This window comes from Melanaphis sacchari, unplaced genomic scaffold, assembly GCF_002803265.2.
Source record: "Melanaphis sacchari strain LSU unplaced genomic scaffold, SCAv2.0 Contig8_pilon_pilon, whole genome shotgun sequence".
NCBI lineage: Eukaryota > Metazoa > Arthropoda > Insecta > Hemiptera > Aphididae > Melanaphis > Melanaphis sacchari.
Window position 1 is genome coordinate 6,270,401 of NW_020271635.1, and position 144,179 is coordinate 6,414,579.

The window sequence follows — 144,179 nt, forward strand, 5'->3', positions numbered from 1 at the left end:
AGCTCCAATCACTCATTACACTTCTAATAACCCTCCTCTCCTCTCTCATCAATAAATTAGTTGTTACCAATGACTCTGAATACTAATCTAAACTCTCCCCTGTCCATAATCTCCTGGAACGCCAATGGTCTTTCCAAACATAAGCACGAATTCCAACTCTTTCTCGAAACTAAAAATATCGACATCGCCCTTATCTCCGAAACGCACTTTACCCCCACATCGCACTCAAAAATATTTGGATATCAAGTTTATTATACTTGTCATCCGGACGGTACTGCCCACGCTGGTACCGCTATCTACATTAAAAACAATTTATCCCATCATCAATTAGCCCCACACTCTGAACCTTACTTACAAGCCACTACAATCCAAGTCAACATTGTCAACTCTACCCCCATTGCCGTTTCTGCAATCTACTGTCCCCCTGGACCCAAAATTTCGTCTGTCGAATTTCAAACCTTTTTTTCCACCTTAGGTCAAAAATTCATAGTTGGAGGTGATTTCAACTCAAAACACCCCTACTGGGGAAACCGCTCCGCAAATACCAGAGGCCGTGCACTTAAATCTGTCTTAGACCCTATGAACTACTCAGTGATCTCTCCCCCTTCTCCTACTTACTGGCCTTCTCACTGTAACAGACTCCCTGATATCCTTGATATATTCGTTTCCAAAATTCCAAATACATACACTCAACCATATCAAACTTAAACGATCTCTCCTCTGAACACATCCCAATTTATCTTGAGGTGGGCGCATGGGCTACTAAACAAATTAAACCTTCCCTTACTTCTGGCAGAGTAAACTGGCCTAAATTCAAAAAATTAGTAACCGATAACATTAACCTTAAACCCTCCCTAAAAACCACCTCTGAAATTCGACAACGCTATCCTTTCCTTAACCTCCACTATTCAAAATTCTGCCGCCGCGGCCTCGAGTAACCATCCTCCCCCCCCGGAATAATACGAATATTTCTGCCCATATCATGCTCTTACTCGCCGATAAACGCAGAGCCAGAACCCAATGGCATAGATCGAAATACCCTTCGGACAAAGCAAAGTTTAATTATCTGAAAAATAAACTAAACAAAGCTATTCTTAAACTCAAAAACGATAGTTATCAAAACTACATCCTAAACCTCTCAACTAAAGACTCATCTTTGTGAAGGCCACTAAAAAATTAATCCATCATAAGCCATCATCCCCCCACTCCGTATGCCTAACAACTCATGGGCCTCCACCGACTCCGATAAAGCCAGCATTTTCGCCGATCACTTAGCTAACGCTTTCAAACCACATAATATCACCCCAAATAAAATTCATACTCAAAATATTACTAGATTTCTTGATTCCCCTCTCCCTATGGCCCTCCCTGCCAAACATACTAGCCCGGGTGAAATTCAATACATCATCCGCAAACTCCCAACCAAAAAAGCCCCTGGGCACGACCTAATAAGCAACTTAGTTGTCAAACACCTCCCTGAAAAATCTATCATTCTTTTAGCACTAATTTTCAACTCTATGTTTCGTTTATCCTACTTCCCTACAGCCTGGAAACACTCAAACATAATCTTAATCCCAAAACCGGACAAACCGCCTGATGTCCCGTCTTCCTATAGACCAATATCTCTCCTCCCCACATTCGCAAAAATTTTTGAAAAAATACTCCTCAAAAGGCTACTTCCACTATCAGACAAATTCAACATCATCCCAAACCACCAATTTGGATTCAGGTCCAAGCACTCCACCATCCACCAGCTCCACCGCACTGTCGACTTAATCTTTACCAGCATGGAATCTAAACTTTACTGTGCGGCTGTACTCCTTGACGTGGTGCAGGCCTTCGACAAGGTGTGGCACGAAGGACTTCTCTTCAAACTCAAAAAATTCCTCCCTGCCCCATACTACCTACTTTTAAAATCATACCTCGAAAATCGCACCTTCAGTGTTCGCGTTAATAACGGGATCAGTACATTTTCCCGACATTCAATTGCCCGACACCTTAATTTCCCGACACCATTTTCCCGACAATACATTTAACCGACACTACATTTGCCCGACACTATATTTGCCCGACACTATGTTTGCCCGATACTACGTTTGCCCGACAATATTAAATTAAATTATGAATAAATTTGTGTCAAAAATTATTTAAAATTTCAATAAAATATTATATTTTATTATGTTATTTACAAATTAATCTTATATATAAAATTATACAACTAATTATAAAATATTTCTCTGACATATCAAGTTAAGTATTATAAATAAATATGTGTCAAAAATTAATTATAATAAAAACATTATACTACTTACAATTTAATGTTATGAGCGATTCCCCTTAGAAATGATAACTGTGATCGATTTCCCCTATCATTTATAATTGCACTAATACGTTTTTCTCTTTCAGCGTATTCTCTACGAGTTGGAGTATGTGCCCTTCCACGAATTATATCTTCGGCTCTTCGTTCCGTTTGAATTTGTTCTTTTTTAATTTCCTCTAAAATTGTGTAAACACCAACATGACATTTTCCAACGAGAGTTTCAAAACGTCTGTGCCAACCCTCTACGCGGTTTTGAGTTCTAGGAACTCCTAATTCCATTCGCTCAAATACGGACCAAAATTTTGGTGGAAATAAAGCAGCTGCACGACTTACATTACCTCCTCTCATTATCCTTCTAATTCTACCATGCACATAATTGTTCTCAAACCACTGCATTATCTCAGAAGCTTCTTCAGGAATAGTAGATTTCAATTCATCGAATGCACCTGGTATTTCGGTAGGTGGAAGAAAAGCAAGTGCAATAATCTGACGTAGTTTCAAACTAAATTCTTCGTCTTCTCCATATCTTTTACTTAGAGAATTTGTTTGAATTTGACGCCATACACTTTGCCCTAGATGAAAAAGACAACCTATGCAATTAGTGTCTGGATATTCACGTTTTGAAGCATTTATAGCCGCTTGCTCAAAATCAGTTAAAATAAATTGAGGATTTAAATCTAACTCATTTTCAGCTGCAAAATCATTTAAACTTTCAAAAAGGCGAGTATAACATTCTTCTGTTTTACTCGTCATTAAAGCATACACTAGAGGCAATATTTTTGCATTTTCTCCTGTTCCTACCATAGCATGAATTGTATATAATTGTCGAAAAAGTGTCGGAACAGTTTTAAAAGTACCGTCCATGATCCAATATGAACTTTTTTTTAAATGTTCAACGTTAGATTTAGTTGTAAACAAAAGTATTCTTTCATTGTCAAAGGATGCATCTTTTGCTAGGAAAATTTGTCCATTAATAGTTCTAAGGGGTAATGGTACATCTATATCGTCAATGGAAGTTGGTTGCATAGGTATATCTTTTCTGCGTACTCTTTTTATAATTTGACGTAGAGCATGATTATTTGGCAACGATGGTTGACTTAGGCTAGAAACAGCATTGGTTTCAACTTGTATTATTTGTGCAGGCGTGTCATTAGTCTCACGAGCCTTTCGTTTCAAATTATGAACAGCCGTGATGATATCTTTTCTAGTAGCATCGGGGCTATGGTTATGCTCTTTTGTATTTCGTAAGTTATGCTGTCCACTAATTAGAATGGTACAAGCATAACCACCACAATTGAGAGTTTTTCTCTTTTCGCAGCACCAATAATACAAATCATCTCTATTTTTGTCTTTTGTCATAATATAACCATCAATAACAAGTTTTATACCACCTCTATTTGATGAAACGGTTTCACAAATTTGTGCCATCTTCCAATGTATATTAAAAAAAATAATTAAAATAAAACCTAACGGAAAAAAATCAAAATTATAATATTTTTAAAAGAAAGAAGTAGAATTTGTACTAAATGTATACCTATAATACGGCTATAACTGTACTGTACTGAACTGTAAAACGTCGCGCGTCGCGTCAAAAACCTATTGTCGTTTTATCTGTCTATCGCCTATCGGTTTATTTATAAATGAAATTATTATCTTACTTTTATATTACATATATATTATATATAACGATATTATCCATGATAAAATATTCGTCTGATTTTGGTTTTTTTGAATTATTCTATATTAATAAATAATAAATAATAATAAAATATTGTATATTAGTATTACGTACAATAAAAATATGTAAAATATATTATCGGATTAATGTAGTGTCGGGCCAATGTAATATCGGGTAAAAGTATTGTCGGACAAATGTAGTGTCGGGCCAATGTAATGTCGGGTAAAAGTATTGTCGGGCAAATGGTATCGGGCAATTGAAGTGTCGGGCATTCGAGTGTCGGGCAATCATATCAGACCCGTTAATAACAGCTACTCGTCAAACTTCCAAATACTAGCTGGAGTCCCTCAAGGAAGTGACATTGCTCCCTTCTTATACTCTATATTCGCCCACGACACTCCGACCTCTCCTCATACATCACTGGGTACATATGCTGACGACACGATAATCCTGGCTTCAAACCATGACCCCCAGGTAGTATCTCTCCGGCTTCAAAATCACCTCAACTCGATTCAACGATGGTCAAACCGCTGGAAGATCAAAATTAACGACGCTAAATCATCCTTTATCACCTTCTCTCTTAGACCAGGCGACTGCCCCTCCGTATCGTTTAATAATAACCAAATCCCAGTCACCCCGACAATAAGATACCTAGGTTTGATCTTTGACAGGCGCCTCACATGGGCCCAACACCTTAAAATAAAAAGAAAAACAATCAACTCCAGACGTCATTTACTCCGCCCACTTCTTAGATCCAAAACATCTTTAAAAAATAAACTATTAATATACAAATCCATCATCAGACCTGTTTGGTCCTATGGCATCCAGATTTGGGGCTCTGCCAAACCCTCCAACACGAGAACAATCCAGGCATTCCAGTCTATCTGTCTAAGGCAAATTGTCTCTGCTCCATGGTTCATCTCAAATAATAATCTCCACAAAGACCTAAATATCCCTTCGCTCTCTCAATTAACAAAATCTCACTACGTCTCCTTTCATTCCAAGTTAAACCAACATTACAATCCATTAATAAAACGCATATCCTCTCTAACAATCCCTGATAACCCCCTGAGACGTTTAAAACGCTCCTGGCCTAGAGACCTTCTAATTTAATCTGTCGGGTGGCACTACTAAGTGCCCTCCCCCATCTGTTATTCACGCTATTATGTAAATACTTTATCAATATTACTTATTGTACAAAATTGCTGTATAGATTGTAATTATATTTATAAAAAAAAAAAAAAAAAATGTTTATTTCATTCATTATTCCATCATTTATTTTATTATTATTTTATATATTGGCTATTTTTTATTTTTATTATTATTAATTATTATAACTGCAACTGTCAGTCTATTTACTATAATTTTTATAATTATTTTTAAAATTTTTGCTCTGGAATTTTTCACATCGTCTAAATTGCTTTATTTATTGACTATATTTATTATTTGTATTACTATTAATTATTATATTATTACACCTGACAGGCTATTTACTAAAATATTTATTTTATATATTTTTTCCTCAGTTTATTTAATATGTATAAGGTTATACCTAAGTTGATTAATTATACCTATCGTAGACGATTCCAGTACAAGAGGGTCACTACTTTTTCGACTATTATAAAAAAAATTCACAGGAGGCAATTCGTGAGCGCCCATAAAAAGTGAGTTAATGAATCACTGGTAATCTGGAATAGGTAGTAGGTAAACTTATTGGTGGAGATTATAGGCTCTCCAAAATTATTAAACATTTTTCAAAGTTTTAAATATGTTGGTACCTATTTTGCAACAATGCAAGGAAAGATTTAAATCCCCCCTAAAATTCAACAAAATATCCACCAATGAGTAAACTACTACTTAGAAATTTGTACACCCAGGGGCGGAGTGGCTCTACAATTCTTACCAAGAAAACAGGTATTTTCAGGTCATATCAATTTATTACAGACCATTTTTTCAAATTTAATTTCTTACCATTTTTTATTTTATTGGTAGACGTTTACTAATTATTTTTTGATTGGGCGAAGTATAAAACAATTTATTTGGTCTACGTGAATGGGCACATTTAAACTCCATCAGAAATAAAAAAAAACAGGTAAATCAGGTTCATGTAAACTTCGCCATTGAAAAAAATCAGGTAAAATTGAATACATGTAAACTCCGCCAGTGAAGAAAATCAAGTAGTAGTATAAAATTAATATAGTATGTTCTTAAAAAAAAAATATAGTATAATATTATCATATCATATTGTTCACATTAAATATTTAAATCATAGTAAAAAAATCATAATAAATAATAATCGTTATACCTAACAAAAATATAAAGTTATGTAATGTATGTAAACTAAAATGATGTGATACAATTTGTAAATATTCTAAGCCTTGTATTACTTCATTAGTATATATCATCGAAATATATGTCAACGTATTTAATGTGAGAAGGCACGAGGCAATGTGAGCATTGAGCAACTAAACAAAAAAAAAAAAAAAAAAACAATAACTAAATGTTTTTAAAATAGAATTACACTTTTTAGATTTTTGTCCGACACGGCCCAAGAAATTTTTTGAATATAACTTTTAACTTTAAAAAGGTTGCCAATCATTGCTTTAAACAATACTCATTTTCTTTTTTAATTTAAATTCTGAATATTTACTAATAGGCATATTGATGTTTGTCATATTTACCTTTTTGTCTTTAGATTTTAGCTGTTAAATAAGGATGAGCATAACCATAAATCTATAGAAACATAAATTATAAAATGGCCTTCCAAAACTAGTTTGAATCCAAATAGGAAAAAGATTTTTTTCAAATAATTGTGTACTCTTGTTATTTGAGGTCTTCCACGTATCTATATTCATTATAATTGAATTTTGTTTATAGCTGTGTATTATTAAATAGACTATACAACTCTACTTTTTTATTTATATTCAATTTTATTGATATAAACGCGATAGACAACTTATGATATAGGTAATGCATAAGACATTATAAACATATGACGTAGAAATCAGAATAATATAAAAAAACCAGAATTCCAATAGATTTATTAATATTGCTTTACAATAACGTGTTTTTTATGGAAATTACATGGTACTATATAATATGACATATAAAAGTATAAATAAGATCGGACCAAGTATAAAATAGAATATTCTATGAGAAAATATTTAGTTTATTAAAATGCATTGCCCAGATAAATACATCAAAAATAATGGCATGCAACGGAAGAATGCCGAGGATATCTCAAGTACATATATACAACAAATGGTTTGGAAATCTAATGAAGTAGTTTTAGACATAGGATGTGGACCAGGCGATGTAACCTCAGTTATTCTTTATCCTTTATTAAAGGATAAAATTGATCAGTTGGTAAGTATAAGCGGTTTTAAACATTTTTTATAAATAATTTTTACTTAAAAATGTTGCTTTTTAGGTTGGTGTTGATAAATCAATCGAAATGATTGAATATGCAAAAAAAACATATGGATGCTCTAAGAAAGATTTTAAAGTTCTGGATATTGATAATGTCAATGATTGCTCTCTTTATTCGCACAAATTTAACAAAATATTTTCATTTTTCTGTTTTCACTGGATTCATAATAAAGCCGATTCATTGCGTAGTCTACATTCAATGTTAAAAAATGGTGGAGAAATTTTGTTAGACTTCTTGTTAATCAATCCATGGATTGCAACGTATAAATCTTTGGATGCAGAATGGCAAAAATATGTTAAAGTGAATACTTATGTTACTATTTTTTTTCTGGTTTATATTTCAAAAAAATAACACCTTTGTGTTATTTTGATCAAAAAAAACTTAGTCCCTTAATTGTTGTTCCGTTTAAATAAATGTATAGGTATAAAATGAACAGAAACAAATTTTTATTGATTTGCTTTTACTTTTTAAGTATCAGAATCGACTAGAACTTGTGAGTTACCGAGTATAACTTTGTAGACTGGCTTATATTTTGATAGATTAAGTAATAAACACAATTGATTTAATAAATCTTAATGGTTTTTGTACTAATAAAATTTTAATTACCTAGTAGATGATCGGTGCTTACAATATATAATGCTATATAATGATCAAATGATACACAATCAAATTAAATTTTAGCTTTTTATTACTTATATTTGTTATAATCAAATTAGAAAAAATTATTAACAGGATATAAATATGTCGAATGATTTGTATTCTCAAGATGAAGTGAGAGAAATGTTTATCAATGCTGGATTTCGAATAATTAATTTAGAATCAAAAGTCAAGAAATACACATTTTCAGATTTATCATCACTTTTAGGTAATTATAATTGTCGAAATTTTTTTATTAAAAGCTTTTTAAACAATAATTTTTAACTATTTACAATTTACTTATTCTTCATATCTAATTATTGAGGCTTAACATAAAATCTAAAATCTAATTGCATGCACTAAACATAATTTGAATATATATATGCAACTATTCTATAAATAAAATCGTATATGTATAAACTAAAAAATCATGTAAATTATTTTTTAGTTAATCAAGAGGACCTATTATTCTCACTTTATTGTATTTTATTTCAATTTTTTATGAATACATATATTTTTTTTGTTGGTGCATCTAATTATATTTAGCTGATGAATAATATGAAAATATGTTTACGATTTTATTTTAATGTTGCATCTTTATATGTTTAAACAATAGTTTATAAAAACCATTTAAAAAATCTGTTTAAACATTTTTAAAAAAATTACCCTTATTTTAATAAAATATAAAAAATGCCCTTAAAATTGAATAAATGACTTCAAATTAAAAAAAAGTACAAAGAAATACAAAATAAAAACTATATATTTTAATTTCTAGATGATTAAATCACATTTTGTACTCGAAAAGCTATATCCTGTAAATCCTAAAAATAAAATGCAAATTCCTATACTATCTTACACATAATGATTAATGATTTCTTATCAAATAATCTAAAATTTGCTTAAACAAAATGACCATTTCATTATATTTATACATTATTTATACATTATTATTATGATTATTATTTAACAGAATTTTCTCTAATTCTTATCACAGAATCTAAAATAATGATTCATTGAAATTTAATAAATCAGTTGTTTTTTTTAAATTTTATAATAATTAATAACTTATATTTTGTTTTCTACCTGTTCATAACTTAATGCATAAGAAAATGATACCCAATGTTTTATTTTAGGGGTCTCCAACCAAACTGTTTAAAATACACTATTTTTAATTTATCAATTTTTTTCAATAAAAAATTCATAGAGAATTAACTTAAGTGACAACATTTACAAGCAACAAAAATCTTCCTTAAATTACAATGTAATAATCGTTCTGCCTTTATCTAATCATTTTTGGCGTTTGGCCTATGATACCAAAGCATATTTCAGATTCGGAATTTCGGTCTTCCATAAAAAAAAAAAGATTGTGACTTCTGTTCTGTCCCATTCTCTATTCAAAACTTAAAATTGTATAAATATAAAAAGGGAGACTTTTCTATTATAGTATTAAGCTATTGAATAACCTAGGTATCTATCAATAATGTTTTCCATTATTTTCGTTTCAACGTAAAATTAATTTTTTTTTCTTGATTATTAATCTTATTTATTATTTGTGTTTTATAGATACCTTTAAAGTAGTAGATGGAATCTATGATTATTTGCCACAACACTTACATGACAGATACACCGTATATGTTCAAGAAAAAATATGTAAGACACAAAAGTTTGAAATTTGTCCAAATACAGGAAAAACAACTTTTTCATATACTACTATTACTGTGCATGCTATAAAAGATTAAAATTTAAAAATTTTAAGAATACATAGGCACAATTTTTTTTTATTAGCATTTGAAGTTCAAATATTGACTATTTTGTAGGTATAATTTATAAAAATTAATAATTAATTGATTAACCATGACTTTAGCAAATACGTCCTAATTGAAAAATAAAATATTTGTTTCAAAATAGAATGTATGACAATATTTAAATATAATATATCCTAAACTGACAAATCATCTCCGTTCAGAATCGTTTTTCGTATACAATGATACCTATCATTGCATTCAAATTTAACCTACCCCAGTCCGAGGTTCACCCCACCTCTTAATGTACAGCAGAGCGGTACCCACTTGTCCGCTTTTTTTTGGATTTATTCCGTATTATCATAGATTATACAAACATAATAATATGTGATATTTGTTATTACTGATTAAAAATGCAAGCTTATGACGTCATTCACAATTATGGCTATATATTTTATTATTTTGTTTAGGTATTATGTTAATAACTGGCTCATCGTTATAATATTATCAGACGACGTAACTACGTAAGAAATCAAGTTATTACCTACCTATAAATTATTTGTTGTTTATAACTTAAATATTTTAATTCGTAGTTCACACCATAAATTTGTTTTCGTTATTTTTACGATCAACTAAAAATCACAAAATATTATTTATTTATTAATTAATCAGGACCAGGCCATTTCTTATAAAAGTAAGCCATACCACTGGGCATTAGCCCACGCCATTCCTTAAAACTCAATAAGGTCTAAAAGAAATGAACATGAAATTATTACCGTATGGCGTATGTCATCATATCTTTACATAAGTTAACATAATATGAAATAAAATAATACTTTATGGTTTATTTTTTTTATCCTTCTGGCTTTTACCTCAGTGAAGTCGTTTATAACCGAATCGAAATCAATGGAGTTTGATATTTCTTTTTCAATATACAATAATGCAAGATTAGTTGTTTTGATTTATTGTGAAGCGTAAATAAGTTTTTATTAGTTAAATTAATATTATATTGACTGCTGTAATATATATAAAAATTATGAAATATTGAATAATTAACAACATTTATGAATTGAGGTAATATTTAGTTATATTTTGTATTACAATAAGAGGCATATAGGACCAAAATACAGCTTAAACCACAAATGATTTTCCGTTTTATTTAACAAAAGTTATTCAAAATTGGATGGAAAAACACTGTTCTCCATTAGTCATTACAATTGTGTTTCAGTTGAGTATAGATGGAGTGAATATAACAAACAAAAAACTAATATGATCAACAGGGCCGGACTAGGTCAAAAATTTCTACCGGGAAAATAAAAAAAAATCGGCCCACTTAGATATACATATAAAACAACCCTAAAAAACATATATTTTCATATAAAATGATTGTATATTATTTTAATAATTTGAAAACTTAATAATTATTATTGTTATTAGATATTAAAAAAATTAAAAATTGGTTACAAAAAAGAAATATTATAATTTTTATTTAAAATACATATGTTAGACAGTTAGACTTCAGAATACACATTAATACATATTAAGTAATTTATTAAGGTTTGAACTCTTTTGCGAATTTGTGTCAATTATGGTTTCATTATCTAACGTCATCAAAATATCAGATTCAGCTGACATAAGCATAAATGACTCCAAATGATCTTGATTCAATGAATTTCTTATTCTATTGAGAATATATTTCAGTTTCGAAAACATTCTTTCGCAAGCTACTTGTGTTGACGACAGTGATAGAATGAATTTGTATGCAAAAAATAGTGTCTTGTAAGCTTCGCTGTACAGATTATATTTCAGTAGTACTGTATAGCAACACAAAATACAATTTCGACATGCTTTAATTTTATTGCATAATATTGTTGATTTTTTTTCAATTTCTAAATTAGAATTGTTAATGCTTTCTTTTAGTTCTAACTGCTGTTCTTCGTTAATAAAATTATCAAATTCGTACTCTTCGTCAACTGTTAATTTTAAACGGTCCCATTTTGAAGAAAAGTCTTGTAGTTCGGATATCAAGTTAGCTCTTGTTATACTCTCGTCACGATTTACTAAATGTTCAACTAATTTTGTAAATGCTTCTTCAGGAATTTTTTCATTGAATCTGCTGGGTTGTAAAAAAGCACAATCGGCAGGAAATTTACTATTACTAAAATATTTTATTTCCATACTATTTATTAGTGTATCAAATGTAACATTATATACATCGACAGCAAACTTTTGATGAGCACTAGGTGGTATGTATTCTTCACCAGAATCTCCATCCATTATTTTATTTTTACGTATTTTAATTTCCGGAAAATTATCTTGAACAGTTATTTCAATATTTTTATGCTCGAAATAATTATTAGCTCAATTTGAAAATTGTTTTGCTGCTTCAACAACTAAAAGAGAACTTCTTGAAAATTGCTTTAAACTTTCTAATGTAGTTTCTACCAAACGATGCGCTTGAAGAACATCCATGTTCTGAGTTTGTAAGTATTTAGAAAGTGCAGAGGTATGAACAAAAATTTTAAGATACATATTTGCTGTGACGATTGTTTCAAATTTTATAAAATTATCAAAAAGCATCCTTGCGTTGTATTTTATTTTAGAATTGATTGTATCTGATTGAGACATTTTATACAATGCAATTAAAATAGTCAAAAATACTGAATTTTTTTCATTGGGGTCGTTAAAAGTACCAAAGATTTTTTTTAAAGCATTATCTTTAGACCACTATCTAGTTTGAGCTATTACTGATATGGTTTTTATACGAGATTCTGAGAGTAAATCTTTTAAAATATTCATACGTATGTATGATTCTCGAAAAAAAAACTGCACACGAATTTAAAAGCCCAAATAAAGAAATTGAATAATGATTTTTTTCTGTTATGTCTATCATGACCAAATTTAATACATGAGGGTAGCACCAAGTATGTAGCTGAGTTCCAGCTTCCTCTTGTAACCAAGTATTAAAACTATTGTACTGACCTTGCATATTCGCCGCACCGTCGGTAGCATTTCCAATACAATTTTTCATATTAATATTTGCCAATTTTAAATTTACACATACTTGATCACAAATTGATTTCCCAGTTGACGAAGAAACGCTAAATAATTTAATTAATCGTTCATGAACTTTGTCAGTCACGTATCTGTAAAACGTAACGTTTTTAATTTCTAATTTAGTTATTAAAACCTAAAATATGTAAATAATATTTTACTAAAATACGCACCTTATAATTACAGAACATTGGTCAGTAACGTTGTTGTCTTGTGTTGTATCGATCTGAATAGTAAATATTTTAGCTTCATTGACCTCATCAGCAATTTGTGAAATAATTAATTCACGTATTGAATCAATTATGTAATTTAATGTGGTATTTGAAAAAAAAGATATTAAGTCTCCTCGTCCACGGCTACTTCCAACTTTATCGTGTCTTTTTTTACTTAATTTAATAGTTTGATTTAAGTGAGTTTTTAAGGTCAAATCGTATTTAGACAATAACATTAATATTTCCAAAAAGTTGCCATGGTCTAAATTTTCATTTTCAAGAGTATAAGCAGATTCAATTGATCCTCTAAAACTAAGACCTCTTTTCCCGATTAATTTTAAAATATCTATAATTCTATGTAGTACTGCACGTCTCTCTATAATTTGTTTTTTATGGAGATTAACACTTTTAGTACACAAAAGTGTTTTAATATCAGCATTTTTACTTTGAATAACAAATGATTCAACGGCAGCAGAATGAGTTTTACTTTTTTTCATGTTCTTCCAGTTTTTGATACATATGTTTAAAATCAATTACTCCTTTACAAAAATTATTTTCAAGTTGACGATTAAATGCAAGGCATATTGAACAAAAAAATAAATGTTGTGATTTCGAATGAGTAACCCATTTTCTGCATGTTTTATTTTTTCTTTTGTACAGTTTTTCCGAATTAAAATTTGTGATATTTATTTGATTAGGAATATTAGGATGATACTTAAAAAAAATTGTGATTTCTTCTATTTTTGGTGGCTTAAACCAATAGTCTTCACTTAAATCATTTTGTAATTTCATTATATCATCATTTATATTACTTGTAATAGTAGCATAATTTTTCAAGTTAGTATCGACTTCAAATAAATTGCAACTTATTAGTGGTTCTTTTGTTAAATTTTTTTCTACACAAACAATTTGTTCAAAATCTAGTCGGTTTTTCGTTATTTCTTCTTGACATTGAGAAGACGATGTATTACATGTGGCTGGACTACTTTCATCAATTTTTTTCTTAAAAATGTCTTTTAATGATTTGCAACTTGATGCTTGAGCTTCTAGAAGTTTTAATTTTTTTGCTCTGTTTTTTTCTGCGCCTCCTCGGTATCCATTTTAATGAAAAAACTTGAAAAAAAATTTTGTTCAACAGAAACGATTCGTTATTTAATAAACACAACATTTCGATAAACTGAAATAATAATTGAAATCGTTTGATATAGTTTTATTAAGCCTTAGTTCAACCACTACGATGTAATTGAAATAGGTGGGAATTTGTATGATAATAATTGTCACACATTTTAGGTGGTGTAGACGTGTATTACAATAAGATAGGAATTACCGATTAACGAAGACAATAATATGGAAGAAGCATCTATTCTTGACAATTTGTACATTTTTCTATATCTATTTTCTTAATATTTATTATTTTGTCGTACACTCATGCCCGACAGTCACGAACCGCCAATGGACAGTTTTCTAATACAATCACATTAAAAAATGTGTCTGTCTTTTCGATAGTATGAGCATTAAACGATAAACTTATATATAAAAAAAAAACGACCCTACGAGTACAAGTGGCCCATTTCAAGCAAGCAGCTCACCGGGAAACTCTCGGTATCCCGCCTGCCCAGTCCGGCCCTGATGATCAACAATAACCTTGAATCTATTCATAATCTTACCGTTAAATAGATGTCTAGATCTCTAGATCGATGACCAAAATGACGAATCCGGATTATTAATATAATATTACAATATTAAAAAATATACGCAAAAACAACAACACACTAAAATTACATACAAAATATAAATGAAAAATCTGCAGAATAATGCATTTATGACTGGAAATTAATTTTGTGTTATTTTTGTCAGTGTCGTCGTCGTTCTTAACTATCTACGTGAAGTATGTATAATATGGAAGTTAGAAAATAACCAAAATAAAGAAATCGGTGGTCCCGGTCTTATTTTTGAAATAGATGAAAGTTTATTTGTGCGCCGAAAAAATAATGCTGTACGTATTCTACCTCAGCAATGGATTTTCGGTGAAATATGTCGGAAAACCAATGCATGTTTTATAATAAGTGTACTTGATCAATCGGAAAAAAACATTGTTACCTATAATCAAAAAATATTAAGACCAGGCTCAGTAATCAATTTCGTACCATACTTCAATTTTATCATGTTATCAGGTACTATTTTATTGTTGATAATAAATAGTAAATACTAAAACACGTGAGGTCTTATACTTATTATTTAAAATTTTTTATACTACAATATATTTATGCTTAATGCTTATAATTTATTTAGTCATTTGAATACTTATTTCTAATATCAATTGCATAATACATTTATATTCAATATCAATTTTGTTAACTAATTTGGACAAAAGTTTTGTTTAATTTATAAAATGGCTGTTATTCAAAGAGTTGTGTATGTATTTTACTAAATTATTAAATTTCTATTTTTAATTGAAATCATATTTTTATAGGAAACCGAGGACAAAACGAGGTAAAAGAATTTTACTAAAAAAAGAACCCAAGATTGTGGAGAACACAAAACATTGTGTATTTATTCCTGGCCGTAAATCATCTTTACTAACTAGTAGCTGCATGAAAGATTTGGTAAGTTTAAATCAATAAATAATTTACAGTTTAATTTATTAATAATTTTCAACAGCTGAAATTAAAAAAACCAGATGCTGTTATGTTAACTCAAAAAAACGATATTTTACCATTTGAAGACACAGTACAGATAGAAAAATTATTGCAGAAACATGATTCATCTTTATTCTTTTTTTCGTCACACAATAAGAAAAGACCAAACAATTTGGTACTTGGTGAGTAATAATTAATAAGTGACATATTAAATGGTTTTTTAAAAATATAAAATAATATATCAAACCTTATCTTTATAAAATATTATCAACAACTCTATGCTTAACATGTTGATTTACAGTCAACTTTCAATAATTCAAACCTTCAATAATTTGAAACCTTTGGTAATTTGAAATAAATACTTGGTTCCTTGAATATTATACAATAATTCGAACATAAACAATGCATTTAAGTACATTCAGTAATTCAAAATTAAATTTTGGAAAAACTGGCCACTAACACTTGACAATTGTATCATTCATAGTATATTCACCAAACACATTTTATCTGTATTCTTATAATCTTTTTATTAATAATTTAATATATAATTGTGTAGAAATTTAGCTTATTATTTTTGATAACTATAAAATATTATTATAAGAACCTTATCGTTTTATTTCTTACAGATTTTTTCAAAAAATAATAATCTTTTATGATAATAATTTAATTTACATAGTATAATTATTATATAGTTTAATTTAAAATTTAAAAACAATAAATAACTCTAACATGTATCACCTAATTTAATGAAATAATTAATATGTACAATAATAAAAAACAGATTTTTATTTAACTTTCTGTAATTCGAATTTTTTTTTTGCCTTCTTGTTATTTCAAATTACTCAAAAATTCAAACTCAGTTGTTCAACAGTCCCGTCAACTTTGAATTATCGAGAGTCGACTGTACATTGTTTTGCGACTTTTTGGAGCTTACACATAATAACAAATAACATCTATTATTATATAAACTACTCTTAAATAATCATTTATGCGAACATCCTATAAATTATACACATGTTATCCTACTATCAAATGACTTTCAGCTATATTTACAAAATAATAAACAATTTACTCAGAGACCCGAGTGTATATTTAGTACCAAGTAGTATCAAAATGTAGTTAACAAATAATTAAAATTATCTTAATTAGATACAATGTTATTTCAATATCTTAGATTATTTCTATTTATTAAAAAACAAGTCTATTACATTTAATTTTAAATTATTTATATATTCTAGTTCAGTATTAATATTTACTTTTTTTTTTTTTTTTGTAACAATATAATATTGGAAGTAATTAACATGTATATCATTTACTAAATATAATAACATAATTATTTGTTCTACAGGTCGTACTTATGACCAACATATATTGGACATGTTTGAATTGGGTATCGAATCATACAAAGGATGTAGTGAATTTAAAGGTTTATCTGAAATCTCAGCTGGTGTAAAACCAGTTTTAGTTTTCTTGGGTGAACAATTTGACAGTGATCAGCAACTAAAACGCTTACGCAATTTATTCATTGATATGTTTCAAAGGCAACCACTCAAACAGATAAGACCAAATGGTATTGAACATGTCATGTCTTTCACAGCAGTCGATAGTAAAATTTTATTACGTTCTTATAGGTAATTTTAATATAATACTCTATTAATATAATTAAATACTCAATGTTTTTTTTTTCTTTCTATAGGACAGTTTTGTCGAAAACCAGTTTAAAAACTCCACGTGTTGAACTCCACGAAGTTGGTCCATCTGTTGATTTTGTTGTTAGAAGAGATCATATGGCTAGTGCTGACTTATTTAAAACAGCATGCAAAAGACCCAACCTTAAGGTATTCATTTTTTTTTACAAGTTATTCAAGTGTATAGTTTACATTCAATAATATATTTATATTTATTATTTAGGGTAAAAAAATTAAGAGTGTACGCCGTGATAATTTCGGATCTAAATTGGGACGTTTACATATGACTAAACAAGATATCAACACACTGCAAACAAGAAAGATGAAAGGTTTGAAGAAAACATACGCAGAGAAAAAAATAAAAAGGAAGAGTGATGAAGATAAAAATGGACCAGCAGTTAAAAAACCTAAAGTTGCAACTCAAAGTAAAAAATTGAAGAAATTTAGTAAAAAAGGAAGGAAATTAAGAGGTGGACAAGTTTAACAATTTTTTTGTGATTTAAATATAATAAAAAATAAAATTTAAAAAAAATATATAATATATAACTACATTTCTATGCATATTAATATAGCACATTTGTAGTTTAATGAGCATAAAGATAATATATATGGCTAAATTAACTGTTTAACATATAACTTTGAGAGGAACAGTCATGTTACGTATAGTTCTCAATGCAATTAATTTTGCACATTCTGTGGATACAGCCATCCAACTATACTTGCCGATAGGGAATACGTCTTCCAATGTCTTTTGGAAAGTAACCAATAATGATAAACATAAACCGTCATTAGAGCCTTCCGGTTGGCCGCAATGTTCGATGCTTAATACTCCATGTGGTTTATGCAAAGCTACATCAGCCCCAAATATTTCCTAAAAATATTATAATAAATAACTGTTTAAATAACAAAATATGTCCAATTACAGTCATAAACTTGCGTAATGTCGAATGTAAATTCCTATTATGGTTTATTTCACATAGTGGAAAGTGAGCTTGGGTTTTTTCTGACATAAGCACATATAATTTAGCACTGAAATAAATAAATAACCATTAAAAAAATGGATATTACAATTATTAAATTTTTTTCCACCTAGTTTTTTGTCTAGCACAGATAAGAAGACGTAATAAAAGTTTCTTATGAGGTTTAATGACAGGCAAAAGGTTATGGTGCCAATCATTTTGAGTCTTGTTTTTTTTAGCTACATTATGAAAAGCTCGACCACATTCAATTAATGGTATAATATCATTGGAACGAAGAGTAACCTAAAATTGAACAAAAATAATAATTATTATACATATTTTGTATTTGACTCTAAATAGTCATACTTCAGAAATATTTTTTATCCATTTAGCTTGTAAAGATTCACTATCAGCTTGAGCTGGTGTTTTCAAACAACCCCCAGTAACATTTCCAGTGAAAATAAATCGAAACCATGCTTTAGATGCAGCTTCCACAGACAACAATGTAACAAGTTCCATTTCTAATCCTGTTTCTTCTAAGCATTCTCTTTTAACAGCATCCTATTAAGTAAAACATTTTTAATTTAGTTAATGTTCAATTGTTTATCACATTCTTTTATGTATACAGACGTGTAAATTTTCCCCAGGTTCAACGCGACCAGCTGGTAAGTACCACTGACCAGCACAAGTACTTTTTGCTTCTTGCATCATGAGCACTTCATCATCGCTGTTCACCAAAACTACTAGTACAATATATGTAACTGTACTTTTTGTAACAGGCACATAGTCAGAAGGCCCAATGGGTGTTACACCCTTAGCCACTAAAAACATTAAAAGTGAAGACTATAATGAAAAGTACATTTTATTAAAATGTACAGTTTAAGTTTTCCATTAGTTAATTATGTTCATAATTATATCACTGTAAAACTTCAACCCTTCGATGCTTTATGTACAATTATGATATTGCATCAACAATAATAATTTTAAATTATAAGATTCTATAAAACTATGTTATTACCACAAGCTTCATTTTGATCAGCCAATGTAAAATCACACAACTCATAATTTTCGTCCAAAGCTTCTCCGTGCAACAACTTCATAACAGTTGTTTCTAACAATTCCATCGTGTACACGTTGATTGTTTACCAGTGTAAAGCGTTTTTAAGATGAAAAATAGTGATTTATTTTGATTTACTTGTCCGCTTGTCTGGTGACCGAGGAACACAGAAATGCCAGAATCGGAGTTTTATTATAAGAGAAATCGCAGGACTACTTGAAGCACACTCTGGGGATGATTAACAATTTCTAGACGGCCTTGAACCGAATATCGATGGAGTACGGTTGGTAGGGACTAGGGGTGCACGAAGACCTCTTCGCGGTCGCCTTAATCTGGAATTCGATCTATTGTCATCGTTGTTTACGATTTGCTCACTGCCGCGTAATACGTGTACAATGTACATAGTACACACTACACACGATAAATCATATTCAGGCTATTCAGCTTTATAGTGATCGACGTGATCTTCTACGAAGACGGTGGGAGTAGGAGGAAAACAAATGAGAATTAAGAAGGGGTTAAGTGACCGGAGAGTACAACTCGCTGCAATATTAAGTATGGTAATAGTATTAGATGTATCAATGTATCACTGTTGACCATTAAGATAATATGAGATAGGTTGATAGGCGCCACGACGGTTTAAGAATTTAAGATACATTGGTACTCACTACCACGGATCAAGATATTCTTAAACCTTGCTCGCTACTCAGATTCAGACCACAGAATACAGATGCATAAAAATTATATAATATATTTATTATATTTATATTTAACGTTTAATATTGTTTATTGTAGATCCAACAGTAATTGAGTTTTCGGAAGATCAAAAGTGACAACGTAGGAATTAATATCTATAATATATATGATATATATTTTGTATACAAATATAAATGTATAATAATATAATAATATAAACTGTTTACTGTGTTATAGTATCATTAGCATATTATTATATATCAGTAGCGGTTAGATATTCAAAACACAAAATTAATAAAACAAATAAACAAAATAAATAATAATATAAGCTTTGTCTGAGGGTGAAATCATAGATTGTGTATAATGTGTATTGTATTTAATCTATGGTGTAATCCTTCTTTTTTCGTAATTACTTCATCATACAAACATGACAGGTTTATTTTCCACTGTGGCTACACTGTAGCGCTAATTTATGTTATTCAAACAGTCCGTTATAAATTCTGAGATAGTATAGTAAAACGCAATTATATTTTATTCTAATACGTCGATATTCGGTATTGAACTCTTAAATTTTAATTGTGTCATTGCCGACATTGCCGTCATTAGACATAGTACATTTTCAAAAAAATTTATTAGTAATTGTAGAATATTTTTTTGAATAATTTGAATTTTAAAATTTTGAATATTTGCCTGTTGATGCTTGTCTGTCGTTGGAACTAATCAATTAAATGATGTAGAAAGAGATTGCGCTTCATTCACAGACCACGGTTGAGATTTTGAGAACGTTTAGAACCTAAATTACTAATAACTAATTACTCAATAATCAATACTAAGATTGTACTGTTCAGTGTTTAAAAAATATTATTGAAAGTTTGTAAACTTTTTCATATATTCAGTGACGCATATCATCTCGATTTGTTTGCCCTTTTCATTTAAGCATGTCGAACACAGTGGAAATTCCAGATCCGCGATCGCCTACTGTAGCTTTTGTCAGAACTCCGTTAAGAGTAAGTCGACTATATTATTTTCTGTACAGTGTTTTTTAATATTAATTAATCAGTTATCTAACCTAACTTTGCACCATGGCTGGAACAACTGCACTTATAATTAATGTTTTTTTTTTTAACATATTATATTTTCACAGTTTTACACTTAGATATTTAACTTTGCCTTCTAATCAGTTCATTATAGTTAATAAAATATGATAAAAAAATTATTTCTAGTATACACAAGAAAAAATAAAATAAGTTTGACACCCATAATATGAGGACATATTTTGTTTCTTAAATAAATAGCAAATTTGTTGATATAATTCTAATTTTTTTTTTAAATGTATTACTTTGTTTGACATTTTTGTTTTGGGTTTTAAACTCTTAAAATATTATTTATATATATAAAAAAAAGTTTACAACTATGTATAAAATAAAATAAATTGTTTTTAAATGTATATTGCTCTATTATATGCAAAATAATCAAGATATATTCCATGTATCTAGTATTATATACTCTAAAGCAATTCAGACGGATTATTCATGCATACCTTTTATAATTAATATTTTTATTCATATAACAGGTGGTCAAAATGATAATTGACGAAGAAAATATATCTACAGAGACACGAATAAATAATGAATTATTTGATAATGCTTCATCTGGTAGTCTATTAATGTCAACACCAAGTAACACTTGTGATACAGATGATTCATTCCATTCAGCAGTTGGTGAAAATGATTTTGAACCTTTAATAAGCAATACGGATACTAAAGTAATGAAAGATAGTAGTAAGAAAAATAGGAAAGCATTAGGATGCATTAAAAATTGTCTGATTGAAACACCTAAAACGGATATGCGTCGTAAGCTTTGGCGGAACATGGAGGATGAAAGAGTTAAAAAAGGAGTTAATAACGGAGTTGAAAATACACCACCCTTACCTTTTATGGATCTGACTGCATCAGCTCCACCAAAATTATATAGACACCGCAAGTATACATAAGACATTTTTTATTTTTAATGTTTAATTTAATTTTTATTTATATCACCATATAATTTCTGATTTGTCATTTGCTATATCTATACTTTTTTTCACTTAGTAGCATATTAAGATGAGCCCAATATAACTCATTTTCACTTTATATACAAATTTAATTTTTTTGCACCAATGTTTGTAATATATATTTTTATGCCAAAAAGATCACTAAGTATTTTAATTATATTATGTTTATTCTATTATCATTTAATGAAAATCAATAACATTGTTTTAGTGTGTAATATATTTGAATATTTTTAAATATTACTTCAAATAAAATATGGTGGCATATATAAATTACTATTGGCTATATTCATTCAACACTGCAATTACATTTGTATGTAAATATTTTTATTATTATTATTGAAAAATAAAAATAAAATTTTTAGTATCTTTAATAATGCTTGATATGTATTCAGTACAAAGGTTCTCGCCTATATTGTTAAAATATCTAATGTAAACATAATATTACATAGCTACACATATTTTATTAAATTACAATATAAGTTGAATATGGATTACTTTTAAAATATTTTATTTCTGTTGATAATAAATTACACAAAAACCTATTAAACCTTTTAAATGATTAAATATATTAATTAATAATTTACATAGAATAGTATAATAGTTTAAATTTAGGAAAACCAATCAATTGATTTCTAGAATAGTAAAAAAAAATATTTTATAAAATTGATAATTCAATTTAATCATTAATTATCTGTGTGCATATTATACAGAATATAATAATTATTAAGATGAAGATGGAAGTACTTGTATGTGGAATTTACATGATGGCATTCTAATTATTTCAACTGTTACAATGCTTGAAATTCCAAAATTTTCTAGAGCTCCTCGAATCAGACCACATGTAAAAGTAGCATACTACAAAATAATTGATTAAAAGGCAATTAGAATAAATATCTTTAGCAATGCAGTAAAGGTACGTATATTTTATACTATTTACTTTGGGTGCAGATTTAAGGTACTGTGTACTATTTGACAATTTGCTGAAAAATCGAAACTCGTTATCATGCAACACATAGACACCTTGATGATTGGTTCGTAAATTATCCACTTGCTTTTTATAAACGCAAGACCAAAAATCTGTACATATAAATTTTAAAACTTCTAGCTCTTCTTTGTACCTCGGCAATTCTTTTGTTATTCTAAACAGAAATATAATAGTTAAATAATAATGCCCAATAGCTTTAGATAATATATGAAATTTACCTTTCAATCAGGCGCCAACCACAAGAATAACCCAAGTGTTCTAATATTGATATATCTTCATCCTAAATTAACAATTTTGTAATTTTAGTAATTTAGACAAAATTAAATTTTATTCAGTTAAAATGTTAAAAGCATTAAATTATGTAACTATTAGTCATTAAATAATTACCTCCGCGGATTTGGACACTAAATATGACACAATTTCTGAGTGTAACATATCGAATAGCACATCTTCCGCAGACATTTCTCTATTAATATATTAACAAAAACTAAATTTGAATTAATTCAATTTGGTTATTCGTTATGTATACTCTGCACTGTCTGCGCTCAATATGATTGCATACACCAATAGTTTACACTGGCAAGTAACAACTGTTAATTTTAAATTAACATGAAACCAATGATTAAATACATGAAGTACTAAGTAATGTTTTTTGGTACAAAACAAATGTACAATATAAATTATAAATAAATAATTGAATAGTAATTATAGTACGGTCAGTGAAATTACAAAATAATATAATAAATAATGATTATAATAATATTAATAACACATACAATCTTTGAAGATCTTTTAAGACCGTAATGACTAATGAGCAATTGAGCCAATTGTGGTCTTGAGGAGTAATGAAGATTGAAGGGCGCTGGTACAGTTTTCCCGATTTTGATAATAGCGAGATATCACCAAATCAAATTTCGGGAGATCAGTTATATCAACTTTGGAACAACAATTTTCTCGTATCAAGATAATAAAAAAAGTTTTTTTTGCAAAGCCGACGTTGCCAACATTATATCACAAAAATCCTTCATTAAAATAGCTAAAAACCTAACTACCGCTGCTTATCAATACTAACTTAAATGTAAATTTAAAACATACTTTTTATGCATAAATGAATACAATTATTGCCTAAGTTGCATGCTAAAAAGTAATAGTATTAGCAGTAACATTATTGTGGGGTCAAAGGTATCATAACGCAAATTGTTTTTAGACTTGCGTAAAACAAACTATAAAGTAATAACTATACAACGAATACATTTAAATATATTGCAGTATTATTGCGATTACTAATAAAACTATTCAAATTATTGTCAATGCAGTTAAAGAACTTTAATGAACATAACATTTCCTATCAATAGACATAACACTTATTACTTTAGGACTTAGGTTAGGCTGCTATAACTTATAGCTAAGTTATAGCTAGACAATTAAAATTAATTTCATGCAAATCTATTTACTGGATTAATTCTACAAATTTCACAAAAATTATATGTAGTTTTACATTTCTGAATAATAGAGCAGCTGAATATAATATTTGAAAAACTCTTGAGCTACCAGTCTAAATAAAATATATATAGGTACCAATAAAAAAATATGCTTTAATCGTCGAGGTTTTCATTAAAATACATGCAATTTTCAATTTCTTTTGTTTATTTTATTGTTATAAATAGTTATAATACAATAGTAATTTGTAATAACTATTTAAATTTAAATTTCCGTAACTAATGGCAACGCTATATAAACAAAGTATACCTAATATTTGTTTTTATGAGGCAATAAATCTCTTTCTAAATTCTTCTTTAAAAATACAAAATTCATGATGCACATCACTAGATATAAGATTATCCTTGTACATATTTCAAAACCATGATGTGGATCTGATGTTTATTTCCGTATAAAAAAAAAAATATGATGTAATTATTAAGCTTTTATATTATTTTTTATTTATCACTTTTTACTAGACCAAAGTATTTCTAAACGTTTGGAAAAAAGTCTTTTATTTCTTCATTTATCAAATCTGTAGAGAATACTGCCAGGGGCGGACTAGCGCACCGGGACGCCGGGAAATTTCCCGGTTGACGAACATGAATTAAGTAAAAATCATTCCGATTGTGCAGAAAATTTTATGTTGTTTAAAAACCAATTAAATATTAAACATTTAATTTACGGACAAATAACATCACAAAGACAAATGGAAGTGAGAAATAGGCAAGAAATTATGTTACGTATTATTGAAACTATAAAATTAATTGGGAAGAGGTCTTTCTTACCGTGGAACGGGTAACTCTGAAGCTGTTAATAATTTGTTTAACGAGACTATTGATCACGGTAACTTTTTAGAACTTTTAATTTTTTTAAATAAATTTGATCCATTATTAAAAAATCATCTAAAAGAATCGTGTGAAAAAAGTGAAGAACACAGAAAATTTCGGATTGAAAACGCAGGTGTTGGTATAATTAGTAAAGGAAGAGGTAATTTGGAGACATTTTTATCTAAAACAATGGTCAATAATATTATACAAATTATCTCAAAACTGATTAAAAATAAAATAAGTCACGGAATATCGGAAACAGAATTTTTTTCTTTGCAAATCGACACTACTCAAGATATAAATGTACATGACCAATATTCTGTCATTATTCGTTGTCATAGAAAATAAAATTAATGAACGTCTGATTTCGTTAATTGACTGTAAATCGACACAAGGAAAATGTTTATCTAATTATATTTGTGAAGATTTGAAAAATTTAAAAATTAATATTTCAAAATATATTGATACTTCAACTGATGGAGCGGCAAATATGCAAAGCCAATACAATGGATTTGGTTCGTGGTTAAATAAAGAAGTCGGTGGTGATTTGTTGAATGTTTGGTGTTACGCACACATTTTAAACCTTGTAATGGCTGATGTGACTGAAAATAAAACTTTTTCAATTAATTTATTTGGAGTGTTAAACACATGTGCGATATTTTTTTTAAAAATCGTTCATTAGAATGCAAACTTTAAGAAAATATAAAAAAAAATATATCACGTCAATAGGAAAAACTCGTTAGTGGTCAAAAGATAGAGCGTTAACTAATATATTTGGTTGGTACAATTGTGATTCAAATTCCTGTATATATATTGATTTTATAATGGCTCTAGAAGAAATGTCTTCTTCTTTAGAATTTAATTCACCAACACGATTTACTGCAGGAGAAATTAATTAAATTTGAAACAGTTCTTACTGGAAAAATGTACTTGAGATTGTTATGAGCATATGATAAGTTGTACTTAGCTTATAAGTTTATTTTAAGTTTATCTTCTTTACACTTGTAACAGGTTACTTAACCTGTGAAAGAAATTTTTCTACTCTTAAGTATATATTAAATCGATTAAGAAATTCATTAAGCCAACCTAACTTAGAAGCATTTATACTAATGTCATGTGAAAAATATATATTAACTAAACTTAATAATGATGAAATTATTAATAACTTAGCTATGACTAGTGAACATTTAATAAAAAAAACTTTTGTTTTAATTTTAAAACGCTTTTATAATAAATTAGCTAATAAGTAATAAGGAATAATTGGACAAATAATATATGTGTTTGATGTTATATTTTTTAAAAATCTGAAGTGTAAAAAATGAGTTCTATTTAATATTTTAATAAACTTTTTTATATTCAATCAATATGTATATGTATGTGGCCACTCTAATTCTAAATCCTGGTGACATTTTTAATCCCAGTCCGCCCCTGAATACTGCTATAAAATAGTATGAAGAATTATTAGCCAATTTCTAAATTTTCAATTATACCAAGATTATTAACCTTTTATTATTTCAAACTTATTAATTAATAATATACATATTATACATCCCTCCAGGTCATAACACTTTTTTAGCGAAATATCTAATTTTTACTAATTAATTATATCTAATTTAGTTATCTAATTTGATAAATGCTTTAAATTTTAAAACTTATAGTAGGTACTGTAATCAATTTTATGATATCTATAGATACCTACATACTTTTAGAAGCATTTTGATAAAGTAGACTTATTGTTATTTATTTCTCTCGGCCTCATCCATCTTAAATCTGTACGGTTTTTATGAATTTATAAAACATACCGTTTTGATTAACTTTTACAGAGGGCTGTATATCGTTTGGGCGAGAATAGTATTCTGTTTGATCAAAAAACTCGACAAAACTTTATTACATATAAGATTTTGACAATAGATAGGTAAGAAGATTGATATTGTTTATATCCCAAAAATAACAGTTGATACGAACGGAAGTTTAGATATTCCTATTATTTATTTTGAAAAGATTACAATTCCCATGTGTGGCCCTAGTATTAAGTTGACGTTATTACGCGAATAATAAATTTAATTAAGTTGAATAAACACATTTATTAATTCCATATAAATTATAATACATTATCCACTACGATGTTGTACTTACGTTATTATATTATTTTAATTTTATAACAGTTTTAAGTTTGTAAATTGCTCCAGTGCCACCTGAAAATGGAATTATTTAAAATTAAATTAGGTCGCTAATTTTTAACACGAGTTTATTCTAAAATCGTGCTGAATATGCTCGCTATAACTAGCCTAGTCTGTAAATAGATGGTTTTGTAATAATTTAAAAGGACGTTATAATATTTATATATCGGGTTCGAATGGTTCGACTAAGCCTTTAAATTAATCACAAATTAGTAAATTACCTTTCTTCTTTCTGATAGCGACTTCTCTAATGATGTCTTGAGTACGTTGTAAGGTAACCAGTGTGCGTTAAAAAATTACGATACTTTTTTTTATTTAAGTAAACTTATTAACTTTATTACAATTTTTTCAATACATGAGTTATTTAATATATATTTAATTTTAATTATTAACAACTTCAACACTTACGTCTTCTTGTATATCCGATCTACGTAGTATTTTACTCTTGCTTGTCATCGTCTATACAAGAAGACGGTAAGGACACTCTGTAACCGGTCTTTTTTATAATATCCTGTATGTGTGTTATCTATCGTTCTTATAATCTTATCTTATTTAATAAACTATTTATAACTACAGATCATCATAATTATTTTAAATTATCTTATTATACTGTATTTAATTTTAATCATATATGATTGCTTGGATGCACATCATTATAGTTTGTTACTTTCTCGTGTATGTGTATAAGTTTTAAAAAATGTAAATTCAATGATAAATTAATAAAAGCTTCCCAAACATTTAAAAAATACCTAAAACAAACTTTTTGTAAAATGTTAGTTTAATTGTTTCATAAGTTTTATTAGCCAAAAAAGTTAAAGCTGATTTAATATATTTTTCTTTGACTAAACATTTTAAAACGTTTTTACTTCTTTTAATTAAACAATTCTTAGTAAATTAATTTATAATATAATAGGTATTCAAAGCATGGACATTTTAGAATATTCAATTTAACTTCGAAACTAAAACCAAACATTGAATTTTGATTGCATGATTGCTCTTAGCATTTAAATCTCATGAACTAGTTAATAGTTTCTAATAATAAATAAATAATAAAAAACATATTTGAATATATATTTTTATTTCATTCATCACACTTTTTTTTAAACCAAAATTTTGTACAATTACAATATGATTTTTATAAGTATAAATTATAACAATATTCATACAATAAAATATGTAATACTAGATGATCCATTTAACACAAATTATGTTAACTGGATTACCCTATTTAAATATTACACAACACAGAGTGTCCCAACGCCTCAGGTTAATTTTTAGTAGCAGGAGTATTATAACAAATACTATAATTTAGTAGTTTTAGTTGACATTACATAAACAGTCCCGAGACAAAGAGACCAGTGGCGTGTTGACCGTGATTTTGAAGGGCAGATGCCCGATCATTTTTAAGGGGTGGGTGCTGGGTTGGTGGGTACTGGATTTAGTAAGAAATATTATTATACAAGACTACCTGACTACATCATCTGAATTAATTTGTTATTTAATAAGAATAATAACTTCAATAGTTATAATTATGCTAAGAAAAGCTATCTAATAGTATACCTACATATTATTAATTACACATTATACTACAGTGTACATTCTACGAATAAGCAATAAATTAAAATAAGAAATTATAGTATTATGCTAGTGACTATGAGGGCATCGGCATAGGCATTCCGGCATAAGCATCTTGAGAATATTATATTATTGCGATATAATCTATTTTTAGAATCATAAACTCGGAAATATCCAGGTTTCAGCCGTTTGTAAAATAAAGTAATTTATATTGATTTAATAAAAGTACTTTTTTGTTGTATATAGTATGGCACATGGGTCATGGGTAGCGGGTACTGTGTAAGAATTAAGGGGTGGTAGGTTATTCAAAAAATGAATTGCCCGATAAAATATTTCACTTCGCCACGCCACTGAAAGAGACACTATATAAATTTATATATTATACACAATTACATACAAATTTTATAATTATTAATAATGGACTAGTTAATTTTTTAAATATCACTTTAGTAATACATTATCATATTAATAATTAATACATCATAGTATTTGAACAACAATAAACAACATGTAATATATTTATTAGTTAAAACATTTGAATATCAGTACCTTTGAAACAAAACAAAATTTATGTTATTACTCAAAGAAAACAAGGAGCTAGTTTACAAGTAATATTTGTTTCATCAAACATTTCAATAAATTTTCTTTTGTTAAAAATCTTAAAATTAAGAAAAGTTAATAAAATAAATTGATATTACTACAGTGATTGTTAAATTCGATAGGTGCCAAAAATCAAATCTGACAGAGGTAAATATAAAAACAACACCAAAGTGTCAGAGTTAAAAAGAAAACACAGATATAAACTTATTCTAAGATCACAAGATTATTAATTTTTAAGGAAATATATTTTGTATTTTATTTTACACTGGAGTCTCATGGTCGACTTCTTCAATTCTACTCAATTTCCAGCCATTTGGGTCACCTGAAACAAAATTGAATTTATTAAACAAACTAAATACTAATAAAAGATTGTCCAATATTATTTTAACATGTTGAATTTAATTATCATATAGCTTGGTTTATAGAAAAATAAAATATTGATTAACTTAAGCTATAATATTGATACTTATTTGTATATTTTATCATACAGGGGTAAATTGATTAAATTCAGGAGTTAGGTAATAGTGATCCTATTAAAGTATTTACACTATTTATAAGCCATTGGATGTGATGCTAAAACAGCGACAAATCTGTATTTTAATAATTAATAATAAATTAATTATGTTTTGTTCATGACTAAGTAAAACGTATATACTATATATACAAGTGATATTTTAAATTTAAATCTTAAGTTACTATAATGAAATATTAATTACTCTTTACTCTCACCACAAGCATTGCTTATAAAGAATAGGCATAGGCATTAACATTAATATATTATTTATACAAACACATTTGTAATATTTTAATATTTTATATAAAACATTTTGATGTTCAATAATATCTATCCAGTCCACAAGATTACAAAGTATATATACATATAAACTTACACTCAATTATAAAACATTGTATTGCATATTTTAGAATAGCCATCAAACAATTATACTACACATTTTGTAAAATTCATACTACACTTACTTAAATGTTGTTACCTGTGAAGAGTTCTCAACACGTTACGTAGAGTCTGTTGCGAGTACCACGAAGATTGGTCATTAATCAATGGACAGTGTTCCATGCATGCGTTTTCATTCTCTAATAATAACACAAGTAAATCATGCAAAAACTAATTTCATAACAAATTACTATTAAAGTTTCATGCTTAAAAGAAAAACACAAAAATTCTAATGATTTATTTTACAGAGCAAAGCAATTATTATATAATAATATACTTTTAATAATTTACTAGCATATGAAAATCATCACACATTGACTAAACTAATTTAAGATAAGAAAAATCTATGACTAAATTTAAATTATAGTGAACATAATTTTCTAATAGATGAAAAATTAATAATTACCAAATTCATTTAGTAAGAAATAACATTAAATTTAAATTGAATAGTGTTATAAATATGGACACCTAAATGTTAAAGTATTATTCTTAATGTTTATGCATTTCTGTTTTACTTACATAAATAAAAAACTAAACGATTAAACTGGATTTTTGATATAACTATTATTAGTTTATTATAGTCAAAATATTAAAAACTTTGACATATTTTTTTTTATTATTATTAATATTGTATTTATAATTCTTTATTCTTTGTAATCATTTTTTCTCTTATAATTTTAAAGATTATTTAACTCAGAAGTAAATATAAATAAATTAAGTTCAGCTTTAATGTTATTGGTAATTTGTAGTAGTTTTAATCGTGTATTTATGATAAAAAATAAGAAATCATATAAAAGCGTATAACACAAAAACTGCTTACCTTTTAATGGTTGCATTTAAGACTTATAATTGCAGGGAAAAAAATAATATTAATTTAGTTACATACAATTTATTTTTTCATTGATTCACAAATATTAATAATTATTTAATGCATATTCAATAACTTGATTAAAATAAATTGTCATTTCCATTATTATTTCTAATTAATTATTTATAGTGAAAGTATTAAATATTTTGTACAATCATAAGCTGTTAACAAAATAATTTAATAATTTATTACTATAACAGGTGAATAAATTTAATGCTGGACTTTTTCTAATGAATCTTTTCAAAAAAAAAAAAAGTAATATTTAGAAAGTTTTAAAGTTTTACATTTTAAATATATGAAAATGTGTTGATAAAAAATGCACAATATTTAAATATAAATTTAATTTTAATAAACCTACTTTTAACTAACACAATATATTATTAATTTATATTGATATAGATTGTTTTCTGTATGAGTTTGAATTCTGATTATTTTATTTTAATATATTACAAAGATAAATCACAGCTTATATTACATGGTAACTAACTTCTAGTAAAAATAATTAATATATACATATTATATAAATTATAATTATAATTTAATTTTTAACTAGTTTATATTGTTTAGTTACATACCTTGTAGCTCTCGTTTCAATATAGTTTCAATGCCTGCTTGTCCATCACCATTACGCTTTAAATAAAGAACTGTTTGTTTCTCATCATTTACATTATTTGCCATTTCAGTTTCTTCTCCATCATACCACTGATTAGGTAAATGTCCATTAGACATAGTTTCACTTACCTAAGAGTTCAATTACAAAACATGTATTAAGTTAGTTTTATGCACTTAAAGAAAATAGGAAACATTAAGATGGTTTAGTACCTGCATAAGTTTTTTTACAACATCTCGACCAAGAATGTGATCAAAAATAGTGTATAAAAATTTATCTGTAATTATTGATAATCTTAATTTGTCTCTATGCCATAATAATACCCTGGAATCTTCTACAGCTGTAACTGATACCTAAAATTATTTATAATTTTGATTAATTTAAAATTGCAACATCTACAATAATATAACTTATTACTTGGAAGAATTCATCAGTAGATACACCAAACCATTCTGGAGAATCTAGAAACTGATATGGGAAGACAATATGCAGAGCATTACCATTCTGTGATATTACTAATCTATAACATAAAAGAAAATAATAAATGTAACATAAAAAAATTAATAATTAGAGTATAAATACCCTAAGAAATGTAAGATCACACAAATAATATAAATTATTACATATTTAGTATTTATTTGTCTTATATGAAATACATTATGTAATTAAAAAAACATATTAATTTTAATTAAATAATAATATTCTACATATTTTAAAGACTTAGATTCTATTTTGATATTGAAGGTTAAAAAGTAATATTAATTCATGTATTTAATCAGTTAGTACAGATAATTATTAATTACCAAATTGTTTTTAATAACAAGTTTAATAATAATTATAAATTAATTTATTATTTATACTGATATATAAATTTTTTACATAAATTAATTTAATAAACTAATTAATGTGTTAATAAAATTATTTTTATTAATTTCACTTACCCACCACAAATTTAGGATTTTGAAAACATATTTTCATATTTTTTACATTGTTAAAATGTAAATAATGAAATAATTATTTAAAAAAAATATATAAGTATAGACTGAGCATAAGTCTTGGAACTTAATGTTAAGTTTTAACCAATTAATACTTATTTATAAGACTTAATTTTCACTTACTTTCCTGAAAGTACCAACGATAAGCTATCAACTCTTGTTACTTTTTCTTCAGCAAATATTTCAAGAGTTTTTAGAGGCCGAATCATTTTCATACAAGAAATTATTTTTCTAAATTGTTTACGGCTAACTTTTAAAGGGTAGAAAAGCGTTTCATACACCTAAAAACATTAATAATAAAATATCAAACAATTTTAGAAGATGTAAGCTAGCGCACTATTTTTTTTCTATTCCTGATCCAACACACAACATAGAAAATTTGTGTTAAGCAGACCAACCTTGTATTGTTAGCTTTAGTATCAAAATGAATTTATCTAAACATAAAGTTTAGAACATTCATGTTCGTATATTAACTTTTTTACAATATTTTAATTTTTGAATTGATGAGTATTTTTAATAGATAATTTTCTTAAAGTCAAGTTTAAAAATAGGTTGGTTGACTCTAATAATAAACTTAACAATACACAGTTGGTTTAGTCGAACATTATTTATTATGTTGTGAGTGAGAGGTGATAAAATAAAAAGTGCACTGATACACTTTAAAGAAGAAAAGAAATTCAAAATATTTACTAGTTCTAATTCATCATTAAACTTGATTGGCCTGAGTTGATAAAATAATACTAAAACATGTATGATATTGACAACAGCTGAAGCAGCATTCCACAAAAGGCTGTCAACCCAACACTGGACGTTTCGAGCCCACAAAGCCATAATGGTAGTGGCTCCCGCCAAACCAATGCGTATTAGGAGAATCAACTGACAAGGAGATCCAAATGGCAGCATGAAGCAAATAAACATGATGGCGTGTGAAAAATGAAAATAGGGATGATTGAACACCGAGGGTAAACACAATTGGTTGAGCATAGCCATGGTGATAGAGTCCAGAACAGCATTATATGGTGCCATAGCTGTGTTGTTTGCACAGCCTCCGCCGTCGTAACAACTGTAGTTACCTGAAACACATTCATCACTGTCATCTATCGATCTGTCAAAAGTAAAACACAAATTAGGGTAAGGTCCTACCTTTGGTTTGAGCAGTCACGTTGACGTCGTACAAATCCATTGTCGTTGTTTCTTTTTTTTTTTTTTGGTACTATTGAACGTAGGAGTAGGTATCGTCGTCGTTACTACTGTTTTTATCTCCGATGTTGGGACCCTAGAAGAAGCCGTACACAGCCGAATTCGATCATCCTGTAACGCGATAAATGTCGACTACGATCGTGTGAGATCACGAACGACTAGCCGAGAATCGATAAGACGCGTCGTAATTACTAATTACGACCACCGGTGACGAGCCGTACTCCTTATGGATTAAAAGGCTCGAAACTCGAAAGCGTCGTTTATCGTTATCGCAATCGAATACATATCACCGTCCTCTCCGCACCACTGTACACAGTCGTGGTGCACGCGGGCAACTGCCGAATGCCGATGCCCGATAGGCGATTGCCGATTAGTCACAGGTATTTTTTCTTGGCCGGTTGCGGCGGTTTTCCCGACAGATGACGGACTATGCCTGGCAACAATAGCAACGCGGATCAACGTCGGTCTACGATGTTCTTAACATTTAATATTTAATTGTTAATTAACAATAATAATAAATTAATAACGATTGTAGAGATATTATTTCGCGTTCGCTCAGCTGCTGCTGTTGCTGAGGCCTCGAATGGAATGGGAATTGGGTATTAGCACTATTAGGAAAACAGAGAGAATACGAGAGCACGAACTACCAAACCGACAATCACGCCGGACACCGCTGCGACTAATGCGCGTACTATAATAGTACAATTATTATGATTCTATAGTGGTAGCCGTTAAAGTTGCTTTTAGCCATAGGGGATAGTTTCGGGCTTCGAGCCACGGCTGCTGTGACCAAGTGATGGTTTGATGTATATATAAAAAAAAAATAAAAAAAAATTATGACATTAATGACAATAGACGTCAGGTCAGGGTCCGCCGAGGGTTTTATATTTTAGGTACGAGTTTGAACGTAGGGTGGTATTATGATTCCACAGCGAGGGTTGGGAGGAGGAAGTGATAATACGACGCGCGCATCGATAATGTTAGTGAATGGTGATGCTATAACCTTAAGGCCATAGGCCATAGGGCATTAAACACGATATCGTTAATTGTTATGATTTTATAAATTGGTAATTATGATTTATGATGATGCAATGTGCTCGGAGATAGGATTGGGTACTGTGAGCCCAAACAATAGCCATAATTATAAATTCATATTAAGAGGCCAGATGGTTAATTTTTTTCACCAATAATGGTTATAAGTAAACTTTATTATAATTTACAATAGGTACTTAAAGTAACATATTTCTTTTTGTTCATTGTTTTTTTCTTAAACTAAATTTGCTTACAATTTATTCATAAGTATTTTTTAGGAATCGGTTATTGTCTATCGATTCTATCGGATAATTATTTGAACTATCAAAATTATTGATGGCTAATTATCAAAAAACTTATTTAAAATAAATTTAATAATTTAAAGCAGTGATTACCAACCTTTTTTAACTCAACGCCCCTTTTAGATTTTCAAAAACTTTCCTCCCCTCAGATATAAATTAAAAAAATTTAATTTAATTTTTAAAATCAGTCATTTAATTCTTAAATCTATTAAAGATATAAATTATATAAATAAATATAAGATAAAATTGACTATTAAAGAATTATAGACAAATTACTTTTGACTAGTGACTCCCTAGTACCTTGAGGTTGATGATTTCCTGCTAATAAAATGATATCAGGCTCGATGAATTTCAGCATCAGTCTTAAATCTCCCTTTTAAAATATTTCCAACCAATTTTTTGATTTGTCAGAATTTGTTGAACTGAATGAACGCCACAGTAGAATCGCTCCTCTTAACACCCCCTTAAGTGAAATGTCCCCTCTCTCAAAACTAAAAATGCCCATAAGGTGGGAGGGGGGCAATACCGCCCATGTTGGAAATATAACTAATTTAAAATAAAGGAGGAAATTATATTTATTCTATAAATTAACTATTTATATTTTATAACATTTTAATTTTAGATACTGAGCAGAGTAATGAATGTATTGATTTTCAATGATGTGTTTTTTTAGTGCGTACATAATTAATACCCGATGACATACTATCCATTTTCAATTTTATCCTTTAGAGATGGTTTTAAATAAAACATTGGATTTATTTTGTACTTTAGAGAAGTCAAAATTAAAAACTCCCAGTACAATTTCTTATAATTGGGGAAAAAAATGAAAGAAATACGCAAATTTTTACGCAAATTTAATTTTTTAACAGAATTATTTTGTTTTTTTTTTGGTGTAATTCGAAAAAAAATAACTGTAGGTAGTAAATACTTGAAATGCTCACCAATTCTTTTTATTAAACTTTTATATTTATGATAACATTTTCAAAATATTTTGATTCTTGTGAAGTGTTTTATTTTTTTTTATATATATAAATCTAGATTAAAAATTATTCATTGGGTAGAGATAATTGAACATTTTGTACAAAGCTCCTTATAAATTCCATTAAAAATATCGAAATTTATAATCATGATATTTTTTTTATAAATGTTTAATCTCAAAAATGTACTAATTATTTTGTAGTTAGAAATTCTGTGCGGAATAAACTTCAGAGAACTCTCCAGTGGCTGTTACACTTTTTGGAACTCTTTAAAAAATACGTATCTTTAGCTCCCACAAAAAAAATATCATTCTTTCTTTATTCAATGGCAAGAAAATGCTAGTTAGTGCAAATTGACAAAGAAAAACCTGTTTCTGCACATCTTTCAGAGGTATAAAGTATGAAGAGAATGTCAGCGAGATATATTGGCTGTATCATACATTCATTCAGACATTGTAAAATATTTTAAAACTTTTAACTACCCATACCTAGACTCTATTTGGTTTAAGATCTTATAATCAATTGACATTGTAAACCGTATATAACAATATACAAGTGAAATAATAGATTTTTTCAAAAAATATAATTTTATTGGTTGAAGACTTGAAAAAACTCTGGAATGAAGGTTGGGATAAAATACTTATAAACTCTAATAATGGTTAAAAAATTAGGTTGGTTTCAATTTCTCAAAGAAGAACGAAAAATACTTAAGGATAATTATAACAAAAACAAAAAACCAGATAATGATCAAAAAACTATTTTCAAGTGTAAAGTTTTCAATATTATCTTAAATATAGTGTTATAGGAAACATGACAATTAGGTACGAATTAAATATCAGTACATTTTCTGTACGAAAATATTTCTGTTGAATAAAGAAATGACAATAGACCAAATTTAAGAAAAACCTACTGCATTGGTAAAACGATACCCAAAGGACTTAGGACATCAGCTTACAAATGAACTCCAAAGTTTAAAATTGATATACTCAGTCAATTTTGCAAAGATACTCGCTTTGGGATCTTCCATATTATAGGTACATCAAAACTTTATACCTGGAAAATGTATTTTCTGAAATTCTTACTTAACTGTTGTTCTTTGGATGGTACCATAATTTCTATTACAGTAAGTAAGTGCGTAGTTCGCTATTTCTCAGTAGTTCAGTACCGTTAAGAGTTAAAAATGTTTTACTTGCGTTTACACAGACTAACAAGCTTAGGAGTATTAGTGAACAGCGGTGAAACAAGAACTATTCAAAACTATTAACTCGAACGAAGTTATTAATAACTTTGATGTGAAAAAAATAGAAAGGGTACAGTATAACTAAACTTAATCTTTGTTTAATGTTTAATGGTTGTTACGTAATATTGGTACTTAATTTAAATTTTATTTTCTTCGAAAATAAAATAATAAATATTTTAATTAAATCAAATACATAATATTTTTGTTATCTCTATATATAGATATCATCAAACTTAATATTTAAATATTGAGTAAGTTTCTGTTGAAAACACTGCATTTATTATACTATTATTAATGTTTAATAAAAATAAAAATAGTAAAGGTAATTAATACTTACTATATTATTGTGTCAATACTACTTTAGTACTTTACCATAAAACAGCAGTGGAATAGGTTCATCATTCATAATATAGATAACATATTAAGATTATATCTGAAAATGAATTTATATTTTTTTAAATATCATTGCTTGTAATTAAATTCATAATATAGGTAAAAGTTTTAAGTCACAGTGGCTAATGTTTTTAAATTATAAAAAATAAATAAACTTATTGTTGTTTATGGTTTAAATATAAAATGTTCTCCAGGTTTAAACTTCAATTATCTATAAAAAAAATAATTATGTTTATATTTATTTTAGATTTTTAGTTCCACTATGAACTACTTAAGAGAAATATTGTATTAAATTGATAATTTTAGCTATAAAGATTGAAGATTTTTTAGCCATCTGTGGTTTTGACAAATATTGTAAAAATTTGAATACACGCATTATAAAATCAATAGGTAGGTACAATGTAAATCTACCGCTCCTGTCACAATTTCATACCAACGTATTACGTAATAAAATAAAAATATATTGAAATTTTATACTTGGACTTTATTATTGGTATATTTTGTTGAATTATTAGCTAGAATACAATTTTTAGCAAACTTATTTAAAAATGTATTGTAACAATATATTATAATGTATAATATTTAAATAAAGATAAGGCTTCAAGAAAATTTGGTTTAATTTTGTAAACCTATTTTCTTATTATTAGATTGTATTAATACTTATGAATTTACGTGTTATTGTGGTGCACATGTACTTAAGTATTTATGGAATTTATTTGCTGCTCAGATTTTGATTTAACCTTATTTGGAAGTTATTGTTTAAATTAGGTATACCTACTTAATTATTATAGACAGTACTTCAACATAATTTATTAAATAAATAAATTTGATATCTGTAGGTACTGATTCAAAATTCAAATAGATATTGATGAATGACGATTAAATGACTAATGAAGAAATGTAAGAACATGTATTATTAATTAATGTAACAAATAATCATATTATGTTTTATTATTAATCAACGAAAAATGATAAAAAAAAGGATTATTTTTAATTAATAATATTTTATTATCATTACATGTGATCTTGAAAGTTATTTTTAAATAACATGTAACGTATGGTATATTTTAAGAACAAAATAGGTAGGTAATGTATCAGGTATCAACTATAGTGATTTTACGTATAAGCACAGAATAGATTAAATTTAATGTATTCTGTGGTGTAAAGGTGTAAGTATTATAACATAATGCAAGATGTAGGAACATTGACGGTCGTTCAACAATAGAACCATCAGAGTGATGCGTCTAAATATTATTCTATTAAAAAGTTATTATTAGTTAAAGTCTATTTAGCATAATGTTATACTGTTATATTTTAAAGCCTAAAGAAAATGATCCTGGGTTCTATGACAAGGATGATAGGTGCCCAAGTTGGGATTTTTGGCTTCTGCTCACCTGTCAACCATAGGTATTGCATATTGCAGCCTTCCTGGTATTATTCAGGGGGGAAAAACGATACTTTTGCTCCATTAAAAATCAAAAAACAGCGTTTGAGGTGGCTAATGATAAATGGTTTGCTTATGGTTGTGAATGTAACCTATAAGTTATAAGTTATAACCTATATTCAAATGAGATTTTATTTTATCATTTTGTATTCCTACTTTTAAAATATTCAATTAATGTATTCTTCAGTGGGTTTATTGAAAGCCGTTCATTTGATATATATCTAATAGGCTAATGTAACTGAATTTAATACTTAATGTTCTGTAGGTAATCTATATTCTACCCTGTCAGTGATATTCTGATTTCTGCAGCTGCTAGTTCCGACGCCTGGACCATGGGAGTAGTCGTAGTGGGAGTCTAAATAGCAAATACTGGACACTGGAGTAGTGGAGTATTGGAGTAATAGACCGCTAATATAATACCAATTACTAATGATTCGATTATAAATACCGATTATGAAAAAATAAATAGAATTCAATATTCATAATTAATGATAACACATTTATATTTTAATGATAATCTGATAATGTTCATGGAACTAAATATATTTTTTACAATAATATTACCGTGATATTTTTTTGAGAATTTGCTTTTTTTCCATGACGTTGATATGGATAACGACGAATGTTCCAGAAATCGCTAATCAGAATAATATTGTGCTTGTGCCCTTTGCGTAGTTAAAAACTGTGTTATGTTTAAAGTTTAAAGTTATTCTATGCTCTAAGCTTTATTTTCCATAGTGAAGTACGTTTAATAATCAAGTAGTACAATTTATTACAGAATAGAGTATACTGTGTATAGTAAAACAATTTGATTCGTAAAAAATAATTAATATTTTTTTAAATATTCTACCTCGTGAGGTAATAGTTGTGTTATAATTGTTGTTACAATTGTCGTCGAACACATTTTTATTCAGTTTTGAATCGTTTACACCTCATATAAAAAATCCATCTACAATGGTTGATTATAGCAAGTGGAAGAATATTGAAGTAAGTTTATCCCATATTTTGTACGTTTGGATATTTCTTATGTTTAATGGTTTTACATTATAGGTGTCTGATGACGAAGATGAAACCCATCCTAACATTGATACACCATCATTATTTCGTTGGAGACATCAGGCTCGTATTGAACGTATGGAAGAAATAAAACGTGAACAACAAGAATTGGAAATTAAGAAAAAAACGTAAAATATTTCATTGTTTTTAACAGTGTAAAGTAGTAAATTGTAAATATTATTGTTTTAGTTTTCAAGAAAAGTATGAAGAAACTAAAAATAAACTTCTGACAGTTGGCCAAGAAGGAAAAAATAAAAAAGAACTTGAAGAAGCATTAAGCGCTTTAAGTGTTGAAGAAGAAGAATTAAAAAAACGAGAAGAAGAGTTCAAAGTTAAAGAAAAGGTATCAATGAATTACTATTACCTATTAGTTTTTGCATATATATATATATATTTATATTTTTGGTTTAAACACCGGGCTTTTAACTCAAATCTATAATTTATTCTATTTCTTAAAACTTAGATAATATATTTTTTATTTTATTTTGTATAAAATCCTTTTATTGTTATTCTTGATAATGTTATGTTATCAGTTATTATTGTGACATCAATTATTATTTATTGTACATTATTGATCAACAATCGACCATACAATAATGAAACAAGGTGATGTTTATGTTTGAAGCTTAATGCCTATGTTTGATTTTAGTGTGTTTTAGGCTTCATTAAATTTATTAAATTCAACCTAGAATAACAACTTGTGTCATATAGGTATTTAATGCTTTTAGAAATTTCAGCTGCTCTGTGATTTATATTGTTGGAAGAAATATCTTTTTTATTTATAGGCATCACATTTGTTACCAACCACTTAGTAAATTTGATAAACTTTTTAAAATATAATATTACAAGTTCATAACACTTAAATAAATGCGTAAAGATTATGTCAATATAATATATTTAAATATTTTAATGATAGTGGACTCGTCTGATTTTAATCTTCAATTAACACATGGATTTGTTTAAATTTTAATTTCCACTGCCTAATGTGAGTGTCTGTATAGTAATGTAAATAATAAATGTATAACACTATCATTCCTTTATATATATTTTTTTTATACTAAGTAAAACTTTTAATTTCTTGTAATTTAAAAAATGTGTTTCATGACTAGGGAAAGGTTCTGATTTTGTCTTTATTTATAATATATATATATATAATTCATATAAATCTGAGCCCAAATTATAAGTATTTTATGAGCATTGGCATAAGACCACAATAATTTTTAATAAGTATTTGAAATTAAGTGTTTAATCTTGTCATATTGTTAATACTTCTTTGATAATATTAAAATTAAATGAAGATTATATAAACAAGTCTTATCTAAGATCTGAATAGGTATCAAAATCAAAATTTCAGAAAGTTATTTCAAGTTTTCAACACTAATGTTACTTACAAACCAATAGCTCGTCAAATGACCTAAGGGCTGAAATAAACTAAATGATATAGTACATTTTTTACTAATGTAATATGTATGACTTTAATTAGGTAATGCCATGGAATGTTGATACCATAAGTAAACCTGGTTTTACTAAGACAATTGTGAACACTCCTAAACCTCCTCCAACTGAAGAAAATTTGACAGAAGAAGAGAAAGCTAAGCGATTAGAAACATTTATTAATGAAAATAAAAGTAAATTGAAAGTATTTGGTATGCTCAGAAAATATAAAGACAGTCAAGAATATTTACAAAAAAATCCTCAACTTGTTTGTGAAGATACTGCAAATTATTTGGTTATTTGGTGTATTGATTTACAAATGGAAGGTGTAAGTTTTGTTTGAAAATTATTATTAATATAATAAATTTATAGCAACACTTTTTTTATTTTTAGAAATCAGATCTAATGGAACACGTAGCACATCAAACAATTTGTATGCAATATATTTTGGAATTATCTAGACAACTAAATATTGATCCAAGAGCATGTGTTCCATCATTTTTTTTCAAGGTATTTATTGTTATTTATTATTTATTATACTTTTAAATTTATTTCTAACATTTTTGAATCTTTTGAATTGTATCATTAAATGTATTATGGTAGGATATTTTATATTAATTTTATAATTTCATAAATTTTATGTTTGAATTCATTACTTGCTGTGATATCACACATTAATATGTAATAAATAATTTGTTAATTTTTAAAATTTATATTGAATTTTGAAATTGATTCATGATTTAGTCAAACTAAATTTTTCAAGAATACAATTAGCTGAAAAACAGTACAAAGATTCATTTGATGAAGAACTTAACATGTTCAAAGATCGAATTCGAAAAAGGGCTGAGGAAAAGCTACGTATAGCTCAAGCTGAAATAGAAGAAGAAGAACGAAAAGCTAGATTAGGACCAGGTGGTCTTGACCCAGTTGAAGTTTTTGAAAGTCTTCCAGATGTAAGTAGTCTATTAGTAATTATAGTCTGTTAATAGTTAATGTATGTATAATGTTTGTCTTAGGAGTTAAAAAAATGTTTTGAATCACAAGATATTCAGTTATTGCAAGATACAATTAAAAACATGAATCAAGAGGATGCAACTTATTACATGAAGCGCTGTGTAGATTCTGGATTATGGGTACCTGACGCTAATAAAGATAAGAGCAGTGCTGAAGATGATGATAAACCACAAGAAGAAAATATTTATTCTGAGATAGACAGCTTATAAAATAATCTTATATTATCCTATTCATTGATTAACTTATAATTATTAGATTATAACATTTTTTCTGGTTCTAAATTTATCTTTTTACATACAACAAGACATGAAATATTTTTGGTTGCATTATAATAGTAAAACTAATTTTTTTTTATATAATCAAATTTTGTTTGTTAAGTATTTATAATTATAATTATAATAATATTTATAATATTATTTAAAATAATTTGTTTATCATGATTTATGATTGTACATAATTATCATTTTTTTTCATTTTTTTCCTTATTACTGTTTTTATCACATTCTTTTTGTAAAAATGGTAAAGGTATAGGAATAGGAATAGGTATTGGTATTGGTAACATAATAGGATATGGTACTAATATCATAGGTGGTGGTAGTAATGATGACGGCAAGTTCAATGGGTAAAGTGGCGAAGGTGTTGGATCAGCATTTGTTGGTAAGCTGTTACTTGTTGACTGGGACTGTGTGAATGCTGGCGACCTACATATCGGTGGTGTACAGTAAGCTGGCGCATGTGGTGGAAATTTGGGGTATACAGGTGGTATAGTATCTTCTACTGTGGTTCTCTTGCGTTTTCGGGTTTGACGATCAAACAGTTTATTAGATATGCGTAGCTGAGGAACTGCCGGTCCAGGCAGTGGAGGGGAATGAGGTCTTTGACGAGATGGTGATCGGTCTGTAAGTGGCGGTGAATGACAGTCGCGTAGCCATAGATCGGGTGTAATGAGCGGCAAGTTCGGCTCCAGGGTTTTACATAGGTTTTCTGGCAGCGACGTGTTTTGTAGGTGAGGATGCAACTCTAGTTGGGCTTGAGTTTCTTTGCAGAAGATGTTCATCTTATACTGGTTCAGACACTTATCACTGTGAAGGCGAATACAGAGATTATAACTATTTTACTATTGTGCGGTTTATCTGAAATAAAATCAAATTAAAAACTCTTTACGTTTGTCACCTGCAGAATTGTAGCTGATGATCGCCGTCTTGAAAATCTACACAGTTAACTGTGTGTCTCAGATGTCTACACCAGTCGCATGTTTTATTTCGTTTGAAATTTGCTCTTCGGTAGTGCGAGAAACATTGTTCGGAACAAAACACTTTTTCGTTATCCGATTCTGCCGTGCGGAATGTAAACGCTTTGGCTATTAACGTTTTGTCACACCATCCACATATCATTTGCTGTACTGGTGAGTCTGTTACAAACGATCGAATATTAATAAATATTATAGGTATGCTACAATAAAATTTAGAATTTGCTATTTTTTAAGCTGTTAAAATTATAATAAGTTATAGCGAATAACAATAAACTGCTGCAGTATCAGATCATAATTCACGACATAATGTTTTATAACGGATGGTCCAAGTTATGACTATTATGAATTTTGGACCAGATTTATCTATAGACATAGATAGGTTCCTAATATTTAGTTATTATAAGTTTTTCCAGCTTAAATTAGGTACCTCTATCAATTATTTAAACGGGCTTATGTATAATACATATTATGATAAATGAGTGTATTTAATAATATGACAATTATGACATTCCTATTATAGTTATAAGGAATCAGCTGTTGGTACTTAATACTTATACCAAAAGAGTGCGAAAAACATCTGAGGTATTTAATTCTAGAGGGGAGATTAGGGATATAAATGTCAAACGTATGTCCCGTAGCGTTGATCTTAGTTTTGGATCTACATCTAATTCGTAAATTCCATTATTAAATGTGTGTCGAGCAGCAAATGGTGGAGTTGACTATTATTAACCATGGTATTCACAAAACACTGCATATATTAATTATGATATGTATTATATATACACCTATATTATTTAATCGGCGATTTTTAACCAATCCAATAACACATTTAGGTATGCATAGGAAGAGTTGGGCAGTATCTTCGATACAAGTATCTTAGATACAATTGTATCTTGATACTCCAAATCCAAGTTTTTAGTATCTAGTATCGCAATACTGATTTTTAAGTATCTTGCCCATCCCTGTCTGTGACACACCACACATACACGTTGTACCTACGCGATTTAACTTTACTTATTGCTTATGTAATAATATTAAATTATTAAATTTTGTGGTATATATTAACTAATTAATATATATGTATACCTATACAACCTACGTAATTGTGTATAAATAAAATTAAAAAAAAATCCTATTACTAATTTTTTTTAAATGTATAGATTATCTAAATTCTAAATACTTAAAATGTAAGTATCGAGTATCTAGTATCTCGATATTTCAAATCCAAGTATTTAGTATCTAGTACAGTGACACTGATTTTTGAGTATCTTGCCCATCCCTGCGCATAAGTTTATACAGTGGCGGCTATCTTCAAAAAAAAAAAAAAAATGTGTTGCTGAAAATATCTCCGATGACCCAGTCCACTACCCACTAACTTACTATAGGTCAGAGGAGGTGATATAAGTGCCCGGAATAACAAAAACAAACAATTTTGATTTACAGATGTATCATTTACAAACCAAATAATATGAATTAGTCTACACGTCATGTAGGTAGCTGGTAAGTATTATAATATATTTTTATTATAGTTTGCTGATTGAATTGAATTTATAATAAATAAAAATAACGTTACACCGTTACAAGGAAAAGGTTTTTGATCTGAAAATGATTTGTTTCAGAACTTTTATTTCTATTGTATTGTTTTTAATTACATCACATTGATAAGCCATAGATATAAATAGTATATAATAAATTAACGACCCAGCATCATCTACCCAATCACCCATTCACCCACCCACCCAAATTTTGTATGTGTTGCTCGAGCAACACGCGGACCCGTATAGGATAGCCGTCACCGGGGGTTCATTTAGGCAATAGGCACGATACAACTAAACGTAACGATTACCTTTTAGCCCGTCGCGGGTGGCAGGATGTTTTAACAGCGGGATCGGTGTGATACTGTGATATACCTAATACAACGCGCCCGGTACGCGCGGAACGGAATGATGGGCTGTAGCTTGCAGTAGGTACACATTCGACTCGTACTGAGATGACCCTTATTTTCATTATGTGAGACATCCGAGAGCGCTTTTTATGCCCGAACGATATTGTATTACGACTAGACGACTACGCGGATGGGTCTTTGTGTTAGACGTCGCCGTCGATTGGACGTGTATATATAAATCGTACCAAAGGATATTATGTGTATACACACACACACACACACACACACACACACGTGGTGTTTAATATAATACGAACACAACAAGGCTACGCGTATTATTATACAGTATATGTTGTAATGTACGCGCTAGTTCACTCGGTCGGAGTCGTCTGGCGCGCACGCCACATTTTACTATTATGTTATATGCGCTGACTTGGGACATTCTTTGTCGAGACCGAAAATAACTGTACGCAATATAACTACGTATAACCACGGTTTTTTTACTACAACACTCATGGCGCATGTTTAAGTTGTATTTGTATACACTTAAACAGTTGTACAGATGTTGTACACCACATATATATATTATATATATGTACATACAATATCCATAATATTATGACACGCGTGTGAGTATAGTATAGGTATAGTATTATTTCCGCGCGAGTTAGCCCTGATTCCGCGTGCGTAGGTACTTGACGCGCCGGATGTTCACGATAAATTGATGATAATAATAATATACAATATCGACTGAAATCTAGTTCATCTGACTCCTCCAGACATAGTTTGTCGTATGATTAATATGTATTGTGTGCGGTTATAAATTATAAGAACCATCATGACAGATTTAAATAAAATTCGAGTTTCAGTTTTATCAATGAATTCGTGTCTTTAAATTAGTTTTGAGCTAAGAACAACGCAATGTTCACTGTGAAAAATCAAAAACCTCTAGTTCAAATTTTTTACCATCAAGGCTCATTCCGCACGAATTTTGAGTAAACATATCGAATTATACCACTATACAAAGCCCTATTTAGTTAAAATAAATTCCTTAAAATTTATTTCTGTGTTACAAATCTTCAATTTTTTAACTAATATTTTTTTTACTTAATTCAGGATATAGCTATCTATACTGAATGCTGTCCTATGGGCCATGGCAGAATGATACAGGTGAGTGTTAAAATATTTCCATTATTAATCGACTAGTTTGTTTATTTTCTTTTGTCTACATACATGGCACAATAATATACCTTCACTTTCGGTCAACGAATCAGTGACATGTCAACTTACACAGAAAGTATTGTTAACATTGCAGTTTTGAGTTACAGATTTAGAATTGATTACTAGATGCGTAATTTTTAGTTCTATTTTCTACTTAAGAGACATATAAATAAAACACGCAGTTATAATGCAGTGTGCGTATGATTACTTTTTATTTTTGTTAATTTTGTTTTAAGTCACTATTAAAATGTAATTTTCATAGTTATTACTCATTAATCATTAGTCATTACTCATTAGTAATTGGTAAGCCTTGTATATACGAGTAGGTATGTAAATTTAAAATTATTAAGCATAATAAAATAAATTAAATTACTCGACGTTGTTGGCGATTGTGGACTATTGTATTCGTCCGACGAAGTTTCTGGTTCCGTGCTTTTTGAACGGCCTCGATATTTTTCTCTAAGCTTAACTAAATTCATACTTTGCAATGAACAGTCTTTGGAATTAATTTTTTCATATCCGTACCATCCGAGCATCTCGTTCATTGTGGTTTTCACGTATTCCTATAAAAACGACGTATTAAATGTAGATAATTATAATTAGTATGATTAACATAAATTTTTAAGTACGCTATTATAGGTAAGTACCTGTTAATACTTTTATAGTTTATTAAAACAATTATACAATATAATAGGTATTATATATATATAATTATTATTTTTTGAATTTCAGGTTTCAACAGCAATGGTTAATACCCTGCATGTAGTCGGTTTTTTAATTTGTAGGAGGGTATACTATTTTTTGGAACATTTGTATATATGGTGAGGATTTATCATTAAAAATTCTCGGATGGTCACCCATACGGGAACTAGTGACACCGGTCGATGCTTATGGGTCTCTGAACACGTTATAGCGACTGAGGCTAACCATCGTGTCACATCAAGCCACATATTATATATAATTATATATTCAATATTGGCAGTAATAAAGTTTTTAACCGCCCGCGAGTAAGCTGCGTATTTGGTACAAGACATAGTGGTATATAAATCTAGAATTTATTGTTTTAAAATAATATGTTTATTTCAATTTTAGATTAACTTAGAATAAATATTTTGTTAGATTGGTTGGGAAATTATTGTGAATTAAGCACAACAGAGTTTTTTCAACTAGACATCTGCAATCGTGGATTCGAGATTTCCCTTATAGACAGAGTACGTGTTATTATGATTTAAAATTGTTATAGTCTGAACATAATTCGTGTTGTATGCGTTGGGTACTTGTAACCTATGCGGCTGTGATATTTTTGGAGTGCGAGCATTGTTATTTTGAGTTTAAAAATGACATATAGGTATGATTACAGGTGTGGTAGTGTGGAGGGTGAATCCCAAATAAACATCAGAACAGGTAACATCGTACCAATGTCACTAAATCAAACAAATTAAGTCTATAGATTATAAAATAATTTAAAAGATACGTTTTACAATACATGAATGTAAAATCAAATTAATAATTATGAACGAATACCTACCTATTCTAAAACATTGCAGAAATGTAAAACCTTTCTATGATAAATTAAACAATTTATTGTGTTCCAGTCATCATAGCTTTCAACCCGTGTAGATAGTTGGCGAATAGTAAGTAGTCGTTATCGTTTTTTAATTCGAATTTGATATAATATCCATAATAGATTTTTAAAAGAGAGATAAAAATAAATTGATTTTACAATATCTTTTTTTCGTCTACGTAAACATCATACACCATCAATAGTAAAAAAAAATAACGATTTTCAATTTTGAGTGTATTTTTTATATTACTTACTAGTGGGAAATTGGATCTAGTTTATACTTTGGAGTGGTGAAAAATAAAAATTATATAATAACTTTATAAAAAGGTAAAATTTTCAAAATATTTTGAAATTTTGAGACATTTTAAATTAAAATTATTTTTTTAGATTTATTTCTGTAAAAATGTTATTATCAATTTTTTATTTGGTCAAAAAACTTGAACTTTTAATGAATATCCCACATTAGTGGTAAGTTGTTTTTAAAACTATATGAAAATATTTAAAATACTTAATAAATGCACAATTTAATTTTTTAAGAATGTATAAAGGTTAAATTTTAATGAAATTCATTAAAATCATGGGCATTTGCAAACTTTTCTGAAGATGATAATTTATAAATGAAATTTTTAGTTGATAACTTGTAATTGGTTGGAAAATAACAAATATAATATTAAGTGCCTTAGAAGTAGTTCATACTAAAATAAAAACAATTCTAAAAATATATACGATTCTTTTTCATAGACATTTTAAGTTCAAATTTGAACGAAATTATATAATTGAACTATGATAATAACGATATTTATTATTTTTATCAATAATTCAAAAACATTATTCGTGTGGAAATTGAATTTTCACGTATATTACTATATTTTATAGACACAACGATATTTTTACATTAAATGATAAAAATCAATTCAACTTTCTACGTATTATTAATTGTAAAATAAATTACCTTGTTAATAGCGATGTCATTACAGTACTCGAAAACTAGCTTTTGATATTAATTAGCGTTTCCATACTATATTTTCCTAAAATAACACACAGGTACGCAATCGAGCAATATAAAATATAAATGATAACGAAATATTTTTTTTGTTTATTGTACCATACGTTTTTTAATTGAATTTCCTACCTTTAATGGTTTTTTTCTATTTAATATAACTAGGAAAAAAATTAAAAGTTTGAAGTAATTAAAAATGTAAATATATTAACACTTAGTTAAAAATAATATATATTATAATTTATTTAATTTTAAATATGTTGGTAGTAATTAAGGGTGTATGGGGGGGGCAAATTCCCTCACGGGCTAGTGTTAAGCAAATGTTCAGTTGGAACGCTGTTAATTTAATTTTTATTTGTGTTCTCATTCTATTAACTAACCAATTCAAGCATTGGATGTCAAAAACATACCGTGAAATTTACTTAGTGAATTGACAGATAATATACAATTAAAGTATTAGTAGGTACATACAAGACTGTCTCCACTTAGAATCGTTTTTCGTATACAATGATGATATATCATTGAATTCAAATTTAATACACCCACTGCAGTGACTCAATCGACACCTATTATACAGCAGAATGGTAACATTTTGCCTGACTTTTTTTTTTTTTAAACGAATGTGATAAGTGCTAATTTATCGGTCGATCGATTTGTCGAGTATGTGAAAGCACCGTGTATATCAAAGCAGCGCCCACAGTATAATATGAAGCTGCAAAAGTAAAGGGAAAATGTCAATTAAAATATCTCAAATACAATAAATTTAAATTGTTTATAATATGATTGGTAATTAAATAAACTAACAGCTAAATCTAAAAAAATGGCCTTGTATGCGGTCACTGTGGGGTGTTACGTGTATGCATGCTATATTAAAGAATATGCCACCCAAGGGCAACCACCCAATCATGAGAAAAATATTACAGTTAAAAAAAATCGTCTTTTTTATTGTGACTAGGAAAATTCTTATATTATATGATATAATATTAATATTATTATCATAATTAGTAGTCAAGAGTATAATATATCATTTTCGATGTACGAGTAATATGTTTATGCGGCATAAATATCGGTTGAATTTCAATGATAATTAATAACTATAATACATTATAAATTATGGTAAGAAATTACAAAATATAAAAATATAATAATGATTGTAGGAAATGTAGTAGTAGCTATGAGAGAATCAAAACAATGAATATAGTGTAAAGATTATATATTGAGTAGATAACCGTGGTTTAAAACCTGTGGTTGACTCACTATATTTATCTCAAAAAACGTGGATTTATAATAATGTATTTTAAATTTTAATTCCAGCAATAAAATAACTAATAAAAGAGGTAAATAATTGAAAGAGTATATTATTTATTGATTTAGTTAGGCATTCAAAACATTTTTATGTGTAGTAAACAGTTTACGTATACGAGTACTAACAAGTTTTATTTTAACTTTAATCTTTTTAAAACACGATCTATAAAATAATTATTTGTAATAATTGTAAAGGTTGTACAATGGGTGTTAGGATAATTATGGGTGGGTTAAAAGGGTTTCTATTAAAGGCACTTAAGCATGTTATAGACAAGTTAAAAAATTATAATTGGCAAAAATAATAGTGGAGAATGGCGTCAACAGATTACACTTTTTTCTTAAATTAAATAGTCGTATTTCATTCGAATAAAAAGCGTTATGTAATAGGCTGTAGATTTAATTTATCGCGATTATGGTGTCGTAAAATACAAAATCTGGAACTTGCAACTGATTTCAGGTCTAAAATAGAAACTAGAAATTTGGTTTGTAATATATTTAGTTTAAGTTTTCTAGATGTAGGTAGTTCTCGAATCTTACAATAAATGATTTTATGTCAATTATGTCTAAAAACCATACTATTCAAGAACATAGTAACTAATTAGTAGATAATTATATTTCTAAAAATATTTTATTCTTCATAAATGGTCGGGCTTCGGGAACGATTTATAATCAAAGGACTACAAATGAATATGAATCTTTCCACACAAAGTTTCATAAATAATTTTCGTTACCATATCAAAATGTATATTTACTGATTGAGGTTGTAATTCAATTATTATACAAATAGTTACTATTATATTTTAATGCAGCGCACTGGTACAAGACCTTCAACTACAGGTTAATCGAAAAATATTTTAACTTATTTGCTCAAAAATCAATTACATATTAGATTTAAGTTTGAGTTTTTGAATTAAGTTATTACAGTAAATACAAAAAATAATTGAATAGTTAAAAAAATACTTAAAAAAAAAAATAATAAAACTATACCATATTTATAACAAAAAATTAAAATCATTATTAATCAAGTCAGTGATTAAAATCATTTCAGTCTTAAGTCTGTAAGTGAAAATTTAATGCCTGTAATTTTAAGTTAAACCTCTTCAGATACATGACATTTTTATCGAAACACCATTTTGAACTTGAGAGCATGCAGTTCAACCATATTACCTTTTTTTTTTTTTTTTTAAAGCCAAAGTGCAATTCGATTAAAATAAGTGCAATATGATCATACTTCAACAGGTCTGATATAGGTAGGTATATACAATATACTTATACCAATTACCAACTAGGTATGTAATAGTATACACTATGACTACACTATATGATTAGTACGACAACGTAAAGTTCACTTAACCTACTTGCACGCGTCGTTAAATGTTCTTTGTGTCTGATTATGTGCGTATGCAATATTTCTAGTTAATTTCGAATTATCCAAAAGTTATCTTCGTTGCACTCGTAAAGCCGCACGGCTACACTAATAAATTAATAATGAATAATAATTCACTCGCAGTTCGCACGTGGATTGTGGAATCGTCTCCTAAATCATTACGTCTGGGACTTTTGAAATAACGTTTGAGTGGTATACCTACTTATACTTCGTACCTGTATGTATATAATGTATAAATAAATAATATACATGTATAATAAAACGCATCACGCGTGTGTGCAGTTATGGAGAGACAAAAATGGATTGATTAAAAGCCGTTCTCGTTTTTCCAGACATTTATACCGTACTCCTCCGACGTCGCCGCCCGGGTGGTATTGGGTGACGCACAAAGAACGGATAATGATAGCTATAGTGTAGATATCGGGTGAAATAATGAAATATAATGTGTAACTGTAAACCCTAAACTGAGGACACAATAATGTGATGTACATCTATATATATATATATATATATATATATGTACCTATTACATTATAATGTATACATAATATACGAACAGTATATTATAATATCAAGGTATACGTTTATCAGTCACACAGACACACACTAGCTGTTGTCTGTTTGGCTGGAAAATTTAATAGTTCAATATACATAGAATGGATACAGTATTATACATAATATATGTATGCATAATTAAAACTCGTTTTTTTTAATATAACGGGTGCCAAAATTGAGTACTTTATTACCTACTCGATTAATGGTATTAATATTTATGATTATGATATAACGTTCCATGTACACCATATTTATTATATTATATTACCGTGTATTAGGTATTTACACAACTTTGTGCATTTTTTAATTTTATAATAGGTAATTAAGATCGTGTAGTTCACTATTCCTCATCATAAATGTGTATATCTACATTCAGAGGGAAGCAGTTTCTGCAGTCAATACATAGATGGTACACGAACCTTACCTATATTATATTTTCTGGTGCATTGTAATTATATTTGAACATACATTGTTAAGATATAATAGTATGCAAATACAACTATATACCTATTTATAAACATGTAAATGATATAAACTTAAATTCGTATTTAAATATTTTAAATGTGCTATTTGTTTTAGTGATGCAAACGCGATTAATTATAACGATACTGTTTGAAATTTATTAAGCAGGTAAGCACCTCTTTCTAACTTGCTATAATAATATAATGTTTGTAATTGTAAAACTTACTTACATTTATGTACATAATACATATCATAACTCATAAGCAATAAATTATGTTTTGAAATTAATCCAAAGTTCTAATGAAAAATTATCATTCAAAATAATTTTTTATACTATTTATTAATTTATTAAAACTCGAAAGGTTTCAAATATTTAATATATGATTTTATGTGTATTTTGTATGATATTTTGACATGAAAATATGTTTTGAATTTTTCTAGACCTGTACATGTCAGGTAGTATGCTACAACTACTAATACAAGAGAATAACATAATAGGATACACTTTTTATACAATATAAAATAATTTTTTTAAATACTTTGAAGTTGAACAATTATTACATATATGTGACTCAACTGATTATTTATAAAAAACTTATTTTAACTGATTTAATAGTTATAATATTTTCTTCCAAATTAACTTTAAAGTTTAAATCTATAAGAGTTAAATGTATTTAAATCTATTTATAGTAAATGTATTATATATAGGTGTATAAGATATTGTGAGTAATAAATCTAATCATCGATCTAATTTTAACTTGTTTAGACTGATCCAAATAATGATTTAAAAACAAAGTATTGAATATTCCTATTATTGCCGTAGAAGTAATAATATACTAATTATTATAAAAAACGAAAAGTAAATTGAGTTTTATTAAATAATTATTATAGTTTGTAATTTTGAAATAATTGTATCTATATACGTTATATTATAACAATAAACTTTCACTAAAGATAGATGTAGGCCTTTGATATTGAATGGGTCGAGTTCCACTTATAGTTATTTTTTCAAACACTTTTTTCATGACATATTTCAAACATATTATATATATATTAGTATAATATACATTATACTTTAATATACCTAGCTCGAAAATTTTTATACACAATTTATTTTTTTTTCTCACAGGTTTTACTCCACAGAAAAGTTATGCCACAACGGTGTCCTGCAAACACATCTACAATTTGGATTTCGAACTCATCGGTTACTAATGTTTGTGCGTTACGGCCGGCCCAGCGTGTTTCGGCGGGATATAATATATTATGGTCACGTTGTCGTGATATCGTTTTATGACGTCTGCGCGTGTACATTATTACTAGAGACCGGATTTTCATGCAGTAAAAATCAAAAAAATGTGCAGTTAATAACTTAAAAATTGTAAAAACATGCAGTTAAGTGCCTAAATTGTGCAAAAATGTATTTTTGGCTTAAAATCGCTTAATACTTACCAACATTTTGTAAACATTCAAAGTACATTGATTTAAACCCTTAAATTATACTTTATTTATCCAGTTTTTTACTCTATTACAGGATTAGCAATTAATAATTAAAAAATAAAAACTTTAAAAAATAATTAAAATATTGATAAGAATATATACATTGTGTAAAAAAAACATAACAACAGAGTTAAGCTATTTAATTTTAATTCTAACTATTATACATACATAAAAAAATTAATTTTTTTATTGAGTTAAAATTTACAATGTTATACATTCCAAATTATTATCTACCTAACTAGTATTTGCTATCATTTATTTTTATCACGAAACACTAATAAATTGATGTTATTCTAAGAATATATTATTAGTTTGAGTTCACTTTTTCCTTTTGTATAGTTGAAAACTGAAATATTATCTAGTTTAATTTTAAAAATGCAGAATATGCAATTTCATGCAATGAAAATCAAAATCGTGCAATTTAGAATAAAAAGTGCAAAACTTGCAATTTCGTGCAAAATAAAACTATACGTTTAAATTAATCTACTTCTCATGATTCGGAATTATAATTTATTTTTATATATTTTATAATTCTTACTATGCTCCCCTCTCACCTTGCAATACACTATAAACACATATAACCTATAGCTCCTATAGGTACACGGGGGCAAATTAACCATTGGCACTAATTCCGCGCCGTCGCCGCCATTTCCGTAAATCTTGCGCCACCCCCCGATCACCCGAGCAATTTAATGCCCGGCCATCATCATCATCATCATCATCATCATCATCATCATCATCATATTATTATTATTATCTGCGCAACGATAGGTAGTGAGGTACTCACACCTCGACTCGTCATTGTCGCCGGCGTCGTCAAGACAGGGATAGCGGCGGGATAGCCCGCGACCGTGCAGCAGCTACGCGTGTACAGCAGACGAAAAGTGTGGCGAACGGACGGACGGTCGTGTCGGTAACTCGATAGCAGTGTCAGTTTGCACGCCTCTGAGCCATCTCGCCTCCACCGCGTTCCGTACCGCCATCGCGCCGTGTATCGAGCGCGCCAAAGAGAGAAATCCGATATGCATATTATATCTCTCTCACACACACACACACACACGCATATATGTACATAGGTAAACACACACGAGAGTTTATATATATATTTATATACATACATATAAATTTATGCTGTATATGCACACGATCTATTGCTCGGGACGCTGTCACACCGTAGTCCCTCGATCAATTTTATATCACGCCGTATCCGCGAGGCGGTGATGCGACGAGCGGGGAAAACGCGGGAAAATCCGAACAGTAGTGCGGCGTAGTCGGAGGCAATTATATTGATATTAATATGTCGAACTGTCTACGGATACTCGTATGCGCGTATTATAGTGTAGGTATATCTCGACAGTTGACTATTATACTGCAGCAGGATCTTCCTGAAAATTTTATGTGTAAAGTAAATTTTGTCACGAAACGTTTCAATCGGGGAAAACCGCAGACTTATATTATGTACGCGAGACCGATTTGTGGAATATTGTGTAATAATCTAGATTATTTATTTTGATAACAATTGAGCGAGTAATCGATTTCATTGGATATGCATAGGGAATCCTAGGGGTGACTTCTGAGATCGAAAATTTTTTTTATTCATATTTTATACATAGAACGCCGAACGAATTTCAGTTAAAATAATTATTAAATGTTTTCACACTATGCGCAACAAAATTTGATCAATGAATGAAAACACGTATTCTTAGAAATTCGGATGTCGAACAATAAAATTATTGTTTTACCGAGTATACGTTCAACGTAGTGTCATGGACGCAAATAGAGTATAGTGCTCGGGAGAGTAAAGCAATCCCTGGATCATCTCAATCCTCCAATATAATGATATATTTTTACTTATTTGAATATTTATGTTTTATCATCTATAATAGCATTAATAGCAATAGATAAAATCATAAATCTATTTTATTAAATTACAAGTTGTTGGTTATTAGTATTTTTTGTTAAGTTATAATTCAAAATTACGTCGACGTTTTGATACCGGTATTGTTAGACCTATAAATAGATTATTTTTTTTTTATTTATCCCAGACCGCATAGAATTCTATACTCTATAGTGACAGCTGACGAATGACAGTCGTATCATATTTTGTACTAGATTCAGTTTAAAATATTTTTAGTGAATTATTCACTGTTGTCTGTTAATAATTAATAATTATTATGTTTAGCATTTAAATTTTTTTATAAACTTGCTTTGCTGTATCCTTTATAATAGACCTAGAATGTGTAACTGCGTCATTGCGTAAGTCACTGTCATGGATTACATTTATATTTAATGAAAGATCATTGTGTATGAATAAATAATGACAAATCATTGTAATACGGTTAGGTTACAAGCAAAGAGTTTTCAGAACCTATATTTCTAAGGATATTTTATCATGTATTAATATTGCTATTAAAGTTAATTTATATTAACAATTCGTTTCATATTTTTAGAGTAGTTAGGTTTTATTTAATACGATTGTTTAGGCCATAGAATAGTGAATAGAATATAACTCAAAATTTGATAATGAAATTCTAAAAAATTATTTTGTGTTGAAATATAAAATTAAACATGTATGTTGTTTTCAAAAAAAAAATAAAACTTATAAAAATGATAAAAGCATACATTTTTTTAAGTATAAGGATTTCCTAAAATGTTGTATTGAGTAATCCTAAGTGCAAATTACCTATGTAAAAAAAAAAATATTTACAGAAATGTAAGTATTTTTCAAGAACTGCATTTATCTAAATCTAAAAGAACTAATTTTTATATTTTGCAGTACATATTATATTTCTTAATATTTAGTTAATGTCATATTACAATATTATAATAGGCCAAACAATTAGTTTTCATCATAATTGTAAGCTATAACTCATAGGCCATTACTAAAAAGTCCTGTGAAAAGTTGATTTAAATTTTATACATAGCGTTTACCAAAATGTGTTAAATTAGACATTTTAGTCGTCAACCCTCTGTTTAAAAGTTTTGTAAAAATGTTTCGTTATTGTTTAAAATAAGAATAATTGGTGTAATTAAAAATATGGAAATAAATCTAACGTTACCGGCCTTACACTATATATAGTATACAAATGAACAAAATAAAGAGTAGGTTATTACCTAAACTAATCAATCTAAATATTAAATTAATATTAGCATATTTTTCAATAGATATTATACTAATACGCAGTACTAAAAATTATGCGAAGTTTTAAACGATTTTGTACTATAAAATTTTATATATTTTGTACCTACGCCGCGAAGTGTATAAATTGGCATTAGTATATTGAACACAGATTTGTCTATTTTTAGGATTTACTTCTCATTGGATTTACAGTAATTTTAAGACGTTCGGTTAGGCAATGTAATACTATTATAGTGTGCAACTTCAAAGCTCTATTTATAATTTGTTTGTAGTTAGTGTTTCACACTAGACTATACTGTCCACGTGTTGCATTAAAAACATATGCTGCTGTATGGGGTCATATGTTAGGAAAAAAGCTGTATCGATGAATTAAGGTCAAGGCGAGTATATAGTAGTATAGATACAAAAAGTTTAAATAATCATATCACTATGTATATATTAAATAGTAAATAGAAGGTTTATGATTTCAATATAATGATAATAATTTAATATTGTATGTATCGCAGATTGAAGAATTACAGTAGACACAATATATTAATGCAATTCAAATCAAACAAACAATGTTGTGCGCTTATTTTTATTATATTTTAATTAATAGTTTATGTCGCAGTAAATATTATGTACAATTCGCGCGTAATGACACGAAAGTCGTAAATGTCTAAAGTTGACATACACTCGTTATATATGTACCTAGGTACTTATAGGAAAGAAAACGATACGCGACATCGGTATAACTACTAAATCATACCGTTGCACACTATATATTATATTGTGTACACGAGTTACTTAACTATAGTACCAAACTATACCATTATAGATGATGGCAGTCTGTGTTGTACTCTCTGGTCATGTTATTAAATGTTTTTTATGCCTACACAATATTAACACAAGGGTATATGAACATCTCGTAAAAATATTTTGGTGCAATTTGTTTATTGCGCCATGCAATAGTGCAACATCGAAATGCATGATTTCATACAGTGCAGTTGCCAGTTTTTATACATGTATAATACGACAGTGTCAAACTGCAGTGAAGCGCGCAATAACTATATTTATTTATATATTCGCAAAATGGCATACAATACATATTATTCAATAATACCCATCTGTACCCACTCGTACCTGCAAATTTATCAAAGATAAACGCGCGCGTGTAAAAACAATAATTGAAAAGTTATTTTGTCGCGTTCATACAATATACGTTATACAATATAATATAATATGTAGGTACGTACTTTGATCTCTTCGTCCGGCGTTTCGTTTTTCACCAACCCTTTGGAGTCCGAATCCTTTCGAACGTTTCTGTTCATCTCTCACGACGGGGACAACGACCAAATTCGTTCTTAAATCGATCGATCTGCCAAACGACGACGACGACAGACAAGCGCGAATCGAGGCGCCGTAATTTAAATATATGTATTCGTAAACACACTCATAAAACAAATATAAAAATTAATTATTGTATTTTTTTTTTTTTTAATTAATTAATTAAAGTGCATTTTCAACAGCTCCGATTATTAAAACATCGTCTCGTATCGATGTCGTTTTTCGGAAGTGCGATTTCGGACGGTCGCTGGGCCGCGGTGTTTATGACGTGTATTATAATATATCGAAAAACGGCGCGCGACGGGTGCCGAGGGACGAGCGACGAGTGTTTTACCCGCTCGACAGCGTGAAAACGTCACGTCCGTGCGATACCGCAGCTTATGTGTGACGGCTATGTACACTACGCGGTAATGCGACCGTCGCCGCGCGTCCGACTGCAGTATAATAACGTCGCGCTGAGAAACCGGCGCGCGTCGCGTGGCGTTCGGCCGCGCAATAGTAGCGTGGTGTACGTACGCGCGGACTTTCGAGGCTTAACCGACTTATAAATAGGCGTTCACCGGGCCAAGCCGGGGTGGGTCGGCCTCGGGTTTCGAAACGGATGACGGTCGCGGCGAGTGGGATAAACACGTCGAGATGATGTAGTCGTCGAGCGTGTATACACACACGGTGACCTATACGCAGCATATATACGCATAATAATATCATAACGTGGGTACAATGTAATAATAATCGTTGTACATAGCGCGCGATGGCGGTCCGCAGCGAGGACGACAACCGAAAAATGTCAGCGCGCAGAACCGCCGGCCAGATATTATACACCTAGCCGGTATCATGACACGGACGGGTACCTACCTAAAGTTTACTGCGAGCGGAGGACGGTCGGCGTACCCATATTAGTCTTTTACCCGGGCCGAATGCCGCGTACCTATACCCGCACAACTCGTGGATATAGCCCGGCAAATCGTGGATTCATCTGCAGTCGGCGTTGTCGCGCGGGTACCTCCACGACGGACCGCCGACAATAAACGGCCTCCGCCATACGGTGATGTAGGGCTGCAGCTGGTGATCGGACTTCGGAGATCGTGGCCTATACGACACGACTGTGTAACTGCAGGCCGATGCAGGTCCTGCAGTACTGCGCGCAGAGTCGCCCGCGGACCCACCGCTTCTCCGCGAACCCCGTTAAATATATATACCTATACAAGCACAGACCGCGCGGATTTTTTAACGCCGAGGTTATCTCGCGGTTGTTCTCACTGAACACTACGAAACGCGGGTCAAAAATTATACCCGTCCGATCGCGCAATGAATGTTTTATTTTCGGGACCGTCGGGCGATAGCGATTAAACAAAAAAAAAAAAAAAAAGAAGTCATGGTTCTCCGCGAATCGACAACTCGTGTAGCTGCACTCGTTGTTTGCAGGTCGAATTATATAGGAAAAATAGCGAATAATAAACGAAGTTTGATTTTATGCGAAAATCGGTCAACAACAGTGGGTTTGCACGAGGGTTATCCGATCAATGCCTTTGATTTTTCTCTACGTTGATGTAATATTATATTTATTAATTATAGCTGATCCTGCACGGCCTGTGCAGACAAATTAAACAATATCGAAGGATTTACCCCGTGGATTTCATAAAATTATATCAAATACTTAGCTGTAACAGGTAATTATTTTACTTTCTTTAATTTAGTCGATGGTAACTGCATGTACGTATGTCGTATACGTGCAAACAAAATAATATTCTGTTTCAGTTTGATGAAATAAAAAATTCCTGAGTGAGTCCTCATCTTTAAAACACTATTTTCTCAAAATACCTTCTTAATGCTTATATTCATAAAAATAGCGTTAGAAGAATCGTTATTCAAAATTGAGTCTCTTGGTTTAGCGTTTTAGGCTGGGCGTTGATGAATGTTTGGATGTCATATAACTTAGTGATAGTCATATAGATTATATAATTTATATCATAGTAATGAGATTTTATGTACTTTTTTTCAACGCACGACGGTGCTTGTTTTGCTACAAGTCCGTAAGTCTGTTGTATGTATATTGCCGTCCGAGAATCTATGTGCAATATTTCGTTTTATATTTTCAAAGGTTTTGAGTTTGAATATAGCAATATTACAGGAACAATTTAGAGTAATTTTTAAACTATAATTAGATTTTTGTCACCGCAAGGGATTACTTTACTGGAATTTAAGCTATTCAAGCGAAGTGTAAAAAGAAGTATACATTTTCGAACATACATCTCAAATCTTTTTTTCAGTGGTTTTTCTGTATTAAGTTTTATAATTAATATTGTTACCTGTTTTTGTAAAAAATATTATTCTTTTTGATCGATTAACATACATTTTTATTTCGAATTCCAAAGCGATATATGTACAATTTACATCGATTTTATTAACGTATAGTGTAGTACATAGACGGGCGCAGACTTCTGAGTCAGGTATGGCTAAATTCAATCTGACCACCCACCCTCCCCACCATCAAGGTCGTACAAGAAAAAAATTATATCTATGAGCAACCAGTATATTATCTCTAATCGTGCAAATATTTATGATTTTGATTTATTTTGTTATCAATTTTCCACGGCTTTAATGTCTCATTACTTTTTTAGGTACCAAGTACCCACCCTCTTATAAAAAAAGGCTCAGATGGGGCTAAAGCTCAATCAGCCCTACCCGTGCGCACGCCTATGGTGTAGTGTATATTATAGTATATACTATATACCGTATGGTTATTTATGGATACCTTCTCATTCTTTGCAAGTTCTATATTGTGAAAATATAATATAATGTATGTATATATAACTTGTTGTTCCTTTAGACCGGGGTATTTTAATCAAATTATTGAATCTGTGATATGTATAATTATTAGATGATATCTATTCTTTGACAAAATTAGCTTATTGTGATATTGACGTTTAACGTGATATTTGAAAAAAAATATATTATTATATAATATGCACGTAGTAACATTAATTATTGTGAAATGCTGTTGATTTGTAAATAGATATTAAGAGATTTTGTGTGTTGAATGATAATATAAACGGTGTATAATATGTATAACATGTTGATATCAAGGCATAAAATTTTTTTTTTTTTAATTTAAAAAAAAAAATATATTCAATCTGTATCCGGAGGGCACAATAAGAACATGTGCTAATTTACAGTGATGTTAAAATATTTGCTAAAAAAAAGCCACCCAGTAGTGATACTTCCTATAAAAAGGCATATGGATGAAATCAAAAAAGCTGTTTCGCCGCAAAAATACAAATCATTTACCTAGAAAGCATTTTTCATCACACATCAATAATACCCAAAATTACATCATATCGAAATAAACGAGCAGATAATTAAATTAACATTTTTTTCTTAAACATGCAATGTGTGTGTATATTATATTGGTTTTTTGCAGTGTTTTTGTTGTTGTATTGTACCTTTGAATCAGTATTGTTTCTTTATCACAAGTTCAGTTTAAATACATTTAATACTTTTATAAGCGAGTGAGCGACAGAGACAAGGCATTGGTGAGTTGATTGTAAGTTTCATAAAAAAAAACGCGTGAATATTTTTTATTCACTTTACTTTGAACTAAATTTACATTATTTGAAAATAAGTAATGGCATGATAGAGTTGTTGTATGAGATACCTATGACTAGATAATAAATTATTGTTTTAAAGCTGAGGTGTGATGGTTGGTAGATATATATCTAATAAGTATTGAACAAGTATTCTTTATTTATGTATTTTTTTGATATGTATATTATTAAAATTACAGTTTAGATTTGAACTTAGATAAAAATTAATATTAATTTAAATTAAGTTGAATAGGAGTCCTCATTTCTAAAAACGACAAGAAAAGGGTCACACAGAATGTTAGAAACAACTTTTTATCACGTTAATTGACATTGCAAAAGTTGTCGATCATCAAATAATTTCAAAGTTAGTTATGAGCGTATTTTACATATAGCTATAACTCAGTTAAAAAAATAAAAATATCAATAAAAACTTATGAGGTGATTTAGATAGTATTCTTACCTTTAAGATTGATAATTGGTAATTTTACTCGAATGTTAAAGTTAACAACATAAAATGAATTCTGCTGAACGAAAATTTGCTATGTTGTATGTACGACAGAGATAACACGTGCAAGAATCGCGTCCTCTTAAAGAATATTGCGCTGTGGTCTAAAACGACTAAAACATTTTAAAAAACAAACAAAAATTAACTGAATGATAAGGAAGTTTAAACGGGAACGTTTAGACTGAAATTCATGCAAACTTAGAATGTAAATTGGGCTTTATTGAAAAATATTCATAAAACAAATCAACTTAAGTATAGTTTTTAAAAAAATGGGAAGGAAAACAGGGGCACTCGCTGGTAAATACATTTAAGAAGTGAAAAATAAAATAATAATAATAAAATTTACTATCAATGAATTGATTTATATGATACTAAAAATAGAAATAAAAGAAGTCTGGGAAAACCACAGGTTTATCAGAAGCCAAAAAAAATAAAAAAAAATAAAAAAATGTCAAACCTTCAAAGGATATTCTATCGGTATTAAATAATATTATATGAAAACTGGTATTTCGATATTTACAATTCTTATTTGATGATTTTATATTTTCGGTAGTTTAGATATTAACATGGGCATTAAATAGAAAATAATTTATTTTTATTGTTTCAGTTTTCATAATATTTTTGATCATTTAACTTACGATATTTTTAGTATACATCGATATAATTATGTAATTTTTCAGTGTATATTGTTTTTGTTAAACCGAAATTACCACCAGACCTAGTCACTAAATTTTAAATAAACTACTGCCTTCGTTAACTTATAAAAAAACAATTGAATATTTCTTGGATTGTGTCAAAAAAAAAAATAAAAAAATATATATTATTTTGTTATTCTCTTTGATAAATCATAAATTTCAAATTTCAGATAATAAATTCGAGTATTTATTTGTAATACATTGCATTTTTGAAAGGGTTGTAAATTGTAATAAAAGACTAACTTACACAATATAGCCACAATGCCACATCAGTTTTGTGTTAATATTGTGTTAACAAACAATTGCAGTGCTGCGAAGTTGAAGTTGTAATAATAATTTACACAATACTCTTCACTAGTTGTTGTCGGTTTGTTGATTTTAGATGATGTGTATGTAAGTTTATTGAAATAGAAATAATAAACAATAGGTCTTCAATAAATCTTTTTCGTCTAAGCTTTAAGATTTGATCAACTACTCTTCTCTTCGTTCTGAAATTAACTTTAGAGTCCTCCGTGTTCCACTAGACATTATATCACTTAATTTCATGAGCCCTCTTCTTTGGAAAATCACTTGTTGATGAGGATTGCTATAGATTAATGTAGATAAGTTTTTATAATAAAAGTTATAAAGTTTTTAGAGATTGACTACATTAACTCTAAATATTTGTCGTATTGATTTAGAGTAATCATATTTGAAAAAAAATAATTTAAAAACAGGACTAAAATAATTTATGATTTCATCACTATTTCTTAAAGAAGGAAATTTAACATTTTAAATTTGGCAGTAAATACGCATCTACTTTATTTAGGAATTTTAATTTTGTGTTTTATTAGTAGTATAGGTATATTAAAATGTATTAGAAATTAGAATCCTATAGGGCATTCAATAAATTTGTAAATTCGATTGGTTCTGAAAAACAATAATTCGGCATAGTTAATGAGATTATTAAAATATATATACAGTAATTAAGTTTTTAAACTTAATAAACGTCTAATATATTACGACTTCCGAAACCAAAAATACTTATGAAATGAAAAAAAAACTATTTCAAAATATGAGTAATTTTCAATTGTATCACGATCTCTACTCGACTTTAAACTATAAATCAACTGATTATATACAAGTATTTTTATCAATATGTAAATATGTGGTTATTAATACAATAACATAATATTTGTAAACATGTTTTATTTAAAAATGAAATAAAATATGTATATAGGTACGTAGGCACCTCCCTGAAATGTATTAAATATATCATACATGAGAATTTTTACAAAATAAAAAAAATTTAAAAATAAATCAAGAAAAAAACGTCCCGAAGGAGATTAGTCTGGTCAACAGTTAACAACATATATAAAGCTGAAATAAAGGGGAATCCGAAATCCCGATAGAAAAAATTGTCAAAAAGGTCAGACATCGATAATGCCAAACGAGCGTAACAAATTATTTTTATTTGAATTACATTAAAAATACAATATAAATTTTGTTAAAAACTGGTTTTATGTTAAAATTTCTGTTTTTTCTTATTTTTTTCTCAATTATTTTAAAAAGTACTTAATAGGAATTTTTTTACTTTTGATCTCCTAAAATATCAATTTGATCCATTTGCTATCAGAAACCATCCTTAAAGTTATAGTTATTTTTATGGCCCCAAAAAGTAATAATAGACAAATAAAAAGCACATCGTTATAAAATTAATATATTTATCACTCCGTTCAGAATCTTAAATAAACCAAAAATGGGAATTTTTACATAAAACCGGCTTTTGTCAAAATAGATTTTGTTTTTTTAGGGTAACTTAATAATGAATAACTGTAGGGCATAAATACTTGATATTTTTACAAAATGTTTATGATAAAATTTTAACGTTTTTCGAGTTATTTAAAAATTTGAATTTTTTTTCTCTTAATGTTGATAAAATGTTATTCTGGGTCAAAAAACTTGAAAATGTATTACAATGTTCCTCAAAAGTTGTAAATTTACTAACTAAAGACACAAAAAAAAAATAAATATTTTTATAAGTATTTAAAATTTAGAATTTTAACAAATGTTGTCAATATTTCGAACATTTAAATGTTAGTTAGAAGTTAGAAATTCGTACATTTTTTAAAATTTATCATTGAATATAAATTTAACACATACTTTACAGTGACAGCTGAATAACTCCTCATTTGCCACCTACTTTATAGCAGAGAGGTTATCTTCCTTCTTTATAATATTGAAAATGAGAACTGAAACTGCAGAAGGTCAGTGATTTATTAATTGCTGGCTGTTGGTCAAATAAATTTTTTAAAATCTTCATAAATAAAACATGTAATTCACTGTTAATTAGTTATGGATGTGTATTCTAAATATATGAGAATAAATACAAACAATAAGAACCATAAATCTTATATATTAAATAACATTGCACGCAGCTATAATATTATAATGTATTATAGTTTTACATTATTAATGTTTTATAAGTAATTACACAGTAGTGACTAAAATACACCAACAGAAAAGAAACTACACACAAAATGATTTGATATTAACAACTTATTTCGATATAATTATAACATTATTAAATAGTAATATTAAATTCACATCCGACCGTCATTTCTAATTACTATAATTATTATTAATATAATATATTTTATTAAATGTTTTAGTAGAGCTGTCATATTAATCAGATGCAAAGTTTACAACTTGAGATAACAATACAAGTGTAGAGAAGAGACAAAACATTATCTGTGTAATGTTTAAAAGTACACAATTGTTTCATTTTAATAATAATTAAGAAAAACAATTTACAATTAAGCTTGAAATTTTTCATTCATTAGTTTACTACAGACATATAAAAATGAAAATAAAAAATATCACATATTTTTCATTTTTACATAACAATAATCTCTTCCATTTACTCATATAATAATAATAACTTAAAGCTAATGAAAAAAATATTTACACTTGAGTATTTTTGTTTTTGTATTTTTTATTAAAAAAATAGAGAATTTTGTTTGATCAACACTTGACTAGAAAATATGACTTTAAAGGAGTTTAATATTGATTTTAAATGAATCAATCAAGATAAGAAGTTACAATTTATACATTAAATAAAATTTCAGAAACAATAATTTAAAAAATAAAATATATATTAAAGGCAATAATATTAGCAGCCTAGATTTTGTACTGAACATTGTCAATATCCTCGGCACAGCCTTTTTGATGATTGGTAAGATACAAGATCTTGACATATTAAATAAAATTAAGTTTGTACAAATACAACAGTACAATTAAAAAGTAAGAATAAAATGGAATTGATTAATATTTATAAAATATAATGGACAATATTATAAAAGAAGAATGAAAATAATAAAATCAATAAAAAATAGGAATGTGCTAGATTGGTAACAATACACAAAAAATGTACTTACAAAGAACCTAAGATAAAGACAATGTGACATTAATAGTGAGAAATATTATAGTTTCAAAAGACAACAATACTACAAAAACAACAATAATGATAACAGCTTATAATTACACAATAACAAATTTTTTAATAAATGCACACAGACATAATTTACGCCGCTGTCATCAGGAACCATCTGAGGAATGGTGTTGAAAACACGACCAAGTACAACATCAAAGATTATCATATCTGTTTCGACTCGTAGATCTGGTCATTGAACAAATTGGAAATGATGTTGTCCTTTTTGCAGATCTAATAATTTTTTTTTAAGAAAGATATTGATTAAAATATATTTATTGTGAAAATTACAAAACATAAAAGATACAGTAAGTGGTCGTTTCATAATGACAGTAGTATACATAGTAAATGATCATATACATAAAAATAATTGTATATTATTCATTATTGTAGTGTACGGATGAAGTGCAGGGATAATCAAGCATATGTATACTAATAGGTAATGAAAGGATAAAAAACAAGACAACTGAAAAAATATGATTTAGTGTTTCAATTATTGAATCCAGTGTAATTTACTACAGTCATTTTAGGTAGACACAAAAGCATGGGTAGGGGTAAAAAAGAAATCAATTTTACTAGAAAGTGCAGTTTTTTTTTACATGTACTATAAACGAGAGGTTTTTTTGTTCCACACAAAGCACATTTTTATATTGTTTACCTGACATTTACTTGCACCATAATATGCGGTCAAGTATGGATCAATTATTGGAACCATGTGTGTCGCCAGATCTCTTCTCTGGACACCTAATCAAGACAAGTTTAGGTCACGAATTACATAACCCTCTGATGGTTATTTTTTATGAATTAAATTGTTAATGAAAACCATAAAAATAAATGAATTTAATAGATTTAAAAAAAGTAAAAATAAATAGTCTTAAAAAAATTGTGACTTATGAGATATTCAATATTATGGGTCACTTTATCTAATATTTAAATGTTAATGAAATCTATTTAAAGAAGAGCCTAATAGAAAAACAGAAAAATTAATGATTTTACTTTTGAAAATGAATTATTTCAAATATATTCTAAACACCTTTTAAACTGAACACATTTAAAGTACATCTGTGATCAATGTAATTAAAATCAATGATAAAACAAAAACTTTAATATTGTCCAAGACTGGTTTGACCATTAGAGAAAAATATATTCAAAGATGACCTTTTAATTGTGTTCTATTCTCTACCGGTCTGTAATATCAGTTATACTATTTTTGCAATAAAGATTAGTTATTTAAATTTTGAAAAATTAAAACTTTTTTACTAATAGCATATATCATTGATTATTAATATTTTATGTATTATAACACCCAGTGTTTTAAAAACAAAAATATATTTTAAATACAAACCTTCTACGTCTCATTGAAGCATTATGTCCAAAGCGTCCTCTTGAGGTCAAAAGCATACGAGCATTTCCTTGAGCTGGTCTAGATCCTCCATGACACTGTAAGGCTGATAAGTGTGCAGCATAACCATCACTTAGTACTGTTGCCATAGAGTGATGTTTACGACCAACTTTGCCTATGATAAATATTTGTTTTGGTTTCAGATCCAATGCACTATAGACAGAAATATCTTTACTGCTTCCATAGGCTGCATGTATTATCATTTTATGATCCTGAAATTAAAATTTACATTTGAAAAATATATTCCAACACTGTTGGCATAATACGTGTTTAATGTGGTAATATTTACCTGCACAAGACTCTTAAGATATGTGATTTTGTGAGCAAGAAAGTCTGTAGAAAGACCATCAGCAAACGAAACTAGTCCATGTGGAAAGTTATGTTGACTCAGCCATGACAAAACACGTTGTTGTTGCATATCAGGTCTTCCGGTAATGTAGACTATTAAATATCCCAATTCTTGCCAGTGTCTTCAAAATGTCATTTAATTATTTAATTTATTACATGATAAATTATAACACTAAATTTATAGTATATAATACTTAAGTAGATGCAATTGAACATATTATGCAATAATCCAAATTAAAAAGCACTGTTTTTTTAAATCTTCCATAAAATAACATTTTTTAAATAATATTGATTATACGCGTTTTTTTTGCATATTAATGATACAATTAATTTTACTATAGTTTATTCTAGTTAAGATGAAAATAATTGATTATTAGATAAGTTTAGAAGAGTTATATCAAATGTTATAGTATACTCAGTACATTAGTTTAGTAAGAAAAATTAAAAGTTATTAAATTGTTCATAGGTTTTCTCAAAGTTATTTTCTATTTTATTGTTAGATAATTTGTTTATGTTAAATTTGTATAATACAATTTTTTAGTTTTTTTTTTTAAATATTCTATTTTGTTATTACATAAAAATGTATTGCATACATTAATTTAACCTATTAATTTTCTATATAAATTACTAATTATATTATTTAAACTTAAAGAGTAAGTTTGCCAAATTTTGACACACAAGTGGCTAAGTATATCAAATATATGTTGGTACACATTACCTCACTATATCAACAGCGCCTGGTCGAACTTTTGGGTCACGGCCAGTAACAGATACACTAGCAGAAAATGAACCATCTATGCTAAACACAACAATTTCAGTTTGAGGCGGAACAATAGCTAACAGAAAATCAACACTAGTATGGTCTCCTCTAAAAAATAAATAATTATTAATAAAATAGTCTATATTAGAATTAGGAGTTATATAATGATATATTTACCTAACAACCATTTTAACGGGATATATTCCAAATCCAAGAGATTTATTTTCAGGTATTGTATAAGTGACTCTTCCATTTTTATCTGAATCTTCTGTAGTTAAATGTATCCATTCTCCATTACCAGGTTCTCTAATTATATGAATATCAACTTTTTCCCCTAAGAAAATATAATATTTTAACAAATGTAGAATACAATATTAGTACTTAATAGTTATCTAAAATAGTTTTTAAAATATAAAAAATAAATATATACCAGCTAATGAAAACATATCAAACGGTCCATAAATAAAACGAGCACTAATTATTTGCGGTAAACCTTCACGAATTATTACATCATTTGCTCGATGGCTTGCAGTAGAATTCTGTATGTGATTTAAAAGATTAATATTTTTATTATAAAATATTATATCTCTTAAAATATGTTATTATTTTTACTTTTATCTTAATGAAAGTTGTTTTACGCTGCCATTTTTCTCTAGGTTGACTAGGGCTAAAAGTTGCCATTTCTTTTTCCTCATTTCCAGTTGAATTGTTATAGTCAAATATAGCAAACTAAAATTAAATTTAAAATCAATTAATAATTATAAGACTGTTATAACATATTTTAAAATTTATATTTACTTGTCTTAAAATAAATGCAATAACATCTGAAGATTCCCAATAGCTAGCATGAAATATATGAGGCAAAGCATTTGTGGGAAAATTCGACAAACCATCAGGACAATACAAAGCATAGTCCAATCTCTTAGAACCCCACCATTTTTTGGTTACTATAATAATAGACTCATTATAATATGAAGTGACAGTAGTTAAAAAATAGTTTACATTTATTTATTGCTTGGATTGGAAGTGTATCACCTATTCCAGAAACTGTACTCAGAATACTAGCTTCAGACGTACGCCTGGCATGATTGTGCTCCGTAAACAATTGAGGATTTGTTTGTACTGCTTCTACTATACAGTAAGAATAATTAATAACAAAATATTTTACAGGTTGCTTAGTCACTAACACAAATAGTATGGTTGTCCTGTTCCAAGAGGATATTTTTGATATCGTGGGATGTTAACAGGTGGTAGAATTGAAAATTTTGCAGAAATTAATGGTTCTAATCTAGATGCAATAGGATCAGATGGATGAAATAAATTGTAAACTTGTTGCAATGCTGGACGTTGAATTGCAGCTGAAATAAAATAAGCATTAGTGAGGAAAAATTTAGAGTACATGAAGATTGAATTTATTAATAAATACAGTAAGAATTTACTAGATTTATCATATTTATGTGCTGAAATTTTTCTAAATGCTAATACAAGTGACAATGGAGATGCAAACATAAACATTTCATTAACTTCAAATTCCAAACAAACATTGCTGTCACTGAAATAATAACGATCATCAATTAATATTCACATAATTATAGAAATACAATTTTAATTTAAAAAGAACCTTGTGGATGATGATCTTCTTCTAACTGGTGGAGTAACTAAAACTTTAAAAGAAGAGTCCATACTACCTACTGAAGTGCAATCATCTAAAATAATTGATCAGACTATTATTATAAACCTTGAATGTTTCAGAATATTTGTTTATACCATTGTCATTTTTTTTTTGTAAATGTTCTGGAGTGCTATGTCTACTTGCGTCGTGTGATGAATGAGAATCAGGACTTCTACATAAAGCATCATATCCTATTACAGATCCCATAGAATCACCTATAGTAAAATTTAAATAAATAAGTAAAAATAACATATATTATTCATATACTTATTAATTAACTTTACAAACCTATAAAATATATTCGGCCATTAAATCCAAATCCTTCGCCTGACTTAACAAATTCTCGATATACTTGATTTGCTGTACGGATAACATTAGACACTATGTCTTTATAATCATGCGAGCAACCTGCTAATATAGGAATAGCACCTATTGGGACGGAATCATGTGTAATATTTGTGCATTCCATACCAGATGGAGATACATCAAAACTGTAAGGACTCAACCTAAAAAGCATTACTTTAATTGTTAAATAAAATATTAAAATATAGTTTAATTGCATAATATTACTTTGATAATACGCTAAGCCCTTCAGCACATATAGAAGGACAAGGAATAAGTCTCATGGCAACATGACCTATCATATTTGGATAATGTTGACGCATAACTGATTCAAATGCTCCCCTAAACGTAGTGAAATCTGATTTCTTCGCCATTATATCTGAATTAGCATCTAAAATATTATTTATTTAAGTGATGACAAATATTATTATATATTTATAAAATAATTTACCTAGTACACTACCAGAATGTATAATCATCAAAAGTGTACTTATTTGACAATTGTTTTCTTTACTAATTATTGGTGAACCTGGACATGTGTCAACACTGTGTCCACGTTGAATAAAAGGAGAAGACTTTTTATATATAGGAGAAAATATACTATCTTCTGTGAAAAATAAAATTATAAATTCATTTTTATATAATAACTATTAATTAAAAATATTTGCTAATGACATAAGTCCAACATTTTAAATAGTAACCTTCTTTGTCAGGAATACTGGACGAATCAAATTCTTGTTCATTTAGTATTGTTAAAGAACTCCATTTAGAGAGAGAGACAATTTCAGAAGTCGGCAAAGTTTCTAAAAATAAAACACAATATAAATAAAGATTAGTTGTTTTTTCCAAGTTTTATTTTGTCCAATCATCAAATCATAATCATGATAAATTTGGGTTATGGTACTAAAAAGATCGAGAAGTACTAATTGTCTATTATTTCTATATTTTATATTTCTATTGTATAATTCAAATAAGAAAAACATAACATACTTTATAAATTATAAAAAGAAAAATGTTATAGGTCACAAGGTTTTTTTTTCTTTGGTGACCGCACACTAATAAAGCAAAATTAATTGAAGGAATTTAAGTCATGTTTAGTTATTTTACTTTTAGACTGCTTGATTATGAATAATCAAAATAGCACACATTCTATTTCAATAAAGCAATATTAGTCATGACCGAGTCAAAAATGCTACGATTTATCGGTGTACGTGTTTTCTACAAAATATAGATGTCTTATTTTTTATTAGTCATAAATTATAATAAAAAGACATTAGTTATTTTAAAGCTGTTTTGCTTTACTAATGAGCAGTCACCTTTAGAGGGAGGGGGAAACTTAGTGATCTATAACATTTTTTTAAAATAATTTGTTTATTAACAAGGAAGCTAAAAGTATTTACTATTTAATATTAAAAATTAAAAGATTTTTAAATGATAAAACAAAGTGTTATGTACATGATTTAATTATAGTATTTACCTTGACAATCGAAAAATTCATCATCATTACTCAGATCTGAATCTGAATCTCGAATTAAACTTTCCATTCTCCAATTAGGTGCAGTATCAAAACTTAGAGTAGATCCTGGTGAAGGTACTTGTGATTTGGGATTGTTCCAATTTTTTTTTACTGGTATTCGCCTAAAAACAACAATAATAAAAATTGTATAATTATAGTTTCATTTTAAAAGAAAAGGTAATAAATATATTTTAGAACTAACATATTTGATGAATGTTGAACACTGCTTGATATGGTATCAGAACTACTTGAAACACATGGTGCTGGAGAATATAGGGTTGAATCTTGCATTCGTTTTGACGTAACAGGTGTGGCTACTTCTAGATCACTTTTTTCTATACTACCCATAGTGGCAGCTAAATTAGTGGTAGTTTTTGTATCATCAACAGCATCATTTCCTTCACAAATCTCAGAGTCACTGCTACTACTCCCCATTTTTTGTTTCAAAGCTTCTTGAGTTTGGCGTTCAATCTGACGTATATCATCCATTGTTAGATTTACCCATTCATCTTGCCATGCCCATGCTTGACGATGTGCTCGAACCATAGTTTTCCTCAGAGCTATTTATGATATTAATATGTATTTTAATAGCAATACTTAAATTATATTACTGATTTAAAGTTTTTTTTTTAAATATAAATAATAAACTCACCAACTTCATGTATAAATTTTTCTATTTTTGTTTGCATACCCCAATAACGGAATTCTACTTTGCACAATTTATATGCACACATAATTGATTTTCCTGATGACGTAGGCATACTTTTATTCTATAAGTGACAGTCAAAAATTATAGATAACATAATCATATTCTATGATGTTTTGTTTAAATTACTTGACATTCTTTCCAGTATTCTGATATCCAATTTTCTGACAGTGGACCTCGACCAGTCTTATCACTTACAAACGATTTTGGGTCTTCTTCTTTAATGTAATCTGCCCCATATAATTGGTCTTTCACTATGTCTATTATATCTAAAGATGTATAGTATTATTAATGTCAACAATACACTAACTTATTTTTGAATAATTTATATTATAAAATCATACTTTGTAATTTAGTTAAAAAAAAATAAGTTATAACAAATAATATTAAAGCAATAAACAAAAAAAAAAAATAAATATATTTAATACATACCAACAGAAACATTTCGAACTTCACTTTGAGACATTTTAAACACATTATCATGAGATCCATTATCAGGATAATAATAAGTTTCAATTTCTAATGAAAATTTTTCTACAAATGGACAAGTATATCGGGTTTTTGTGTATGGATAAGCATTCCAAGCTTCTTCTTCAACAGATAATGCTGATTTGGGTAATAGTCCTTTAAACCAACCTATAGACAATAAATTAATTACACAATTATTGACAAAGATTAACTTTCATCTATTTTTAAATTATCAACAACTTTCTTCTCTGTAGAATATTACCTGGCAAGTGGCTTCCAACATGATAAATTTTTCTTGTATACTGTCCACCACTAGTATTTCCATCACCACCAGGGCCACCTTCATAAGGTTCGTTAACTAATATTTCAACTCCACTATCAGCTCCTTTGCTCTCTTCTCTACTTTTTTTCTAATTGAAAATATTAATTAATTAAAAGAATAGTTACTTATTTATAACAATTTATTTAACATTACTTACTGCTATCATATAAAGCTGAGCAATTCTGTACTCTTCCACACTGAGCGGGAGTGGTATACGATATTCTTTGATCAGCATATTGAATTATTTTCAACAAATGTTTCAAACTAAATAGGATTCAGTAAAATTGTAAATAATACAAATACATTTAAAAAATTACATACATGATATCTGAGAACAAATAGAGAAATAGTAAATAATTGGAGTTAAGCCATATCTCAAAAGATCTGAGTTTAATTTACAAAAACATTGATTACATATGCCTACACGTAGATATTTAATTGTTCATTGAATTTTTTTTTAAAGTTAGTGCAATGTAGAGCATGAAATAGTATCTCAAGGCCATTAAGTATTAAAGCGTATTTGCAATGATATGGCATAAGGTTTCATTGTATGATTAGTTTTTAGTTTGGCTTCCTCAATCAACAGACTGCTTTAAATTCAAGACACAAACTAACAAGGATATTAGCATTAAGAAATCATAGCCTTGATATTAACATAAAATGTAAAAACTTTCTGTAAATAATAGTAAAAATAGAATTTTATTTTTTTGGCTTGGCAAATAAATCAAACATTTAAGATAAATATCAAAATCTAATAAGCATTAAACTAATAATGCACTATGATAAATATGGCTATTAAATCATCAAAAAAACAAATTTATAATATATCATTTAAAAAATAATATAAAAGATGAGAGAAAATATAAATATCTAAGTTATTAAAAACAACATTGGCAACAAAATGTTTAAAAAAATATATCAATTATATTGTAGCTTAAAATCAATTGAATTTAAACTATAACTAATTTCTCATATTATCTTTTTTTAAACATGTAAGTGTTATAAAAGCAATGTTTATTTGTATAAACGTTATTATTTAAATATTTAATGGTTAAGCAAGATAAAAATAATTACATTTATAGAAGTGATGGGCAGAATTCATAATAAACACTTATTATAAGTTACATCATTTACACCTAATAAATAATGATTATATTAAGTAGTTTTGATATCATATTCTCATTCCACTATACAAAATTTCATATTTAGGTATCTATATAATATTAGAATCTTAAATTGTTTTAAAAATAATGAATTTTATTAAAAAAATATATTTGTTATAGAAATACCTCCATATGTTTTAGATAATGTAAATTAAAGCCAATTTAACATTTTATTTTTATTATTAAGTTAAATAAAAATAAGTTATGAAAACTATTTACTTGTATGTCTTTAAATGAAAAAAAAAAAGAAGTAGTAAAGTATTAATTATTCATTTAAGTTCTTGGAAAATTATTATCTATACAAATATAATTTATACTTAAGAGTAGGTTAGTGTTCTTATTTTTTTTTTTTATCAAACCTACATGTAACATAGTAAATTGGTGTTCAAAATCAACTATATATTAATAGCTTTAATGTTTAAGTAAATTGATTTATTATGAAAGTTATAAATTAATATCATTATCTGTGTTTTTTTTATTGACTATTACAATATTTTAATTATTTTGCAATGAGTATTTTTAATTTGTAATATTTTAAATATTTATAATTTGCATAAAAATAGAAATATCAAAAAAAAAAGTCGATTGTTTATACATATTATAAATTATATTATATTAGATACTGGTTTATACTTTTAAATTTCATAATATGTCAATTAGTTTTAATATTAAAGTTAAAAACACAAGAATGGTTTTGCTGAATGTAAATTTGCTGTTCAGTATGGGCCAAAGAGAAAATAAATAGTGTGCTGTCATTCTCTTGAAAAAATATTAAAAAAAGATGGGTATATAAAATAAAATCAAAGCAAATACTATTTAAGAATGAAAATTTTAATACAAAAGTTAACTAATTGATTTAGGGATTATATTTTTTAAGTTGAAACCTATTTTACTAATATACACAAATTTAAACAAAAAAATTTAAAATTGGGTAACTATTTCCCAATTATAAATCTTTAAGTAATATTAATGCATTTGTAAATGAAAAATTATATGGACACACTCGTTTTATTTTAAAAAAGTTATAAATTAAAAGACAAATTAAATAAGAACTACAGCTGTATAAATATTAATATAAGTATTTCATACTGCTTATTCATATGAAGGTTAAAACATACAAGGCATTACATTTCATGCAGATGTTTCATTATTAAACAATTGAAATATTTTTAATTTGATGTACCTTAGTTTGAAATAAAAAAATTTGTTTGCATGCGATCATATACTTTTTTATATATCAAAGAAAATAATGCATTTTACAACATTTAAACTGATAACAATTAGCATACCCAATGACAATTTGGGTTTCAATCAGTGGTGGATCTATGAAAGGGTTGAGAAGGTCAACTATCTATAATTATAGTGGTATTTGATAGGTACCTAGTTCTACTAAATGCTAGTGACCCCTCTAAGCTTCACAACATAATTTTCTTGATGGATCAAATTAAAAACAATTGACGTTGGATGACCCGTAGTTTTCTAAATCTGATTAGATCCACCACTGGTTTGAGCTCCAACAACACAACTGCATAAATCCTGTGTTAACATGTAGAAAATAAGAATTAATGTATTTCAAGTATGTTACCTGGGTGAGGAACAAATGAAGATGTTTAAAGGGAGGGTGCATGAGACAAATAATTACTTGATAATGATTGAGACAGGTACTGTGCATAAAATAAAATTAGTTGAAATTTCGAGAAGAAAAAAATCGATAGGTGGTAGGTAGGTTTTCGGGATATTTACCATTTTTCTCCGAGTCAGATCGTGTTCGAAAATCGATGGGAATTCTCGTGAAGACGGCGAATCACGCGATTGAACCCATTTCGACCGATTAAAGACGACAATCGCAAATCGGAAAATTAGTAAGTAGAAAGTACCTACCCATCAGGTCGAGAATAAAATTAAAACGAAGAGTACCCTACAGAATGAATTGGCTTAATAAAATAACGATAACATTATTATATTGCATAATTGCGCGCTCGTTTATGTACGTAACGGGAAATGCAACGATTTACGATAATAATCGGCAATTGATGTAGTGCAGACACGAGAGCGTTAAAATAATGTTATTACCTATATTTTATGGAAACGCGATCACAACACACGTCGAGGCGACGCGCACGGCAAGAGCAGTTTACAAGAACTTCGACCGCGCACCTCGACAGCAGCAGCAGTCGTCCAGCCAATTTTTTCACGTTAACAACTACTATTACTACAACACCTTATCAGATGAGCCACGGGCCGCCGACAACGCTGCCTGTCGGACTGGCGCGCAAACGACTCCAAAAACGCAATTATGACAAATTCGACGGTGTATATGGATGTTATGCATAAAAACTAAAAGCGATTAGGTTTGTAGGTACGGTTATTTTTTAAAGTCCGCCCGAAAAAAGATATTATTTGTTATAATATGATAAACATACCGAAACTCGACAAAGATTTATTTTTATTTAGTGGCATCTATATGAGGGGGAAGGGATACGATGGACAGATTAAATTTTGTTTGGTAGGTACATTAAAATTAAGACTGTGCTGTCTTCTTTTAGGTATGAAAGCAATTATATATAACTAATATTGCGCAACTAGCACAATATCCCAGAGGGGGAGGGGGCTAAAGCCCCACCTTAATATTATACCGAAAGTCACCCGAGGAAGGGGGGGGGGGCTCATATAAAACATATTTTTTTTGAGGGGGCTAATAGTATATTTGGGGCTTGGGTAGGCCCCCCCAGTCGCGTTTATGCTATAAACTAGATTCGATAGTTTGTATACAAACATATAGAAAATGATATGAATTTCGAGTTTTAAGATGTTATTATAGAGTAGTCAGAACTCAAATTTTAAGAAATCCGGGACACCAAAATTATTAATTATTATACATAATTTTTTCCTTTGTCTTTACAGTATGATATACCTGTGTCCTGTACTATAAAGAAGTATAAAGTAAAAGTTTGTTTAATAGACATTACTAGGATTCGGAAATTATTGCACTAAAAATCATTGAAATTGATTGCATTATTGCTTAAAAAATACTCAAAATTGCAATAGATTATTTTATTTACCAATATCTCTATTAAATACTAAAAAAAATAATTTTATAAGTCATTTTTATTAATATAAATGTGACTTCTTTAACAAAATATTTAAAAATAAAAATTCATATTAAAACTGGAATACTGGTTATGGTCTGATTTTTCAGGAGCCTACAAACAAAATTATAATCATTTAAAAAGGTTTTCTACATACAATTTTTTTTTTCTTAATATTTCTAACGTGAAAAAATAAAACCATGTGAATAATAATTTAAAAGTATCTAACATTTTATTAAAAATAAAGAAGATCAACAAAATTGAAATCATTACGAAAAATGCCGAAAATTGCAAAAAAGTTATACTACAATTTTTTAGATTTTAATTAGTACTTGCATAGGACTAATTTAAATTTTAAAACCTACTTGGCAGTAAATCCGAAAAATAGAAAAAATGTTGCAAACACAATAACTTTCGAGCTCTAGAAGTCTAGACATTATACTTTACTGGGTAATTAGGACATTAGGTATATAAAAAAAACATTAAAATTAGTAAATTAAATAAGATATTTTAATTTATTAAAAAATAATCTAATCTATTAAGATTTTACATACGTGAATATTTTGTCATTTAAACATTGATGAATCAATGCCGATGTACAAGGCATAGAACCATGGGCGCCCATTGTTTCAATTTTAGAGGGGTGCAAAAAAAGTCTCAAAATATAAACTAAATAAACGTTTAATTTACGATTAATCTTGAGTATACCTACCACATCATCAAAATGACTATGTATAACTTTATATATATTTTATTTCAAATCCCTTTGTAGTGATAAAGAAAAAAATAATTTGTATGTTCTTTAGGTAATTAAATAATATCTATAAGTAATATTTATTATAAGGTCATATTATTTTTCCAGGGGGGGGGTAAGTGCCCTATCTTGCCCTTCCACCAATGGGTGCCCATGCATAGAACAATAACTTTAATCGTGAATAATTGCAATGATATACAGAAATAGTTTTGTGGTCAGCTAACAAAAAATCATTTTCAGTAGAAACCAACCAAAAAAAAAATTGTTGGAAATCTTACCATATTGAACTGATGATATCGTAGCCAATTTATATTTTTGCGTTTTGAGGTGATCATTTAAGTCTGATCGTTCACCACGACTTAGGTACTGAAAATTTCTATGGAAAATTATATACTGTACTTTTGAATAGTAGATTTAAGTTTTTTAATAAATGGAAAATCATTTTGCCATTTTTCATTAAAATTACATAGTCATTTAAGAGGTATAGTCACTATGTAAAAAAAAATGAACTAAATCATCACAACACTATAAAATATAAGTATGTACAAAAATTTGGTAGATTTCACGATCGTATACAACCAGTACCGTCGGCATATAAATGCATACTGATTAGTGATTACTGATTACTAAGGTCTGACTACTTGGATAGGTATAATGTAATAAACCAGGGTCGGCAACCCACGGCCGCGGGCCATGCGGCCACAAAGCAATTTGATCCACAAAGGTGGTTAATTTTGTGTTTTAATTTGTTCAATACATTTTCATATAATTTTCAATATTATATAATTCTTTTCCTTTATAAATAAAATCTAATCTAACCGTTTCATAATAGCAATACAATTATAAGCATTATATCATAATATGTAATTTTTTTTTTTTAATGTTGATGAACAATTGAAAAAAAAAATGGCCCGTGTGGTTAAAAAGGTTGCCGACCCCTGTAATAAACAATACATTATATCTTTCGTAATCACAATTCTCGAAATTCAAAAATCATAACATGGTTTTTCCCGACTGTAAATTAATGTAATCAGAAGTTAGTAGATTGGCTAAATTTAGAAAACATTTAAAGTTCCAAGTTCATTGTCAAAATATCGTTTTAATAACTGATATTTACGACTAGGTTTTGTTCAATAATAAAAACTGATAACCGAGTAAGTAAAAGAATAAAGTTATATTATAGTAGAAGTAGAGCAGTCTATTCTGATTTTAAAACCCTGCAATAAATAAATAACTATTAAATTAATTAATGAATGATTTTGCTCAGACGTCACTTGGGGATAGATGGCAAAAGCATAAAAATAAATTACCTAGAGTATAATAAAGAAAAAAAATTGCAAGAGAAACACTAGAGCCTGAAGGAAAATACGTTTTAAAAAACATAAAGAATTAAAATAATTATAAAAGTATGCTACAGTAAAAGAGCATAAAAATTAAAGAATTTTGTAATACTATATGAAAAAAAAACGAGTAGGAATTTAGGTGCACCCAAATGTAGTAAATGCATTTTAAAAATGAAAAAAATTAATTAAAATAATAGATAATGAAAAAAACGAGAATAATACGTATGTAAATTGTAAATTGTATGAAGAATAATTAATACAAGGAATAGATAGATGCATACAAAATAAAAAAATACTAATTATGTTGAAAGAAAAAACGAGAATGGTTTTGAGGGCATCCATAGTTAAATGAATTTTATAAAATAAAAACAAATTAAATTAAGTATAAAAGTACTTAAATGCTCGTATGTTCTAATAGGGTCAGAAACTACAATCTATATGTATTTTTAGTAATGAAAAATAATTAAATTGAATTTAAAATTTAGAAGTGATATATTGTAAGGATTTACTGGAAAAAGTATATAATATATAATATAATATGTATATATTAAAATAATAAACTTTTAATAACATATACATTTTATTCGATATTTTACATCATTTTTTTTTTTTTTTTTGTATTAATATTCGTCATAAAAAAATATTGGGTTATTGGATAGTTTTGGAAATTAGTCTTCCGCTTTTATCCATATTTTTACTTAATATTTATGTTTTTGAATAGCTCTTTTCGGAATTTTATATGCGAATAAAATGCGTCTAAAATTAAATAAAAATGTTTTTTAATACTTATAATGGCTAATGTTCCATATTTTGACTGTGACAATAATTTGGTTGACAATTTTGAACTCAGGGATGTAATGGTTCAAAAAAATACTCTAAAATCTTTGTTCAATATGACCTTAATAGTTATGTGAAACCTTAGTGAATTTTAATTCACAAAAATAATTTTATGTAAATATTATATTATATTATATATTCATGAAATATACCTATTTATCTATAACCTGTTTAATTTGTATCTTGAAACCTTGCTGATAAAGATAAATTTATAATTAAATATAACTAAATTAGAATAAGTGGTACAATAATAATTGTCACAATTATGGAATTCATTGGCATAACTATATATGGAGAAGATTAAGGTAAACTTAATTTTAGCTACCTTTAAAGTTTAAAGACCTGATGGAATTTTTTGTTTTATAAAATATAAGTACTGTGCATTGTTATATTACTGGCATTTATTTTTTTTTTGAGATTAATAGCCACTCACTTTAAAAAATTTGAGTTTCATCTATGGCTTCTTTTTGTAGATTGGCACAGGATATCCCGCAAAATGGCATTCAATTACTTTGCTCATCCATATTTTAAATACTTAAAATTTATTAATACTCGTTTGATACTCGATGTAAAAGTATGCTGGTTCTTAGAAAAATATTTTACTTTGGAATATGAAATAAAAAATGAATGTTATCTGGTAAAAAAATGAAATACTTATAAAATGATAACGGTAAGAAATATTAAAAATATTGTTTTATAATTACTTTGAATTATTTTAAAGAATATTTTATTAAAAATGTAAATACTTTTTAGAATAATGAGTGTTGACATATAAAATCGTTAAATTTTTATTCCATATAGATAATATACATATAATTGTTGGCTCGTGACCTAAACAGCACACTTTGAATTGGGTCTGGATATAATAATTATAACTGAAAGGGTAAGTACTAGGTTTTGCGCACCTACCAGCAGTTTATAGATATACACCAGTAATAATATTACATCAATATGAGTAATTATCATAATGGACTAGGTACATATTATAATGTACCTATATCGGGTGTATAATATTTTATAATGGTTATAAATATATAATCATAAAATATATATATAAATATGATGTATATCATATATATATAATTAGGTATAATAAATTCATTGTTCAAATGTCCAAGAAACGCATACGAAATTATTTTATTTTTTTAAGTTATTTAATACTATAGAAGTTGGAGTGTGTATGTATGTATGAATTTATATAGGTCCGTTCTGTCATCGTCAAGCCATATATATTCATTCAGTTAAGACTCGCCCAAAGCATATACACGTTGCAAATGACCTGTAAATCATAATATAGCCTACAGGTACGGTATATATATATATATATATATATCACTATTATATATTTGTACGAGTAATTTATTTGGTTCATATATATTATAAAAGAATATAGTTAAGTAATATAACGGAAAATGCCAAAATCAGTGTAGATCGTGAAGGTTTCTTAAAATAATAATTCTAAATCTATCTAAATCATGCATGATACATGCGATGTATGTATATATATATTATATATATTATAAATGTAGCTACAACTATTTGTATATATACGAATTCAAACACCGAACAGTATATTTAATAGGTAATCTTATTCACAATCAAAGAAAATTAATCATATATTGTATAATAATTAAAATAATATAAGTAGGTATGTTAATACATTATTAGGGGTTTCATTAAGAACATCAAATTTATCTTGTGATATTACTTAATTAGAAAAAAATTGTATAGAACATAAAAATAACATGAACCTGTAATACCTATATATTATTCAATTTACGTATGGAATATAACATTTGACTTAAGTATTTTGTAAACATCGGCTACACTGCCTAGCAAGTTTTATTTCTGGTCACAAAATGCTCATCACTCGCTGAGACATCTATGTGTCATCTAGTTCATCAATGACGCAATAAATTTAAAATTTTTTCTTTTAAGTTCTTCAATGGTATTTGTGGTTTATTTTCGTAAACATAAGCTTTGGTGTAAACCTCCCCTACAAAAAAAAAACACTTCGTAGATGATGTCAGCCCTCAAATTGTTCACGCAATTACTTGAATGATCAGCTGAATTGAAGCTTGCCAGCGTAATCGAAGTGGACATTATTGTCAGATTTTATACTCCATACATACGAGTATATCAGAGACTGTATACTACACGTATACATAATTTTTTTATTCTATTCAATTCATCATTTTTTTTTTAAATAAAGTAATAAAGATATTAAATCTGGCGTTCTTAATGAAAGAATTTGCACATTACGTCATCATTATGATGAAAAACTTCAAAAGGTCTAGCCCAATTGTATCGTGTTTTATTTCCGATACGTGTTTCTTGGCATTATCGTACATATTTTCACTTCCCTTAACGCATATTTTTTTATTGAAGGTTAGTATCATGAAATTCATTGTAGAAAAATAAAAAAAGTATATTATACATAGGTAGTCAGAATTTTATCATAAAGAGAGGACACTAAATAATAAGTTTACTAAGTTTATTGTTAATATTTATATTACAATAATTTTGTATTATTAGTATATACACATTGGTATTATATGTTATGTATATAACATATTGTATACATAATTAATAATGTAAGAAAAAAAATCGAGATTTTAAAAAGTGAGGGAAGAGCACTTGTCTGGATATAGCACCACAATGAATAATATAGTATTACACACATATAAGTACTTGAGTGTAAAAAAATGATGTACGAAAAATATATAAAGAGAATGGTAGGCGGTAGCTAACGTTTTACAGTGATATTTTCTTTTCATATAAATATGTGCATATATCAATCATAATTCGTATGCAAATACAAAAGATTGTGATTTTTATATAATTATTATATTATAGTTGTTCAATAATTAATTATTTCTCCACCACAAATAATGGAGTAATAATAATTATTTTTGTTTTTACAAAAGATTTATAATGTAAATAATCATAAAATTTAGAAGTTTTTGTACATTTTATTTTAAGTATATTATGTGAATTAACGTGAGTTATCATATATGTTAAACATTTCCACAGAAAAAAAAATTATAAAAAATATGGTAGAATACGTAATCATGGATTTTTTCGTTTGCCTTAGGGAGATAATTTTTTTTTTAATATTTTTGTTTGGCGATGTTTTTTTACAAAAATAAATTATTTTATAGGTACGCTGAATTAATATATAAGTTAATGTTAAATAATATATTACCTAATTTAACGATCAATTTAACTCACTATACTCACTTTTTAGTTTATTTTTTTGATTTTTAAAGACAACTTTTACATTTTGTAATTTCATTGATTTAACCAGAATAATTTCATTAACTATACGATATAAAAAAATATCAAATATTGGAGCATTATTTAATTTTTAATTTTTAAGTATTATAAGTTTAGTATCTCAATAAATTAAGTCGAATTATAATGGTTCTACTTTTTGCGATTATTTCTTTTGTACTAGTTCAATACCTATCAAAAAGAACATACAAATTGCTATGTTCCTTGTGATATTAATTACATTGTACACCTATATTTACTATTAAAATGATAAAATTTATATAATTTGAAAAATACGTGTATAGGTATGTGTATAATGTATATACTTATTCGGTATAAAATGTAAATTAAATCAAGGTTTACAAAGAATAAAAATTGTGCATATAAGTACACTATTAAATTGTATAATTAATTTTCTATACATAATTATTATTATTTTAAACAATTATTTATAATTAAAAAGAACTTGTAAATATTTGATAAGGAAATGGAAAGTAAATCTTGTTATAAAAAATATAGTGTCAATAATATTTTCTATAAATTTGTATAAAAAGTACCTACGAGGACAGCCAAGTTTTACCCTTTTTCTTGACAATACGTAACAGAAAATAATTATCGCTAGTAGATATTATGTTAATAAGTATACTAGGTATTAAGATATCTGAAATTTAATGATCTTATGTTAAAGCGTGCAATTAGTATACGTATGTATTTACTGCTAGTTGTAATTTTTAATGATGAATTATTGTTAAATAATTAAGTAATTTTGATGAGTAATGATGGTCAAATTCATTATACCTATAAGAATAAAAATAAATGTAGTACATAATTTAGTTTTAGGCGATCAAATAATAATTTTAGGGACGTTGAATTGTTCATGAATTACATTCATCAACTTATTTTAACATTATTAAAATTAAAACAAAGCGATTTTATTTTTAAATATTTATAAACCACAAAATATATATGTACTATTATAACATATATATATTGGATACACCAGTTAAAAAATTAGTATGTCAGAAAAATATTAAAATAATTAACAATGAACAACGATTGTAATCAACGATAAAAGTATGAAAATAAATTATTTTTTCATTTTTAAAAATCAATTAACAAATATTAATACAATTATTTTTTTATAAAGTATCAGTGAAGTATTTTTAATGGTTTTTCCGAGAGGTGTCGTTTTTATATCGAAAAAATGTTTTTATCATTTAATAATAATTATATTATTCTAAGATAATAATAATTAAATAATTATTGATTAATTAAACTTCATGAAATTTTGCAAGTTTAATAAATGGCACACTTTGTAAGATTGTTTTTTGAAAGTAAATTTACATAATATTATGTTCTATAATATATATTAAATTTTTACTATTTTGATTATTTCTACACGTAGGTTTAAAGACACAAGCTGCCTCAAATTAAAACATATTTTAATCATTTTATAATTGTTTAACATTTTAATAATCTAATTCTTAGTTGATGTGTTTAAATTAATCATTCTAATCGATGAACCATGCATGAGTCATTTTGAACTAAAAAATAGAATATCATTGATTACTTAAGTCTAAAATAATAATATAGTATCGACTAATAATCAATATAAATGATATTGTATAAGTTTACTATGGTGACTTATTTAGGATGATGTGTGTTTGACATCAATGATAAAAAAGTATTTAAGTCTAAAATCTAGTATAAAAATATTAAAAAATGATAAAAATGCGTAAATATTGATTGAAAATAAGAGCTGTAGTTAAAAAGTTAAAACTAGCGATGTTTTAATAAAATATTTCAAATTGCTAAAGGTATTTATTTATTTGTGAAATATTATATTACCTAACGCAGTAACGTAATATCAAATAATTATTTTGAACAATGAGTGATTAAAAAATTATTCATTTATATGAAAAGTAGTAATATTAAATTTTGAATTTTTGAGTTAGTTTTGAAATTTAAATAAAAATAAAACTATAAATTTTAGATTTTTAATATATAAATAATTATTTTTTTTTGTTTTTTTTTTTGTTTTCGTTTTGGGTCATCTAAAAATATATTACTGAATGAGATAATATTTTGGTATTTATAAAGATAATAGAGTTTCATTTTTGAATGGAATTGTATTAATTTGATTTAATTTTAAATATTAAATACTATTATACGTCAAGTCTATAACGAACAGTTTGAGAATAATTTAAATGTAGTTAGATTATAATACCTACTAATTATGGTACTAAAATTATTGACTATATTATCTTATCGAAATAAAAAAATACTTGATTACATAATTCATTGTTAAGATTATAGGAATTAATTATTTTATTATTTATTACTAAAAAATCTAAAAGTGCAGAATGTGCTCAGTTTACATTTTTTGTGAGTTAAGTAGATATGTATTTTTAATGATTTGGTAGTTGGTGAATATTGATAGTCATTTTGGATCCATTTCAAATAAATTAAGTTATATTGATTGATGTACAGTAAAGTTATGCAAATTTTGATATCGTTATTTGATGTATAACACATATTAATTACATGGTTCACATTGCTTGGATTTAATCATGCCATTATGAAATAATTATTACAATATTCAAAGGCTTATATTTTATGTTATCCTTCTGTACGTTTCAAAGTTGTATATAGTTTTATAAAAAGCGTACTGTGTAGGTGAAATTTGCTTAAAGTCATTTAAGTAAAGATTGAGCGGTGAGTACGAAATTAAGTATAAGTTATGTATAAGTACAGTTATATAGTTGCTGGGTTAATAGTTCAGTTGAATAATAATGGTAATTTATAAATCCTTATATTATTATGAATTCTATAAAATATTTCACTCTTGTAAATTTTTAACATTACTATAGACATATTTAAAATGTCTATTTCAATATTCAATTTGCATTCAAATCATTATTAGAATATTACTAAAATAAAAAAGTATTGTAGTTATAGTATGTTATACTAATATTAAAACAAATATATTTTTGGAAATATTTTTACTAATTAGAAAAAACTAATTTGTTGAAATTATAAGTGTAATAAATGACATTTACCTACTATTCCATACAACATTCTACTATAATAGTATAATACTACTAATAATAAAAAAAACCCGCTCTAGTTAACTGTTAGTCGTTACTCGTTAGTAATTAATGGATTATTACCTAGTACATTTACTACTAATTATTGTAAAGTCAAAAATGTTTTTACTTAACCACCAGTTGTCATAGTTTTTAATTGTGGATAGTAGTTAGAAATACCTATTTGAACTTTTAATAATACCTGTACATATTACAGTGAAACACACAACCGACGTAGGTCTTCTATATTAAATACCTAATATACATATCATTATATCAATAATAATAGAAAAATCCTATAATCGGGAAAATATGAAAGTGTTTATCGATATCATATTTATTGTCATTATGTATTGAAATTTAAAACAATTTCAGTAGAAATGAAAGTTATTTCGTCGTGCTTGTTATCGTAAAACTTGCGCATTAGTATTTATAAAGTCAAACGCGTTCCAATTGTCAGTAAGTATAGGTATAAAATAATGCACAATCGACAGTGAAAAAAACATTTCTATACTAGATCACATTTTTGACACGACTAACGACTATACATTATACTGTATGTATAGTTGCCAGCTAGAAATCGAAAACCATGTCAACCTTCACTTTTGTTTTGGATTCTTTGCGGATCATTGAGAAACTGTCGGTTTCACAAATATGTGGTTTTTTTTTTTCTAGTGATACGATAAAAGGCTAAAAATTTCTTTATATAGTTAGCGAAGACTATAAAAACTTTACTGTAAGTCGATACGAGATGGTCAGTCATTTGCCTATAACAAAAGTTTACAAAAAATCGGTTTTTATATTTATTTAATATTATATACACATACGTGCACGTATCTTAGTTACATAAATACAGTGTATAAATTTTAGATTTTGTATTTAAAAATCAAGGAATAATGTCATATTATACAAAAAAAAAATTGTTTTGAGATACCCTAAAAAATCATTATTCGCAGGTACGTTTACGAGTGTTTTATGAACACTGAAATTTGTGATAAATTAATAACAGCATACACCACATACTCAAACAAAAAAACGAGAAGACTTGTTTAACAAATCTTGCGATTCATTATTATAGTATATGATAATATAATATTATATACTTTCGACTTTCGAGTGGTTCGTCAACAGCACGGTGCGGTTTCAGTCCGAGCGTGATGAGGGATGCTCACGGTATCCTAAGTCCGTACAATGGCCCGTATAAATTATATAATATGATTTAAACGGGTACTCTGTAGAATCAGTATGCCCAGGTGGTGGTTTTAGAAATTAATAAAATATTAATTAGACCCAAAATATAGTCATCTTTTAATGTGAGTTGAATTTGAATAATACTGATTCAAAGAGGTGATAATTGAAACGTGAACGGACATTTGAAATATTGTACAGATAAGTCAGATCAACCAGCAATATTATTATAACGAGCACGTGACGTAGTTATCGACGTTTTATAAATCAACTGTGATAAACGTAAAGCGCAGACTTTTAAAAACAATACGATCTGCTGCTGGAATATCATCACACACCTTTGCGTGTATCCGCCCTTGTCATACGGTAAATTTATTATTTCGTATGGTATTTATTGTACGAATAACCAGTAGCGTAATGATTTTCGCGATGTCGTTATCATGATATTAATATTATCTCATATAATTCAACCGGAAGTAATTCCGGGCCAAATCCCGCGCAGCAACCACTCGGGAATAGACATATCATATTAAATGTGTATGTGTATATATATATATATAATATATATATATAAATAATAGCTTTCGTAAAACGTGCCCCGAACGTTGACCATTCATTATTAGCTGGTTGGAAAACGTTTTGTGGCGAGGAAATAAATAAATAAATATTACGCGTTTAACTGTAATATATATGTATACACAATATATATACCAGTTGCTGTAGTGATGCTTCGACGCCAACTGCAGTTGTATAATTTATAAAACATAATACACACAAAGTACACCATACACCACGCACACATAGACACAGACACGTTATAACGTTAATGTGTACAGTTACTGCGGTATAGATATTATACGAGTACATACCGTAAATAATACATATATATCATATTCTTATCGTTGACCGACTTTCGTGGGTAAACATTTACAAGCGGGGAGGACACGCGGTGTTTACATCGACGATTGTGTACTTGTCAAGTATTAAATAATAAATACCTTGATAAAAAAAAAAAAAAAAAAATCAAATTTATACGCCTAAGACTTGCCCGGTTTTTTTTTTTTTTTGAAGCGCTCTCGTCACGTATAGACAATGACTTGAAATATTTTTAAAATTTCTGTAGTTGGATAGGTTCTCGTATTATAAATACGCTTCAAAAGATTTTTTTTTTTTTTTTCTTTAACAAGCACGGTTAACCGTACGCACCCGTGTTGTACACTTAAAGATGAACTTTCGTTTAAAGTACGCGTGTATTGTAAATGAAATTCGTCCATCGTCACCGTAACATTATTTAAACACGCTTATCGCGTGGCATGTCTGTACATGATATACGTAAGCATACACACGTGCACCGACATTGTATAAATATAAACTGATATGGCGACGACGACGATATACTGCAGGCCCAGGATAAATAACGTCGTGTGAGCCGTGAGTGCAGACTGTCAGCGCGTAGGCGTTGTGTTCGCGAAAGGCCAACTACTGTTTGGTTTAAGCATGTTGTACGACATGAAAACTATTTCCGATTTGAGTATTGTGAGTTTATGAAACCGAAGCTTATAAGACGGGGTCTGTCCGATTGCGATTCACCAGAATACACTATATACCTATGTGTGTATTTTCGTTTAATGTGTACAATATAATAATAATAATAATAATAATAATAATATCGCTGTCAAACGGCGTGGCTAGGGGAGGGGATTGGGTGTTATACCCCCTCCATTGATTATTTTAATATTTTTAATTATTCAGTAAATTAGCGATCGAGGTAAAGATAAAGTAAAATTCTAATTAAAATGCATATTTTGAATGACCTTTTTTTTTATGCTTTCTATGTTCTGGCCCGCTACAACCCTGTTATATATATCTGAACCTTAAACCCCCCTACACCCCGATCAAAAATTCTGATTACGCCACTGCTCGCAGCATTGCGATGCATCACGAATATACTTTTTGTGGTCTCAGTTCTCTTATATCATATTATGAGCTACGTTGTTGGCGGTCGTTAGAGAACTTCATCGTTTTTGGTTCAACCGTAGTTGTTATTATTGATATAATATGTTATTAATATACGTATACGTAATTATTGAATGGGTGGAGTAGGTGAATGAAGCTACTATTTGTGTAGTAATTTATTTTATCGATTATCATAATGTACTGATTGAAGAACTAGGGGAACGGCATCTGCAGTTTTTTCATTGAAATCGCGCTATAGCAGGGTCGGCAGGTGTAGTCACGCTGATGCAAAACCGAAATCAAAAATAAATAATCATCACGCAAAACCATCGATCAGTGAAAATATGGATTTTTTCCGATAGTCGGGAATAAATAGAGAAAAAAAAATAATTAAAATTATTATAGAGAGGTATTCTGTATTCGGTTTGAACTACTTTTATTGTATATTAAATTTTAACACCCTTTTTTTTTTTTTGATTTGATTTGGCGATCGGTTTATCGTGTTAGTTTTTTCTGGCAACGAATCGGTTATCAACTTTTTTTTATCTTTTCGGACTCGACACTGCCGCGATTTGGGACAACATCACAAAATCACAATTTGCGTTAAGTGCATTCTATTATTCGCGTACTATTTTTATATTATATAAATATGCATCAATAATAGTATCATTCATCATAATTTCTAAACAATATACACATAATTATATATAATATTATTATTGCGTGTATATTCATATATACTGTAATCCGAGCGCTACAACCCGGGGGTTGCTTAGCGCTGATCGTTGTAGCATTGGAGGAGGAAGTTTTCCATCGTAGTTGCGAATAGGTGTGCGGGGAGGTACGGAATTATATATATATATATACATATTAAAATGTAGGGCACGCGGATGTGTCGTGCTACACAGCAGTCATTATACGCGGGTCGAAACTCGGGTCGATGAGGTGGCAGTGGAAGTGTGCGTAAGTATGCGTCGTCAGTGGGTCGAGGAGGTGAGTGGTTTCGAAGGGGTTGGCCGTACCCCGTGCGCAGCGCGTGTGCCCCGGACAGCAACATCCGCGTAAACACGTCACGTCCATGACGTCAGCGGTGCCTGTACTGACGTCACTGCTGACCTCGATCCGAAAAACCCACCCTCCCGGCCTATAAGTTCTTGCCCAGCTTTTCATCTGGCACACAATACATATATAGGCCGGTCGAACGATCGTGGTGTGTATATGTATACGAACAGTGCTTTTCCGTCCTGTCAGGTACGCATGTACACGTTTATATATATATATATATTATATAAAACGTTATCGACGAACGGTTATGGAAACGTTTTCTCCGTTTCCTCTTTTTACTCTTTTTGTCTTCTCCTATCTACGTTTCCGCAAGCACACCATTTCACAACCAGTACAATAACCAATTCGATACCATGTTCTGATGTTCATTATGTGTATTATACACTTTTATATTTCATAAGATATAATATAATACACATGCCACAGACGCAGTACGTACGACCTTAAATCGTCTGGCAAACTCATATTTTTTCAATAAGTTTTTTGAACATTTATAGATTGATTTTTAAAAATTTTGAACAATACCATTATTGCTGTCATTTAGCCAACACATAACCACAAATCAGATGTCAGTAATTTTAAACAAACAAAAAAAAAAAAAAAAAATGACCGCACAAAATGGCTATTTTTAAATTGCACGTAAATAATAAAATTATGAATAATAGAAAAAAATTATGTAAAAAAGGGGTCTCGCTCGTTAAATAAATAAAAATAAAAATAAATAATAAAAACATTTTTTTATGGTTTTTGAGGGGGCGGGTAATTTTATTTTTACTGTTCCTTTAAACGTAATGGATCTCGTTTTATAATATAAGTATGATACATCGATTTAGAAAATATTCTTTTTTTCAATCCATAACTTAAGCGTGACTTTCCGATTAGTAATATAACCCACTCACGCGCAAACACGTCCGTACAATATAGGTATGTACATATTATATACGTTATAAGAACGACAAACAGTAGTATTGTAATCGACATTTTTTCAGGTATTCTCCACCCCGTACCCTGCACTCCTCAAACAATATTTGTGTACGCCGCACTCGTAATGGATATACACAATTTAATTTCTTTACTATAATATTTTAACCAGCAATATGATACAATATTGTGATAGTTAAGCTACACATTAAATTATAAGAGGACGAGACTATTTATCATGACGTTATATATTATGATGTTTTATCAAGTCGTCTTAGTTCATTCATCTGTTTGATAGTTACAATATGACTTTGAATTTAACGATCGTGATGTGGTTTTTTATCGATTTGCGTTACACCGTTCGGCAGCTTTTACTGAGTAGACAAGTGGCTAGTGTTCAATAAATGAAATTTGTTTAAGCACATTGCAAGACGACATCCTGTGAAAAGTTTAAACGTGAAATTAATAATAATGTCTGATCCGTAATACAGTATAATATTGCATTAACGCGTATTGTACATAACACGGAAAATCTAAGTATGCGTTGTCAAATTATCATGCGGTGACGTATAGTGTTGATGTTATTATGTTCCGTTTATGTAATAACATAAAGTAACGTCATCGTTATGTGTAAGATAGTCAACAAGTGTTTTTTCTTCTTGTTAACTACGGGACCTGTAACATAGTTCAATGTAAATTATCAATTTTTTTACCCCCGTTTATAACATCATCAACAACATACGTCGTATGCGTAGATTTCATATATTTCATACTTATCCATAGTTATAATTTTGTAAAATAAAATGTGATAAACCGTGTATACTAGCTGCACGGTTCATACTAGCCTAATACTATGCTCTATCTTTTGACGATACGACCCTATATTGCAAAAATATTTCAGGACGTCAATTGCAAATATCGAAACGTCCGAATTGGTTTCCGGGCTGTTAAAAATGTGGTTTTTGTCATAAATGTAATTTTTATTTTTAATTAAAAAATATAAAATAAATAATAATAAACATAATATCTTTTATTAATTTTTTATTTGTCCATTTATCTTTTTATTCTTAAGTATATTATTGAGGTAAAAATATTTTTTATAAACTCTAATCTATTAATTTCATTATTTTTATATTTTCCTATTTTTATTTTATAAATATTATCTTATTTTTAGACTTTAGGTTATGTAGTTTATCTGTACTTTGCAGTTTTACATGTATTTCAATTTGAATATCTTTTAATACATCGACGAATTGAAAGATGTTCAGATTTGTGGAATAAAAGCGACTGTTGTTGAAATCGATACTACTGATACATTCATCCAACATTGTTGGTGGAAATGAGCTATCTTTTATTCAATTTAATTTTTTTGTATATTATAATCTAAGAATTCTTCAATCATTTCATTAATCGGTTTTAAAATAACATAAAATCATTAGTATAGCAATCATTACATTTTTCTGGCAATAATAGAATAAGCCAAAAAACAATTTTAATGTTTCACCTATTTTGAAATCGCTATTTCTAAATACCTTTGAAAGTCCTAATTATTGTATTTTCCTCCATCAGATTTGGCTCAAGTAAAACGATAACCTTTCAATCGACCTAAAAGTCATACTTCAGAGATCGCTACATGAATGGTTCTTTCAAAGTTCACATATATTTTATCCGGATTTAAATAATTTTGAATTTAACGAAAAGTTTTTGTATACGTATCGCTAGTTTTATTTGGAAGTAAAAAGAAAAATAGAGGGACATAATAGTTATTTTTACACCACAAATTGAAAAAGTTGGTAAAAAAGCTTAGGAAAACTTTTGAAAGTACAGTCAATAAACGCATTTTTCATTTGACGTAATACTTCTAAATTTTTATTACATGAAAATCAAATAATATGGGCTTCTGCATTATTAATAAATAAATAATGTTCTCCCCGAATAATCATTAAATTATAATTATTTAATGTAGGAGTCTCGCTCAATGTTTTGGGCAACATTGGTACTATACTACACCAAACAGTTTGTATATTTTTTTCCGAACCAATTTCGATACAGTCGCAAATTTTTACCATCGTTGCATACTTCACATTTTGCTCTAAGCATTCTCATGAACTATATTTATTTTATTAGTTTACATAATACAATTCAATAAAAAAATATAGAAAAAGAATGATAAATATTTAGGTTGGATATGCATCATCCATTGGAATAACAAAATGTTTAAATATTTATTGATGATTCCAATTTTAATTTATAAAAAATTGGCACACAAGTTTTCATATTTCAAGATCTTTGGTCTTATGATAATATATTTGTATAATTGAGATTTTATTATTAAATAGCAAACAATGATTTGTTATAGTAAAATTTATTTTATTTATATTAAAATAATATCATGATTGGCAATAATATGATAATGATAAAAAATTAAAACAAGAATATTCACAAACAAAAATAAATTATTTATCAGTTATTCTTTACACGTTTAAACATAATGATTGACGTAAAAAAAAAAACCATTAAAAATAATATTTTTGCCATTTGATTGTTGTACATTTTGACTTTTGCCTTTTATTAAAAACATTTTTCGACCTAAATTCAAACAGACCGAATCACACACACACATAATATATATATTATAAAATAATGTATTTTTCTTGAATACTAATATTTAAATTCTACAAAATATTAAATCATATTTAACTATTTAAGTCATTACATAAATATATCTTGGTTTTGAATGGTTAACAACCATTGGTTATGAATATTAATTGATTATAAACCCTTCCATAATACTCTAAACTCGTTTTTATGTTTCATACAATGCAAGCATTTTAATAATTATTGGTTTCCATTTTTTTTTGTTATATATATTGAAACGACCAAGACCAAAATAAATTCCTGATACATTTATAATATCAATATAATATGTAACATATACTCATAAATTATCTAATTAAATAATAACTATAATATAATAGGTATTATCATTGCAACACTCATCAATTAAGTATTTTTCCATTAAAATTTGTAATACATTGTTCTTTAGAACACAATGTTGGATAAATAGCATGTATTATTTATCACCATTATTTTGGCGTATTAATACTTATGTCGACTGGTTAAAATACCTAAAATACCTATATGGATTAATACCTGCAGTGGCGTACCCGAATTGCCTATCCACAACGCCGTGTGATCATAATTGGATTTCCTTACTTTATCAAGGATTAGTGCCAGCGATCGGTGAGTTTAAGTCGCCTCCCTCGTATTTGTTGTTTCTGTCTTACAAATAACACATAGTATAGCAAGTTTACATTCATAATAATCCAATATAATCTAATCATACACAATTTTAAGGTAAGAACATCTTACAAATGATGATAGTTATCGATAATTAATTGTTTCTATTGAATCGTACATACTAAATTGAATAACAATTACAATTATAAATAATATTTATTAATGTTCTTGAATTTGTTAATTATTTGTACTCCAAACTTAATACAAAGAAGATCATAAAAGTATTTTTTGGCGTAGTAATCGATTATCAATTAAAATGATAATATTTTATTGTTAAAAGATATTATATAGGTATGATGATTAATATTATATTTTCATTCATAAATTGAATGATGATTTATGTATATATATTATATAAACAATTTTAATAATATTTTTTTTTTGAAAATAAATTGTACTTTTTAATGCCAAACATATCATATATATGTAGTTTATTTTTTCTCCATCGAACAAATATATTCTCGGTCGTAATCCATACTACTTGAAAAAGTTCAGGCTCCCCATACTATTATAATATATTATTTATATATACAAGTAATAAATAAGTGTATTATACTTTCATCACTATTGGTTGACAACTCTGTGAATTTTTGGTTTTTATTTTTAAATTGGAAAGTTTCCAACGAATTCGAAAAGTACTTATATATGTCAAGATCACTCCTATTCTGGTTAATCATAAAGAATGGGCTAATTTTATAGTTTTAAATATTGCACTGGAAGAGATATTTTTTCTACGTTATACGCGTAATAAAATATTCATGTCAATTGGTTTACTCTCTCTGGTTCTCTCTCTCTTTTTTACACACACACACACACACACACACACACTCACACACATATATTGACAGTAATATATTTAAAATTATTATTTTATCTACAGTTATCGGGTAACGAGCGAATTTCAGCCGATGGTAATTACAGTTATGTCGATAAGGGCTGATTAAAAAAATAATAACATGAGAAATTTGTTTCATTTTTTTAGTTATTTATGTTATATTAGCAAGGAATTATACTCAAAAACTACAAAACAGTACTATCTGTTTTATATCTATAATTAATATATTAATATTTTTCACGACGTTTGTTCACTATATTTACATACGTACTGTATTTTGCTTGTGAATTGAATGTTGTATTAGGAAACTCCGACTAACACGATCGCCAGAACTAGAAATAGGTCGAGGCTTTGTTAGGTATTCAGTCAAATATATATTATATACTTGATTATAAATCAAAGCTTAAAGTAACTTATACAGTACCATATAACATAATTATACCATACTTACTATATAGCCTTAAACCGTATTCTCAGAGAGTGGTTCTTAGTGTTCTTACATCACTCATCGTTTCTTATAAATACATCTATATACATAAATATATATATATATTTATATGAATTCTAATTAATGCTTTAAAGTTTACTTTGATAACATTAATAGTTTCTTTGAAATGACAACATGAATTTCATATCTTTGGACGTCGACGAAGATGATGACCAAACGGAACGCAACATCAGCAATGTATTCTGTATTTTACTTACTACTGACGTGGTGTAGCGTATAACTCTACGTTGAGACGGAAGTGTACATAAATATCGGAACATATAGAGGAATAAATAATGAGAGGGAGTAATAAAAAATAAACACAGATGATTATTATAAGTTAACAATTAGCATATCTTTATTGGAAACATTAAAGAAGCTGAATTGTACAACGGGGTTAAAATTAATTTTAAATTAAAAGAATTTTTGTTGAATAACATAGTTATCATTATGATAATTTGTTTTCATATAAATAAAACATTGTTTTACACACTAATAAATACAGACAGGCCGCATGTGTGTCGCAAATGATGATGTAGATAATATAGTTGATGCTGCTGTTTTGTGTGTACATGTTGTTTTATGATACATTTCGAAAAAAAAATAAAAATATTGTAGTACATTTTTTTTAAAGTTTTATTAAAAATAAGTTAAATTTTGTTTAGAAGTCGCCGTCTGGGTGGAGGTCGAATCTGGGTGGGAAGGCGAATCCGTCGAATTGTGGTTTAACGGGCGGCCTGTGTCCCTATAAAAGAAACAAATCAAACAAAAACACGTTTAAAAATGTTTCATAATTGTCAGAACGTATATCATAAATGTGAACAAAATATATTATTAATAAAAGTCTAGGTCTTGTGTGATGACTTTTAATGGATTGATCGTGCTACATGCATATAACAAATAAAATAAAACCATTTAAATCATTACTGATAGTAGATTTCATTTTTCAAATAATTTCAAACCAAAATTAGGTCTATGATAATATAACTAAATGGGAGTTTTGTTAGGAATTAAAAAAATATATTTTGCAAAGATAGGATTATTATTAAAAATTTGAATTATTTTTAGTCGGAGTATTTAACACTTAATTGATTAGAATTATAAAATAATCAAATGCAAGTTAAAGTATAGCCGTATCAAGTCATGTTGATTGTGCGGCTAAAATTGGTGGAAAAACATTCTAAACAAGTACAGGACTCGTCAACTATAAATCTACTCTATCCGACTTACAAATAAATAAATAGATAGAATCAAGATTTTACTCCAATGGTAGCACCTTTCGTGGCTTTTGAGGCTGGAATAATAATGATTTGATTAGCTCGCTTTATGGATAACAATGTATCATACAATTAAAACACTTTGGATGTATGACATAACATTTTTTTACATTATGTTAACAAATTAAGTAAAGAACTGCTCGAAAAGTGTTAGATGTTCATCATCTCGATTTTGCGATACATCAAACATTTAAAGCGCATCTATTAAATTTAATAAAACGCGTGTACAAATCGCCCCATTTATAAAAACACCATATTTAAATGTATAATAAGTTATTATATACAATAAACTTTAATTTATTAAAAATGAAAAACACTTACAATTGGGCTTCCGCCTCGTGCTGTAGAACCTGATCTACCCTTTGTTCTGAACTTTGCAATTGCCTGTTCAGCTAAGTCAGCTCTTTCTTCAGCCTCTTCTAGTTCTTGTTGAGCCTTACGGAACTTAGCCAAGTTGAGTGCGGCAATTTCTTCGGCTTCTTCGATCTGTCTCTTGTATGTTTTGATCTTTTGTTGAAGTTTGTCAACCAAGTCTTGCATGCGCTCATGGTTCTTTCTGTCTTCGTCTCCTTGGAAGCTCAGCTCCTTAATTCTACGTTCAGATTTTCTTAGGTTCTTTTGTGCATCTGCGTGTCTGCGTTGTTCACCATCCAACTCATTTTCCAATTCTCGTACCCTTTGTTCGAGTTTCTGAATGGCTTTCTTACCACCCTTCAATGCATTATTTTCAGCTTCATCTAATCTCACCTAAAAATATTGAATAAATATTAAAAATAATGACATTACTTTTTAAAAATTAAAACAATTCCTAGAAATAACAAATAATTTATCTATACGTACTTGTAATTCCTTAATTTGCGTTTCAAGAGCTTTCCTAAGTTTTTCTTGGGTTTGTGCGTGGTCTTGTTCGGCTCTGAGTTCATCAGCAAGTCTGGCAGCGTCTACCATTGCCTTCTTGGCCTTCTCTTCGGAGTTCTTGGCTTCATTCAATAACTCGTCTAAGTCAGACTGCATAAAAACAAATACATTATTGATATACTTAATAAATGGAAATAATCAATTAATGTTATAATATTACATGTAAGGTTTGTAGTTCTCCTTCCAGTTTCCTCTTGGCAGCAGAAATGGAGGTAGCTTGTGCGGAAAGTTCATTGAGCTGTTCATGAGCATCAGCCAACTCTTGTTCAACTTGTCTCCTGCCACGGTCAGATTGTTCCAATAAAGTTCTGGATTCTTCCAGTTCGTTTTGTAATGCATTTGCTCGTCTTTCAGAAATGCCCAACTGTTCTCTGGCATCTTCTCTAGCTCTAGATTCTTCTTCAAGAGCAGTTTGTACATCTTTCAACTGTTGTTGATACCGTTTAATGTTCTTTTGGGCTTCAGCATTAGCTTTGTTAGCGTGGTCTAAAGCGATTTCAAGTTCATTGATGTCAGCTTCCAACTTCTTCTTCATTCTTAGAGCTTCAGCTTTTCCTTTAGCTTCAGCTTCCAAGCTGGCTTGCATAGAGTCTAAAGCACGTTGATGGTTTTTCCTGAAATAACATAAATTACATGTGTCATGATAAATTTCAAAAATTGTATTATTAGGACTTAAAATAAAAAATAATCTTTAATTTATCAGTAAGTGATAGTTACGTTATTATTTAATTCTATTAATGAATACAATTGCAGTATTATGAACTATTAATTTGAATTTACTGAGATGTACATCATTTTTAAATTAATCTTTTAGTGTATTTTAATAATTTTATTTTACCTGGTGTTTTCGAATTCTTCTTCTTTCTCTTGGATACGTCTGTCAATTTCTTGTCTAACTTGAGACAGTTCCAATTGTGCTCTCAATACTTTGTTCTCTTCTTGTTCTAATGCTGCTTCAGCTTCTTCTAATGCAGCTTGGAGTTCATCTTTTTCAACTTCCAATCGTTTGCGTTGTTTTTCAATTTCGTGAATGTTTCTACCACCTTCACCAATTTGGTCAAGAAGATCCTTGACTTCGTCTATTTAAATCAAAATAATATTAATATTATATATTAAAACATATTACACATTTGTATTAAATATTAAACTTACCGGCTAGATTTTTATTTTCACGTCTGACTCCTTCCAACTGTTCTTGAGCTTCTTCATAGGCTCCTTTAAGACGGAAGAGTTCAGTGGAATAGTTTCTGCATTCTTTCTGACTTGCATCTAATTCAGCTGCTAAGTCATCAACCTTGAGTTTCCATTCTCCAATGATCTTGTCAATGGCCTTGGCCTTCTTTTCAGCAGCATTAGCAATTGCTGTCGCTCTATCGACTTCCAATTGTAAGTCTTCGACTTCAGTTGCCAAACGTTGTTTGGTTTTCTCTAAAGCAATAACCTTTTGGTTGAGTGACTCAATGGTCTCCTCAGCTTCAGCAAGACGAGCTTGCAATTTACGTCTAAGAAAAAAAAGAAGCGATTAAAACATATTAGATGTGAAAATATTAATCGGATATTTTTGCATAAGTTTTAAACGCATTAAATATACATATTTTTTATGATAATAATAGAATACTTACTTGGCTTCTTCAAGTTCTTCAACCCTTGCAATACCTTCAGATTCATATTTGGTACGCCACAGTTGAACTTCAGCATTAGCCTTACTCAATTGTCTTTGAATATCAGCCTTTGCTTCAGCTTCTTCTTCCAATTGTTCACGAATGTTATCGATATCATGTTCCAAGTTTCTGAATTTACCCAAAAGAGTAGCTCGTTCCTAAATGAAATGAAATTATATTTATTGATTCATATCATAAATAAAACAGTAATAAGTTTTGTATAAAAATATTTACCCTTCCTTCTTCATCAGCCAGTCTCTTAGTATCTTCGAGTTGGGTGGTGAGTGAAATTTTGATCTTGGCCAACTGAGAAACCTGTGATTCAGCCTCTTCTAATTGACGAAGTAAGTCTGAGTTTTCAATGCTCAGCTTCTTCTTTGCAGCATCAAAGTCGTTTAATGTGCGATTGGTTTCATCAAGTTTACCTTGAACTTCGTTCAATTGGTGTTGTACTTGTTTATAAATCTTTTCGGTCTGGGCCTATTATTTTAAGTCCAAAATAAATTAGAATCTAATCATATATTATTTAAAATAAAAAATGAACACAAACACGAAACAATCATTTGAACACGTCTTACAAATATTAGTACATATTAGAAATTAAGTCACCGTCATACATTTACAACGCACACTTAAAATCTAAGTTATTTCATCGTCATATAAAACATGTTACTCAGCACATTTCAACTGACACATAGGTAAATATTTTAAACAGTTCTAACTAAATTTTTGTTTATAAAATATATTAGTAACTCAAGATAAAAACATTGTATTATTTTGACTATTTATAATATAATATTATAATATTTGCCTGCTAATAATGACGACTTTTAAGACTTAAAAACGAAGCTTCTATTATGTACATCAAGTTAAGTGCGAAAAATAAATATATAGAATTATTAATATGAAGCAATTTTTAATTTTTTTTTTTCAATTATTATTCAGATGTTTTTTTTTTTTTGCCAAAGCAATACATCATTTATTTTTTCAACCAACCTTTTCGTTAGAAATGTGGTCTAAACTGGCACGAGTATCATTCAATTCACACAAGAACTGGCATTTATCCTTTTCAGCTCTAACAATCAATACAATATTATTTTTATTTAAATTCTAAACTATCGTTTTATTTAAAAATAAATATTATATTTTGATTTTAATTTATTTCAGATACATAACTTTAAATTGATCAAGTAATGTATTCGATAATTTTATCTGTAGTATTGAGTATACATCTTATCATATGAAGACCTTAATATAATAATCAAATAATTTATTTTCAGTGGGAATAAGTTAACATGCTTTCGAAGTTTGTTTTCATTGATTCACAAATGAGGGTATAAGTAAAACATGATCATGCAACATATATGAACACTGAAGTTCAGTGTTTTTTCTACCTTCTCTCTAGATATTAAATCAACAGCAGCTCTAGTGTTGTTTAAGTCGTTGGAAAGATAATGTGAATGGTGCTCAGCCCTAATTTGATAAAATATACATTATTTTCAATCTTTATACAATAATAATTTACATAAAATGTGTGATATCTATCAATTAATAAATAAGTTATATAAAATAAACAACAAACTTACTTTTCTCAATTACTTCGTGCATAATTTAATTTATTTAATCCTAATAAGTGTAGTACTTGGAAGTTTAATTATTTCAAATAAATATGCCGTAACGATTATTATATAGATAGTTAAAATAATATATAAAGTGCCCACATATTTAATTAAATCATATCAGTAGGAATATATAATATAAAATTTGTTTTATTAGTTGATATTTAAATTATTTTTTAATTTTTTTTATCAATTATATTAAAAGTAATAATTGTACGAAACTTACTTGGTCTTAAGTTTGTTCAATTGGTCGATTTGGTCACCCATTTCTGCAACAGCATCATTGTGCTTCTTGCGTAAGTTGGCTAAGGTAGCTTCGTGTTGAATGTTAGCTTCCTCCAAATCACGACGGAGTTTGCTCATCTCAGCTTCACGTTTCTTGTTCAACTCAATTTGAGCGGAAGTAGCACCACCAGCTTCTTCAAGGCGTTCACCAAGCTCTTCCAATTCACGAGCAAGATCAGCGCGTTGTTTCTCAGCCTATAAATATGATAAATACATGTAAGTAGGCAAAAATGCGTAATTTATATTAAATCGTAAGACAAAATGGTAAAATGTTAGATTTGTATATACATTTTTAAATTGTTATTAGTTATTACCTTAGCACGGGCTTGTCTTTCAGCTTCAACTTCTTCTTCGAGTTCTTCAATTCTTGACTGAAACGGGAAATATGATTATTAAGTAAAGTAAATTAAAAAGTAAACTTTAAAAATAATGTTTTATGCATAATATGTATTACTTTTTAAAATATAAAATAATATATTAAATTACTTACTTGAAGTTCTTTGATTTGTTTTTGTTGTTTGCCAACTAAAGCTTGTTCATCTTCTAGTTTAGCAGTAAGGGAAGCCAATTCTTTGTCTTTCCTTTGAATGGTTTGTTCAAGTTCTTTTTTGTTACGTTCCAAATCAGAAACTGCTTCTTGGGTAAGTTTCAAGTCTCCTTCAGTCTTCCTCTTACCCTTTTCAATATCACCTCTTAATTTCTTTTCGCGTTCTAACGAATCTTCCAACTCGTCCAAAGTTTGTTCCAACTTGTTCTTAACTTTGTTGAGATGGTTGATTTTGTCTTCAGCCGCCTGTAATCAAATAAATAATGATAAATTACTTGAAAAAATATGTAAATATTTATTGTGAATGAGATATGATTCTAAAAAATTTAAGCTGACCTGTAATTCTTCGGCAGTTTTCTGGGCGGTTTCACCAGATAATTTCTTTTCTTTGTTTAATTTGTTAATAAGTTCGTCTTGATGAGCAATTTCATCATTCAAGTTACGAATTTGGTGGTCCTTGGATGCCTTATCTTGATCAGATTTTTGAATAGATAGTTCCAAATCTTCGACATCTTTTTTGAGACCAGCATTTTCTTGTTCCAATTTCTTTTTCTGTTGGAACAGTTGGTTGCGTGCATCTTCTTCTTGAGTTAACCTCTCTTGAGTTTCCTATAATAAATCACAAACATTTAAGCCTAAGTGTTCATTATTAATACTTGTGTGAATTATACGAACTAAAAGTCATAGAATAAGTTCTAAATTTATGTTACTTTTATGCTTATTGTATATGTTGTATATATACTTCTATCTAAATAAATTAAAGTTTTAACAGAGTGTAAAAAATATAAAAACAATTTATTTGAAAGATTTTATAAAATAAAATATGCTGCATAGACTAATAGTATAATATTTTTCTTGAATTTTTAAAGATAAATAAAATTGTGGTATTCGTTTGGGTGTCTGCCAATTCTAATTAAAATAAAAAAATACCTCGAGTAATACTAGTAGTTTAAATATTCATCGGTGCATGTCAAAATTACGTGGGTATAAATTATATTCAAATTTAACAGGTTAATGAAATAAATGTTTAAATAATTTTGCTTGATGAATGCCGTTTATACATAAACCAATGTTATCCAGATGTTTTTATAATAACCCAGTAGTCAACGCGTTTGATTTAATCATTTATTTTGGGAATATTTTCAACATATCTATAGAGGTCGGTATGTTGGCATTTTTACTAAAATAACGATGAAATCAGATTACAAAATCTATATAGTATACATCTATATATATATATATATATATATATACATATCGTATAAGTTTATTATGCTCAAAATTTTAAACACTAATTTTTTTATGGAATATTAATAAATAACATAACTGTATAAAAGAAATAAAAATAAATACTTTTTAGAATTTAAGTAAGATTCCACGATAATTAATAAAATAGATAATTTCACTTTTTTGATTATTGAAATGCAATGTTAAATATCAACTATTTTTAAGGTACATTAAAATAAAATAACTTAAAATAACTTAAAAAACATATAAGTTTAAACAATAAATAAATTGTATAATTATTCTGTTTGAAATAAGTTTAAACAACATATTCAAGTATATTTATTTAATGTACCAAAAGAGTGGATAACTAATATTTTTCTATATTTCTATAATTTTTATTTTATTTGTAATTATAGAGCTATTCATAGGGCTATTATTTTACCAATGTAAGCCAAATTATTTTGTTTTAATCATTGAAAATCATTAAACAAATGTAATATTATGTAAGTATTTTTTTTACTTAAATTGTTCGAAACTAAAAATGGAGATGTATTAACTATTAAATAAAAGTACCCATAGAGTCGCGTTTGTTATTATTTTTATATGAAATTGTATACTATAATATTTAAATATAAATTGAACATTCCTAATTATAAACGCTACAAAAAAAAAAAAAAAAACATTGTCGAATGATTTGTATACTTTTTAGAAGTCCTTAATTTTGCATATTTATTATTTATATATACATATACATATCATATTATATTAAAAATATATAATATGCAATAAATAACATTTTTTGTTTTCATACAGTAGAATATTAATCTATTTCCAGGTACATTGCGTGTGGGCACGTGTTATTGCGTGCCCCCCACCCCCATGACGGGATTTATGGGTCTTTTCGTTGCCAGCGAATTTTTCCAACATGTCGTGAAATCTATGTTATGGAAGAGGGAGAAAGATATCCGATGTTTTACGGTAATATTATTATGGAGGCGTTGGAACTAGGATTATTCATCAAACTTTAAAATAGACCACCGCAGGCGTGTCTCGTGGTATATTCTTTCACGCCACTTATGTCACATGGAACTATTCATGGATGATTATATATAACATAATATTAACATTTTTTTTTAAGTTTATATTCTGCAAAATTTTTAATCTTAATGGGTTATTTTAAAACTGGAAATTGTTGTAAAAATGCATTACAATTGATGTCAGCTTATTCCAAACTTAAGTTAAAATAATATGTATTTTAATTTTAATTACCACTAGTATTCTTTTAATATTTAAATTATTATTAACTTATATGATAGTTAGGTATTTTCTTTTTTAGATATTTTATTTTACGTTTATTAAATTATATTTAACATGTTCGAGTTGTAAAAATATGTTGATAAGTATTAGTTCTTTAATTTAGAAAATTTATTTTTTGTAAAAAAATATTTAAATTACTCGTAAAACGTGTTAACTGTTAAATGCATTATTATTTATTAAAATTTCTTGTTTAAACTTCCGATTTTAACTTAAGTAAAAATTAAATAAAAATAAATATAATTTTTTTTACGGTTTTTGGAATTTTATTTTCTAAAGTTTTGAATTCTTTCATACTTTAAAATATCTACTTAAGATTAAATAATATAAATAAGTAATTATTATAGTATAAAAATATCTATTTATGCGATAGGTATTATTTCTATATTTTCAGTACTTTTATTATGGTTTTAAAAATAAAGGATAATTAATAAGAATTATTAAAGTACATAATTAAATATCAATATATTTTAAATGATTTCAATTGCGAATCCTTATAACTGCTTTAAGCTTTTAATAATTAATTTAATTAACTACGTTTAAAAGTCAACGTATAGTGTTGAAATAATTTTAAATTTTTATCATTTAATTGTAATTAACTATATTTTGAATAATTTAAATTATTGTAAGATATATTTTCTTCTATTTGTATGAAATAAAATAATAGGTTAAAAAATTAAAATAATTAAAACACTCACCGAAAGTTGAGATTCCAAATCGCTCTTTTGTGCCGCCAATTTAGCTGCCCTTTCTTGGATGCTGGACGAACTTCCTCTTTCGCCTTCCAATGATTGAAGCAGTTGTGTCTTCTCCGCCAACAGTTTCGTGTTGAGGGCTTCGAGTTCTTTGCGAAGTTTTTCTTCACGTTCATATGCAGCGGTGACTTTGTCTACTTCTTCTTCCAATCTCTGTTTAGAATTTTCCATATCTTTTAGTAACTCCATGGCGGCACTGGGTTATAGCTAGGCTAGCACTCGAGAAGGCAAGTGATGTGTCTAATGAACCAAGTGGTCGATGGTGCCGAAGAAAGCGGCTATGTGGGTGGACCAGTAACGCGAGAATATATTTGGTGGGGGTACTATATTATGTAGTGTGCATATTTGGATGCAACATGGGTGGTGATATTTATATAAATTCTATTTAATATATTTATAATAATAGTATAATAAGAGAACAATTTTTATTCTAGTATCATATTATTAATGATTATTTGAACGCTTTTATTTTATTTGAAACATGTATAAATACTAAAAATATTAAATCCCAATGATATTAATATGCTTAAAACAAATACAAATTTAAAAAAATCTATATTTAAATCAAAGATTTTATAAACACATTCGTTTTCAAACAAAATATGTTAGTATACGTTACAAGATTTTTTTTATAAATACAATATAAATTAAATAGGATTTAAAAATAGAAACCTTAGTCAGTTTTTTGTTAAATTGATCTGTTTTATTTTAGGTTTGGTAGTTTTTCATTTATTATTATAAACTATTCAAATGAGAGAAATTTTATATGGTATTGATATTGATGTTATTTTTAAATTAATATGATCACATTTTTTAGAACTATGATTTATCATGTATATAAAAATAGTTAATATTAATTACTCTTGTAAAAAAATATTTGTGGAAAAATTATTTTTAACGTTTACATGATTCATGTTTTCGAGGTTAGAAAACAGATTAGATATACATTTTTAATAAAGAATTTATATTATGTTAAACCATGAATAATTAAACATGATATTATATTATAAATATAAAAGGATATCTAAATTAAATCATGATGTATTATTTGATTTCAAAGAGCCTAAAAAAGGTTTTTACTTTTTTTGCGATATTTAAAATTTTAAATCCCGTTAAGGTGATAATAACTGTAATATGATCGCAAACTTCATACAGTAAGATCAGAAATTTATGAGATAAAATATACATAATATATATATTGATTAGTCATATATTTATATAAAATTACAAAATTACAAATATGTAAAATACTTACTCTCAATTCATCTTCAATATTAGCCACATTGAGTAATGGCTTAACACGAGACCACATCTTCCACCATGGCCACGATCTCAATTTCATGTATTTCCTTAGACTTCTCTGGATAACCAATAGAGCCAATCTGTCCAAAAATAAAATCACTAGTTAGAAAAATGTATGAATTGAATATAAAACAATTCAGAGAATCAATAACACGATATGTTATGACTTATACGATTTAATATAAAAATTTAAATAGAAATAATAGGAATTTATAATAAAAATTTTTCTATTCAGTTTTAGCCTATACTGAAATTTTTAAAAAGCAATATATTTATGTCATAAATAACTTAAATGTATTTTTACAAAACGTGAATACTATAACGACGATGTAATGACCATTACGCATAATATATTATATATACTTGTATTTATAAATATACTCGCAAAATGTTTTTTTTAAACTATTTATTGTTAGTATTTTCATATTTTTATTGGACGTGTCAAGTTTACTAACCTCTGGTCTTGTAATTTCTTGAATTGTTTTCTGGCAATATAACCACGAATATATGATTGCAACCATCCAATGATTTTACTTAGTCGTTCATCACGTAATTCTTCCATCTGACCTAATACTCCAGCACGGAAGAATACCTATTGAATTTAATGAAAAATTCAAAGGAAATCAAGTTAGATTTATGTATAAAAAAGAGCTCTATTTTAATATCGACAAATGACAGTTAAACAACAATTTTGAACGGATATTTTTAAACATGAAATTAAGTTTATACTTCGTTGTATTACATTCAAACAAATATATACGTAGGCACAAATAAACAATCAATGTATCTATCAGAAAAAAGATAATTAACTAATAAACTTCATTTTATGCACTACGAATTTGAATTTTCATAATAACAAATTATACAACTGGTCAAAGCAAAACAAAACTATTTGTTAAAAATAAAAAATAAAGTCAAGTGCGGATGTTAAGTAATAACAATAATATAAAGCAAAATTTAACATGCATGATTAATAAATAAATTATATGTTTATATAATTATTATATCCCGGATTATCGTTTTTATTTTATGAATTTAAATTTAATATATTTTAATAAAATAATTAAAAATAATGACATTCACAATATTATGATGAAATATACGTAAAATGTAATTGAAAAGAAATGTTCTAAAAATATTGGACATTGACCACGACCTACATACATATAAGTCCATGAAACGAACGTTTACAAAATATTTCTTAACCTGTTAGTCTATTATATCCTTTTAATGGCGTAATTCCGGTCTATACAATTGTATTATACATCGCAATGCACAATAAAATATTAATATTCAAGAGACAACAATTTGAAATACTCTATATATCAGATACTATATACACACAATTATTTTAACGTAACATAGTACTATGATCTATATAGATATATAGATCCCAATAAAAACCTTATATCTACTAAAATCTTAGTGAAAAATCGAGATATTTATAGATGTTTTATTGAAATTTTTAAATTTTATTTTTGTGACATAAAAATTTAATGATCCTACATATTTAAAAAATGCTTAGTAAAATTCTTAATATTATGTTCATTGAAAATTATAAATATATATTAACCAGTTGTAAATTTAAACGATATGATTAATGAGGTTTGATGTATTTCCGTATCGTCAATTCAAATAAATCGATTTTGAAATGTAATAGCCTCGAAAATAATAATATTAAACCTGATAGTTAGAATTTTTGAAACAAGGTTTATAAACTTGAAATTGAAAACTACGAAAAATTATGTTTTGTCCACCTAAAGACCAAAATTACGCCACATGATGGTATTATATGCGTGAATTAAATGTGAATTATATTAATTTAATGGTATCAAATGAACATATTGTCCCAAAAATATACCTTAGTGTTACCCAAACGGTATTGTTCTGGGTCGAGTTCAATTCCTTCCAAAATCGTTTTTGTCGCTTCTTCGGGCGACATTGAGTCTTTTACACCTTTCGGATACAGTATTTTGTATCTTTATTGGTGTGATACACAAGGTATTTTTTTAAATAAGCAGTGGAACATGAAAAAACCAAAAAACAAGCAAGGATAAAACAAAATGATTTTGTTTTTTGTTTGCACTATAAATATACATTGGTATACAAAACGTCTAAAGGAATTGGGTAATAATTTGTCTACTTGTCCGTAGATTTTTTTAATGTTATTATACTAGACTACGCACTACGTATAAACTACAGTCTAAGGTCTAAGTGGGCACATGCTGCAGCGGCTATTCTAATATTAGTAAAATATCGATGAGCGTCATTGAAGTAGATAAACAACTTTTTTTTTATATTCAGCCAGCTTAACATTAAATAATCCTAGAGCCCAATGTTGTATAGCAAAAACCTTCAGCAAAAAGTTGCAAGAAGTTTGTATATAATGAAGCAAAATGGCATAAATTAAGAAATTTCGCAAACGAAAATTCCTATTAGTTTTGCTTTTTGAACATGCCTTAGTGTGGCCAAGCCTGAATTTATCTGGGTCCAACCCGACGTTTTCCAAAATGACACCAGCGCATTTCTTTGGGTCATTCTCCTTTTCCGCCGCAGCAGGAGCTAAGATCTTGTATCTATTGATTTGTTTATCGGTTTAAATATAAATTAATAATAATAATAATAATAATAATAAAATTAAACATTTAAAAAATTAAATGTTAAATTTCTATCTCGCATTACGTTGTTACATTTTGTAACATTTATTTAACTACATTGACACTTAACATACTGCAAGGTGTATGGCGTGGGATAATAGGAAGGTTTGATCGTGCTGCATTCCAATACTAATTATTAAAACCAAAAAGGGTTCACTCAAAGGTATGTAAATTACTAAATTTGGATATTCTAATGGAAAATATTGATATTTTTTTATAACTAGCCTTTGTATGCCCGATACGGTAACTTTCCGGATCTAATTGGATTTCTTGGAGACATTTAGCTGCTGATGTTTTAGGATCAGGTTCAGCCGCCATAGTTGCGGGTGCTAAGATCATGTATCTTTTTACCAAATAAAATTAATTAATTATAGTAATTGTTTATATAAATAACTTTATATATAGGATATAAGTATGATATTTCATTTATTTTGACGATGGCTGTACTAAATTGTACTAGAAGGTAATTTCTTAATTTTATGTTTACTGTTTAGGAATATGTCTGTTTATAAATGTGTATGAATAATATATTTTTTAAATTCATAATTGCATATTATGTTTGGAAAATAAAAAATTAATAAGTGTTGATGCTTACCGCAATTTGAAGTCAGGATATACCATTCTGTTGGGGAAACCTTTACGGCAAATACGGATACCTTCAAGTACACCGTTACATGTCAGCTGATGCATTACCAAGTGAGAGTCAATCACACCTATAAATAAAAACGATTTCGCAAGATATCGTAAATAAATGATTTAATAAAATTAAATTTAATATGAAATTTATGAGGACAAAAAAAACTTACCAGGCTGTTTCATTTCATTGGGAATAATACAACGTACGAAATGAGGTTGAGTGCTCTTCAATGTTGTCATCAAGTTGTTCAATTGTTCCTATGGTACAAATACAAATATTAATAAATATATCTATAGTAAATTGTCATAAAAACAAAAACTAACAAAAAAAAAAACAACGAGAATATATTTGTTATTGTCGTACAAAAAACGTTAAAACATAAAAAAACAGTTAAAATTTTTTTTTTAAATCTTTGTTGTAACATGATATTCCTACACACAATTATAAAATAAAATTTAGACAGTGTACGTGGAGTTAGAAGATTAAGTATTCTCCTTCGTTATGCTAACCAACACATTTTGTTATAAATGTTATACAATGTAAAACATTAATGTTGTCATTACATTTGAAAAATAATTCTAAACGTAACTTGATTTTATATGTTTATGAAGACTAATCAATTTCAAATGCTTGAATTAAAATTTGATGAAAATTGAATGAATATAGTACTGATCAATATTATTTAAACATTTTATGTCTTAATACTGTGGAACATTTTTTAGTAAAATTGAACAGTTAAATAATAGTAATAAAATATTACTTTAAATATAAATTGATACTTAAATAAATTATTAATGAGTTTGGAAGTTTCTAAAATTTAAAACAGTGATCAAATAATGCAAACTAATACCCTCAAACATATTAATCGAACAAGATTTTGTTGTGTGTTACCGGTTGGGAAACAGTTTTTTGATTATTTCAGGGAAATAATCATACGATCATACAAATTATTTCCCTTTAGTATTGCTTAAAATGTTTAATATGTGAAAAGCCATAAGCATATAGTTTTTAGAATACTCTCCCATTTTATGGGAAAGATATTCATACTATATTAAATAGGTAATCTTTGCTCAGAATCTTAAATAAAAATGTTGTTATTAAAAATATAATATATTCAAAATACGGCAGTATTTTATTGTTAATAGCAATCACACACGATTATTAACACTTGCATATTATTATGCACAAATTTCTTTTTTTGTTTTAGTACGTATTTGTATACGCGTGCAACACATTCAGATATATCCGGTTTAAACGGTATTTGCAAATTGACTAATTAGATAAATATTAATTCTAATTGGTTTATGACTAATTATAATGATCTAAAGGGCGAAATAAAATACATTAAACTAATTCTAATTCTAATTCTACTTTGAGGAATACACAAAAAAAAAAAAAAATATGCCGAATTTGTAGAGTTTATTTTGCGTCCTTATCAAAACAACTCAATTCGTTGGAGTGATTTTTCAAAATCGGCATTTCATTGGATTTAAAAACAAAAATCAAGTCCGATCTAATTATTATTACTGATGATATACCTTATAGGATGATGACACAGTGGCGAAACCACCGCCCTTCTTTCCACGACCTCCTGTTTATTTGCACAAATATTTTAGAATCGACAATAAATTATAAATAGGTATTATCGATAATAGATTTTGTGTTTTTCTTAAATAATAAGTGTTGATTTTTTTAAATGTGTGTATATATATCAAGTGTTGTTTAGTATTAATATCACATAACAAATAGAAGACAGAAGATATCGTAACAATATAGTAAATAATTATTGTAATGACGTAATATTTGCGAAGCAGTTTTATAGTCTCACAAAAAACACTATTTTGTGTAGCACTTTGGTAAAATTACCCTGTGTAATGTAGATACTGTCATGAAAGCCGAACCTTTTGTCCGTTTACCACCTGCATTATATAAAATCCATCATAAATCATGATTAAGTTAATATTAAATTAAAATATCGATATTATTTCATTTTTACTTGATATGAAATTCTTTAATGCGACGATTCTAAATATTAATGTATAATATAAATAAAAAAAAATTTGTATTGCTGTATGTGTATTAAAAAAATATACATCAATTATTAAATGATTTGCATATCATTAAAATTAATACGTTTACATAATACTTAAAAACAAGTGGTAAATTTTGGTTTAAGATATTATATCATATTATTATTTTATATGATTTTGAAATAATTCTATACCTTTAGTTTAATATTTTACTTTAAAGTACCTTTAAATATAAAAAAAAATAATTTCAAATGTGTATGTGTGTCTGTGTGTTCTGTAGATTTGATTAAACAGTTATCATATGTAATATTTACACAATATTTATTTAAATTAGTATGATGATTATTACAAAAAATATTACCTTTGCCACCAGCATCAGCAGCACCACCAGATTGACCTGGATGGTCAGCAAAGATTTCTACCAAAAGTTTGTTTGTTCCCTTTTTAAATTGGTCAACAACGGTGTCGTTCAATGGATCCTTGTTCTTTTCTAACCAACCAGTGATGTTGTATGATACCTAAACACAAGTACATGATAATATTTAAGTACGAAAATATGTATTGAAATCAGAAAAAAATTTTAATTTATTTTTAATATTTGATAACTTACCACACCGGCGTAATGGGCAAGCGCGAAGTGTCCAGCTTGGCAACCTGGTTTGGGAGGAGCTGGTTTCCTGAAGTTGGGTGATTTTCCCAAATGGTTGGTGGTCAATTTATCTTCAAAGGTCTTATCCGTGGCTTTGGGGAACATAGATTCTTCTTCAAGAATTGACAAGATACCCATGGGCTATATTATATAAATTTTAATAAAATTAGACACCTAAGTATTTACAAACACAGGTTTATAACGTACACGCATTGAAAAAACTTTTTAAAATATTATAGACTATAATATTAATGTGAAAAATTAATTATGAATAATTATGTGTTTAATCTCAATTCAAATGTTATTATCATTTAAATGAGGCTTTAATTAATACTGTTTTTTATTATATTTTTGAATGCAGAAATGTATTAAAAATAAGTAAAAATTATTTTGATATTATAATCAAGAGTAATTTAACATCTTATAGTACGTTTTGTACAAAACTTTGTTACACTTTTTTAAATCATAGTTTATATTTGAAAATAAGATGATATAGACGGCTGTTTAAATAAACTAATTTAAATTTATTAGTACGATTAAAAAATATAGTATTGTTTTGATTATTTAATAAATTATTATAAGTAATTTTAATGCGTTTCAGTACATTATTAAGTATTTTTTTTATAAATTCACAAATAAAACAAAATTGTATCATGTCTTGTTTTGTACAATTATCTGGATAGAAAAAACATGCAAACATTCTACACTACAAATATATTTGTTTATATGAAGATAAATCTAAATATCAACATTTCTGTTTTCTAAATATACCTGATTACAATAGTTGAGAGTCAAATCGCCATGTTTTTGAACTACTCAATGACCTTATTTTTGTATAGGAACCGTTTATTGACTTCTTGACGATTAGTTTTTAATTTAATTTATATTGGTACAAATAATAGAAGGGTTTTTTCTAAGTTTTGTTCATACTAACCTTTTCAATAAGATCAATGCATTGTTGCAAATCCATTCCAAAGTCAATAAATGTCCATTCAATACCTTCACGTTTGTATTCTTCTTGTTCTAATACAAACATGTGATGGTTGAAAAACTGTTGCAGTTTTTCGTTGGTGAAATTAATGCAAAGCTGTTCGAACCCGTTGAACTACATAGTACAAACGAATAGGAAAAAACAAGCAAATACAGTTAGCATGCACGAGGTATAAGTATAAAAATACAATATTTAAACTAAAAAAAAAAAAAAAAAAATGAAAACTATAATGAGTAATAACTATATTAACTATATACTAATTCGACGTGTCTCTCATGGCACGTTTTGGAAAACCACTAAAATACTTATGCTACACAATTTCCTCGTTTGTCATATGGAGGATCGATCTAATTACTGTGCAGAATCTCAACTCTAACACTCAACCGCCTGCTTCAATACGGGTTACCTTTTCAATAAGTTCAATACAGGCGGCTAAATCCATTCCGAAATCGATAAAAGCCCATTCAATACCCTCACGTTGGTACTCTTCTTGTTCAAGTACAAACATGTGATGGTTGAAAAATTGTTGTAATTTTTCATTGGTGAAGTTGATGCAAAGTTGCTCGAAACCATTGTACTTTAAATTAGGTAGCAAACAATAAACTTGTTAAATGGATGTGATGTGTAAAATAAAATATTAAAGTGGTCTGAGTACGATGGATAGGTGGGATGTATTATTATATGAACATTATGAATATTATGAACATAATAGGTTTAGTCAGTATTATTATTAGAGGGATACATCATTAATCGGTAAATAATAATATGTTGCTACAAAATATGTAAAGGGTAATAATATTATTAACAGTTAGCTATAAGGCAATTATAGATATGGTTCAGAATAATAATATCTACCATAAATAAAATATTCTTACCGATGTTTCTCGAAATATTCTCTCGTTGTAAATTGAAGTGTAACACATAACTAAAATTCTGGGGACTCAATCGAGGATTGGAAATCAAACAAAAATACACATATACGTCATGCTATCCGATTATATCGAAGTACCTTTTCGATCAAGTCGATACAAGCTAATAAATCCATTCCGAAATCAATGAAAGCCCAATTGATACCCTCTTTTTTGTATTCTTCTTGTTCCAACACAAACATGTGATGGTTGAAAAATTGTTGAAGTCTTTCATTGGTGAAGTTAATACACAATTGTTCGAAACCATTGTACTGTGTTTATTAAATTCAGAATTTAAAATATTATACAAAATATTAACTAATCACAATCAATAACCGTAGGTGAAATTGAACAAAAACCATGTTTTTTTTTTTAAATTTCACTAAAAACTATTTATTCATGGGTATAGTAAGAACAAAAGTAAATCAAGCAATCCTAAAATATTAAAATTATGGTAAAAAATATATTTTTAACTATAGATAAACTTATTCAGATATATTATAAAAATAAATGGAATATTGAAAAAAAATTATGTTCCGAAAAATGTTATCTACATAACAATTTCGTTCATAATTAAGTAAAATAGTAAATGAAAGATGAATAATTTACTTTAATAATATAAAATTGTATATACTTTATTACAATTTATAATACAACTGTACCTTTTGATTATTGTATTTTTAATTGTAATAAAGTATAAGTATGATTATACTCACGTCGAAAATTTCAAAACCAGCAATATCCAATACACCAATGAAATGTTGACGTTTTTGTTGTGTGTCCAAAGTTTCATTACATTTTTTCACTAAAAATTTGAAAAGTCTGTCAAACATACCCTTGGACATAGCACCTACAGAGTATGCGACCTATAACAACGTAACAATATACGATTAGCATATATTTTGGCAATACAAAATAATATCACAGGATTAATAAGTATCAATACATAATTTAAATATTTAACAAAGATACTAAAAAAAAAAAAAAAATAAACTTACTTGATCCTTATTACGACCTTGTGTAACAAATTCATTTCCTACTTTGATTCTAGGTTTCAATAAATTTTTATACAAATCATCGCAGTCGACACCCAATAATTTTGCGACACGTGCACCTTCCTATAATCAGAAACAAAATATGTATTTTATAAATATGTAGTTAAAAAATACATTTGACATAAATACTTCAGTGCCGTCGGCTTCAGCTTGTTCCTCGCGACCACGTTGTTTGAATTTCATGCCTCCCATGTGCATAACAGCGGCGGTAATCTTATAAATGTCATTCTTTTCTTCTTCAGTGAATCCAAGGACATCAAAAGCTTGCTATTATTTTATAAATAAAGTTATGCGAAATTAGTAGAGAACATTTAATTTAAAATTTAAATTAGTGTATTTCACTTTAATTGAAATAATTGAAAAAATTAAAAAATGTTAACGTGATTTAAAAATAAAATACGTTTAACGAAATTTTACTATTTTTTTTTTTTTTTTAATTTAAAAAAATAAAAATAAAAAATAATCAAAAAGGAATTTATTTAGAATAAAGGAAAAATTGAAGGTTGTCTTAGACTTGAGTCAAAAAGCAAATTTTAGTCCAAGTCGACAAGTTTGTACAAGAAGCAAAATATAAAGACCTAAGCAAGGAAACACAAAAGCTTATAATAAAGCTAAATAAAAAATATATTTGATGTAAACTTACCCTCACTCAATCAAAATGCAAAATAAAAGTGAGGAACGTATACATATTTTCATAATATTATACAATCTATTTGAAGATGAAATAAAATATAATAATATAAATAACAAATTTACTATAATAATAAAGAATTTAATGTATGTGTTAAATAAGCTAAGCAGAAAAAGCTCCCCAAATATAACGAAATATTTATTTAATTGATTTTCAGTTGGTCGAAAATGAAGAAATTTCATTAATTATTAAAATTTTTAAATTTGTATACAAAATATTTTATAACATTTATAACTACTAAGGCATGAGACTCACATCGGTAAGTTGAAATTCCTCTCCATCGTCCATTCCGGGAATGGTGATTTTTCCTTGAGATACATTGACGTAATCATAGATGTCGTTAGATAACATACACATTTCTGCCAAAGCAAGCGATTTCAGTTAAGCATGTAATGTTTAATTATATTTAATACGAAGACAATTTTATTTATACACAATATACATATTTCTATATTATAATAAAATATAATATAAAATCAAAAATCAACATAAACTACTAAAATAATGTTTGTTTTAAATATTATTATTTTTTTATTTGTTTCGAGACAATATTTGTTATTTACAACAAACATTATTTCATATAGAGTTTTGCATGGTGCTATTATATGCGTGCTAACATACACAATAACATAAATTTTGGACAATACAATAAAGCATATGACGATAAAATATTCAGTCATACAAATATCTAATAAAATAAAACAATATCAGTAAAAATAGACATAATATGCAACCAAAATATGAAATGAATACCTTTTTTTATTCATAATGTATGGTTTTAAATGATAAACAATTTTTTCCCCTTTAAAAACCTATAGATCGCGTTTTATTGGCTTGTAAGATATGCCTAATAGCATATGAATGTATATCAATGTATGATGTATTTAAAGCAAAGAATAAGATTACGAAGCACCCGTGAAGTTGCACTTACATCAGTTATTTGAAACTCTTCACCATCATTTACTCCAGGTATTCGAGTTTTACCTTGGCTAATGTAATGGTAGTCTGAGATTCGATTACTCAAATAAGTCATTTCTGCGTGCAAAGTGCATAATAAAACAGTTATTACACAAAATCATACATGTCCAAAACAAAAAAAAAAAAATAAAAAAAAATGATATGCTAGTATATATTGTGAAGATATTTCAAGTTGCATATAAGTTTTGCGATTGACTTGAGTTTTAATACATATTATTAAGTACATTGCTGATAATCACAACAGAGTTTAGCCAAAACATTCAAGCCGCTTGGTATTCAAAGATTACACATAGACGGTAGGATAGATTCAAAAGGATATTCGTTTAGAATGCTCATTTATTATTTTATTCCTTATAGTTTTGTTTTGGTTATAAGTATTGAGATTTTTTTTTTTTTTATTTACTTAAAAGGTTATTAGAATTTGAAATGAGCATACTTGAAAACGAAAATAGGAATAATCAGGAAAAGACTTACATCAGTAATTCTGAACTCTTCTCCGTCATCTACACCAGGTATACTAGTCTTTCCTTGGCTGACGAAATGGTAATCGTTTATATTGTTGGACAGGAGACACATTTCTGGTTAAAAAAACAAACCCCATTTGTCATGCATTGGGTTTAACAAGTAAAGTTGATATATGAGATAATCGCATACATCGCATTTACTAAATACGTTCGGGTTTAAATCAAAACTATTTTCAATACACAAAGAATTAAATATTCCAGAAATGCAACGCGAGAAGAACTATTAAAAGTAACTTTCGCAATAAGTATTTTTATTTAATTTTTAAGATCATTAGATCGATTAAAAATTAAAATTAAAATATGCAATTTTCGGAATAAATATTCTGTTGTGAAAATAGCTTAATATTAAATTAAGATATTGTTCAAAAACCAAAAAAATCTCCCATATTCGCAATCAGTAGTGTATAGGATTTTTTCGTAGAAATTTAATAAGTGGTATGATAGCATTAAGTTAAAATACGATGAGAAAACAATAAAAAAAATGTATGAGAAAAATTTTAAAATCATTTATACAGTATAAGTTAAAAAATTTAAAAAAAGGTTAATACTCATTATAATCATATACACTACGATTCGATGTTTTTTAATGTTAAAAATAAAAAAAAAATATATTTACACGACTACAGTTAATGTCATGAAATCGGTTGATCTGTTTTATATACTATACATTTATATCAAAATAAAAATCACACATTTGTCGGTTTGTGACTACGTGGATCGTCAATGTACATATTATGATATCACGTATGATAATACAGTTAGGGATATATTTTACAGTCATATCGTATGTACATTACGCCTGTACTAGTTTTGTAATGTACGGCTAGTTTATTTACATTATTGTATACACTCGTAGATTTTCTATACATATAAAAAAAAAAAAATGCATCTATACTACGTCATCTACGTTTGCTAAGACGCCCAGCATTTCGACGAATATCAGTAACAAGGAGAATACATAAATAGTGTATGGAATAAGGAAAAATTGTTCAAGAAAGAGTAGTAAGGATAAGACCGATTTGAAGGTTCTTACGTCGGTCAGTTGGAATTCTTCTCCGTCATCCATACCGGGGATAGTAGTTTTTCCCTGTGACACGTAGTAATAATCGTGGATGTCTTCACTCAGCATGCACATGTCTGTGTTCAACAACCAATCAGTGTTATTTGGATTCAAAAGTGGTAGTTAGTATTGATCGAATAGACTACGATTTCATTCGCCAACGTTTTAACGCAATGATTTTACCATATAATTTTATTATCTATATTACCTCCCTATGACTTATAACAACCGTTCCCTTTACTGTGTATGAGAGCATTAATACAATTTTTAAACAATTAAATGTATCATTTTAAAGAATTAAAAAATATGTTTATTATTATATTATATATATATATTACCTTTAACGCCTTTCACGGATCCAGACATGATTTGGTAGAAAATGTGGTAAGATCTTTCAAGTGCTTGCTGAGAGATGACACGAGCTTTTTCCAATAGATCTGTAGTATTTGAAAATTATAGATTAGTTTAAATTATTTTATTTTATTTTAAGCGATACTTATGAACACGAGGTACATCTTTTTTTATTGTAGATAAAGTATTTATATTGAAATTTACTTACAAGTTTCGATATCAGCTCCGGCCAATTTTCCAGAAGGACCGAAATGAATACGGATAAATTTACCCTAAACACCACCACAAAATATAAGAACATCGTATTATTTCGATAAAATATTCGTATTATAGACGGTTATAAACTTACGAAACGAGATGAGTTGTCATTACGGACGGTCTTAGCGTTACCAAAGGCTTCCAATACCGGGTTAGTTTGTACAACTTGATCTTCCAAGGAACCCTATTAAATTAAAAAATTATTTATTAAAGTAGGTTCAGTAATAATTGTTGTAAGTATTCTTTAATAATCACCTTCTTCTTGACACCACCAGCGGCTTCTTCTTCTTTCTTGGTGCTAGCTCCAACAGTGGCAAAGTAAGCAATTACCTTCTTCGTGTTTTCAGTTTTTCCAGCTCCAGATTCTCCTCTGAATAATAAAATTAAAAATATAAATATAATGAGATTTTCGATAATAAACTAAAATAATATCTTACGTGATCAACATAGATTGATTTTCTTTGTCTGAAAAAAAAAATTAAAAAAAGCTTTCGTTAAGAAATACATTTTTACAAAAATGATTACATTTATTAACAATGTATTTTATGACATACTTGATATTCTACTAAAATCATATTCGCGTAGTATTTAAAAATATAAAAATACTTTAAATTTGAATTTGAATTAATAAAATAAGTTCATCTTAAATCCAATATGTAATTGCATAAACTAACTTGTAAGCATGTTAACATAAGCGCCGTCAGAAATGGCAAAAATGTGGGGTGGAACTTCATTCCTCCTCTTGCCTCTGTACAATTTGGCGCAACGGTTGGTGTACACGGGGAATCGTTTGTAAGGATTGATAGCAACGCAGAACAATCCAGAGTAGGTCTAAACATATCATGAATTTTTGCAAAATTAATCAAAAAATAAAAATACTATTAACATTACAATAGACACTTATATTGATTTTATGTAAGTATTGATTTTTTTTAAATATAATCGTTATTTGCATAAATATGCAATTTAATCTATATGATTTTTTAATCAAAAAAATTATTTACATAATTTCATTAATCATGAAATTATTTGTTAAGTGTCTCTTGTAAAAATAAAAAAATATACATTGTACAAAAAAAATCTAATCTAATCTAATTTCATTCAAAACAATCTACTACTATGATTTTTACACATCTAAGAAACTACTAAAACAAACATATTTTATTCTATGTGTGAAGCCAATAGGTGTTGTTCTCTTGAACAGGGTTCACCTAGAACTGTCGATCCAATGTCATATTACGGCCGACAGTAATAGCAAAATAACGAACACACAGGATAGGTAGGTAATTGGGTTTTACTGTATAAATGAAATATTTATGTCTCTTAAAAATTATATATTTTAACGAGTATGGAAATTAAATAAATTTTAAAATAATGTTTTACGTTGATTTGGATATTTTATTATTAATATGAAATCATATAATTAATCATTAACTATAAATATATTTTTTGATTATTATTATTATTAAACAAACAAACAAATATTTAATTTAAATTTAAAAAGAAATAATGAAATAGTCGCGTAATAAAAAGGAATATACAGTTTCACTGTTTCAAGAATATGAAATCAGGGATTGACAAATAATGTATTTATGAACAAAATGATAGAAAGTTGGATGATTAAAACAAAATATGAAAACTAATGTCATAATAATTATATGTTTGTGTTTTACGAAGGTTATTTCAGGAATTAGATTACATAGGATGTTCCAAACGGGTTTCAAAATCCAAAAGCGTGGTACACGTAGACTCTTTCATTGGTTATCCCAACACTTACGTAAATGAGCTTATGGTAATATCTTTCTTTCAAATTATACAATACAGACGCATCGTTCAAATATGTCAAGTTTGACATATCCTCGCATTTTTCATATTTCGGTGGGTTCACTTGGCCCACTTGATCCTTTTTGAAATCTTTTACCTGATATACCATAGAAAATGTATATTAGTAAAACTGGAATTAGTACTTACGTAAATCAATTTGCAATAGTATCGCTGCCTCAAGTTGTGCAACACACTGGCATCATTCAGGTAAGTTAGATCAGCCATATCTTCGGCTTTCTCGAATTTCGGCGGGTTCACCGGATACACATTATCTTTTTTGAACGATTTTTCCTATGCGATCCAAAAGACAGTGGGTAACATTGAAATGCAACATATTTTATATAACCATTAAAAACTTATCTGCTTTTTACTTTCGTCCTCTATAATCTGGTAAACTAAGTATTGTTTTCACTGATTTTAATTTTCATTAATGCATTATAGAATACCAAATTAAAAACGATGATTACCTATACTGATTAATATTATTTTTATAAAAATGAATCTTTTATAATATTATTTATAATTTCCGTTATCAGTAAGATTTGATTATACCTAAAATCAAATTATTTATATTATATCCGGATACGTATAAACTATAAAAATGTTATCTAAAGTTAATTTTAATTTTTAAAAAACCCCTTATAATTTATATCGAAAATAAAATTGCAAAGAAAAAATAATCGTAATCGTTCATTTTTATTATAAAATAAATAAAAATTATGATCAATAATACAAACATATTTAAACAATTAATAGTCAAAATTATTTCAGTTGAATATTATTACCTCTCATTATTCCATAAAGTATTTTAAATATTTAATGTCATCTTGAATTTATCTTTCCAATTCATCAGTCAGAAAATTTAAAAATAAATTATATCTACTTCGCTGAAATATTATTTATTTATCGCTACTGACTGTATAAATATGTTATTTATTTTATACAACACTTTTATATTTACCTACATATAAAAATTATAAAAATGTTCATGTTATCGAAATTTCACTTAAAATATTATTAAAAGGATAGTTAATATTTATTGTTTATTAAATGAACAAAATATATCCTGAAATTTGTATTAAACTCTATCATTGAATTTAAAAAAAATTGTTAAACATCACATCGAAATATCCGATGAATTATACAATATTTTAAAATTTACTTAAAACGTTATTTAGTGACTTACTTCTCCATTAGGCAAAGCAACGGTGACCAAGTCGCCCTTGGTTCCTCGGATTTCTCCCTGGAGGAAACCTTGTTCTTCATCGGGCACCCAGCAAGCCTTTTTCGCATCGTAAGGTTTGGTCTGATCGATTCTCTTCTGTTCGAGAGATACGAATAAGTATGGGGTTGGATCTGGGTCATCACCCTCTTGTTTAACTACACGCGGCATTTTTGTAGTTTAAAGAGAAAAATCAAAGAAACGGATTGTTGCACGTCGTCACACACCTCTTTTATTTATGGTGTTATTTGCGACACACCTAAAAAAATAATTCGCGATAAATTAAATATGCTGGTAATTTGGTATAGATAACTGTGTGTGTGTATATATATAGGTTTTACTGATGTTCGTTAATGCAAGTTAAGTAATGCTGATGTTTAAATTGCAAAAAATAAAAATGTTTAAAATTTAAATGATTAAAAAGTTAAACAAAAAAATTGTCGAGCAAAAATCAAACGGCATAACCGTTCATTGATTATTCAACGGTTCGTAAAATAAGTTTCAGCAAACTCAAACTCGACATTAATAAGTTCGCAGTGATGGATCTACAGTATAAATAACACACACACAACAGACACAAACGATGTTAGGTGACACGTTTTTTTTTTTTTTAAATCAAAAAGCTTTTTATTGCATATTTGAGGTGCCTGGAGCTATACTTGGCGTGTATATTATTAGAAACTTGGGAGCCAGAGCCAAATAATGCAGACCCGGGTGGACACTATACAGACCGAAATAGATCGAACGGAAATGAATGTTAATGTACGATATTGGTGTTTAACAATCAGCGAGAAGCGTTTAATAGTTCTTAGTAATCTCAATCACACAAATAGATCATAACAATATTCGAATGCATAAATAATATGCACTCAAAGAATTTTATATGCACAGAAGGATGTACCCGTTAAACGACTCATTCAAATGTATTTGAACTTTTACGACGACGGCCCTACAGTGCAGCTATCGTTTATATGTTGCAGCGATTCTACGATACTCGAGAGATGATAAAATTATTATAAAAGAGTTTAAAGCACAATTAGTTATTGACTGTAAACGATCAACAATTTAAATCGGTAAGTTTAAGTTGTAGTAGATATTTTTATGTCCCGAAAACAGTACTACGTCTGACACGTTGAACGAATTCTGCGCGTACCAATTATGGCAAATGTGTCAATTTCGATGCTCAGAATGTTGAGATCGTAAAATATTATAAATAATTAACTATTGGCGGATGTCCAGAATTCTTGGGCGTATATATGAAATACGACACGCGACGGCCTACATTTCGCGGAGGAAGAGAAAACAACAAAAATAAATCTATTATTAGACCAGCTCGAGCCGGCAAAAAACTTCAAACGATTTTCTTGAAGATCTTAAGTGGTTATGGTAAACCTATTCCGGTTGATCTCACGATGACGCAGACGGGTAAACAGATGAGTAGACTGGTAAGCAGGTGCCGGTATATATTATATACGATACATGTGGATATCACCAAGGTCTAAATGGAATACGGTCAGGACGGATTGATCGCAAACGAATAAATGGTTTAAAAAAATGTTTAAATTATACCAGAGAGGTCGATGTCCGTTGGTTATTTGACGAACACTGCCGCGTTTGGTTAAGACGGCAAACAAAACAAAACAAAATCTGCGCACAAAAACAGCCGTCGACACTATGTATAATTTATTTATGTATGATCACCGACGCGGCGAATTCGATTTGCGACAAATTAATACGTATTACGTCGTAGCACTAAAAAAAAAAAAAATAATCAAAAAAAAAAAAAAAAAAGTAAGATCACGACTTTCACAAGAAAAGAAAAACACACACTTCGTTGAAATATATACTACTCAACAACAGAGCACTATATAAAATAAAGATATAATAATTATACTATAATAAAATATTAATGTAAAATTATTTTCAGCGGTTAAATTATAATACAATATTATAATATATATAAATATATATGTATGTATAAATATTTACGAACTCTAAAAGCACACTGCCAGTAGTGTAATTATTATATTAAATTTGTACATATATATATGTATATATGATATTATAATATTATATTATAGTGTTATCTACACAACAATAAGCGAATAGTGTCCGAGATGCGTAAGATATTATTATTATATTAGATAGTACCTACTCGGCGGTTGAGACGTAGAATGAATGGGATTGTCCCGGAGTTTCAGCACGTGAAAAACCCTAGTCTCCCCACCACGGCGGACGTGCACCCCCTCCACGGGTCCAAGGAACAGTTTCCGCGGCGGCTATGTTTTATTATTTTTTTCTATTTCGGTCTGCGGGCGGCCGTCTGCAACGCGATCCCGGTGCCCGTCACAAACTCCATGATTGGTCAAATGGCGGTCATCCGCTGTGGATATGCCGCCGGGGCCGCCGGGCAGGGTCCATTTTTAGAAGGACCGCCGACCGCCACCGCCGGCATTTCGCTCATCTGTTCGTCACCACTGCCGCGCAATCCGTCATAAACGATGGACGACGAAGGGATTTCATTTCAAATCATATTACCTACCTATGTTAAATTATTATTTATAATAATTAATAACGTTTTTTATTTTTTCTTTCGTGCATTACCTTTTTTCTTATGGTATACTTTCGGTTTCTTTCCCTCCCTGTTTTTCTTATGCGAAATCCTTGTTATCCGCCTATCGTCAGTCACCACTACCACTTCCAACACAACAACACCGCTCCCACCACCAACGCTATTACCATCGACTACCACACATGCCGCACTTGAACCACGCACGCCATGACCGCGACTTGGCGCTTTAGAATGGCGCCGTTATTCTTCTATATCCTACAACCTATAACACGCGTCCCATCAATCCAAAAGTCGGTTTTACTTTCTATGGGCAATGCACATAATAAAATTGACCTATCCCGTTTTCGTTTTAATTTATTACATACTCAGTTATTATTTTGTATACTTATCTATAACCATTTCATTATGTACGTCTCCGAGTTATATTATCTTATAACTGATACAACTATATACATGCGGCATACGCCTATATTATGTAAACGGTTCTCAAACGATAGGTTGTATTTTGTATAAAACGCGAAGGATCATCTTCTATTTAATATAGGCATATCGCATTATTATTTTCTTTTGACTCGATATAACTCTTGGCCAAAATCAGAAAGATTTTCGTGCTAGACATCAGTAATAATTATAATAAGTAATAACATTAAAAATATTTTTTTTTTAAACCATCGGCCGATTGCAGCGTTTTTATCTTATTACTGTCTGGGACATTATTATACTACATGGGACGTATAGTATATATTATTCATACTTCATAATAGTAAGGATTGTATATATTTTAAAGGTATGATTTTTTTTTTGTTTAATAATTTTTGTACAGTTTTGACTTACATATATTTATATAAATTTTTTTTACTATAATTTTCTTAAAAGGCAATATTCTTTCATATATGATAACATTGATAACGAACTATACTAACCTATCATATTAAACTTATCAAATTAACAAACTATTAGTCATACAACCTACATATTGATTTATTATTAATGTATTGGTATTAGTGTATTTGCTCTATATTAGTTGAGTTTCAAAACTATTTTAATATGCATCATATAGTGATAAATTATATAGGTATATTATTATGTTTAATATTAATTGTTTAAGATTTATTATAACATATATCTAGAAAACGATTTCACTTACCAACACCCACGTATGTGTATCAAATTTGCCTACTGCACTAATAATTGAGAGTTGTAATTTCATTATTAATGCGAATTGACTTATTATAAAACTTAAAAACATTGTTCTTACTTAAAAGTTTTTTTTTACGATATTTGCATTATTAAATGAATCAAGATTATTTTAATATTGCAATAAACTTATATGTTCAACTAATTTAGAAAAAGTTGAAATATCATAAACAAATCGACGTACAGATAATATTCTTGCCATTAAATTTTATCATACATAGATTATCCACTACGATAAAAAGTAATCTACAACATAAAATACGTTCGGTGAATATAAATTTGTTGTATTATATACGTTTGTCTAAGACAAAAAAACATATGCTACTCTTATCACAACCAAATATTTATTTTATTACTTTTAAATAATTGATTCTGATTTTATATTATAAAGTAAAAATTGTGTTCATCTACTGAATTAAAGCATTTTATTATTACTATAAAAAATTATTTTTATATTAATTAATTATTTTTTTATTTATTTAATTTATTTTAATCATTGCAATAGTTAGATTCCATTTCATATATAAAATATTTACATTAAATCGTGCTTTATTTGAAAAAGCTAACGCAACGTCTATTATATGGAAAAAAAATTCTGAAAGAATAATGAGTAAGTAATATTTATAATTTTATTTTCCATAAGTATAATACAATTTTGAGGTGTTGGTATTAATTTTTATCTTTTAAAATTTTAATTTGTTGTATAAATATTTATTTTTAATAAAATACAAGCCAAACATTTATTTTAGGTTATAATTAGGTACATATACTTAGATACGCTCATAGTTGACAACAATTGATGATAATTTATGTTATATGTTTTTAGTTAACAATCGTTTTCCAACCAAAAATGTATTAAACAATACATATACCTAATACTAATCTATTTTAAATATTAATTGATTTTTAGCTTTGGTAAGAATTTATAAATATTCAATAAATAAAAAATTCTATTAAAAACATTTGAGTCTTTAAGCCATTATAGTAACTGTCTATTGTATTTACATACAAGTATAATAATTAATCGTTATTTATCAAATATATTATGTACATTAAATTAAATAATTTGTGGGTGATTTGCTTAAACTATTTTAACTTACATAAAATAAAACCATAATATACATATTATTTCTTTGAATTATTTAACATGCACATTCATATACCAAGTAAATTAAATTATTTACAAAATAAATATACCTAAATTGCCGTAAATTTTTTCAATTAAGACTTTCCTTTCAAAGTTTTTAAAGAAACTATAGTATAAAATATTAAATTTTAATGAAATTACTGTGCCGACTCATTAAGTTGCGTCTGGCTTTACAAACGAACCGTATACGTACTTATAAACTATTTGTTTAACGTTAGTGTTCAATTTTGAAAATTTTTGAATGTTCTTAAAATGTATTTATTTAAACGGTATACAAAAGATAATTTTAATTAAAGTCAAAAACTATTACTAAGTATTCACAAAAATTATAGTTCATGCGTTCAAATATAATATTAAAAACTAAATACTGTCTTAAAAATGTAATATATTATGTCATATTAAACTAATTATTTTTATAAAAATATGTATACTAAGTCTCTAATATTTTATTAGATATAGTAAGCATTTTACTCATTGTAGGTAAATAATTAAAATTTTAAAATTATAAACTATAACTATAATAAATTATATAAAATAATAGATGAGATTTTTTTCTTTTAATTTGCAATAAACTTTTGTATAGAAACAGTAATATTCAATAATATTAATTTTTATTAAATATAAAATATATTAAGTGTCTTATAAAGTTAAATTGTTTTTAAAATATTTAAATATCGATATGAATTTAAATGACTAGATAGTAAAATAAAATATTAATGATGTACAAATATTATACCTTACTACAATACTTCAATCATAAAGACTTTTAACTTTCAAGAATAAAATATTAAAAATAGTATTATAATAGGTAGGTACAAAAACTAAATCATTCTAAAATAGTCGCAACATGGTATTTAAAATTTTAATATTTGTAATTTAATATATAAATTATATGACCATTAACAATATATTTAATCAATGTAAAATGAATATATAAGTACGAAACTTGCAATATTGCAATGTCAAATGTTATTTGATTTCTAAACCCAATTAAAGTGAATATAATCTAGACAGACAGTTGAATTAGTATAAAATAATTTGTGAGTTTACTAATAACTTCATTCAATTTAAAGAAAATATTTCAAAATCTAAAAAACCAACGGATATTGCAGTATTAAAGTATATTGTATGAATATAACATGTTGTTCGTCGTATTTGAGATGAAAACGTTAAAAAATAGAAAACATTATAACAAAAAATGTCAGACAGCCATTTAATGCGTTTCATAACTGCTGGAGACTAAAATTAATATTGTCAACTTCTGCGAGATATATATCTATTTTCGTATATGCACGACGATATGCAACATTAAAGAAAATAGTTGTTGGGACAGTTCTTAAAGTTTATACTTAGCTAATTTAAAAAATATATATTTAACTTATTTTTTTTTAAGCTAATGAATTTTTATTTATTTTATATAATTAGGTAGAGGTACATGTTATTTACATGATATATTATTATCTTACTAAATGCCTATTAAAGAATTTAGTTTTATGTAAAGTTTAGTTTGAACATAATTTGGTCATATTGTATATAGATCAGTTTTTTAAGATATAATTTACTGTTAAAAGTCAATATAAAATATAATATGTATATAATTATCAAGTATTACATAGAGAAAATAAATAGTTTAATTCAAACTTTTGTATTAATCTACTAATATAATTCATAGAAGTTTGATTTTATTAATAGGTATACAGTTCTAATATTATAAATTGTAATAATAACTATTATTGTAGTATGATTTCATAAAAGATAATCTTTTTATTACAATTTTAGTAGGTACACATTTACGAATATGATTTGATACATAATATACAAATAACACAATATTAAAAATCAACGAGTTCCGATTTGATATTCAATTAAATCGTTATGCATGAGATAAAAACTTTTATTGATGATCTAATAACACTTTAAATATTTCACTAAATTTACCTCTAAGTTTAAAATTCTAAAGTGAGATAAAACCCTTAAGATAAACGTAATAAGAATAATATGTAATAAACTTTAAGAAGTACGTATTCATAATCAACAAAACATTTTTATTTGCTGATAAATGTTTAAATTAAATTGTATTGTTTTGCCCTTAAAGTTTATATTCATGTTTTTTTTTTTTAATAAAAACATGCAAATTAAAAAAGTAATAATAAACCAGTTTTAAATGGATATTACAATTAATGAATGGTCTAAAAACAGAATGCGTAGAAACCTTGCGATTCTAATAAAAGGGTGTCTAAAAAGTAAAATTCCACATTTAAGTCTATACCTCTCCAATGAGAGCAATGAAACATGCACTTTAATTAGAGTCCACATGGCCTTGTAAATTCCTCGTGGATCACTTACGCATACAGAGTGAGATACGAGAATTTAAACTTTTATGTAAGGGAATAAATATTATTTTTATAATTAAATTCAACCAGCCATTACCTATTTATTTTGTGTTGGAAAATTTTATTTAAACTACAGCAATAGGATTTATTTTTATCTATCATAATATACATTTTATTATAAAACACAAATTTAAAGCTATAATTTTAAACCATGAACAGGAATACATATGAAACTACTTAAATTTAATAACAATTAATTATGGAATATTTTTTTATCTTTAATTAAATTCACAATTTATACAAAATAGGACTACTATAACAAAAACTATTATAGTTTCTATAATATTCAATGTCAATAAATACCTATTAAAAACACTTCATGACTTAAAAAAGAATCTTAACAATTAAGTGTAGCTTTAAAAGTCTGAATTCAGACTAGTCCATCTCATTGCATTGAGAATATGACACTATATCACTAATTACAATATATGCATTAAATATAGTATCTAAATAGAAACCATAAGACAAAGCCAACCATGTATATTAATATTACCTAGCTCATTAAACCACTTCGATCCTATACAACGGAATACTTATGATAGAAGCCCTAAAACCATATTAAATTTTCCAACATATAAACTCCTCTAGAAATTTTTGAACAGCGCGGAATTTAAAAAATAAATTTAATATAGCCCAAAAATATATTTTACATTTCCGACTCAATAAAATAACAGACGTATCATTTTTTTAAATTTATTTATTGTTAAATATTTAATTTTGGATGTATGATATTACAACTGACAGTATTGCTCGAAGTTACAATATTACCCAGTCATTTTACTATAATAGATATGCCTATATTAATTGTTTAAACTTTTAAACGTGTAAAATACATTGTGTTTTAAAACATACAAGAGTTCGAAGTGAACGTTTGTGCTAGTGTGCGATTGAAGTAGGCACATATGATTGCAGCTTAAACAGTATTTCTAATTACCTCATGAATCGAAAAACTGATTTTATATATTATACATAGATACAGATAAATCCCGTGGTGACTCAGGGACTTGGACGGTTGCCGTACGCCGCCGGAGAGGTGTCGTGGTCAATTATATTATAATCAAGATTTAATTGAACGTTATTAATAGTGGATTCCGATAAAAATCATCGAAGGCGGCCTACAGCTAAATTGTTGTTAGTGAGACTGAAGGGAGGTTAATATAAGAGAGCGCGTCCGACCGACGCACCTGGGCGGTCGCCAAATTATCGTTCCGTGTAAACGCGTACATATTTGTTCGAAATTAATTCGTTTCGTCTTGTTACCATACCATTATTATACAGCTCGTAGATTGCCTTAGATTACTGGAGAGATAACCATTTTCATCAGTAAATTTTTATGCGTTTTTTATTTAAATATACAGTTCTATTGGTTAAAAAATATAATATAGTGTTTTTATTTTTCAATTCTCGCTGTTAATAATATTTAGACGTCTGAAACAATGTATTTATCTGAAAATGTTAATACAGATGAACCGATGAAGTATGTTATATGATGGTTAAAATGTTTGATAAGTGAAATTTGTGATAAATAGCAAGGGGTAATTCGCAATATTATTTTCATAATAATATGTGTATATTCATCAAAACAAATAAAATGCTATCAATAATTTATATTATTGATTCGATATACCATATTTTTCGATCACCTATGTATAAAAATTCTCAAATAATATTTAGAAAGTGAAATGAAAAACATATGGACAGTTAATTCAAAAAAGCATAATAATCACAACAAAAATGAGTAAAATAAATTTGAATTTTAACCATGAATGTAATGTCATAATAATATGTAGGTACCTATTCAAAATTATTTAAAAAAATAATTTCATCTATTTTTAAAAGAACAAACAATTTAAAAAAAGATAGAAAACTAGCGACATTTTATGTTCTAAAGGTTTAAAATGCATAGTGAATAGACAGATAGAGCCGATAGGGGTATAATATAGATACGGGGACAGTACCAGCTGTTGTTGCTGCTGTGCGACCGTCTAATTTTATTCATCGCCTCGATTAAATAATTTTCTCGCTCTCACTCTCTCTTTAGAATTATTTTATTCACTCTGTGCTGTCTAGTTGTAGATCGTATCGGAATGGCGACAATCGGAACGCGTTGCCAAAACGGTGCGCAATTCGGGCGGTAACGAGTTTGCAAAAAATAATAATATATTGCCAAGCACCTCTTAATATCCACATCATTGTCCATAATCATATTATTATTATTGCTACCATAAAACACCTCAGAAGAAAACGATGACACGATTGGAATAAACATTAAACTTCCCTGATTGCTGCAGCGCTAGCACTTTGATCGACAACTTTTACAAAACACGTTGCCGGTTAGTAAAACATATTTATGATAAATTAACATCGTTATAATATCACAATTATTAAGCTTTATAGAATAAATATAAATTAATATATACTGGGATAGTAGGATGTTTATGCAAATTTCTTTGTAAATATATAATATCAATGATGACATATTTACGACATAGAGCATTTTATTTTTAAAAACATAATCGATAAAAGTCGATACAAGTATCTATAATAAATAGCTGAATTTATAATAACATACAAATTTAATTTAATATTAAATTAAGGTTAATTAAGGTTAACCTTAGTTTTAAAGTTTTTGAATTTAAAAAAAAATCAAGAAAATATTTTGGCTATATATTACGTTTTGAGTGTACCTCGTCATAGAATAGGACCCTATATAATGGATAAATCATTGCATGAAAAACAATATTCTGAGCGAACACAGTTTATCAGCTTCTACATATTTTTAAGAATATTCACAATTTAATCATATTACTATAATTAAGTAGTATGGTATCTTATTATTTTTGAAAAAAAAAACATTAAATTTATTGTAATATTATAATATAATTTTTATAATTGTTAAATTGTGTTTCAAACAGTGTAAATAAATTCGAAGTATAAATACCTTACATATTTTAATCTATATATTTTGAAAATTATATTGTGTATAGAACATAGGTATACAAAATTATAATACATTTACCTAATTATTAAAATTTTCTAAGTTTTACTATTTTATAAACAAGGTAATTTCGATTTTTTTTAATTTGGATATCTTGATCTAAATTCGGAAATTTAATAGTGCTTATAGAAATTGATAATTTAAGTAATATTTAGATGTTTAAAATGTCTACAATTATTATTTTTTTACACTACAACAAAAAAATAAATATCATTTGAGAAAAATTCAATATTTTACGTGTGAATATAATTTATAAAAATATCATCACAATTAATAAAACCACTATATTTATCGCTCGGCTCAGAATTTAAAATGCGTTTCATAATTTTTCAAATATTTTTGTCACATTATGTAAGTATTAATTTTTTTTTATGAAATTTTGGCTAACTTTTTCATTACTAAGAATCTCTAATACCTTAATATTATATAAATATACATTAATATTAACTGTAAAATATGATGACAAATTATAATAATAATAATAAAAAACAATTTTAAAATTACTTTTCAGACGTACTACAGTTTACACTTTAATCAGTTTAATCAAATCACGAACCGACCTCTCGAAGATCCACTCTCTATGCCCCTCACTACTTCGCTATTTCAGCACGGCCCATCCTTTCCTCTTCAATCACTCGAGCCGTAAAATGTATTTTCACAAAACATCCGCTGCACAAGTATTATGACGCATCCAGGTTTATATTTACGGTTGTGTTTATTTGACTGCCAGTGAATTCGGAACCCGCACAGAAATTTGTTTCAAAAATAACTGTCTAACTTTCAGAACAAACTAATATATCGTTCAAAAACTCGCATTATTGTTGATCATTTATAATTTAATATATTGTTGTACATATTATGACCCTTTTAGGTTAAGTTAAGACCAGGGCTTGCAAACGTTATAATAACGTTATATTTGACAAAAAACGATTGAAATTTGTAAATGTAATTATAATGGAAAATGATGAACATAAATAATTAAATAATACAAAACAAAATATACGCAAAACGTTATATATATATAATATAGTATGTCATCAAAAGAAATAACTGATTTCCATTTGTTTAATAGTTATTAATTAGGTATGAAATATATTAAAAAATTTAATTCTAAATAACGATAAACGCAAAAGTTGAATAACGTTTTAATTTTGAACAATGATAAACGCAAAATTTGTTTAACGTTTTAATTGTAAATAACGTATAACAACATTTTTTTTCAAATGCAAGCCCTGTTTAAGACTATAGTTAATGTTAATTCCTACCATAACTTGAAAATCTATAATAACTTGTAGAAAATAATGACCAATATGTTTTATCATACAAATGTAAACTAAAAATAATATTCATGTAATAATAGAGTCAAAATTACTCCTATCCTTGAAGAATTAATTTGCCTAGATCTCACATTCACCGAAAATCTACTGTATTTTCTAGATTCTTTTAATCTATATACAATATACATATTTACAATATAATCTAAACTAACTATTTCATACAAATTAATATTAACTTAATGGCCAATATGTATTAACTATAGTTATTACTAATTTTAAAACGCGTAATAAAATATAACAGTCAATGACCATGGCTGCATGATTTATTTCTTAAAAAAAAAAAAAAAAAATGATATTTTTTAAAAATTAGAAAACATTTTTTATCCTATACAAGCATATTATGATCTATTTTTGATCATACGAATTTGTACTGGTAATCGCAGTCTGAAAGTAAAATTTAATTTATTCAAGACTAGCAACTATTATTCATTTATTTATAATATTATGATTATTCTAAAGAGAATATTAATTTATATAAAGGAGTTATCAATTAAGTATAATTTAAATAGAAATTTTATTTGATGAAAGTTTTATCTAACTTTTTAGGTTCTAAAATAAAATGATTGAAAATACCTGCATAACCAGATTGAATGCAAGATTATGAAGGAAATTTAACTTATTAAGAATACGTAATTTTATAATACAACTTAAAAAAAAGCAGCCGCACCTGAGTTTCGTGTTTTTGTATTGTGCAATTTTAAATTAACACAGATACAATTATCATATAAAATTCGAAATAATATTTATAACCTTAATATAATCTATAAAGCACCTAAATTTACTACATAATTAATAATACATATTGACTACAGATAAATGCCTGTAAAAATGTTACATCTTTCGTATTCTAGGTCAATCGATCAATACATGGTAAACGCAGTGCCCCACGGATTGCCAGAATGCAATCTTAAATTTTCAAATAACTTTACCAAAACATTAAACTAAAATTGGCTATACTAAACTTGATTAAGTAAATATACATCAAGTAATATCCATAAAAATACAGATGAATAGTATTATACAAAATTACCTGTGTCGAATTATTTTCAACAATTTCTTTCGAACGGATTGTTCAAAACAATGAATCTTTAAAAATGGTTCAGCCTTTTGAAAATATAATAAACATCAAATAAAAAATTTATAATTCATAAATAATTAACAATTGAACAATTTTACGGAGTATTTGATTTAACTTCTTATATTGTAATACCATATTAGAAATGATTCTTATTTTTTAGCGTGTAAACAAATTGAATAGTGAAAATAAATAGATATTTTACCAGATACAATTGTGAATGATGTCGATATACTAAAATCTCTTATTAAATTGGTCTATCAAACAACAAGCTTTTTGTTAGTTATATGTGAAATCGTGTTTTATTTCAAATATTTTTTCGATATATTGTTTTGAATAAATATAGCTGTGACCTTGAATACTACTAATTTACCATATTTAATGTGAATTGTTAAATTTCATTAAAACGTAATTAGTGAAAAAGTTTTATTAAATACATTTGAAACGTTTTAAAAAACACGGAGGTATTAAAGCGCTATTATTATACTAATAATTAATGTAACCTCGAATGGATTTAGCCCCTAATTTACGCAAAAATTACCGTTTCTACACACGAAAATAAAAATATATGATTCTTTTTCTCGTTTGAGAAAAATTAAAATTTCAAAGTAGATTCAGTCATCCAGCTACACTATTATATAAACATATGAAAAGAGAATACAATATATGATAAAATATTATCATATTGATATTTTAAATGAAAAAACTACATGCATGAACATGAACAATTACAAATTATTAAATGTACTTACTTTAAAATAAAAATACATAAAATATATTTTATAATATAATGGTTTATATTAACTTGTTAATTTACTAGGAATCTAACCTTCATAACTACAAAATCCTAGTTACACCCATACTACTTAATGCTTACAGACACGCAAGAATGGTAGTTAATTATTTTTGCGAAACAAAATATTTTAAAATTTGGATACTGTATAATAAAATATTTTAAAATCTAAATAAGTACTAATTTCATTATAAACGTATTTATGTATACTATGTACATTGTACATGCGTATCGTTAAGTAATTTAAATTTAATTGAACGTGTCGTGTAAGCATAATTTAATAACGCAATAAAAAATATAATAACAACCATTTATTATAATTTTTATTTAAATTAAAAACCTATAGATAGAATAATTTAACTTCATTCGCCAACAGTTAACTATCGTTAACCAATCGTTATCAAGCCACATGTAGGTACATGATTCATTATCGTCAACAATTATTGCATTATTTATTTTATATTATGAAAAATAATTTCAAATTATATGTATAATATTAATATGAAAATGTTATGGCCTGTGCTATATTCGTAATGGAGTAAATTTTTGACATCCAACAAATTGTAATACATTTTAACATAATATTCTTCATTTAGGCTCCAGTGTTGTTTCATGTAGTAAACGTACCTATGACGCTCTTTATCGGCCCGTAATTTTTAAGGCGGAAAATTGTCTAAGTTATACACTATGAATAGCAAAAACAAAATAATAATATAAAATAATTCTGAAACTAAACATTATACTTTATACAAGGTCGTATAATACAAATATTATTTATAAGTTTATTATATTTAGGTATGTATAGGTGCCCGAATTAATTAAATTAAATTAATTAGTTTCCTTTCAAGTTATCATCAGCTCGTCAGCACTAAGAAAACTTTCAGTTAAATAAAAACTAATTTAATACATAGTATATAATATATAATGTGTATGAATTACAGTAATTAAATGATGGATATCTTTACTATTATATTAATGACGATAATAAAATTAAAACACTGCATACTTCTATTTATTATTTTTTTAGTTTAGTTAAACTTGTATTTCATTTTAACTTCTATATATTTAATGCTTTTTATAAATATACTTAATAACTAATGACTAAATATAATAATATTAATATTTCACGGATTACGAAGAAAAAAAAAATGTATACCTAAATACGAAATATTGATACGACCAATAGGTACCTATAAATGTTTGTGTTTTAATAATTTTATTTTCATATCGTTCATTCACTATTTGGTATTAAGTTTAATTTAGTTCAAAATCACATTTATTTAATTTAAATTGATTAAAAAATTCAAAAAGAATATTATAATGGTATAATATATTGATACATAGTACAATATGTGAAGTACAATAAAAAAGAATTTTGTAATCACATCGAATAACGATGAATACTTTAAAAATAAGGTATTCTATTGTAATATTGTTTTACTTGGCTTAAAATCTGACAGTAATATTAAGCAATAGTGAATAAAATAAAATATGTTATCAGTAAAAATAATCAAGATAAATCGCTATAAAAAACAAACAGAAACCAATTTTAAAAATAAAATTACTTCATAAATTATAAATGTGACTTCACTGTGATTATGGTATACACAGTAAATCGCAGAGTATTTTTTATATTTAAATAATTAATTTACTATAGAATTTAGAGTAAATAACTTATAAAATCTACATAATTATAATCGACAATAATTATAATACTTACACGATATTAAAAATAGCAAAATCGATCAAAAATTGTCAAAATATTTTTAAAATTTTGATTTTGTTTTAATTAGGTTTGACAAACACGCAAACGTCATCATATTTAAAAATTACGTAAACCTGCGTAAAAAGAACGTACAGAAGGCTTTTTATTCAAAATTATTTCAAAAGGTACTTACAAATAACTACAGTTATTTTTTGTTTTTATGATAAATAAGTACATCTACCCAATTAATTTTTACAGCAAAAACCTTTATGAATACGGCTAATAAATTGTTCTTGAGAAATAAAATCATGAATAGAGAGTAAAATAACACTCGTACCATTGAAAATATAATACAAGAAAACCTTGCAATATACATTTTAATATATATGTTTTATAATATTATATTGTGTATAATTGATCACCTTGATAATCTGAGTACCTAACTTTTGGAAAATATAGAAAAATTCGCTCATTATGTTGAGTCTATAGTTTAATAAATTATGTAGCGGACAAACAAAAATAAATGTTTAGAACGATTGGAACTGATTGAAACGATAAAACAACTAAAAAATGTTGACCTGAAACATCATGAATACCAGTGATGCAATCAATGAGATGTTATGGAGGTCATAACAAATCTTTTAACATTCCTAATTATATTTTTTAAATTTTAATTTAATTTAGTTGAGAAATTCAATACATTTTACAATGTTATTCAATACTTAACGAATAATGATTGTACAGTTATTATATCATTTATAAACTGTAATATGTCATGACGCTGGCTGTAAAAATGAAGATAATACTACTGGTAGATACTACTTACAGCTACTGATATGACTCTGACCAAAAACTTATCGGATGAACACTGATAAAGAGTTAAAAAAAAAAAAAATTAAAATTATTACCATATAAAATGTGAATAACGTCTCAAATTTATATTTAAATGTTTTAACAACTCAATAAAATAGTAAATCTATATATTGTTAACTTTACTTTAAAGATAACAACATAATCAATATTATCCTTGTTTCTTTTTTTTTTTTTTTTTATTTGAATTTTAGTGTGAGTTATGAGCATTATTGCCCTTATTATAAAAAATGTTTCTATTATTAATACAGTAGATTGAACGTATTTTGGCCAAAAAAAGTTCATAAATATTATATAGATGATAATAATAATAAAATTATAACATTATTTCAAGTAATAATACTTGCTGTTGTTTATATTAAATAATAATGACGCAGTGTAGAACAATGTAAGCTTTAAATTAATTCTTTCTATAAATTATTTAGAATGGACTTAAACATTTTGAAAATTTATTATATATAATGTATAGTAAATAAAAATATGTAGGATAGAGAAAAGTATAAGTTTCTTCGATTGATATTATTTAAATTACAACAAAATAACTCGTTATTTTTCATTTAAATCCCTAATTTCATAAAATATGAGTAGTAGTGTGGTGAAATTTAAATTTTTGTCTGGCAAAAATGTTCACATAGTATTATAATACTATAATACTCATACTATAGGTATGATAGTTACTACGAATATTCAAATGAATTTTTTTTTACTGTAAATTAAATATCTATATTGTAACTGTATTACTTTATTTTCGATTTCATTGCATTAATTAAGAGTTAAACAATATGTTTATCATTGAATTTTAGAAATTTAGTTAAATCGTTAAACCCATAACGATGTATCGTTACTATATATAAATACCTATAATTTAATTTAATTTTTTCTGTTAGATATTTAAAAAAATGTATTTTAACAATTATTATTATATATATATACACTTTATACAGCGTTCGATAGACTTAAATGTGTTTTACGTGTTATCATTTAAAATGTTGAATTTATTCGTCTACTTTATTTTATTTGTGACCCATTAAATTATTATTATTGGTCATATACTTATATTTCATAAATAATATCCATAAAAGAGAGTTATATCAAACAGGCACCCTATGAATTTGTATTTTTACTCAACAATTTTCAAATTCTTAAAATAACCTATTAAAATGCAAATCAAAAACTAAATCCCGACGATACTATTTACAGATTACAATATTACTGATACAAAATTGCACGTATTGCTTTGAAAAAAGGTGCCTTTGTTTATTTTCTTTAAAATTAAAACAACTCAGACTTAATAAATAACAAACAAAAATATTATAATTTGTATATTATAGAACACCGTTTTATATTAGTTTATAAAAATCAATGATTCAATTGAAGATAACACGGCGTGTTATATAGGCAAAACAGGTAGCGGATCTATGGACCCTAACTAAAAAAAAAATACTAATATCAGAATTGGTTATACAACTGCGCGTCTTCAATCAATTTTTTAATTAATTTAGAGAACATTATTTTAAATTTATATCTCAAGTTTATTATCTTAATTCAATTAATTAAATAATATATTAATACGCGTTATACGTTATACATACACCTACATTTAATAGTTATAAATAATGTATGGCCAAAATAAAAAAAATAAATAAATATGTTGAGTGATTTATCGAATAAAATGAGATGGATAAATATACTAAAATAAATCAACTTAATTAAATTAAAAATATTTAAAATATACGAATAATTTATGTAAATAAAAGAACTAAATATTTCATTTCGTGAAATATATATACATTAATTATACGTGATCGGTAAATCATAGGTATAACATAATATTATTGATGTTGTACCTCGTGATGTCAACGTTAATTATAAAAATAAAATAATTAAACATTAAAATTTAAATTTTTAATAAATAAATTAAATAATTTAAAAATATTAATATGTTTTACACCGATAAACTAGGTAAGAAATCACATTATCTAGTTTGACACACTAATCAAATGTATAATCAATGTTAAAACTACCTATATCATACCACTAAAAATTAAAATAATTCGTAATATTTGTATGTTATAACTTATATGTTAAAAACTATTATTTAAATTAATAATCAATACTTATAAGTATAAGAAGAAAAATATGAGAATATTATCTCATGAAAAAATAATACGTGCTTTCAATAGTTGAAAAACAGTAATTAATATGTATTTTTATTTATTTAATAATTTACTAGAACTTAAATTTTGTTTAATAAATATAGTTTTTAGTTATAATTTAATTGAGCTTGTAATAGTTAAATAAAGGTTTATTTTAGTTTAATTAAAATGTTAAATAACTTTCTAT

General features: G+C 27.5%; 10 protein-coding genes and 2 long non-coding RNA genes across 68 annotated transcripts; 4 read left to right on the forward strand and 8 right to left on the reverse strand.

The window, feature by feature from the left end:
- The first annotated feature begins 7,132 nt into the window (after positions 1-7,132).
- LOC112602669 (juvenile hormone acid O-methyltransferase-like) lies at positions 7,133-9,888 on the forward strand. Its single transcript, XM_025350868.1, has 4 exons — positions 7,133-7,364; positions 7,429-7,728; positions 8,161-8,293; positions 9,628-9,888. Exons 1-4 carry the CDS (start codon positions 7,176-7,178, stop codon positions 9,801-9,803), a joined length of 798 nt encoding a protein of 265 aa, XP_025206653.1. The 5' UTR covers positions 7,133-7,175; the 3' UTR covers positions 9,804-9,888.
- Positions 9,889-15,341: 5,453 nt separating this feature from the next.
- LOC112602689 (ribosome production factor 2 homolog) lies at positions 15,342-17,950 on the forward strand. Its single transcript, XM_025350898.1, has 6 exons — positions 15,342-15,487; positions 15,546-15,678; positions 15,734-15,893; positions 17,060-17,342; positions 17,408-17,549; positions 17,623-17,950. The coding sequence occupies exons 1-6, from the start codon at positions 15,465-15,467 to the stop codon at positions 17,881-17,883; spliced, it is 1,002 nt and encodes a 333-aa protein (XP_025206683.1). The 5' UTR covers positions 15,342-15,464; the 3' UTR covers positions 17,884-17,950.
- Positions 17,916-19,482, reverse strand: LOC112602688 (8-oxo-dGDP phosphatase NUDT18). The gene is made up of 6 exons (XM_025350897.1): positions 19,377-19,482; positions 18,989-19,179; positions 18,725-18,919; positions 18,489-18,661; positions 18,323-18,428; positions 17,916-18,270 (listed from the first exon to the last, which is right to left on the reverse strand). Exons 1-6 carry the CDS (start codon positions 19,480-19,482, stop codon positions 18,025-18,027), a joined length of 1,017 nt encoding a protein of 338 aa, XP_025206682.1. The 3' UTR covers positions 17,916-18,024.
- Positions 19,483-20,630: 1,148 nt separating this feature from the next.
- LOC112602635 lies at positions 20,631-22,305 on the forward strand. The gene is made up of 2 exons (XM_025350816.1): positions 20,631-21,118; positions 21,685-22,305. The coding sequence occupies exons 1-2, from the start codon at positions 21,050-21,052 to the stop codon at positions 22,102-22,104; spliced, it is 489 nt and encodes a 162-aa protein (XP_025206601.1). The 5' UTR covers positions 20,631-21,049; the 3' UTR covers positions 22,105-22,305.
- A 511-nt stretch (positions 22,306-22,816) lies between these two features.
- LOC112602657 (trafficking protein particle complex subunit 6B) lies at positions 22,817-24,070 on the reverse strand. 3 transcript variants are annotated; one of them, XM_025350854.1, is made up of 5 exons: positions 23,926-24,070; positions 23,537-23,615; positions 23,368-23,429; positions 23,102-23,303; positions 22,817-23,019 (listed from the first exon to the last, which is right to left on the reverse strand). In XM_025350854.1, exons 2-5 carry the CDS (start codon positions 23,609-23,611, stop codon positions 22,888-22,890), a joined length of 471 nt encoding a protein of 156 aa, XP_025206639.1. In that variant the 5' UTR covers positions 23,612-23,615; positions 23,926-24,070; the 3' UTR covers positions 22,817-22,887. The 3 variants fall into 3 exon arrangements, with proteins under 3 accessions (XP_025206639.1, XP_025206635.1, XP_025206636.1); XM_025350850.1 differs by having other exon boundaries at positions 22,818-23,019; positions 23,537-23,739; positions 23,926-24,068; XM_025350851.1 differs by lacking the exon at positions 23,926-24,070 and having other exon boundaries at positions 22,818-23,019; positions 23,537-23,887.
- Positions 24,071-28,761: 4,691 nt separating this feature from the next.
- LOC112602630 (blood vessel epicardial substance-like) lies at positions 28,762-35,245 on the reverse strand. 3 transcript variants are annotated; one of them, XM_025350809.1, is made up of 8 exons: positions 34,382-35,244; positions 33,929-34,311; positions 33,362-33,519; positions 32,661-32,763; positions 32,456-32,596; positions 32,209-32,374; positions 30,806-30,905; positions 28,762-30,135 (listed from the first exon to the last, which is right to left on the reverse strand). In XM_025350809.1, the coding sequence occupies exons 1-8, from the start codon at positions 34,419-34,421 to the stop codon at positions 30,132-30,134; spliced, it is 1,095 nt and encodes a 364-aa protein (XP_025206594.1). In that variant the 5' UTR covers positions 34,422-35,244; the 3' UTR covers positions 28,762-30,131. The 3 variants fall into 3 exon arrangements, with proteins under 3 accessions (XP_025206594.1, XP_025206595.1, XP_025206593.1); XM_025350808.1 differs by having other exon boundaries at positions 28,763-30,135; positions 30,792-30,905; positions 34,382-35,242; XM_025350810.1 differs by lacking the exon at positions 30,806-30,905 and having other exon boundaries at positions 34,382-35,245.
- A 3,096-nt stretch (positions 35,246-38,341) lies between these two features.
- LOC112602714 lies at positions 38,342-40,291 on the reverse strand. Its single transcript, XR_003115118.1, has 3 exons — positions 39,983-40,291; positions 39,777-39,918; positions 38,342-38,422 (listed from the first exon to the last, which is right to left on the reverse strand). It is a non-coding gene; the product is annotated as an uncharacterized LOC112602714 (long non-coding RNA).
- A 183-nt stretch (positions 40,292-40,474) lies between these two features.
- LOC112602575 (hsp90 co-chaperone Cdc37) lies at positions 40,475-43,577 on the forward strand. Its single transcript, XM_025350724.1, has 7 exons — positions 40,475-40,813; positions 40,877-41,010; positions 41,072-41,225; positions 42,366-42,644; positions 42,710-42,817; positions 43,072-43,269; positions 43,333-43,577. The coding sequence occupies exons 1-7, from the start codon at positions 40,781-40,783 to the stop codon at positions 43,537-43,539; spliced, it is 1,113 nt and encodes a 370-aa protein (XP_025206509.1). The 5' UTR covers positions 40,475-40,780; the 3' UTR covers positions 43,540-43,577.
- Positions 43,578-43,781: 204 nt separating this feature from the next.
- On the reverse strand, positions 43,782-60,985 carry LOC112602536 (sine oculis-binding protein homolog). Its single transcript, XM_025350655.1, has 4 exons — positions 59,833-60,985; positions 48,062-48,251; positions 44,504-44,741; positions 43,782-44,412 (listed from the first exon to the last, which is right to left on the reverse strand). Exons 1-4 carry the CDS (start codon positions 59,905-59,907, stop codon positions 43,791-43,793), a joined length of 1,125 nt encoding a protein of 374 aa, XP_025206440.1. The 5' UTR covers positions 59,908-60,985; the 3' UTR covers positions 43,782-43,790.
- Positions 60,986-68,034: 7,049 nt separating this feature from the next.
- On the reverse strand, positions 68,035-79,053 carry LOC112602464 (protein retinal degeneration B). Of its 7 annotated transcripts, XM_025350542.1 has the most exons (27): positions 78,619-79,053; positions 78,256-78,411; positions 75,870-75,976; positions 75,653-75,800; positions 75,355-75,558; positions 75,052-75,191; positions 74,869-74,986; positions 74,419-74,776; positions 74,178-74,338; positions 73,402-73,503; positions 73,152-73,307; positions 72,929-73,091; positions 72,647-72,864; positions 72,454-72,573; positions 72,308-72,392; positions 72,126-72,238; positions 71,874-72,044; positions 71,689-71,817; positions 71,485-71,633; positions 71,299-71,415; positions 71,117-71,225; positions 70,864-71,020; positions 70,645-70,794; positions 69,868-70,048; positions 69,522-69,790; positions 68,835-68,920; positions 68,323-68,410 (listed from the first exon to the last, which is right to left on the reverse strand). In XM_025350542.1, exons 3-26 carry the CDS (start codon positions 75,945-75,947, stop codon positions 68,875-68,877), a joined length of 3,642 nt encoding a protein of 1,213 aa, XP_025206327.1. In that variant the 5' UTR covers positions 75,948-75,976; positions 78,256-78,411; positions 78,619-79,053; the 3' UTR covers positions 68,323-68,410; positions 68,835-68,874. The 7 variants fall into 7 exon arrangements, with proteins under 7 accessions (XP_025206320.1, XP_025206322.1, XP_025206321.1 ...); XM_025350535.1 differs by lacking the exon at positions 68,835-68,920 and having other exon boundaries at positions 68,035-68,410; XM_025350537.1 differs by lacking the exon at positions 68,835-68,920 and having other exon boundaries at positions 68,035-68,410; positions 78,165-78,411.
- A 20,568-nt stretch (positions 79,054-99,621) lies between these two features.
- LOC112602763 (myosin heavy chain, muscle) lies at positions 99,622-127,501 on the reverse strand. Of its 47 annotated transcripts, none has more exons than XM_025351030.1 (36): positions 127,319-127,501; positions 125,714-126,008; positions 124,481-124,624; positions 123,378-123,534; positions 123,141-123,168; positions 122,959-123,073; positions 122,795-122,887; positions 122,654-122,717; positions 122,433-122,531; positions 119,788-119,891; positions 118,971-119,108; positions 118,785-118,904; positions 118,503-118,652; positions 117,285-117,455; positions 115,849-116,028; positions 115,600-115,756; positions 114,747-114,799; positions 113,378-113,465; positions 113,167-113,284; positions 112,373-112,490; positions 110,370-110,506; positions 109,868-109,994; positions 108,556-108,765; positions 105,653-105,925; positions 105,260-105,562; positions 105,084-105,140; positions 104,711-104,964; positions 103,862-103,940; positions 103,100-103,345; positions 102,827-103,023; positions 102,357-102,706; positions 102,043-102,283; positions 101,365-101,818; positions 101,127-101,294; positions 100,608-101,033; positions 99,622-99,754 (listed from the first exon to the last, which is right to left on the reverse strand). In XM_025351030.1, exons 2-36 carry the CDS (start codon positions 125,918-125,920, stop codon positions 99,671-99,673), a joined length of 5,910 nt encoding a protein of 1,969 aa, XP_025206815.1. In that variant the 5' UTR covers positions 125,921-126,008; positions 127,319-127,501; the 3' UTR covers positions 99,622-99,670. The 47 variants fall into 47 exon arrangements, with proteins under 47 accessions (XP_025206815.1, XP_025206830.1, XP_025206844.1 ...); XM_025351045.1 differs by lacking the exon at positions 112,373-112,490 and adding an exon at positions 112,797-112,914; XM_025351059.1 differs by lacking the exons at positions 103,862-103,940; positions 112,373-112,490 and adding exons at positions 104,260-104,338; positions 112,797-112,914.
- Positions 127,502-128,221: 720 nt separating this feature from the next.
- On the reverse strand, positions 128,222-129,521 carry LOC112602725. Its single transcript, XR_003115123.1, has 3 exons — positions 129,469-129,521; positions 128,354-128,583; positions 128,222-128,291 (listed from the first exon to the last, which is right to left on the reverse strand). It is a non-coding gene; the product is annotated as an uncharacterized LOC112602725 (long non-coding RNA).
- Between the last annotated feature and the right edge of the window lie 14,658 nt (positions 129,522-144,179).

Coding starts and splice junctions, on each gene's coding strand:
- LOC112602763 (XM_025351030.1), bottom strand. CDS start 125,920: ATGCCGCGTGTAGTTAAACAAGAGGGTGATGACCCAGATCCAACCCCA. Junction 123,074..123,140: donor AATCAATCTATGTTGATCAC/GTAAGATATTAT, acceptor TTTATTATTCAG/AGGAGAATCTGGAGCTGGAA. Junction 105,926..108,555: donor ATTTGGAATCTCAACTTTCG/GTGAGTGTTTTA, acceptor GATTTATTATAG/GAAACTCAAGAGAGGTTAAC.
- LOC112602635 (XM_025350816.1), top strand. CDS start 21,050: ATGTCGAACACAGTGGAAATTCCAGATCCGCGATCGCCTACTGTAGCT. Junction 21,119..21,684: donor TTGTCAGAACTCCGTTAAGA/GTAAGTCGACTA, acceptor TTCATATAACAG/GTGGTCAAAATGATAATTGA.
- LOC112602669 (XM_025350868.1), top strand. CDS start 7,176: ATGCATTGCCCAGATAAATACATCAAAAATAATGGCATGCAACGGAAG. Junction 7,365..7,428: donor AGGATAAAATTGATCAGTTG/GTAAGTATAAGC, acceptor GTTGCTTTTTAG/GTTGGTGTTGATAAATCAAT. Junction 7,729..8,160: donor AATGGCAAAAATATGTTAAA/GTGAATACTTAT, acceptor AATTATTAACAG/GATATAAATATGTCGAATGA.
- LOC112602657 (XM_025350854.1), bottom strand. CDS start 23,611: ATGTCTGCGGAAGATGTGCTATTCGATATGTTACACTCAGAAATTGTG. Junction 23,430..23,536: donor TAGTGTCCAAATCCGCGGAG/GTAATTATTTAA, acceptor TTGTTAATTTAG/GATGAAGATATATCAATATT. Junction 23,020..23,101: donor ACCTTAAATCTGCACCCAAA/GTAAATAGTATA, acceptor ATTATTTTGTAG/TATGCTACTTTTACATGTGG.
- LOC112602689 (XM_025350898.1), top strand. CDS start 15,465: ATGGCTGTTATTCAAAGAGTTGT. Junction 17,343..17,407: donor ATTTTATTACGTTCTTATAG/GTAATTTTAATA, acceptor TTCTTTCTATAG/GACAGTTTTGTCGAAAACCA. Junction 17,550..17,622: donor GCAAAAGACCCAACCTTAAG/GTATTCATTTTT, acceptor TTTATTATTTAG/GGTAAAAAAATTAAGAGTGT.
- LOC112602575 (XM_025350724.1), top strand. CDS start 40,781: ATGGTTGATTATAGCAAGTGGAAGAATATTGAA. Junction 40,814..40,876: donor GCAAGTGGAAGAATATTGAA/GTAAGTTTATCC, acceptor TTTACATTATAG/GTGTCTGATGACGAAGATGA. Junction 41,011..41,071: donor TTGGAAATTAAGAAAAAAAC/GTAAAATATTTC, acceptor TTATTGTTTTAG/TTTTCAAGAAAAGTATGAAG.
- LOC112602536 (XM_025350655.1), bottom strand. CDS start 59,907: ATGAACAGAAACGTTCGAAAGGATTCGGACTCCAAAGGGTTGGTGAAA. Junction 48,252..59,832: donor CGCCGGACGAAGAGATCAAA/GTACGTACCTAC, acceptor TCGTTTTTATAG/GAATACGTGAAAACCACAAT. Junction 44,413..44,503: donor CATCAGCTACAATTCTGCAG/GTGACAAACGTA, acceptor TCGCCTTCACAG/TGATAAGTGTCTGAACCAGT.
- LOC112602688 (XM_025350897.1), bottom strand. CDS start 19,482: ATGGAATTGTTAGAAACAACTGTTATGAAGTTGTTGCACGGAGAAGCT. Junction 18,920..18,988: donor AACCTGGGGAAAATTTACAC/GTCTGTATACAT, acceptor TTTACTTAATAG/GATGCTGTTAAAAGAGAATG. Junction 18,271..18,322: donor CATTACGCAAGTTTATGACT/GTAATTGGACAT, acceptor TAATATTTTTAG/GAAATATTTGGGGCTGATGT.
- LOC112602464 (XM_025350540.1), bottom strand. CDS start 75,947: ATGCTGATCAAAGAATATCGTATACCACTCCCGCTCAGTGTGGAAGAG. Junction 71,416..71,484: donor TTGCATTTATTTTAAGACAA/GTAAATATAAAT, acceptor ATTTAATTTTAG/TTTGCTATATTTGACTATAA. Junction 70,049..70,644: donor GGCGCTGTTGATATAGTGAG/GTAATGTGTACC, acceptor GACATTTTGAAG/ACACTGGCAAGAATTGGGAT.
- LOC112602630 (XM_025350809.1), bottom strand. CDS start 34,421: ATGGATTTGTACGACGTCAACGTGACTGCTCAAACCAAAG. Junction 32,597..32,660: donor CTACTGATGAATTCTTCCAA/GTAATAAGTTAT, acceptor AAATAATTTTAG/GTATCAGTTACAGCTGTAGA. Junction 30,906..32,208: donor ATTGAAACGAGAGCTACAAG/GTATGTAACTAA, acceptor TGTTATTATTAG/AGAATGAAAACGCATGCATG.